Genomic DNA, 144,179 nt, shown 5'->3' with positions numbered 1-144,179 from the left:
TAAGAATGTGAACAGTAAGACATGATAGTCTTTTTAGAAAATAACAGGTATTTTTATTATATTTGATATTTCCCATCCTACTAATACATACTGTACAGACGCATTTACCATTTCATGTATTTTATTGTGCTGATTTTATGGAGGACAGTCTCCAAATTGCAGGAGGATGGCCAAAACAACTGAAGGATGTGATGTAATGACAGCCAAGATTTTCACCAGATGTTATCAGAGAACATCCCTCTGTCTCTATTTCTTGAAGAAAAAGCAGAAATAAGTATCTTAAAAAACCAAATAACACGTAAAAACAGTTTAGTATTGAAGGACTATCTTCCTGAATGTTTACGATATCGTACACTTCATCCAGCTAAAAGCAGTATTAAAAAAGGCATTTTCAAAAATATTGTACTTTTGTCTTTAAAAAGTATTTTAGTTTTTGTATAAACGCCCAGACTCCTTATAATACTGCCTGTGTTAGACAATAGAATGCTGGTCCAAAATTCGTCATGGTCTAATTTGTGTATTGCATATTTTAATCTGTAAGCACGGTGGGTTTATTTAGTATGTAGAACCATAGAATGTAATAGCTGAGAAAAGTGACAGATCTGTATCAAGGGCTTTGCAAAAACCTAGACAGCAAATTGACTTTGTGCACACGTGTATTGATTTAAATGTTTGGATAAGCTTAAAATAGAATATTTACATGCAAGGCAAACGTACAATTTCAACATTACACCTCCTAAAAATACAGGTTTACTAAATTAGATTTCTTTTGTACTCATTTGATGTTAACTCTTCTAATATGGAATGTATACGAGTTGCTTATCCCTTTCTTCCCACTTTTTACATGGGAAGTAAGCTCTGAACGGTCACCACCCCGTAGCTTTAAAGCACATTCATCTTCAACGGTTAGAAAAGTCACCATCTTTTCTCGGAGCTACAATGTTAACAAGACTTATTTGCTTTCTAGTATTTGCTGTAAGTTAATGTATTCATTTATTAACGCCTCCTGTACCATTTTGAAGAAGTTGATGTAAAAGTGTACTACAGGGGAAGCTCGGATCTGTGTCTCAACATGCATCCGCTAGCATAATTAAACCAGTTTCCTGAAGTTATCTCCCACCTCCTCGCTCTACCCTTACAAAGGCAGCCTTGACCAATCCGCAACAATCAGCAACTTGACCATGGGGGATAACTTAGTCGGAAAGAATAGTCATACAGATTCTGAGAGCAGGAAGTTAAGACGTTAGGGCTACGTTTCAGCGCTATTCTTCGCATACACGTGTGATTATGATGCATCTTTATGTCTTAAATAATAAAGAAATACCTTACATTTTTTTGGTAATATTTCAAAGTCTTATTACGCATTTGTATCTGTACGCCAATTAAATGCCAGTATAACATTTGAAAACAGAATGCCATTTTTAAAAATAAGATAGCAAAGTGGCCAACAGCTGATTCTTTTTTTGTAACGTCTGGTCTCTTGTGCAGGATAAAGATTAATTTGGGACGTATGCCCTGATATTGTAGGTTTGTGAGCATGTTTTTACCCTAATACAGTTCTGCAGACGTGTTTAAGTATCTGATATTTTTAGATTGTGCTAATTTGCCTGTAATTCACCCCCTTCTTCAGTTTCTAATACAGACATATAATGCCAATTGTAAATCACTCATGTGGCACGTTTTAATGTTGCGATTACTCACTTTTATTGCCAAGGATTATGCTTCAGGTAATTTTGATAAATCACTTGAGAGCCAGAGCACACTTCCCAAGGATATCTAGAAGTCGTGAGTAAATATAAAGCTCCTTGAGTAACCACGTTTATAACTTTACTTATATATTTTTTTAGTATCATATCAAATGTTTCTTTTGCTACTAATTAGCTGTCTATAATTATTAAAACAAAATAACCTTGTGTTTGTATAACCGTGGCGGAGAATCTTTTGGTTTTCTGCTATGAGACCAGTAAAAATACATGCCTCTTGTTCAATTATACTATACAATGTATGGATATACAATGTATGGATCCACAATGAGGGTCCTCACAGACAGGTGTCTACATGACAGGTGCACTCTTTCAAGTTTCATTTAAAAAAATCTCATGTTTATTAACCACATACGAGGCTTGGCTCCCTTGACTGACCATTAAATGAACCATCTGGAAAGTATCCCTCTATTTGATAAAAAATAATTTAGCATAAACCAACTCAATCCAGTTCAACCAATCTCCTAAATGTTTCTTTTTCACTTTTCTCATTACCTAGCCTTCCTTATGTTCTAGAATTGTTTCACTGGAGGTTTTTTTTTTTCCAGTTGTATTTCTCTGCAACTGTTTTATGCCAGAGCAAACATATTGATGAAAGAGTGAAAAAAATATTGCCGCCATAAAAATGAAATGCTGTTATTGAAATTTCAAACCATCCATTGGCAAGAAATCACTCTGTTTCCGTCTTGGAGACATTTATTTAAAAAGGAGAAATGTTTGTGAACATTTCAACGAAACAAAGTGAACTATAATAAACCTATAATTGACATCCATCAAGTAATGACGTTATTGCCCATTTATCACTTCAGATATGGCTACAATGTTTAACGCAGAACGTATTGTTATTGCCCAGGAATAGTTACCCTTTGTGTGCGAGTCTGTTGGGGAGAAATATGGATTTAATTTTATAGCCTGTTACATATCAGAAATCTGTATATTGAGCACATAAAATATGTAACCAAGTCTCAGTGACCTAGCTTTATGATGCAGATCATAGTCTTCTGGTCTTTCAAGCCCAAGAGAGGTTAGCTGGCAACCTGAGCTATGGGAAAAGTGTTGGATTCGTTTGGCCACCCACAGGACGATCATTGTCGGCATTTGTTGAGCAGCCACACCAAACACATTGTAGCATAGTTGACTCGCAGACATAACATACAATGGAAAGAAAATAAAACACCCCTAACATTCAGCTGTATTTCAAGGTGGGGAAACCCACAATTGCCCTGTTTCCAGCCTAACTTCTAAAACAATTGGCATGTAAATGTCTAAATATGTAGCTGTCTTTGGGGAGACTCTCTGTTCAGCTCATGAATCCTGATTTGTTTGATTTTTTTTTTCATCCACACATTTACTCATTCATTCTTGTACGCATTCACGCTACCCCCTCTCCCCATCCCCTTCTTATCTGCCCCTTCTAACTATGTTCCCCCTCATCACTATGTTCCCCCTTTCTCAATATGTACCCCCTCTCACTATCCCCTCTACCCCTTTCTATCTAACCCCTCTCCCCCCCTCTCAACACAGGGGGTCTCGACACAGAGGCGGTGAGAAGCAGCTGCAGCTTTCTGAGGAGGTCCTTTTTTTCTTCTAATTTAAGCAATATATATGAAAGTACTTAGAAAGAAATAGAAACATGTCGAAACTGCTACAATAAGGCCAACAATACTGCTTTTCTAGAATTTCCAAAGGTCCAATCGATTTATCTATAGTTCAAGAAATACAAACCATTTCGATTTCTTACGTGACAAACTTGAGCTGTGCAACACGTTGGGTTAACCGATCTACGGAGTGTTGTTTCTTCACATGTTGGTTACGCAGGCTTGACTTATGTTACCCAACTCCCTTCTGTCACGTGTCATGGTTTCTTCAAAAGGTTTGAAGATCATTGTTGGTAAACCCCCACGGAGTTACATATAAGTATGTTAAAAGAAGAAGCCTCATTTTCTATTCTAAAGTGGGGTTTGTTATATTGCAGTAGTAGTTGATGTTTTATATAATGCCCCTGTAGCACGGGGAGGAAGTAGAGCAAGGTCAAGTCAAACATTCCCTGATATAGATTATTTTGTCAGTGTGTTTTTCAAGGACAGTTGAACATGGATATTGCCATGTAGTATAAAGAGCAATGTGCAACTCATACGCGGGAGTTAATGAAAGTCATGTTATTGCTCCAAGACCAGCTTAATGTTTATTACTAGACATTATTTTTTAGAGTTGGTTCTTCATAATGAATAATGAAGTCAGGGATTTGTCATTTTTTGAATCTCTAGATGCTACTTTGGTGAAATTACACAGTTTGTAATTTGGTGGCATTAAAAAATCAGAATATGATTTGTGTGAAAGTAATAAGTCACGCTTGACATAACTCCTTCATATACAGTGATGTGCAGAGAATCCTTCAAAGTATGTTTTATGTGAATGTCTGTCCTGGTGCAAAGTGGAAAAAGTGAGTGACCAGCTGGTACATGCTGTTGGCTGTATGGTGAATACAGGACCAATACTCATTTGCACCAAATTACTCTAATAATGTTCCCATCCGGTCACTAAAACCTGCCTACGAGACATTAATAGTCTTCTTGCACCAAATAAGAAACCACCTTCCTGTAGTGTGTTGAAAAATAAATGCTAGGAAACATGTCGTTACATCTTTAGCCATCAAGGTTTACAAATGTATTGGGTTTCCAAGGTTTGTTTATCAGTAAATAAACATCAGGTTTCCTGTTGATATCCGTATTTACACAGTCAAATGATTTGTTCCACTTCATCATATACAGAATGATCCAGAGATGAACCAAACTATCCAGAAATAGGATGTTGAGGGAGCTGAACTTGTCACCTGAACTTGCCACCTGTGCCACAAATTAATGACTCCGGCTAAAACTAAAAACCCAATCCCCTACACTCTAATTTCTATTGGTTTCTGTTGTTTCTTCTTTCTTTTATTGACTGCAGATACCATTTATTTAGCCCCCCTAATCGGTCAATTTTACGTACCTGATCGGAGACCACAAACCTTACTTGGTCCTTGATCTTGTCTCTGGATTACCTTATACCCATTCCGTGCAGGCATACATTTCTTCAATGTGCCAACCTCACCTTTCTTGGATCGCTTATCTGCTTCCCTGTGAGTGAACAAACACTCATTTACACAAATATTTATCTGCATCTGTGTGCAATCTGTATACATGTTTGGTCATGATGGTTGGAGCTTAAAGGTAAGGTCCCGCTTGGCATTGATGTTCCCAAGATCACATCTTGCACTGTGTGGAGAACAAGGTGTTAGGTTACAAAGATGTTAGATCTTATCTTGTCTGGAATCAATAGAACTTCACGCTATGCCTCATTTCACTAACCACAAAGAAACTGATGCCACGGCTGTGTGCATCTTGTACGTAGTACTTGAGCACGTGGGACACAGTGTTGGGCGTAAGACCAGTGGAAGTATGGGTATATTTATCTTTTAGTGCATGGCTGTACTGTATTGGTTATAGTGTAATAGTTGACTTAAGTCAATGGGATTCATCTTATAAGTGGAGAAATAAAATCATAGGAAGGAGTGTGCTGAGTAAGCAAAATTTGGGGTAGAGACAGACAAAAAGGAGAAAAAATAAGGTTTTGTGGGAAGTCATTTTAATCAATCTATGTCATTTAATTTAGGTGGCACATGTGAGAGTGTATATGGATATAAATGATATTTGAAAATGTGTTCATTTTAATTGAAAAGTAGATAAGCTTATTGTGTTTCAGCAAACTCTCTCCAAGTAAAGAACAGGCCAAACTAAAGTAAATCTCCATGTTAAATTTGCAAATTAATCCTCTACCCTTTATCTTTGATGTACTTTGCATTGAAACATCTCTTCTATGACCGTTCACCATTTTTGGATGCTTCTGCTTTTCTGTTGGTTTTGGGCTAAGGTTAAGTTTGTACAAATTGTGTTAGTAACCTTTGTTCACTTCACTTCGCTTTTTGGAAGGCAGGTTTCAATATTTGCATCAAACTAGCTCTAGAGCAGCTGAAAGAGCTTTAAAAGCAGGCATTGTGTTTGTGAAAATGGAACTTCTAGGGGATTATGAATCCTGGTTTTCATTGTGGTCCCTACTGGTAAGTCTTTATAAATAGCTTTTTCTATATGTGTGGATTAGCTCTTTTTTTACTGCTCTAAATGACTGTTGAAATAAACGTATTTGGGTCTGCTTAAGCCGTAACGTATAAATCACTCACTAATTCCTTCTATGCTCTGGTTTGCCACTGGTCCATTTGCACAAATTCGATCTGCTTAATCTATAAGGTTCTAGGTATTCTGAAATCTGTCTGAAACCATATCTAAACCATACAGAAATTAGGTAAAATATTCCATGATCTTAATGAGCCCCTTGCTTCCGGCCGAAAGGTCTGATTAAATGTTCTCTCGACTTCAGCAGAACCATCGCTGAAACCAGTCAGCTTCTGTAGATGAAACAAGGTATACAACCTGAGGCTCGGGTTGTGTCGATCCCTGTTCTAAGTACTTCTTTTTGAGTCAGTTAACTCAATTAAGGAAAAAATCTTGTCTAAATTTCCATGACAATGTCAACGCGAACTACTAGAGCTAGACGTTCATTTAGGTTTGGACAGGTAGTTAAATAGGAAAAATTCAGTGGAAAGATAAACATAGAAGTTTAAGAGTGCATTTGAAATGTTACTCATCTGCACTCCTTATAAACAACTCATCTGAGTTGCTGATTAACAATTTATCAGATCAACATCAGACCAGCCACAGAGAGAAAACTTAATGTGAGATATCAGCCTTATTTCCAGTTCTTTTCAAGCAAAGGGAGCCAATGAGATTGTCAGGCTTAAATATACACAGTAATCCGACTCCAAAAAAAGAGGTGGTCACGCTGGCCATAATATGGCACAAGTCAAGCCGGGTCCTGATCTGGCCTGGGGCGACCAGCCCTCACACAAATTGAGGTAACTTGTGATCTTTAGAAATGTCCCTTTGGACCTCAGCTGTTTTTTTCCAGCTGTCTTTGATTTTATCTTAGATTTAAGATAACCATGTGCCCATCCCATGCATGTTTGCATTCCTTTACTGTGTTACCCTCTACCACTTCTGCTTGGAGGCTGTTCCACTTTTCTACCACCATCTCAGGTCATTGATAGGTGTATGTCAAACCTTTGCCCTACACATCGTTTCTTCCAGAGCCCACATGTTTGGATTATTAAGATTTGGTGAGGAGTTTATGCCAGTCTTTGGAGGTTTGGTTGCTGAGGATGTATACGCGGTTTATATGGCTTCTTAGGATTTTCTCCTGCTTAATAACTTGAAATACCTGTCACGGATTTTCTGGAATTTGTGGTTTTTACTATGAAGCCTGGAATTATGTAACCTCTCTGGATATCAAGCAATGGATCAATAGCAAGTAAAAGAACTATAAAAGTTTTGTAGGAACAAATCCATACTGGTCTACAATTGCCAGGTTATTTGTGACAATCAGTAGCCGGTTTATAGATCGCAGAACATCCTGCAATGTTACTGCAGCACTGCGGGAATATCTCAGGCCTCGGATTTCTTGTCTTTTTTTTAATTTTTATAAACCAGCTACTCCCTCTCTAAGTGTTTCTGTGAAGGGTGCAGCTTTTTGGAAGAAGTCATTTAACTGCTGGAAGTATTTAACTTGTTGGCTAAAAGACAACACCCTGTTCATTTAACTCTGAATAACTATTCATTAAGTTATTCTTCCCCTTAGGTTGTAACCAGAAACCAGCAATCCAGATACCTTTAAGTAGCATGCTCTGTCAGCCATTGAGCTTGCTGTCCCTTACAGATCACCCTGGGAACTACCCAGTGGCAGATTTGTTGCCGTGGTAATCATCATATGAATTCAGAATGTATTGACTGTAATGTAACCGCTGGATGTAGCCATTGAACTTCCATGGAAAAATGGTGGCCTACCATGTTTTAGCGGTTGCATCCTTCAGTGTGTGTGTATATATTATTATTATTATTATACTTTATTTATAAAGCGCCGACAGATTCTGCAGCACTGTACAAAGATGAAAATGTTACAGATAACGACAAGTACAAAATGACAAGCAATTGACATACAGATACAAGAGGAATGGAGGGCCCTGTTCCCGCAGGAACATACAATCTAGGTGGATAAGGGGTGAGAAACAGGAGGTGAGGATTGTGTGGTAGTGAATGACGTTAATGTTGGGTGAGATAAGGGCTGTAAGTGGGTGAGAGAGAAGTTTTGATGTTTGTGTCAGCGGTAGGCTTCCCTGAAGAGAAAAGTTTTTAGCGAGCGTTTGAAGGAGGGTAGAGTTGGTGCGAGTCGGACAGCACGAGGAAGAGAGTTCCTGAGGGTTGGTGCTGCGCGAGAGAAGTCCTGTAGGCGGGCATGGGAGGAGGTGAAGATGCAAGGAGCAGGTCAGTGTTGGGTCTTAGATGGCGGGCTGGAGTATATTTGCTGATGAGGGAGGATAGGTAGAGGGGAGCGATGTTAGTGAGAACTCTGTAGGATAGAGTGAGTATTTTGAATTTAATTCTGCCATGGATGGGGAGCCAGTGGAGGGACTCGCAGAGAGGTGCGGCAGATGCAGAGCGTCGGGTTAGATAGATTAGTCTGGCAGATGCATTGAGGACAGATTGGAGGTGGGGGGGATAGTCAGGAGAGGAGCAGGCCGGTAAGTAGGTTGTTGCAGTAGTGTAGACGGGAGATTACAAAGGAGTGGATTAGTTGTTTGCGGTGGTGGCAGTCCCGCAAAACAACTAATATATATGTATGTATGTATGCAATATTTATATATTTCACACACACACACACACAGCAGGGAGTGAAATTCATCTCCTGAAAAAGAACGGACTAAAAATGAGCCGAAATAATTGTCTGATTATGTCTAATAATTATACACTTGTTTTGTACAAATCCACATTATGTATTTACCTTTGTTATGTAAATTACAAAAGAGAAACATTACAATTCAAACTCAAGAAATATGTAAGTTACTTAGATGCTGGTTTAATAAATTATTTAAATACACTTTATAAAGCAGGGTCGGACTCGTGAATAGGGTTAACAGTTAATTGGCATTAACTTGAAAATATGCTTTTAGTATTATAATTGCCTTGTCCGTAACATCGAAGTATGTTGTTTGCCAAAACTGTATACTTTTTTTTTTTTTTATTAACTTTGGCTAAGCACTTAAAAAGAAGTGCCTAATGCACCCAAGAGTCTCAAATCATATCGATAGATCTTATACTCATTTGCTGTGGGTAGGGGGAGATTGTGTTTCTTTCTCTCCAGCTAAATATACTTTAAAACATACCGTTTGACAAATGCATCCTTTGTTTATGATGGATTAATAGAGGACGATTTTGCAGAGCAAAATTTGTTTCCATCACATACTTAGTCTGGAGTATCCAAAGGGGAAAAAACATTTACATCGCTAGACAATCCCCATCTGTCATTGTTATATCCTTTCTTGAATTAATAATGTGGTGTTTTAAAAGGCTCTTTTTTTATTCACATATTGACAGATTATCCACCTCCATTTTTATGTCAGTCATCTTGTTCTCCCATGTGTTTATAGGCAAAATATTTAGTAGTGGTGGCAACAATTTTGAAATTTAGCGTCATTAGGTTACTTTGAACATTATTTAGGGAAATCTTTGTAACTTTAGGCTTATGTTAAAGGTTCTTGTGTCTTACAATATCCCTTAAAAGCGAATAAATAGAATCTTATCCACATTACAGCCAAGCTGCAAGGCCAACCTGCTCAATTCGAGGCAACTTGGCACCCCTGGATAAACACCTACACAGAATACTCCAATACGTCTTTTGCTTTGCGCCTATGAAGCAATGTCCTTTCGAAGCCGAGGTGTCCCCCTGTCCTATCTTTTTCATCCTCTGCTTCTTCCTTTTTATTCTTCCAGCTTATTTCTGCATATCTTCCTTTTTTAGCCCCGATCCTTGCTAGCAGACCAAGAATGGCCAGTATGAAATAGTGTACAGGCCTAAATAGAAAAGCGCAAGTGTTCTGTCATCCCCATACTAGGTGCCAGGGGCTGTTATTCCTAAACTTATCCGTGAATTTAGTTTCATGGGCCCTGTCTGCCCCAGATGGGCCACATGGGGTGTATACCCCATAAAGAACAAAGAGATAAGAAGAGGAAAAGACAGACAATTATACAGAAAAGGAGAACTAGGTGAACATACCTGTCGGCTGCTCACTCGCATTCTCACCTCCGCATGGAAGCAATCCTCTGCTCTCATAGTTCCATATGGGCTGTAGGCCCCCATCTTTACCAATGATACATATTGTTTTCAGCCAAGTAGGGGCCCATGAGAGAGCAGGGAACCCGGTACTGGTTTTACCCCAAGATGAAGGCCCTGGTCTCAAGCTGTCATAGCTAGATGCGACCCTGTATTGCTTTGACTAACTCATGATTTGGCTGTATGTTTTTATTGGGTTTGAAAAGATCTGGAACTTGGAGCTCAAGACTTAACCCTCCCGTGAAAGCGAAGAACCTCTTGAGTGGATTGACGGGTTTATGTTTCACTAAAATGAACCCACTTTTTATTTTTTTAGTAGCTTGCTTTCTGGTAGTTATGGTGATTTTATATATTGGATTTTCATTCAATATACACTGAAATATCTTATGCACATGATTCCATATTTTTCATTAGTACAGGAAAGTTGGAGAACGTGAATATGATACACATGTTCAAATCTCATGATTTATTTTTATGTATTTTATATCTTTTGCATGCCAGTTATCTACGGTTTTACAGTAGGGTCACTTCTGCAATAACTTCTTCTGAATGCCATTTTTATTCTAGGCATCATTTTCTAATAACACATATGACTATGTACCGTTGGTTTGTGGTTTTAGACAAAGAGAACTAATATATTTGAGATGCAAGTTCCCAGAATGGTGTAAGTTTTGCAAAAGGCAGAGAGACTTATTTTTAGGAGAGTTCTTTTTTTCTTAATGTGGTAATGCTGTAGTCATCATAATGCCTGCTATATTGGGATAATTGGAAATACAGTAAAATGGACTTCTGGCATAGACGTTTATATTACATAAGTGTTCTCTAATGGAGGATTGCATTAACGTTACCATAACCTCACTTAATTCAATTACGTTTTGTCGTGTTTGACAGTGTCCTGGAGAAGAGAAACGAGTTGGAACTCGTACTGTGTATGTTGGCAACCGGCCAACTTCAGAAACAGATGCCTTCATTGCGCAGAAATACTGTGATAACAGAATTGTCTCATCGAAGGTATGCACGTCCCATTACGCTAAAATGCATATTCGCTTGTAGGTTGGGTTGATGCGTGAAATCCACAGTATCTTTTATATTGTTCTAGATATACACGCCATTCTAGAACATTGCACCACACAAATTAGGACACCTTTGGACACCGTTCCTCTAGGATACACACGGCAAACCATTTGAGTTTGAATGATGGGTAACATACCGTCAGAGGCTCAGTTTCAAATTATTTATTCATTTTTAGAATATTATACCACGTTATATATTTACAGAATTCTAAGGCAGAATGACTAACCGTGGAACAATCGCCATGTATAGAATTTTCCTGCTTACTGCTCTACATTTAGCACTTTGCAAATCTCATCAGCTTTATGCATAACAGAAGAGTTCACTATGTATATATTTTTTACATTTATTTAAAAAAAAAAAAAGGATCACTTGACCTTGGATGGGGTCATCATTTAACCTTTTCAGTTAATAATTCAGCTGTGTGGACAGTAGGCAGCTGCTTAAATTTTAAGTCTGTTTTCAATGCTTTTTGAACACTTGACTCTTAGCTTTATTACTCTGTTGTATATGTTTATTTAAGCTGTAGTGGGGCATTTCAGCTAATTTCTGCTTCATTTTGCATTATGAAGGGGAAACCCTATATATCTAAACTATATCCAAACCATACAAAAATCAGAAAATAATACTCCATGAACTCAATTAGTGCCTTGCTGTCTTTCAGAAAGCTTCTTAAACATACACTCTATTAAATGCTAACACCAACACCATATACTAACACACACTTGCTAATATCAAACAGCAACACACACTCACTATACCAACATACCATAGGAAATTTGATAATGTTTCCCCTGTGTAAGTTACACGTTGACCTTCAGGGTATGTGATCAACAAAAACTTAAGCTTTACTCCTGAATTTAAATTGTTTTTTCTTCCGCTTGCAGTACACTGTGTGGAACTTTATCCCCAAGAACTTGTTTGAGCAGTTCAGAAGAATAGCAAATTTTTATTTTCTTATAATTTTTCTGGTTCAGGTAAGTTTATTCGCTTTTCATCTGTTCGTTTTCTGAAATCTTACATTTTTATGTTGAGTATACTAAATGATGTAACGTGTGTAGACCTGGGCCAGGAATGGGTATAGAAATAAAGGAAAGTGGGGAGGTAAAAGGCAGCTAAATACCAGCTGGGGCTGTTCCTGTGTCCCAAGGAGTATAATGCAATTATTGGTACAGTAGGTATCAGCGCCAAACACAGGTTACAAAATTACAGTTTTATTCGCAATAAATATGATATGGTAAATATGATAAATGTAAAGTTTGGATATTCAACAGTTCAATATGTATAGCTTGGATGAAAGAAGTGAAAGAAGAGATGTGATGCTAAAATACATAAGGGGAATTGACAAAGTAGAGGAAGGAAGTTTATTTCAAAGGGAGGAAAATGTTAGAGGTCATAATCTAAAGCTAGGGGATCAGACGCTTAGATGTAATGTAAGGACATTTGACTTTGCTGAAAGAGTGGTAAATAAATGGAACAGCCTCCCATCAGAAGTGGTGGAGGCTAACCCAATGAGGGAATTTAAACAGATTCGGGACAGTTTGATGTCTATCCCACACATAAGACAAGACCAAGGACTTATCATCAGAACAAGAAACCATGTTCAAATTGACTAACATCGCTTTTGGTCATGTGAAACACACTGATACTAAAGAATACTAATTTATTTATTTTAAATATATTTTTAGTTAAATAAAAGGATGTCGAAGAGTAAATACAGAACTTTACAAAGCTTTGTGGTATCCTTTCATCTTCATTCTTTCCAAATAATACAAAGGAAACAGATTTAAAAATGGACATTGTTAGATCTACGGGAAGTTTTGTTTAAACGAGTGCCGCTAAATAGATGTATATACGCTGACAAAAATAATAATATAATAAATAATTTAGAAAATAAGTGGATGCTTAGTGCATTGGAAAATTACTTTGAAGACGAGACCGTCCCTTTAATGTTATTCCAATGTGCTATTTCTTTCCTAAAAGTGATGTTTTTGTGCCCCCCCTCCCGATTTTCATTATAGGCGATTGTAGATACTCCGACTAGCCCAGTGACAAGTGGCCTTCCTCTATTCTTTGTTATCACCGTCACCGCAATTAAGCAGGTACTGTGACTGATCAACGTTGGCACAAGAAAATGTATGCAACTAGCATGCGCGAGGTCTGTATGCTATTTATCGTATATGCCTTTTAACTGCAGGGTTATGAAGACTGGCTGCGACATCGAGCCGACAGAGAAGTCAACAAGAGCACTGTTTACATTATTGAAAATTCTAAATGTGTCAAAAAGGAGTGTGAAAAAATAAAGGTAACACAAGTAACAGTACATAACTCCTGCAACACTTTTGGAAACTTTGAGGTATTTTATAGAAGAATTGGTGGGAACAGTATGTGTAACGGTGATTAACATTTCCTTTGTGTTTATATTAATAATAAATCGCATTGCTAAATGAGCAGGGCTCTCTTTACCTAATGTATCGCTTTGTCTTAGTCTGTCAATTCTAGTTTCGTCCTACCCTTTCAGTGTAGGTACTGTAAGAAGTGCTGCGGAAATTGTTGAGGCCATATAAATAAAATAATAATAATAATAATAATAATAATAATAATACACGTAATTGAACAGCATCTTAAAATGTTCAGGTAGACTGGCTTTGTTTCGCAAAAAAAAAAAAAATAATCTTTTGTGTGCAAGAGATGCACCTAGACTGTGTACATAGATTGTAGTTCTTTTACTTGGTGGTTCTATTTACCGGGTTCTCTTAGCAATTGTGATCACTCACTCATAGGGAGAGTTTGCAGTCAAGTTGTGTTTTCAACGTCACTTCACTACTCATTACAAATGCCAACAAGTTTCATAATATGGTTCGATGGGTGAGGAGGCTTGAAGAAATTTCCCACATTATACAGTTTCATCCAAGCTGTTCTGGCAGGAAAAGCTCACTGGGGTTGGCCATTCATAATGTATAGTGAGGTTTATTCACTAAATGAAGAGTTGTGGTTTTTAACTGCCTCGTTTCAGTATTCATTATGAAAGTCCAAGAAGTGCTAAGCTGGGACCCCATATAATGCATGATTCAATGTCTAAGGAGACTTTTAAGGCATCTCGCTGAACTAATATACATTATACAGGGCCAACCGAGTGTTTCCTGTAGCAGAAGATCACTGGGGTTGGCTCTTCATAATGTAGCGTAAAGTTAAGAACTGCAAACTCTGCGGTCAACTCGCTCTTTAGTTAATAGACTCCATAGTGTTAAATCTGGTTCTCTACATTAACTGAGTTGTAGATACAATAGAACATTCACATCGACATCAACAAGGATTCTGCTTACAGCAAATTAACTGCAAAACTCAGCCACGATGTCCTGTGCCTTTCCAACCAGTTAGCGCTACCTTTGGTTGAAGAAGGCCGTGCACTGAACGAATGCCTGTCGCTATAGGTCTTTTCGTTTAAAATTGAGGATACATTTAAGTGTTCTTGTGACCTTCACGGGTGGACTCATTGAGAGCATAGCTCCAAATAGAGATTTTTCATATTACCGTAATGTGCCAAAGCAGATTCATTGCCATGTCACCCTAGAGGCGTCTATGCATGGCTTCTAAATGACAATATATAGTCTCCTTAGAGACTTCTGCAGTTACAGTAACCTTTTCACTTTTGATATTTTTTTATGACTTCCACCACCAAATTCTGCAGTACGCTGCTATGCTTGTCTTCATTAGAAATCCTTATTTTTATGAAAGGTGGTTCAAATAATAAAGAATTCCCTGATTCATTGGTGTAAAACCTTTACAAACTGTGCTGTTTAACCCAACAAATTGCATGGGGGGACTGTATTGTCTTTTAACTCACAGAGACTCTCCAGCAATTTAAAGCCCTCTCTGAACACCATTAGTATGGCACTGGTTTATTACGTTGGGTGCTTAACTCTAAGGTCTGTTCAGGGCCTACAAATATACACACAAATACAAGAAAAGTAAACCCTAAAAAGCATAAACATTCAGAATTTGAAGTGCTGCCAAGAGCAATATATGGCAATATAATGTGACAGAACCCCCAATATTTATTAGAATTATTTGTCTTATGGAGCACCATCAGATTCTGCAGTGCTGTACAAAGGGTAGACAGGGCGTAACAATTAGTATATAACATAACAATTAGCATATAACATAACAACTCGGCATACAGAAACCACAGGTGAGGAGTTCCCGGCTCAAATGAGTTTACAATCTAACCTCGGGTAGTTGCTTCTAAATAGTATTTTGTGCTTTTGTGCTTGGTTGTCAGGATAAAGAAGACTTTGGGGTAGAAAAAGGAGGTGTGTTGTCTTAGGGTTTTAGTGTTCAAATGTTTAGCATTCTAGTGGGCATTTTGCGTATTCGTATTATGCAGACGAGGATAATCTATATGGTTTCTTCCTGATCCATGCAGGTCGGTGATATAGTGGAAGTGCGAGACAATGAAACCTTCCCATGTGACCTTATCTTACTTTCCACGAGCTGTGGTGATGGGATATGTACAGCTACTACTGCAAGCCTGGATGGAGAGTCCAACTCTAAGGTATGCTTATTCTACTTCATTAATACACTCAGAATTCAATCACTGCTGTGTCATTACTACAAAGTGCTTCCCAAGCTCATCCATAAAGCCAGCAGTTACCTTGAACATACTTTGCTTTTCAGCAGGTCTTTACATCCAAATAAACATAAAGAGCCAGTGGAAAGTGACACGTGTGTGTTTGTGTATATGTGTGTGTATAAATATATAAATATCTGGGGCCCTCCAGCTGTTAATTATAAGTAGTTTTTATACATCCTATTTTGACTACTTTGTTTATCTACTTAGTTTTGCTCTTTTATGGCTGATTCACCTTAGTAAGCGTAAAAGGTTCAGCTGTAACGGAAACCTGCTGAGGTATCAAACGCTTGTATAACAAAATTATAAATAATCCCTGTTTGAGATGATTCATGTTCTCTTAACGCTCGTAATGCTTGCATAGGACATAAACCATAATCCCAGCACAGGGATATTTTATTTACTCAGGAGTTTTCTGGAAGTTTTAAGGATGCTTTAACCTGAAACTAGTCAGACATAAATGCTTTAAAGGGTACTCCCACCAATTTTCATGTTTCATGCTTGTTTTTATATATCGGATTCCTGTTTTTATTGCTCCACACAACTTTTGTGGTTATTTGTTTCTGATAATAAAATTTTAGTTGAGATGCCTCGGTTTCTACGCACGCCAGCAGAGACTTAATTTTATGGGTCAGATCCCACCACCTGTAACCCTGAAGTCTGCAAAGTACAGCACGTCTGAAGCCGGGACAATGTTTTGTCTAATCTGCTGTTTACGTACCGTTATGTACCTTTCCTCTACACAGTTTAGGACAGGGTTGTCCAAAGGCTTCCTTCAAGATGTTGGAGTTTAGTGTTGGACCATCCCTGATCATTTTCCGAGCCTTGCAGAGCAATGTGTGGGAAATTTGGTCAAGCTTCAACTGAAAGGCTAAAGTTAAGACAGTCTTAGATTAGAACCCAAATCTAATCTGTTAGCCAAAATGTAATTCTGTACAAGTGTACTCCCGAGACCAGAGAAGAAACCCAACCAATTTGGGGATACAGCATATGAAGAACACCCAATGCAAAGGGTATCATCATGCAGTCCTTGCTATTTTGTAGCGTGTACTTCATATAGGTATAAATAATATACAGCAGTCCCAATCCACCAAGAATGCAAATATATAAGTTTTTTTGTTCTATTTTGGGTTTTTATTTTATCATACATAAAAAACAGTTTCCAGTATTGTGGACACAGAATTTGGCAGACAAAAGAACCATTTGGCCCATCTTGTCTGCCCACCTGCCCATTTTTCCTAATGTAAAAACTCAGACCATAATTAGTCCTTGTCTCAGATTCAGGATATCCAGGAGCCTATACCATTTGTGTTGAAATTCTCTTACTGTATTAACTGCTACCACTTCTCCTGGCAGACTATTCCACTTATTTACCACCCTCTCCGTAAAGTACAAAAAAGTATCCACATCCTCAGATTTGTCATTACTTTGGTTTTCTCTCCCAACACATACATGGTCCTAAGGGTAGTTCTTCCAGAATTATTTTCATTGTATCCTGCAAATACTCTCTGAATGTAACCCCCCATGGTCACAAATGAAAGCCATTCAGAACAGGCATTAGGTTTACAGATTTTTTTGCCGTAACTTGGGTTCTGGTAAATTATTCTTCAAGACCTTTTATACAGTTAGGCAATCGCCGTGTTGATCGTTTCTTTTTTTGTATCACCCCATTACATAGAACCACAGAATGTTTCCGACTGTATCAGCAAGCACACACCGAGTAATGGATTTTCATGTCACATAATTTCCATTTTGTCTAAGTTATTATGTGCGGCCGGTTCAATGAGCTTTGTAGTTTGCTTGCTTTGTGCAAAGCTTTCAGAATCTCTCTGGCAGGAGCCTGACTAATTTTACCTTAAATATACAGCTTGGCAACCATAGTCATTTGGAGCTCAAGACTGTTTTATAAATAGACTAAAAAAAAAAAAAGCCGCATGAATGTCCGGGGTGTTTCCAATCAGCGATGGAAATTGAAGCATTGGATTCTAAATATAGTTCTGCATCATAAAAAAAGATGGGCTGTTCAAAAATAGAATCCATATATCAAAAAGCAATGTATCTGCTTTTAAACAAGAGACCCAGTTAACATGATTGATGGTAAACTTGTGCAAATTGGCTAAAAACGACACTTTTTTGTTTTGTTTTTGGTCCATTCGTTTTCATACAATAAATTTAGTTTCCTCCACTGTTTTTTTTGTACGAAATTCGGAGGGCTTTTTCCGTTCAGAAGTGAAATTGAATGTCATTCACCATCACTCGCGCTCTCTCACACACACACACATTCTCATTCATTCTCTATCGTTCCTGCGGGAACAGGGCCCTTCATTCCTCTTCTATCTGTATGTCAATTGCTGTATTGTACTTGTTATCTGTATAATTTTCTTCTTTGTACAGCGCTGCGGAATCTGTCGGCGCTTTATAAATAATATCACGCTCTCTTTCGGTCTTCTCTGGTGACCTAGTCTATGTCCCTCTCTCCTTTTTTTTTGCACCTTTACTTCTTCTCTTCTCTCTTGTTCTTCCATCTTCTTACTTCCTCAGTTTCTCCCTTGTATCAGCTCTTAACCAGGCCTCCCAGAGCGCTTCCACAAAATGGCGGCATCTTCACACACACTCTCTACCCCGATTGGAGGAAGAAGAAGCTGTCTCCATATGGCATGCTGTGGCTCCGCCCTTTTACAGAAGTATTCCAAGAGGCCATAATAATGCAGTTGGATCCGCCGAGGAGAAGATTTTCTGTGTCTCTCTTTCTCAGAGAAACCATGTGCATTATTCTGGCCTCTCTGGGATAGCCCCTCCTCGCCCTTTTGTGGAAGTGCTTCAGGAGGCCTTGTTAATGGAGCTGTTTCCAGACAGAGGCACGTAAGTGGTCTGCGGAGAATGTAGGGAGACGACGTGAGACAGCGTGAGTGAAAAAACAACAAAATGCTAAGAAAACTTTTTGTTTGTTTTGTTGGGGTCCAATTTTTTTTTAAATTAAAATTTGGGCAAATCCAAATACACAAATTTCAGCCAGTCTGGTGTTTTATTTTTGTTCTGTTAAATAGAGCTAGCAGAAGTACCACTAAATGTATGGGCTGATGCACATGTGATATATACATCTCTATATTTATCTATATTTTTTCGTTTGACTCTTCTCCGTCTAACAAAAATATTTTCTAATATATTAATTAACCTAAGCGTTTGCAGGAGAGTCAGATTTTTCATGTACCAGTTATAGGCTCCCAGTTGAAAACACCCATGTATCATCTGAAATGTTCAAATTGTGTATGTGGAGCAGAAACAAGGAAAAGAGTAGCTCCATGCGCGAATGAGGTGCTTTGAGAATTAATAACTAATTACTAATTAATAACAAATGAGAATTCATAATAACCCAACATAGAAATAATAATTCATGCACATTGTGTACCCTCTTACCTAGACCTACTTTGCTGTGCGAGAAACCGCCTCATTGTGCACCGATGAAGCCATTGATTCCCTCACAGCCACAATCGAATGTGAACAACCCCAGCCTGACCTTTACAAGTAAGTGATATAACAGAATTAATATTGAGACTTTTTCAGACATAGGGATTCTCCTTCGACGTCTTGGGGCTGGACACACAAAGGAGATTTCCAGCAAAACGAGTGACTGCAGATAAGCCATTTAAAGTGGGACACCGAAGAACACAAGTTGTAGGGGAAAATGGAACGTGTTATACTATTATACCGAGAAATGTATGGTACATAAAGATTGAAATTATATTATTACAAAAAGGGCATCCACTTGACTCTAGAAGGACATTGAAAATTGACAATAAAATTAACGAACTGTCAACATATTTATAATTTTCAAAGTAATAACTCTAATATACTTTAAGACATACTGGTACAAAGGGGAATAGTATACTATAGTAACACTATAAAACAGTAATATTTTGGGAACGGTGACAGGGGTGGGTTGACCTAACACATATAATCTCCTTAATACAGTTAGTTATGCCAATGTTTGATTGTTTAACGGTGCAAGGGTGCACTTGTCGGACACTAAACGGCTTTCAAAGTTTGTTGGAGTTAAGATGGCTGATCCCTCGACTCTAGCAGCAACATGTAGAATTTAAGGAATTAACTGACTGCTGCTCCAGAATGTGTCCCAACCATATCACCAATGTGGAGAACGTCAGCACATATAAAACCTGCCGCGAGATCCATACCATGTATCATGTATGTCCTGTCGATAGATATCTTTTACAGCTATGTATCTAGAAAGAAGTTCCATCTGTATTTCAGGAAATAAATGCATATTATTGTATGCGGATTCCGTGAGTATATAGAAGCTGTGCCATTAAACATAGCTTAGTCGTGATTTCAGCGGCTAATTATTCTTGGGTCTTAATGAATAGTTTCCCAAGGAAGTTCTGTGCTTTTGGCTTTAAACATTCAATTACAAGCATTGCCTTAATTAAAATAACTAGTATTCAATTAAAGTGTTGCAGGGATGTTTAATTGTGCCATTTCCAGACAGTCTCAAGTGTGATTTGAATTCAAGGTTGGAAGTTTGGAGACTTGGAGTCCTTGGAAAGTGTTATCTATAGAAATGAAGGATGCGTTGAATAGTCTCCTTAAGGTCAGGGACACGGTTGTCTTCACGCTTGCCAGATTTTCTGCTGTTTTTGTTCAGAAATGCAGCTGCAAGTAAACAAAAGGGCGACGTGGTGTTTGTTCATTGCGGGTTATTTTAAAGCCTTTCTTTGTTATTCTTTGTGAACCAGAAGCGTAACATTGAAGGCCCATTCTGTCTCAGGTGACTTGTGATGGTCGGGTGAGGTTTCTCCACAGGGTGGAACGTATTCACCTGGTTTTAGTGGCTGTACAAATGTGTGTAGAAGTGAGGTCGCTTAGTAAATACAGACATAAATGTTCAAAAAAATAAAAAAATAGCTGCATCTAGAATTGTTTAAGGGAACCCCTTGGGTACTGTGTCATGTATGTCTCGCCTTGTGTGACTTACTGTGTGGTCCAACGTGATGTATTAGGCCAACAACAGAAACAATTTTCAGGACCGCAAAGGTCACTTCTTCAGATTTAACCGATGATGAACAGAACAAGTGCTTGCATGTCAACATACTCCATAAAATCCTATATAAATCCAACAAGGTGATCTGAGCGCACTGTAAAGAGCAACACGTACCCCAAAAGTCAAACATTGAGCAGCCAGAACTAATGACTTTGAAAATTAAGGACAGGTTGGACATTAGCCTTTATCAGATTAGGTCACAATCCATTTCTTATATTTACTAACCTATATGTGATTTTCTTTTCCTTTTTTTGGTTTGCAGATCTTGGCTTTTTTTCCATTAAAGTCTTTTATCCGTGTTTGTAGTCAGGTCTTGGCGGATTCTGCAGGCAATATTTGGAAGAAACTTTTTCACTGAAAGAACTGACTGTATTTAGTCAGTGAGCTAGATTTTCTTTTCTGTCACTAATGTCCTTGTTATACACGTTATCCGCGAGGTTGTGAATTTGCATGGTCGGGCTTTTTTTTTTTACAGATAGAACTCAAATGCGTATAAACCTGTGGACTTGCGGATTACTACACCCGCTACAGTGTCGCCCTATTCAATGTGTCTGCCATCTCCGTAATAAAGTCTTGCAGTTTAATTGCTATTCTAAAACAACATTAACAACGTTTGATGTTAATTTAATGGAAACAATTTGTGTTTCTTTAAAAAACATGGACATTTCTAAGTGACCCCGATCTTTTGAGTGTTAGTGTGTGTGTGTATTCACTTGAAGTGGCCTTTTTGCATAACTGTCTTTCAACTGCACCTGGACACTCAAATGTTATCCGTGAGACCCAATGCTTATGTGTGTTTTTCAGGTTTGTTGGAAGAATGAATATATACACTAACCAGGACATTAAAGCAAGGTATAATTCTATCGTAGCTATAATACAATCTTCACATGATAATGTGGATTTATTCTTTGAGCTGTATTTCTGATTGTTATCATGCTCAGGGACACCCAAGTAGTCGGAGTATATAAAATAGTTAAAAGAAAATCCAAAAAAACCCCACTGATTTTTATATATTGATAATGGTGTTAGTTCTAATAAACAAAGAATAACTGGATTTTTAATCAATAACTGTTTTACTAAAATAGAAAAAAAAAAAAAACCCAAGATGGAAACTGATTTAGCTTTATCCGTGAGACAGTGTATTTGTTTTTAGATCTTTAGGTCCTGAAAATTTGCTGCTAAAAGGAGCAACTTTAAAGAACACCAGGAAAATTTATGGTAAGTAAAAGTATTCTTTAAGGTCTACACCCAAAATGTTGCATACATTAACAACACTAATAAATCACCTGGTGAATGAAATGTCCTTTACTTTTTGTGCAGGCGTTGCAGTCTACACTGGCATGGAAACCAAAATGGCTTTGAACTACCAAGGAAAGTCTCAAAAGCGCTCTGCGGTAGAGAAGTATGTCTGCTCCTTTATACTGTTCTTGTGTTCAGTGACATTTGCTTCTCGTGTATTTCTGGTCATACAGCCTATTTTTACTGTTTCCTCTCACAGCCAAGATTCTGTAGATGAACCTTTTTTTTCAGACCCATTATTTCATTTTTTTGCACATTTTATTTATGTCAAGGATTTCCTCTTTTTACTCTTCTAGTCGTTGTGCGTTGGAGGACGGCCAACACTTGCATAATACACCTTTCTCACACTAAGCTCCCAAAATCTTCTATGCCTATGCATTTTTGCTGTCTGGTGTGCAGACTCACAAGATAAAGACTTCCCTTGTTCCAAAACTGATGACCCTCGTTTAAAAACCTAGTCATCGCCTTTTCACCCAATTACAAGAAAAAAAAAATATATGTATGGAAAAAAAAATATATATATGAATCTCAGTGCATTTTTGCCCATGTAATTATAAAATTAAAATTATATTGCTTATACTAGTTTTGTTCTTTTTGTTTTCAGGTCTATCAATGCCTTTCTAATAGTATATTTATGCATCCTGGTCTCCAAAGCAACCATCTGTACCACTTTGAAGTATGTATGGCAGAGTAATCCAGCCAATGACGAGCCTTGGTACAATTTGAAAACCCGCAAGGAAAAGGAGTCGTTCAAGGTATGGTAGTTTCCATTGATACATTTGTTAGACCTGAATCAGTTATAGTCTGTAATATTAAATCTGCAGTTAAATGTCCCCAATAGCCTCACAAGGAAGAATGCATATTAAAGTATGAAATCAATGGGAACGCTTTCCATGCATTTACACGGGTGTATTTGTTAGACAGCCCACCTTGTCCCACGCAACATTCACAGAGCCAAGGTTGGAGCTAACTAGAGGTAAACGGATCGTGAACCAGGAGCTGTGGGGCAGGCAGAGGAGGGAATGCATATGGGGGATTTGGCAAAACACCACCATGCATTTGCAAGGAGGACACCACCTTAATTTACAGGGGTTGTCATATGCATTTAAGTGTCTGGAATGTCCTTTTAAATTGGTTATCCCCTTTAGAAAAGACACCAGAACTCATAGTTTACTTACTAAGCTGATGTTATATTTGGGTTGACCAGTTCCCCTTACTGACCTTACTCTACATTAAGAATGGCCAACCACAGTGATCCTTTCGTGCTACATGATGCAGAGTTAATATAGTAGATCAGTGTAGAAATCTGTTGATTTATAGGCATATTTATTTGACCTAAAATGCACTTTAAATGCAATCCATACTAACCAAAATAATCTAGGTGTTTGTTTCAGGGGCACTGAACTAAAACCTTCCATTGCGCTGTTGACACCACAATATATGCTGAACAATTTGCCTTTCTTTAAAGGGGACCAACGCCAACTTGGGGTGACCTCTTCATGTATTTAATACAAAAGCAATGAGTGATTTGGGGGTAAACCGGTTACTTAAGAAATTAGATTTGTCATCATCTCAGCTTTTAGCATAACTAAGTTCAACTCGCATTATCTAATCAGTTTCCTGCCCCAAACTTCTCCCCCTATCTCACTCTTTTAAATGTTCTTCTAAATGCCTGAACCAGTCAAAACTATATGCACTCAACAATAAGCGAGAGGCAACATTAAGAGGAAGGAATGATCACGAGAACAGGAAGCTTAGCCGGTCATTAGTCATGGTGCCATTGATAATGTTATTGTTTTGTCCCTTGTAATGATTGATAGCATTAACATAAAACAAATGGTACCTTATTTTTTTATTGATGACCTGTTTTTTTTTTCCCCCACCAGATATTAAAAATATTCACAGATTTCCTGTCCTTTATGGTTCTATTCAACTTTATCATTCCGGTGTCTATGTACGTCACGGTGGAAATGCAGAAGTTCCTAGGATCTTTTTTCATTTCATGGGATAAGGAAATGTATGATGAAGAAATAAAAGAGGGGGCTCTGGTCAATACTTCTGATCTTAACGAGGAGCTCGGCCAGGTGAGAGGAGAAATTGTATGTTTGACAGGATGAGCTTTTCCTGTTTGATGTCCAACAGAGGACAACATGAACACTAAACCAAGAGCATTAAGTAGATCTATTGTTATAGGAAAAGGATAGGGCTGGTCTTCCAGGAGATAGTGTTAAAGGATATTGCATGGATTTGCCTCAGTGCTATCCTTCAGGAACCCAAAAGAATGTTGTTTCACGTAGATGCAGCTCGTCTTTTCTTCTGACGGCTGTTGCCCAACTTCTGGAAATTCTTGGATCACATAAAATGCTGATTAAAGAAAACACCTTCTATTTGTGTTAAGTTTTCTTTCCTCTTTCAGGTAGAGTATGTGTTTACAGATAAAACAGGGACACTAACAGAAAACACAATGGAGTTCATTGAGTGTTGCATCGATGGACACAAATACGACGACACTGTGGACGGTCTGTCTGTGATTGATGGCTGTGGTGGATCATTTGGGAAAGCTGCAAAGGTAAAGTTTCACTCTTCTACAGTTCTGTGTTCTCTCTTCCTCTGGAAGTTTTAAATATTCTCTAGCCCTTTAAAACAATGTTTTTATAAATTATGCTGTACATGTTTTAGCTTAATATTGGCATCTCTCTTAAAATGTTCACGGAACCTACAAGAGGCCTGGTATTTGGTAGCAGATGATAAAACACTTTGGTTTAAAACAACTCTGTTTCCGATTGGGAAGGTCCATGTTGTTCGGTATCATACACATGCATATGTGTATATAATGTATATTAACTCTGTATATTTATCTGTTTTTATTTAGGAGAAAGAGGAGCTGTTTTTACGGGCTTTGTGCTTGTGCCACACCGTACAAATTAAAAAAGAGTGCCAAACCGATGGGCTGGTTTCATCACCAGATAATAAATGTACTTATGTTTCCGCTTCCCCTGATGAAATTGCGTTGGTGAACGGGGCCAAAAAGTAAGACTAGCATTTGTATATACTTTACAGATTTACGTTAAATACATTAAAAACATTCAGTTTATGTGGATCTTGTAGGTCTACCTTAAAAGAAGACGAGAGAAGGTCTCTGAAAGCTGTCCTTTTTTTGTTTTCTTCTTCAAATTAAAGTGCTATTCTTCAGTGCTCATGGTTAATATGTTCCTGAAATATTGTAGCTAAACACTCTGACCACACATTAACTGATCTAGTGAACCTCACGTGGATACTCCATGACCTTTTGTTGGATCAGATGTTCTTCTGGGTGTTAATCTGTAATGTTTTCCATACCAACGTGCCAGAAGGGTTAGAGACCAAAGAAGCAAACGGTCCAACCTCAAAAACAAGAAGATGTAAATTGTACATTTGGCTATATAATATTTAACAGAAGAAGCCCAAAGAAGTAATCAGACTTTGTTTGATATTGTCTTCATTTCTGCAAGGTGTTGGTATGCACGTTGCATGTTCATTGCAATTCCCTGGAATCAAACTAGAATTATGTATTTCTTTTATTTTTTTAGTGTAGCTGTCGATGTAGATACCATCGTTTTAGTAGCACAATCCTTTCCCGTTAGTCGTTTTAGAGGGTCTTTCTTTTCCTAGCATCCAGATGACTTCATCTAACACGCTACTCAGGAATGCTTGGCTCTTAAGTTTGTTTTCTTTCATGGCATTCGAGTTTAATCCAGTTCACATGAGGATAGAAACCTGACTTGAAGCTTAATGCTGAGCCGTGTCTTCACAGTAGGGATGTGCTTCTCTCTTGTGGTCATGTCTGGTATTGTAAAATCGGGTGGATTTCCATAGTGTTACAGAGCAACATTGTATGAACAACTATGGAAACCATGCATTGATGGCTCACCTCATTACAAAGAAATAAGGTTTTTACTTTATTATCCGTTCTTTCATAGCGCCTTAAAGATAAAGTAACTCTCACTCAAGTTACTTTTTAGAAAGAGACACTGGTTTTGGACAAAACCATCATGCCATAGACATTTATTTACTAGTCAGGTGACTGATTATCATCCTCAAGTCAGTATTAGATGTTCGGGATTCTCTAGATAAAGACCTCACTGGGTCTCAGGAGGGTTCATCACAATGGCTCCTTTTGTGGGATATTCTCCTACCTGTTTTTTTCCTTTTGTTGGCTCTATTTCAACATTAAATAATTCAATGTCTCTAATTTAATATCTACAGATATGGTTTCACATACATGGGAATTGAAAACGACATCATGAAAATTAAAAACCAAAGGAATGAATTGGAAACGTGAGTATGTGCGAAATTTATGACAATAGCAAAACAGACTTACTTCAGAAATCCCTTCACTAAAGGGATTGATATGGCTAAATATACAGTTAACGTCCCCTTCCCCACTTAATTTAATCTCCCCGTCCATGTATGCCCCATTCTACCTCTGGTTTCTCCATATTTTCAGTTGTAGATCACAGTTACTCCCCTTTCTGCCATTTTCTTCTGCTGGTTTCCTCATCTAGTTTCCCATGTCTTCTTTTTTTTACCATGTTTTCCATGCCTAATGCGGTTTCTCTTTTTAGCCTTTTTTTCCGACCTCATTGCACTGTCCTTTTCAGCCTCCTCATCCCTGGTGTTTCTGTTACCCCCTTTTTTATCCTCATCATCCTCCCTTTCTCATCTTCTGTGTTTCTTTCCCCCTTCTGCTTTGGGATGGCTGTTCAAAAAAAATAGTTTAAAAAAATATATATTTCTAGGGTGGCAAGTACCCGGGCCAATAGCAGATTCATAGACAATCAAAGCCGATCTTGTCTTGTCTTGAACTTGAATGTAATTCTGTTCTTCAATTATTTTTTTACATATGTAGATGCTATGTTTTAGTACTAAATCATTCAAAGTATTATGGCTATTCTTCTTTCTTATTCCCTTATTTCCCTTACAGATACCAGCTCCTTCACGTCCTGAACTTTGATCCTGATAGACGACGTATGAGTGTACTTGTTAAAAGCCACACAGGTAGTGTTTAAAAATTGACAGACAAGTACAGAAATACAGTATGCTTAGTACCATCCTTTAGCGTATGTTACCAGAATGATCAAGGCAAATTTAAGTAAATGAATCCCATATTAGAATATGTTTGTGTCCCTCATCCATTACTGGTGTCCTTTACGTCCTACCTCTATGGCACCACCACATGCTATAGCAGGAGATGATAAACATTATGTGGCTTCACATGCTCCATTGCTGTGCTTGTACCAATAACTGATGATTCCACTTCCTATTCAAATGTTCTTCCCTAAAATTGTTAACATCTGCAGAGGTTTTCTACTTAAAAAGTCACCAAGAAATGGGTGTTGGGATCACCAGGCACCTTAAGACTTTGGCAGCTGCGTTGATAGTGGCCACTATTGCTAAACCACTAATTGATCCACTTAGCTGTCTTGATTCTGCCAAAATGTTTTGGGTAGTAAAGGAGCGAACGTCAAACTGTAAAGCGATGCCAGTCCACTAGGTGGCAAACTCACCGTGTCAAATAAAGCTAATACTCAATTTCCGTCTATTTTTTTTTTTTTTTTTTTTAACATTTAGGAAAACATTTAGATACATGTATATACCTATATGTGTAAAATAATGTACATAATGTGTGTGTATAATACAGAAGGGTAACTATTGCAACATTAGGATATCTATCTTGATTCCAAAACAGTTTGTGCTTTGTGTTAAATTAATATTAGGACCTTTATATGATAAATGTAATTATGCTTTGCATGTTGGCATTACCCAAAACCAATAACTCGCATATCAAAGTGAGATATGACCGTTTGTATAAGATTTTGTTTTACCCGTTGTGAATTGAGTTATAGACGTATTTTTACTTTATGAAATGCATTTTTTTGAGTTTCTGTGACTATAAAATGACCTCCGTCAGCCTTCCATAAACCTCTAAATCCTTACTCTGCTGGCCCCTGCTGCTAGGAGTTAGCAGATAATTGCTGCTAATGGGAAGACCTATCCCACCTCTCTCCGTATTTAGCCATGTTTACGGAACATATTTCTTGTTAAATGCCGTGTTTACATATATCGGTCGTGTGGAACATTCCACGTTTCAGTGATATTAGTTGTTTACTTCCCATTTTTTCGTTTAAGGAAAAATTTTCCTGTTCTGCAAAGGAGCAGATTCTTCTATGTTTCCTCGAGTCGCCCTTGAAGAGATTGAAAGGATTAAAGTGCACGTCGAGCAGAATGCTTTGGTACGTCTCATTCAGTCTCAACATGCAGACACTGAAATATACATAATTAGTATGAGAACAGTCACAAAGCAGTGAAATATCACATTTCTTCCACTGCTTTCTGGGAAATTGCTTATGCATATCTGAACCTGAAGCTTCCGTTTCAAGTTAAAAAGCGCTGGGTGGCTACATAGGAAAACATTTTTGAGCCGTTTTATATATTTCTTTTTAAAATGTGTTCTTTTTGATTCTAGGATGGGTATCGAACGCTATGCGTGGCTTTCAAAGAACTAAGCCAAGACGAGTATGACCAAATGAATAAGCAGCTGGATGAGGCAAAAATGGCTTTGCAGGACAGAGAAGAAAAGCTCTCCAAAGCTTTTGATGACATAGAAGCTGACATGCATTTGCTGGGAGCCACTGCTGTGGAAGACAGGTAATCATTCATTAGAGGCTTTGCATTAAAATACTGTCCTCTACTGGACCCGCTGAAACATCCTCGGAAACCTTGGTTTACCAAAGATGTCAGATCATCGCTAATAGGATTAGCTGTATTTTCTATGAATATATTTCCTTACCTGCCATCCCTCTACCTTAAAACAATAATAAAGGAATGTAAGGCTGAGTGTCACCGCAAGAATTGTTCCAACTTCTTCTAGTTTTGTTTCTATTCAACTACTTCCATCTCTAATAAGCTTTTAGAGCATTTAAATATTGTAAAGGGCTGAGTCCTCGAACATGTCAGGGATGTCCAAGCCGGTATACAATATCAGAGATGGAAACATCTTCTTGGCCAATGATGGTTGACCCTTATTTGTAATGGAGCAGAAATAGATTAGTAGTAGTTATAGCTCTTATCTAGACATCCTTTAAAGGCCTGATAAATCAAACAGTTTTGTATGTCTAACATGGACACCTCTGGTAAAATAAACTTTCTTTACTTGTAATATGGAAAATATTAGCAGAGGCGTCTCCTTTTTTTAACAAAAAATATAGCTATAAAGCTGTCAGTAGCGTGAAGCCTTTCACTCGGTGTTTTCAGCTTGGCTTTTTTTTTTTTAATTGAAGTTTGCTTAAGGACATGTTTGGACGGCCCGTGTTAGAATAAATGGTCCTCAAATGTTTAATCTTGTAAGATGATGAGTTTGCTTATGTGCAGCCTTGCTGAACGTGCGGTGTTAAAGGTGAACTATGAAAAGCCCGTTAAAATTACACCTCTGTATCAAGTGGTTTGTGGAAAAACACTACTGACAATTGTATGTGTGATAAGTCAAGGCTACTTAAGGAGATTGTTCGATGTTATCAAGCAAGCAAAGAATATAGACAATGTAATGTTTACTTGATTTGTTGTCAGACTCCAAGAGCAGGCAGCAGAAACCATTGAAGCTCTCCATGCAGCGGGAATGAAGGTCTGGGTTCTCACAGGTGACAAGTTGGAGACTGCCAAGTCCACTTGCTATGCCTGCAGGCTTTTTCAAAACAACACGGAGCTGCTAGAGCTAACCACAAAAACTCTGGAAGAATATCAGAGGAAAGAGGACCGCCTGCAAGAGCTGCTACTAGAATACCACCGAAGGCTGGTGCAAGAGGCTCCCAAACCTAAAGGGGGCTTGAAAAGGTAAATTATCTGTATGGTAGGAAAGACTAGATTCTGTCGAGTATGGCCTGTTTGTTTTTCTTCTACAGGATATCTCATGAAATTCCTTTGATCTTTTAGTGGTAATGGACCTCTGTCCCCATCTAAATTTAAATCTCGGTTTGTTAGACAATGTATTGATCATTGTTTTTCACCTTGCTCCTTGGTGTAAACACCAACTTGTTTTGTTATTTTGCATCTGACATATCTTACTTTAACTGTTGCTCGAAAATGAAGACATTGATTACAAAGACAATTGTTAACATTAACATGAAATCGCTGTTGTAGGTTTGCTCGTTTCTCAGGTACAGTTTAATATGAAGAACTGTTGATATTTTTGGTTTATTAAAAGCCACACCTTTACACGCTTTCCAGGAAATGGGATGATTGTTAGTTGCTTTGTGTTGACAGACACACACTTAAACACATGTGTCATTGATAACATATTGTGTACACAGAGCCTTCTGTATAACACAAGGCTGTGTCAGTTACAAATAATGGCATAAAACTCTACAATGATTTAGCAAGAGGCTAGAATAAAACTTGCTTGCTCAAAGAAATAGTATTGTCAAGAACATTGATATAGTTAAAAGCCTTACATTTTACCTAAAATTGTATTATTGTCCTCTGGCAGCAGTACTTAAAAACATAATTGACGGGATTTTCCGATTGCTTTGATGACTGCCATACCAAGGATGTATTTATCTGTGTTCTTACCAAGAACCGCTGCAATCAATATTGTACTAAATACGTTGCGCAATGCTTATCGACACTTTATATGAGCAAATTCTTACTTCCCATGTTTAGTGCCCAATTTGTCTTTAAAGATATATCATGTGGTTAGATGGTCATGCTGTGTCTTTACAGTCAGTAACCTGTGCTCTGTTAATATAGGAATTCCTGCTGCCCGTTGGGTTTCCATTCCATTTTTATACCAATACGCAAGATGTATGAGCTTTCTAGTAGGGAAGCAGGGGGCTGATATCATATATGGCTTCTTTAGGCTGTATATAGACCTGATGGGAAAGCAGGTGACGATAGATGTGACAATGGAGGCACAAAGTTTCTCCATTAGCCCATCAATACTGAGACAGACCAGGATTCCCTCAGGACGCACGTGTCCAGCTGCGTTAGTATGGTTCCTGAAGCGTCTTGAGACCGTTTCTGTTGTAACATATACCTTTATAATATTGCTTTGTATTTTCTATAGGATAGAAGCACATACAAGAATGACAAATCGTTCGTTTTTTTGTCTTCTGTTAGAAGCTGGTCGGGAAGCCAAGATTATGGTCTGATCATTGATGGCTCCTCGCTGTCGCTTATTTTAAGTTCCGGTTGCAGCTCCAGCCATTATAAAAACATCTTCCTTCAGATATGTCAGAAATGTACGGCGGTACTGTGTTGCCGAATGGCCCCACTGCAGAAAGCACAGGTGCGTAAAAAAAAGGAAAATGTCGTTACACCCCATAGAGATAATCATATATGTGGTTTTAAACATCGCTTGTAAATGTTTTTTAATTAAACAAATCTACATGTGGGAGATACTGTGCTATAATTGCGTGTCTAAAAAATGTATTGCTATATTTTCATATTTCTAATGCATTGTAAGGGCTTGTTTTGTTATTTGGAAAGAAGTAACATGTGTTTGGATCTTTTTTGTTCTGTGATTAACAGGGCAGCTTTAATTCTAATATCCATAATTCTAGTATCCATGTCTCCCTGCTGAGGAAAAGCGTATAGCCTGGGGAGCTTCAGCCCATCTTCTGGCTCAACGTAGCTTGTGAAAATCTAGAGACAAACCAACCCAAACTCCTGATCCACTACGTTTTATTTTGGTCCTCACTGGTCTCTGTACATGAGGACTTTCTTAATGCTTCAACTCTAACAACCTCTGGGCCAAAAGTTGCAGATGACTTGTTTTTGTTTTGATCTACCAAGGGTGGGGAATAGCTTGGTGAACTCAGTAAGTAAGGTTGTGAGGGTGACGGGTATGTGCATCCAGTGTAGACCTCAAAACATGGTCTTTTTCCTCTTCTTAGATTGTCAAAATGGTTAAGAACATAAAGGGGAACCCCATCACTTTATCTGTCGGAGATGGTGCCAATGACGTCAGTATGATACTGGAAGCACATGTTGGGATAGGTGAGGATATGCATGTTGTCCCGACACAATGAAACTAAAAACTCAATGTGGTGTTTATGCCTGCGGAAATTCCCACAGTTTCTCCCAAACCAAGCTTAAATGCATTTTCATTATTTATTTTTAGATATCTGTGCTGAACCTCAAAGTATTAACGTAACATATGTAAATGTTGCATGTACATTACACAAAAACCGTCAGCCCTAATTTTAAATGCACTTGTGAGCTTTTTTGTATAAAGATTTACAAGGTTAAAAACTTTATTCTCGTGTCAGCACGTTTCTTATACGAAGAAGCGAAAAAAAGTTTTTTTAAATCCCTTAAACACTAATAACATACGTGCTGTAAAGCTTTAATGCAAGGATATGGGGAGTATCTTTTTGCAGCTCCCACACTCCCCATATAGCATGCTGGACACATCCATATTGAGTGACAGTAGAAATAGGGTTAATGTTGCATGAAGTTTTTAAAGGCTGTTACATCTAGTCAATCTCTCCATGCAAATCAGAAAATGTATTGAAAACGCAAACCGTTGCGTAAAACTTGACACCTAATGATAGGAGACAGAATCCAAAAAAAAATAATGCTTCCTAAAAAAAGGGAATATTAAACAGATAACTTTTATTATCTTTTTGCTTGAATCACTAGGTATTAAAGGAAGAGAAGGTCGCCAGGCTGCAAGGAACAGCGATTACGCAGTGCCAAAATTTAAGCACTTGAAAAAACTCCTTTTAGTGCACGGACATTTGTATTACGTCAGAATAGCGCAGCTTGTACAGTATTTCTTTTATAAGGTAAAACCCTCACTATACCTACGTGCCGTTTTATAACACTGTCATTATTGAAGCCTATGCTAGTTATCATTGTAAGGTTTGCTACCTGTTGTTGTCTGCTGCGAAAAAACTAGAGGGACTTTTTAGAGACCCCTGTGAACATCTCGGAGTGTAAGCTTCTTGTTTGCTCCCTTGTTCTTCACTCTGCAGGAAAACGCTTGTGTTTTTCACTTGAACCGACTTTAGCTTTTACTGCTGATCTGTCATCTACATTATTCATTGCGGAAATGTTTACAGGGCCATCTGAAGACCAAACAGGGTCTTGTTATATCCGTTGGATACATTACTCACTTTCCCATCTTCTGTCTTCCAGAACCTGTGCTTCATTCTGCCGCAGTTTTTGTATCAGTTCTTTTGTGGATTTTCGCAGCAGGTATGTATTTTGCACAGCATGGTAGTTACTGATATTTAGTGGTTTATTCAGTAGTCGGCCGCAATGCCGACACATTCTACAGTGCTGGAGTACGTTTGTATATGGAGATGTAGAATTTGTTGGTGGATTAGAACCATTCAGCCCATCTAGTCTGCCCATTTTTTCCTGATGTATAGAGTCAAACCTTAATTGGTCCTTGATATCCTTAGATTCAGGATAGCTTTATGTCTGTCCCATAAACGTCTAGGTCCTCTCGCTCTATTAACCTCCACCACTTCTGCGAAGAGGCTGCTCCACTTATCTGCCACCCTCTGGCGTTCTCCTCATTTGCTTTGTTAAATCCCATTATAGATTTTCATGTCTATATCACTCCACTTCTCTCTAAGATCCTTTAGTCTTTTCTGACAGTTTTTATCCTGCAAACCATTTACCATTTTAATAGCCCTCCTCTGAACGCTATTATGTCAATATACTTCTGGAGATGGGGTCTCCACGACTGTACACAATACTCAACGGATCTCTGGTCAGACCTCACCTAAAGCGGCAGAACCACCTCTCTTTCTGCAATTCATGCCTCTAACTATACAGCCCAGAACCCTGCTTGCTTCTTTCTGATGCCTTATTGCATTGTCCCCAGAAATAGTTCTAGAGCAAATATCATCGGTTCTAGCTCTTCATACTGATTGACAATGTCTCCAAGGTACCGTCAAATTGGTCCGTAATTAGTTTTTATTCTATATATAATTACCAAATACAATTCTTTCTGTTTTTAGTGAATAATTTAGTGAAAATTAGACCTTGAACTCTCCTTTGAAAGCAGAAAATGTGCCTTGTGTAATAGGGTGGGGTGTACTTGCTCACAGCTGCACATTGCAAGCCTTAAACATCACAGCACCAAAGGGGAGGGTGTGAACGGTTTAATCTGTCGCCGCGTGGATTTGCTTTAATGTAAGCAAAGATTGACGGGGAAACGTGGGTGTTTCCATGGGCCGTGTTTCCAGATCAAACTCCGTTCTGAAATACTAAACATCCTGATTCACTGTTAGGCAAAATAACATTTCCCAATAATTCTTAATGAAAACTGCTTTTTAAAGATGATTTATTTATAATTATGCAGCAGCTCATAGTCATAGTCCTTATTTCATAGTCATAGGTTTTAGTTTATTAAAGCACTCAGATTAAGGACATCCGGAGTTATTTATCGAGAGTAATTATAGTTAGCGGTTTCTCGATGATGTCGATTGCTCCGCATTTAGCATCAGATTTTCTCTTGACCCCCTGTTCTTTTAAATTACTTATTAATTATTAGATGAAATTGTCTGTTGCTTTGTGTTTAATGGGCTTTTAGAATTATAATCCAGGATCCAACCTCAAAATTCCATTAGATCTGAGCATTCTGAACGGAATTCAGTGGACCTGAGAAAAATGTCCGCCCTTATTATTCATATCTGCTTACATTTCATGGGACTTCTTAGCTCAGTAGCTTCAGTAGCTCAATGTATTAGAACCAGCGAAAATGCCATCGGACGGACACTTTACCTAGAACCACCAGACCTACTCCATGTCATCTGTTTTATGGAATATCGAGGTTCTTCTCGAATGTATAAATGTCATATGGATTCTTTGTTTTGCAGCCACTTTACGATGCTGCTTATCTGACCATGTACAACATTTGCTTTACGTCTCTACCTATTCTGGCATACAGCCTTTTGGAGCAGCACATCAACATAGAAACCTTAATTGCAAATCCTAAATTATACATGTAAGTATGATGAGATATTGGTGACAAACTCTTACTATAGAGCATCTGACAAATGGAAGTACAATAACTGCTAGGAGGTCATTAGGTTTATGGGGTCAATCTAGTGTCAGTGAATAGGACTTGGGTCTTGGAGAAAGGTTAGACAACAATAATCACACTAAGTGGTGTATGAGCTGTACTTACTATGCCAGCTGGCTTCGGGTAGCTAAACTTAGTTCTTTAAGCTTTAATAAAGACTGTGTGTGATAATTCTTCTCATTAAAATCCGGTCTTATGCCAGGAGGATATCTGATAACGCAATGCTACAGTGGTGGCCTTTCTTATACTGGACCTTGCTGGGTGCCTTCGAAGGACTGGTATTTTTCTTTGGCGTTTACCTTCTCTTTCAAAACCCAGCACTGGAAGGCAATGGACAGGTAATGTATTGTAATATATGTAATATATATTAGTGGCGTGCGTAAGAGGGCGCGTTTATTTATATGACACGTCAACCTGTGTTGGAACTTTACAGTCAGTCATATATTGTCGCTTCTGTCCTTGTGTTTTATTTCGTTGATTGACCCCCTGGTATCAGAATATCTATGTGTAGCTGGTAACCTAGTGTAAATCTATTATTTCAGGTGTATGGAAACTGGTCCTTTGGAACGATAGTCTTCACTACACTAGTGTTTACAGTTACCTTGAAGGTAAGAGACGTGCTTCCAGTTTAGACTTCTCAAATATCCTTTTCTTCCCTAAACAAAGTTTAGGGAAGTTGAAACTTTGATTCACTAACTTAACTATGAATTACAAACCGTTCCTATTGGGCTTGACAATTCGGACACATTTTATCATTTCGGTTTTGGTCCATTTATTTTCGGATAAACTTTGTTTCCTGCCATTTTGGTTCATACAAAATTACGAGGGCTTTTTCCACTGAGAAACAAATTTATCACCCATGCTCACTCATGCTCTCTTATACTCTTTATACTTTTTTTTTCCTTAACAGAAGTTTGTTGGTTTGAGAGCATTTTTAAGGTTGCACATTTTTGACATACTGAAACTAAGCTATCATACCAAAATTACTATTGTGTAAATTACATGTTACGTAATATCATATAAAGACCATAATTTGGTCTCATGTGATGGATTTGGAATTACCACATTTAAATAAAAATATATTAAGTAAATAGTAGTGTTTTTATTAAATGGAATGTTTTAGTTTAGACGACTTTATTTGTAATCAAGCAATGTTACATGGAGGAACGCGTGCCATTCCGATCCTTTACAGACGTTCTCTCTGCCTGCAATTCTGATAAAAAAGGGTTTTATGATGGCAACTAAAAGTTAGGCAGGGCATTAGGCATGCATGGAGAGGCAATACGATGTAGTTGTGGCTTTTGCTCGCTAGTTGCTTATCTTACAGATAGAGATGAATCAAATGTAAAAATAGTTGGTTATGTGTACATGTGCTGAAAAGCTCCAATATTATAACTTATGGCTTATTCTTCGGTCATTATGATCTCAGTAACGAAGGTGGACACCTTTTTCTCTACAGCTTGCCCTGGATACTCGCTACTGGACTTGGTTGAACCATTTGGTTATCTGGGGCTCCTTGGCATTCTATGTTATATTCTCAATCTTCTGGGGGGGAATAATTTGGTGAGTATATCAACTATGCATATTTACATATGTGGGCTTATTTATAGGATTTTAAGGGGATTCCTGTTTAAATATCATTTACATTTAAATAATGTGAGTTAGTTAAGGATGTTGTGATGGGTCCGAGACTTCATACGAAAGGTTGTGGCTTATGTAATGATGCCGTTGTGCAGTGCTTGTGGGGTTTGAAGGTAGTAAATAATGTTACAATACCACAGAAATGTTATAAATGTTATGCTTGCTCAAAGTCTCTAATAAACGTTATATTACCAAACCTACAAAGAGCTATATCCCTTATACAGCGATTCTTTAACCCGGAACCCAGAACTGAGTCTCCAGGGGCCTTGACTTTGGAGCTGTACTCGGTGAAACTCATTATTTAGTCAAAACGGTCTTGATTTGGCAATACCTGACAATTGCTAGTGTGTCTGCGTTCTCTGCTGATGCTGAGAATAAACATTAAGAAAAATCCTCAATCCAAGTCAGAAACAGGTCAGGATCTACATATTTTATAAAGTGGCATCTGCTGGAAGGAAAATATTCTTTATATAGCTTAGGGTTGAACTCTGTATTAATGGAAAACCAGGAAAGAGGCACATAACGCATTCGGTACAGTCAGACCTTAGAATTTTGAGACGCCATAGCACCCTCGCTCCTGGTGATATGTTGCATTGTTAACATAAAAAAGTGAAACATATAAAAATAACAGTAGTTTGAAAATTCACCTTTTTTTTCTTTTAAGAATGACGTGCTGCTTTAAATGGCCGCCATGTGTCACTCATATGTCTATAAGCGATGTGGGCTGTACACTAAGATGGTTTAAGGATCATGGGAGTTCTAGTGCAGTAACGTGTGAAACACGTAGCCCAAACTGTTATCTTGTATCTGCATTATGAGAAGACATATGATGTATTGCTGACCTTTAATCTCCCTCTTTTTAATTTGTTTCAGGCCATTTCTCAAACAGCAACGAATGTATTTTGTATTTTCTCATATGCTGACTTCCGTATCTGTCTGGCTTGCGATAATCCTTCTGATAGTTGTCGGCCTTTATCCCGAAATCCTGCTGAGACTTACAAAAAACATTAAGGCTGCAAACCAAAAGGTGAGAAGCATCTTCCCTTTAACAGCATGACTACAAAGCATTCTGTGTATGTTCTCAAATCATATCACTTTAAAGTATATACACTTTAATCCTTTGACTGATGCCTAGGGGCACTAATAATATGCAAACGAGCTTCGATCCTCTTTAAAGTGTAGTATGCTGTTATGTTATTTTCTGAAGGGTTCCAACACATGCATTAAATATATGTCTAGGCTGAAATGGCCAGCTTTATTAGCCGGCCGCACTAAAGTAACTTCTAAGCCCTTTGCTTTAGGAACTCTGTATGCATTGGTTCATTTGTCTTGGTGATTTCTTTTTCGTTGACTTAATGTTCTATCCTCACTGTGCTTCCTAAACCTTTCTCTCTCTTCTTTCTCCCCTTAATTTCTGCTAACCTGTCCTGGCCTTTTCTGCTGTCGTAAAACAGGTAACGAATCGCCTCCCTTCCTCAGGAACATCCACTATCTTCATGCTCTCTCAAACCTCCAGCCATCACACTTTCCCTTGGAGTGATTAAGGTGACTGAAATGCCTTTACCTCTGCTCCTTGCAGTCACCTTGGTTCTCAAAGTTAAGCACTCAAGGGGGAATTTACTGATAACTTAAAACGCAATCCTCCAGAGCATCATGGGTGGTGCGTCCCCAACAACCCATGAACCATAGTCACCCTACTTTGTTTTAAAAAAATTATGTTAAATATGATTATATAAATTTAATCAATTGCCATTTGTACTAATACAATGTGTCAGTATGATGGGTTTTTAGTAAATTCCCCCAGAGAGTGTCTTTTTGGGTGAACACTAATTACATCTTTGCCGTCAGATTTGAATAGAGATGTTATTGGTTAACATTTATTTGGATTCTAGCTTTAAATGCTGATATGTGTCTTTGGGTATGGTAGACCTTCTTTACCCCACATCTGGGTCCATTTTTTTTCTATGTATATTATGCCATCACAGCATTATTTCTTTATGTTTTGTCCAATTAACACAGCCATCAAGCTATTTTGTGGTAATAATGTGTCAAGCATTGGGATCTTGTCTTGATGTGCATAAGTCTTTATGTATGGATTTCAAATATTTTCTCTCTTAAGCTAAAACTATTGGCACACTGAAACCCTTCGGCAGACAAATTGCCTTCTCCTCACAGTAGAAGATTACTACAACTCAAATGGTTTCTGTGTGGTACCTTCTAAATCTTATAATTATTTCAGTATCACTTCTGAACAAAAAAAGTGTTGATAAATAGAGTCCGGATTGTACATGTGAAGGAGCACTCATCATTTTGTGAACTTTTAATATTTCTCGTTTGCCTCGCTGTTCCAGAAGAAAATGAACACCAGTACAGGGGTTTCAGAGTCTTCCCGTTCGACTATCAGGCCACTACTTTTAAGAACATTCTCAGACGAGGCTAATGTAGTATAAGAGGTACAAAGTCGTAAAGCCAATGCTGTCATTAAAGAGATCAAATTAAATCAAATCACCCGCTATTACTGACTCATGCTTCATTTGATTCTGGGCAAAGGGAAATCACTAACCTTTTGATTTCAAATTTATTTTATGCTGAAACTCTATAATGGTAGTTTTTTAGACCAGTTTGTGATCTGTACAGTAGACTAAAGCTACCAAATGACTGAGTTGCAAATCTGAAGTGGATATTCAAAAGACAAATATTTGGCACAGGATAAGATAAGATGTGTGTTGTAAGTCAACATTACTCTACTCAACACTAAACAGGGCTGTAGTTGAACTTGATACCTTTTTTGGTGGCCAACATAGAAAAAGGTGTAGAGTTACTAAAGCTTTGGGGACCTCAGGTGCTTCTTCTCCAGATCAGAGGTCCAGAAACCTTATGTGACTTTACATCCTTTGACAATGTTGAACTGATTAAAAGATCGTAAATGGAATAAATAATAGATCTGACTTGGGAAAACCCCGATTGTCGTGATTCCAGTAATGTCAACATAACATCGGGTTACATTAAGTACATTTTAAAGCATAACCAAATTTTTAATATGCCTTGCTAGCCAATATTTTATCAAGCCGATGTTTTGTGAAGTTGTTGAAGACTTTTTAATCCTTTAGATCATTTTTGCTTGGGGTGCCTCATTTGGACCAGGATTTGGTAGCTTAAGTCAATGTTGTTCACAGTCCTACTTTAATTTCTAGAGATGTAATACTAATTGGTGTTGTACGCGAATACAGGGATCAGTAAAGTCTCATGACAAATAATTCCCCGTTAGTATACTTTCCAGATGTGAAACCCCTCTCCTAGTTCTTCCTTTCCTGTTCCTTATAGAAACCGCTGTGGCTGGGATAAGTGGTGGGGCTAGCTGTGCATACCGAAAGACTGAACAATAACCAGGAAGCTCAATGGAATGGATAGTGTGCACAGACAAATGCTGTCAAACTAATTGATGGATGCCTGGTTATCAGTTCTCCCCCCACCCCACCCCACCCCGCAACCTCTAGGTGAAATCAAGAGCATTCCCAAGAGTGCTCATTTTCATTGTGCTGATCTCCTTAACTGAGTTTCGAAGCTGCCAGTGTTCTATAAAGCGAAGGCAGCTCAATAAATGTACACAGATTTTATAAAATCTGGACAGATCTGGATTTAAGAGGCATTCTTGAAAAATTCCACGTAGCATATCCCTTCCTTGAATGCAGATTAACGATAGAATTTTACCCACACCACTAATGTATTGTCACAAGGCTTTCCTATTCCTTTATGTACGTACAATACAATGACACATTTGGAAACAAGTCATGTTACACTATTTGAGTATCACGTTCTATATCCTACTCGCTAATTTTTTTTTCTAACAAATCATGACACTTCACGTTATTTTTGTGATTCAAACAATCATATTTGCTGTGCAGAGTCTGAATATGAGCTCATATATTGTTTGTGTTATAAGCTTTTTTATGTTCAGAAGCAGCAGATGATCCGTTATCAGGAGCTTCAAAGAGCTTCAAAGGTATCTTTGATCTCCGACAAGCCGATTTTGTATGGGCCATCCACACTATCTAGGTGCCCAATAGCTAAATATCTTAGAACGTTTCGAAAAGTTTTGTGACTTAATTTGGGCTATCCTTTGTTAATGATGTATTTGTTTTTCAGAAGGTGCAATTACAGTTACCCATGCTGATCTCCTACAGAGAGTTGGAGAATGGTTATCTCTCTAGACTCGATGGTGAAGAATACAACCTAAACCCACTATTGTCATCATTAGAACTTTATGAATGATCGTCATCATTACACTGTGCAAGTTCAACCACTAAAGATATGTTACGTCGGTGGATTTATTAGAAGACTTGTTCCAAAGCACATCTTTGCAACACTCCTTTACAAGAAAAAAAAAAAGTCTAACTTTGCCCGGGCAAATAAACCAAGAACACGCATTTGCATGACAAGGTGAAACCAGATGAATATGTCCAACAAGTCATGGTCTTCTGATTGTACACAATACTTTAAAAAGAACAATATACTTTTATATTGAGCTTAGTGGTCTTGCTGCCAACAAAGCAATGGATGCGCAAGGAATGAGGCTTTATAAGAATAAATATCTTGGTGCATGTGCTGTGTCCAGCAACCTTTTCCAGGGCACTTTCACGTCTTTGGAATTTAGAAGATCACTGTATTCAGCTCTCAAAACAAAATATTCTGGTTCCATAACAACCAAATCATATTACACATATAATTTTCTAACAGATCTTAACACATTTTCATACACTTTAAAAAGCATATTTTCATAAAGGCTTACTAAAATTGTTAAATCAAAAATGTTATTGTTTAAAATCGGTTTTGTTCTTTTTTATCCATAAGTTTTTGCCTTTGAAACATTTATACATTTCTTACATTTTTTTGAAACAAGAAATTTCTGCAAAACATTTCTTACTGAAATTTTACCTTTTTATTTTTTTTTGTTCAAATTACATTTTTAAAGCGATGGGTGTTTGCTCAATTTTCTTTTTATTTGTTAATGCAAATTTTCACCTGTATAAAAAGTTACTACTCTCATGAGTATTCTGCTTTAGAATACAGAAGGAAAAAAGGATAGTGGCCTGGGTTAAGTTTGAATAAACAAGACTCCGCCAAGTTATGCCGGGGCTTTAATAACAAAGATGGCATTTAGTTAATTGTGATGACATTGTGCACAATTGTAAATTATATTTATTTAAGATGGCAAGGTATATTTTTCTACCGGGTGTCATATGCAATGGGGAAAAAACACTGATTTCATTGAACGCACACCAGTTTTCAGTCACAATACAAAAAAAAAGTGAATAAAGAATTGTTTCTCTTATGATGTTACATTGTACTCTTCAGAATCATTCCAATTTGAATATTCCATGTGAAATATTCATTTTATTGTATATTTTTGCCTCTTCTAGTTGTAAGAAAATGACATGCTTTTTATGTGCATTCTTTTGCACCTTTATTGAAGTTCGCAGAATGACCCATATTTGTTTAAAGCATAATCTAATGGTGAACGTAAAACACAACCTCCTATGTGAATTCTAAAATTGTCTTCAGCTACCAGTTTAAGTTCTATTCTAAAGTATAGGCAAGGGCATTACAAATACCGTATGTTGGTAAAGGCTACGATAACCCAGTATGGTTTATAGCCTGAATCTTAGTGATAAAATTACCGTAAAGTTGTTTGAAAATTGTATATATATATTTTGTGTTTGTGCCTAATCCGGTGCTAACACCATTTTGGTAAATTGCAGCACCTTACTTAATGCGTTTACCAGCACAGTGTTTTCATACATTTTGTATTTAATGAAGCCTGTGTACAGATCGAGCCTATGTACAGTTTTAAGCAGCATAAAAATGACTCCAGCACAAAGTTGAATGCACTTTGTTAGAGAATAAAATATGTGCATCGGAATCTAAACCTAGATTTAAAGTGTAAAAATGTGATTATTCGTCTATATTTAATACGGGCAACATCAGGTAGTAGTGATATTTGAATTTCCCCCAAAAGATGCAAAGATTCTACAGAACAGTAAGTTTGAGTTCCAAGTTGTTTCATGTTGCAATGGCTAATCTGTGCTAAATGTAACTGTTCGTTCAAGAACTTTATGCCAAAAGCAGGGAAAGATTAAACAGTTCTGCTAGCCAAGGAATAAAATTATAGTACCTTTTTTCTTAATAATTTAAATGAATAGCATATGTTGAAGCTGGTTGGATTCTATGTATGCTTGCGCATAGGCACATTTGTAAAGGTGCCGCAAATGTAAAAAGTGTTATTAAAACACGGCGATCGCGGCAATGTATAAACGATTAAGTGCCCAAATTTCCCAGAATGCAAGAGTCACGCCAAAAAAAAGTACACCTGTGATCTGGGCACAATCAGGGTGTGTTAAGTGGCACATCTAATGTATATTTTACCAGTTTTAATGCCAAAAAGAGTTTTTATGCCAAAAGAACATCGCAAAATAAACTGCCACATCCTGAGTAGAGGCATTGCATCCAAAAACAAAGTATGTATTAAGGCTGGTAGTTCCATTTATACATGTCGTTGTGCCACATGCTCTTGCCGTACCCTTATCCGTTTCCCCCGATATGTTAGTATTTAACCCCAAATTATTCACCCTCTGTATGGAGGTACCCTGTCATTGTTGTAAGTGTTTAGTGAGTGATGGTGATGGAATAAAGAATGGTCAATTTTACCTCTTATTTCACGTCTTTCAAAGTGAGACATTTCACACGTTGTCAACACTTTATTATGAGTTTTTATTCCCAACTGCCCGTTGCAAATTGTATTTCAGGCTGTGAAAATTGGAAACCGCTAAATAAACAAGCATGAACGGATTTGTTTGAAATTAATGTTTGTATTGACCATTTCCAGACTGCATGGGGATCATTAATACAATGTTTGCGTTAATCGGATGCTTTGATAATCTTGTGGGATGTCATAGCTAAAGCCAAACTATGCCTGATATTTGCTGTATGCGTAAATGTGTTATTTTTTTTTAGTTTGTTGAAAACATCAGCCTGACACTGGACTTGTTTACATGCCAAGTAGCCCGCAAAGCAACGTTAATCGTTAATTCTAATGTTACAAAGTTAAAAATGGCCTATTTTGTTGCTCTGTAATATGCTGCAATCACAGTGTATTTCCAACAGGTTATTATTTTTCAAATTGCTCACCCATTCATACGTTTTTGTTTTTTTTCAATTTTCATCCCATTCTTTGAAGTCTTTTTATATATATGTTTGTTGCAATAAAAATGCTGAATTTTACAACTTTTCATGTCTTTATTATGACTGCTTACGAACGCAGTGATCTTTTTGCTGTCCTGATTTCTTTTTTTTTTTTTTTTTTGCATTAGAAAGGGACTAATGATCAGGGTTATGGCTGTGCTTGATGTGACGGACTGACCAGGAACCTCAGGTTGTCCCTCTCTGCCAAGAGCGACTTCTCCCTTCAGGGCAATAATTCCCCGCAATCCGTAGGCAATGTCCCCAAGCAAAGTAAAGGGATATCGCTATCCGGTACCCAAATAACCAGGCAAGACTAGTCTTTAGGTACAACAAAAGGAATAACTGATTTATTTTACACACAGACGGCTAGATATATCCAGCAAAACACACATTAACATAAAACAAGATACTGGGATACAAACCGCCCCCTTAATCTGCCTCCCAGAGACAACAGGGGCAGTAAAGGGATTAACAATACAAAAGGGCACAGACACCACTAAAATAAGGAATACACATTGTCTGGATTAGATTATCTCCCAGACCTTAGTGTGCCGTGTGTAAGCGGTTAGGAAATAAGGCAATAATAAAATATTTTTTTTTATATAACACACAAAAGGATAACATTAACTGAGGGGTGGGGTGACTCTAGGAACCGTCATAGTCACAAAATGCAGGAACCCCAAATCTGTTTCCGAGCTCCACAGTCTTTAGAGTCTCTTATGATTTGGATAACGTGGCACACCTTACCAGGGCCCATGGTCTTTAGTAAGGAGACTGGCACTCAGTGTCCTCCAGGAGCCCATAGCACGGAAGCTTTAGTGACGCCTGAGTACATAAAGGCAAATGGTCGGATTATGTTGGATTTACTGGGTATCCATACTTCTCCATCGTACCACCAGAAAACTTTGGGCTGCGGGAGTGGCGTTCTTATATGGCCCACTCCCCGCCCATTTCCCCTTTAATTAGCGGGAACACCCACTGACGTCAGCGGGACTTCCTGTGTGCATTCTGTAAGGGGGGCTCCAGGTAGCCATATTCCCAGGTATGTGGGTAGCCTACTGACCTCGATAAAAGACCAGACCAAGGACCGATTAAGGGTTGACTCTTTTAAATGGGCTGAAATGTTCTTATCTGGTCAAATTCTGATTCTACAACCTCTTACGCTTCAAATATATACAGTATCCCTGTATGTTCATGGCCTCTCCTATGTGCCCTTTACATAGCTTCATCAAACCTATTTGGAAATCGAACAATGGCACATAGAGGTGACCAATGAATGTGAGATTTTGTACACAAGTAACCAATGGGAGAGCGTGGGGATTTCTGGAGTAAGGAAATAAGGAGTAATATGTGACATAAGGGCACACCTGAAGAGAATAATAGGAATTTTCAATGGATACCATCTCAGTAAACCGACGTGTCACCTTCATTGGGTATCACTTCCTTGCGAAAGTTCCAGTCACCCATTGCCCAAAAGACTTAGATCTTTGTTTCATTGGATCTTACCCGAGGAGCATCAGATTGCTCCGCTGCATTCCCTGCTATATACTTATATCTCAATAATTTCTATAGAATATTTTCTACACAACAGTATGGAATCATATGTTTTACGTTCAAAACTATAAACAAATACACGAAACTGTACCGTCAAGAGACAGTTTGTACAACATTCCTAATCTAATTACACAAAGCAATTAAACCAACTGTAATTATAAGTCTGACTGTTCGTCAGCCACTCCTCAGCCACATAAAGTGGCAATTACATCATTCTTTTATCCATCCTTCACCGAGAAACACCAGATGCACGTAAACTCATAACATTTCTTCAACGTAATAATATAAATTACATCCATGGTTATGGGCATTAACCATTTAGGAGGCCCTAAAGCATCCTGGTCTTTACAACTACACCAACATCACTAAATATGTGTCTTACATACATTTCTATAAATTAACACATATATGTATTTATACTTTAGCCTGCTTGAGTGTCCAGTTAATTTTCACTACTTTTCACTATTTAAAAAATACCTGGAATGAGATCACATGAGGCTACCACAGATGATACTAAAGACGTACCTGATTAGTCTTGAGATGTACCGTCAAGTGCCGCGGCAGCACATAATTTTAGCGCACTAGGATCTTTTCTATTGAAAGCAACGTTTATTTAGCAAAAGTCTCATTACTATCACTCAATGTCTGAAGCGGCAACAGCGGTGAGGACCCTACCAGATCCTTGAGGGAGGGGCTGTTGGATACAAGGAGATCAATAAGAAATAGAGAAGCCCACTTTATACTCTATTTGACAGACCCTTCTTGTTCTAACACCTATAGATGGTTTAAAGTGGAACTGTTACATCAGATCCTGAAAGTCACTTGTGTTTAATGTATTTAATATATATGTATATACCTTTTTAAAATGATCACAAATATCTGAACCTGATATATAAAGTATCATGTGGCAACACTATGACAAAGAAAACAAAAAAAGTTAAATGTTAAAAAATCTCTATATAAGTGCCAGAATTATGATATCCTTGAGTGTGACAGTATTGTAAGGGTTAATATATATTTAACTATAAATGTATTTCTGTGGAGTTCGCTATCTCTGTATAAAGCAGGACAAGATGGCCTAGACGGATTATATCAATGAAGTACCCCCAAAAAAATACCTACATCAAAGAGAAGAGACTGACATGTTGTAATCCTGATTACTTAATCTGAATTGACTTGAACTCTTCTGTTCTAGGAGGTCTAAGACAGCTGTTATATTATGGGTAATATCAGAGGAAGCAGACAGGTTGGTAAGTTGTGTATTGCCAACATCTAGATGAGAGTAGGTGCTGGGGTAGGGCAGAGACTGCATTCATAAAGAAGTTCATGTTGGGAGGGGGTGAGGGCTGCAAACTTGAGCTCCCTGCTTGTCTCATTAGCTGAGATCTGCGTGGAGAACACTGAGACCTGGTGTTGCTCTCCTATTACAGGGGTGTTGTTGGCATTTTCTGCTTCCAGTGGATACTTTCTCTCTCCTTTGTTGATGTTCCTCTCAGGCTCTATGTGAACTGATCATTCTTGGACTAATTCAGGGATCCCCAGATCAGGGAATCCCTGGGACCTTGTTGCATTTGCTGCAGGAGCAGTTGGGATTGGAGAGTCACTTGTGAAGTGGAGCACTCTCAGATCTGCAGTCTCACTGCATCCTTAGGGATGTATCCAGAAGATGTTTAAAAGGAAATCCCTAAGCAAGGAGCTGGATGAATTCATTCTGGAGCTGTTTCTTCCAGGATTCCACAAGTGTCAGCCATACAACATATCATCTGGAATAAGCTCTCACCCTCCAGATATTACAGTCTTACCCTAAAATACTTCAGCCCTCCCTCCTGCAGTCAGCTGCTGTGCCCACAGCTCACCGCTTCTCCTGGGCGCTGCACGTCCAGGCTGGTGGAGGTGACCCTTCTGGATCTATCTCTATGCCCTGTCCCATAGGAGCTGCTGCCACATTACATGAGGGCTGCCCGGTCCTGACCCTGCCCAGTCTCAGTGACCCTGGACAGGCATGGCAGCTCCTGACACTACCCGGATCTCTGCGGTGGAAATGGAAAAGTACTTCAGCCTCCAGCAGGCAGCCTCCCTCCTGGAAACCATTCTGGAACGTAAGTGCCTCCTACCCTTCACCCATCATCCCAGAGTGATAATCCTCTGCAGTGGCATTAAAGCTACAGGCACCCTGTTTCCCTGTGGATTGCATACTGCTGCAGTGCTGCATTCAACTCCCCTATAGCGCCTCTCCTCCCTATATCGAGCTCTGACCCAGTATAGAAGTTATGACATCATGTCATACTCTGACCTCAAATGACCAGTTCTGCATGAAACCCAGTCGGTGCTGTTCACTGCCTCCTTACTGCATCAGTGCCCACCCAACCTCAGTGAATATGTCAGTGTCTTTGTATGCTTTATATCTAGGGTGATTATGATTATTGCTTATATTTTGCTCCAAAGTTTGTTGTGCTCATAATCATTGAACCCAAAAAACATACAAATAAGGGGAAAAATGAAAACAGATGCAGTACAGCTTGTTACTTTTAATTTGGCACTCACATGGTTAACAGCTGCTGCGATCGGCTATGAACTGAAAAGTCGCTGCTATTCTTCATTTATCTTTGTGTGCAGTTTAAAACATGTTTGTTAAGTGTGTGGACAGGAGGGAAAGGGTTAATATGATTCCTGTATAGCTTGGAATGATTAAATACCAGATATCACCATTACTAAGAGCCTGTCAGCTCCTATTAAGTTGCATCACAAGCAGAGATACCCCATGTTTAGCTACTTCTAACTGCAACTCCTGCAACACTAAGCCATTGGCTGATAATGCAGTCCACAATTGACAGCGTCAGTAATTGCATGTGACATCAAAAGCAGTATAAAAATGGAACCAGGAAGTAATAGTTTGTGGAAACGAGTACATCATATATCGCTATACAAAAGGAGTGCATGTATTAAAGGGACACTCCAGTCATCGTATGAACTTTAATACAAAGGTAGCTGAGTGCTCCCTTTAAATTTGAGACCAACATGCGCATGCGTGCAAAGTGCTTCCATTGATGTAAATGGGAGCATTTTCTGCCACTCACTGAGAGAGTTACAGTGGAAACCAGGTCCCCTCTTCTGAGACACTCCCCATGGAGCAGTATGCATCCCCTTCCCTCCCTCCAGGGCTAAAGCCTAAGGATATTCTAGTGCCCCCCTCGGAAGGCAGGAGCCACTCAAGGCAATAAGGAGTAGTGGTAGCCAAAAGGCACCCCCACCAAAAACTGAGTCATCAGGGATCCAGCTCCACTGTGGCATTTCTAGTGAAAAACCAAGATGACAATATCAAAAAACGCTACCGTGCACTAAAAACAAACAAAGTGAATGTGTGAAGAATGTGGTGTCAGCTCATGGTTGGTCTTTTAAAGCTTTATCTGTCCACCCATCAACCAAACGCTAGGGCATGTTTAAGTGAGGTAAAAAATAAAAATATGCATTGTAGGGTCTACAGCACTCTGATCAACCCAGTAGTCGAGATGAATAGCGCTCCTACACAACTCACCATCGGTGCTGACCACCACAGACAACCAGACTGAGGAGGGAGCTCTTAGAGAACCTTGGGCTCCACGACCCATTCAGCCTTAAGGCCAGAGGACTGATCCTTCCCTCTCTCACAGGTTTAGTTTTCTGAGGGAATCACGCTTCCGCCATCCGATGTGAAGAAGTGAACACGGTTTAGGATCGCACTGGAAACCAATTCTCTTATCATTTTCTGAGGCTGCAATCCTCATGGTTGGATAATCAGCCCTTTTGTCCCCCCCCTGTCCCAATTCAGGAGAAAAACCGTGTCAGTGACTCAAAGAAAAACACACATGCACAAAACCAAAAAATAGTGCTTGTGAACGGTGTGATTTAATGTGCCGTATTCTGGCTCAGTCCTGAGCTGATATTTAAAAATAACCCCACACACACACCAGCAACCATAGGCCAGATCACTTTAAGTGAGAGATGACAAACAAAAAAGATGGTCGTTCTTGGCCTTTCGTAAGGGGAGAAAAACTTGATACATTACATGGTTTGGAACATCCAAAATATCTTCATGGAGGCTCCAGGTTTTAGCCACTATTTTCTACCTGCACCTCCTTGCTTTATATGCACATGTGTCATTATTTTGTAGATGGTTTTGGTTTGTTTATTAACAGAACTTGCACTTGCTGGAAATGCCACAGTGTCCCCTCATGCCCTTAAAGACTTCAGTGGTCTCCCTCCTCGTTGGTATACCTGGAAACTCTCAGGCTCTGGCTATGCGGACCTCTCCTTGCAGGATGCGGGTAGGAGGTCCTGCTGACATCAGTCAGTTATGATAAGATTTTAATGGGGAAGGAGGGGATGATTGGGATGTGCCGCTTCCACAACCCAGAGTTTCCCCTTAGTGACCCGGAGAAGTGGCGCATCACTCGAGGTCTCCAATGACAGCCTTTTGGTGGAGGAGGGGGTGTTGTGTTTTTTGGGCTACCACCCACCTTGAAGACTTCAGTGATTTCTCTTCTTGGAGAGGATCTGGAGAGGCTTTGGCTTCGTGGTGAAGCATGGGACCGCATATCCCCCGTGGGATAATTATGGACCTGATTGCCACTGTGGCCTTTCTGCTAAAACACCATTCACCTCTTTTTCACCAGACGATCAGAGTACCTCCTGTTCACAATGTAATCAATTAATAGTTATCTGCAGTAATGAATGGATGGGAAATCCAAATACTAGTTCAGAACATAAATAATCTTTTGTATATATATGCAGTAAAATCCACCACTGAATTCACTGTTTGAAAATAAATTACATTCTAACTGCAGTTATATCCGTGCTGCATATCATGCCAGCATGGAGTAATACAAATCTCTGCATATAACATGTATGTGAGCATAGTACACAATATCACCAAACGTGACTCTCCCAGCACCTATCCACAACACCAGCTGCACCTCGTCAATGTGGTTTCCCTTTCCTCATATACCAAATAATACAAACAATCCAAAAACAGTGATAAAATGTAATCTAATAAAAACATAAATAAACAACACAGAACCCGAATGTAACAATGTATCCCAGGTATAGCAATTCTTATGAAGATATCTTCAAAATAAACCCGTAGCGCTCCCAGGTACGATTGTGGGTCAGAAAATTAAAAGGGAACCTTGACTGCTTTTAGCATAATAAAAGTCATTTCTACAACTTTGCTAACCATACATGTTTTTGGAGATATTTGATTTAAAGGTAAGGGGCAGTTTTAAGTTATGGAAGATGAGATCCAAATCATTCTTGTGTTCAGATATAATTATCTTTTCTTTAACCCTGTCTGATTAGCTGCCCCCCCCCCAAGAGAGGGACAGCACCTTCACATATGGAAAGAAATTGCTTAATGTGGATGAATAAACATCCAGAACAGGTCAATATGGCTGTTCCCTTGCTGTACATATGGTATTTAAGGTATGGATATAGAAGAGAGGTTTGAGGGAGTGCGGGTGTGTGTACGAAGCATACCTGTGGGCCATATTTATAGTTGTCATCTGTTTGTGGGTTTTTTGCTGGCATAGGAATAAAGGGAGGGGGGCATCTCAGATCAATCATTATTTTTTAACCTATAAATGAGCTATATAGGTGAAACATTACCAACTATAAGGTGATACCTTATCTTTTTTAATGACACTTTATTTAAGATGATCAGATTTTCCGCCATTGAATACAATAAATATTCCAGCATCAGTACTGCCCTCCCACTTTCTCATTAAAAAACGTCAACAGGAATGCCCACCGACCTCAGGTTATGGTTATTGTGCGGTTCGGTCTTTCAATGGAAAAAAAAAAATCTCTACTGAGATTTATTAATTATCGTAACATGAAGGAAAAAACTATGTTTTTTTAAGTGGAACAGCATCTTTAAAGGGTGCCACTCAAAAAAAAAACCTGACAACCCTCATTGATACTTCTAGAAACTTAATTGCCCCACTAACACCAACGAAATTCTAATTTTACATCCCATGAGCAACCGGTACTGTATGTCTGAATCACATACTAGGAAATCTACTAGCCGTTGATCACAGAGCGCCAGGACAATGAGACTCTCTCTCATCAATATTTTATTTTATCTTTTGTCTTGTTTTAAGGCTCATTAAAGTTAATGTTGGCAATAATTTAAGATATGATAGGACCTGTTGAAAGCGCAGTTAGAACAAGAGGACAAATATTAAATCGTAGCTTCGAAATTCATTTTTGACAAAGCTCATGGAAACATCTGTCATACATCTCTGGATAAAAGGCAACACCTGGTTCTTTGTCACAGCTAAAATGATTAAAGAACAATGCGTGTCTCATGTGTGGAACCATTTTTCCATTGCTCAGTGTAGAATGCATCCTTAAAGAGGCAATTAACCCTAATTTACATGGTATGTCCGCACTTTATCATACAGTTCCAATTACATTCATTAATCCCACGCGTTCTACCTCTTTCATTTATTTTGCATGTACTTTTGTAGTCTGACTTCAATGTGTAATGTCATTTGTTCATGGATAATATTGCATGTTAACAAATCAACTTTATTACATATGCCATATGGCTAATATTGACTAAACTGATGCCAGTGGCACTGAACTTCTTCCTTTCTACTTTTATGTGACTGGGCAATATTAAAATGGAGAATATCCCTAAATGGCGGGGTACAGGCAGAGAGATGTACGCATGGCTCCTGGAAAGACCCTGGAGGCCCAGGTGTTAAACATAAACTTGGCCCAAAGATTTCTTATGTCAAACATAACCTATCATTTTTTCTTTTTATAATTAATACATATTCAGCTGAAGCTATTCAATTCCTACCTAATCCCTGCCTGTATTGTAAATCCATCTATTGCCATCTATTTATTTATTTATTGCCAACGTAAATATCCATTGGTCCTCTTATACCATTCCCTGGGCTGTGGTGCCTACAAAATCGTGTGGACTTCATCTGGTTGTGTGGTGTTTTCTCACACCTGACACACAGATGTATTTACCTTGGATGCTGCCCTAGACCTAACCCAGGGCAGGCCTTATTGCCGAGCGCTAAGATACGGCATTATATACCGGGGCTTCGCCATTTGGGGAAGAACAGCACTGGGCAGAAATGAACTATGGAGGATTGTACAAGATGGGTGTGAGTGGGCTGGTAGGGGGGTCATTGATTGGTCCATTGAGCAGTGGCACTCCAGGGACCCTGATAGGGCCAAAGGACAATTGGCTTCCATTAATGCGGCTGAAGGGCTGCCTCCTCCCTGCATCTGCCGGGAGATCTTTTAAAAAAAACCACAAAAATACAAAATAAAATTTAACATTTCTGTTGGCGTTTCTGTCTAACTGTCACTGCAGCGCTACGCAGTAAACCTCATTTAACAAAAATGAAGTAATTATCTTTTATAGATTTTTTTTGTATTTTAAGTATTTCATAAGATTTTTTACTTGTTTTAACAGATAATAGCATTGTTTGGTAACAGGTTTTAGCAGGATCCATTGTCTGTTGTGTGGTAATCTTGTTTTATTAGATTTGTTGTTTAGCTAGACAAATCATCTTTGTGTTAAGTTTAAAGCTTCTTAGGAAAAGCAATTTATTTGACAAGAAAGTGATAGTTGTCTAAAATAGCTATAATGTGTCATGATAAATCTCAATGCCTAAAGCAGTTAATGACATCAGCAGAAGTGGTGTTATAGTAGAGAAATGTGTTAAAAAAAATTAGATATCAATATTAAAATATGACCTTCAGCTTTCAGTGTAAGTGATAAAAATAGGCTAATACATGTATGTGGGTAGTGTGTACCGTGCATCACAAACCAACTACCACCTAAACCCCACCAATTAACGACACAGAGACTGAAGTTGGATAAAACAGGCCACAGCATATTTTATTAAGAATAACCACAAACACTGCGTTGGCCTAAACACCATAAACCAATAAACATAAATACACAATAAACCACACAATAAATAGTAAATACAAATATACATAACACATAATACATTCAAACATAGCCAACACAGGAACTGAATTAACCCCGTCCTTGCCGGCCGCTCACCACTGTACAATCCAGACCACAGGTGCTCACCTCCCCCCTCGTCCAAACAAAAATGACAGCTACCTTCCGCTGTCCCACAACTAATGCTAACCACCAGCCGACCATAAGCTCGGTGGGCACGTCCAATAACATTGACAGCTAACTTCCGCTGTCCCAGAACTAATGCTAACCACCAGCCGACCATAAGCTCGGTGGGCACGTCCAATAACATTGACAGCTAACTTCCGCTGTCCCAGAACTAATGCTAACCACCAGCCGACCATAAGCTCGGTGGGCACGTCCAATAAAAAACACCAGAGGTTAGGGGAGGATTGAGCCTTCCTTCACACCAGCATCCAAACTCCATCACTTACCAAAACCAGACCGGCAAGGACACACAAACCGCCAGCTGTGACAAAAGAAAGAAAGTTAGTACACAAAAAAATAGGGAGGGAGGGTGGGAAGCAGGTAAGTCTGTTGACTGTCTCTGGAAAAATGACAGTGACCGGGGTCACCCAGAAGGCACCCTTTATCCCTTAGTGACTCCCGCCCCTACATTTACATACCCCAATCAAAAACACACATGCCCTGAGCATGCACTCACCCACACACATACATGCTCCCTGTCCATTTAGCTACGCTGATTCCCAGGAGCCTTTACTATACATATTTTTATTATTTTTTGTATTTTTTTTTACTGTGTATTGCATAGTTATTGGGGTGAGGGTTACTGGAGAATTGGATAGGGATAGGGTAAGGTAGGGGTTAAAAAATAAAATAAAGAAATAAAAACAAAAAAATTTAACATTTAAATATTAAGTTATAAAGGACTATAGGGTGGTTTTCAAATTAGGAGAAGTTAACAAATATATTTTTTGTATTTTCACATTTATACTAGCCGTGGATGTTTTATTTACCTGCAAAACTGTGAATAATGTGTTTTTAGCCCATTTTTATACATATTTTTTTCATAAAAAATAATGACATATATGGATTTTTTTTTTTAATCCCTACATGTCCCCAAAATTTTTTAAATATGTATATAATAGTGAGAAAGAGGGAAACACCTAGCCAAAAACATGGTCCTGAAGGGATTAAATCTAACCACAAATGATAAATCTACATGAAATGCAGACTTACCTCCCAATTTAGACACTTGAAATATTGAGGGTTGGCCCTTCATGTTGCATAGGGAGTCAGGGACATGAAACCGCAGCTGTGAACTCCCGCTTAAGTGAATAAAGCACATTGAGATCATTTCTTCTCATTACAGAACTACATCCTGGAAAGAGAACAGATTTGTTATATGGAATATGCATGGTGTTATTTTCTCCCCATATGCCATCATGGAAATGTAGACAAATGAAGTTCCGAGAGGCTGATCAGAATGAGCTATGCTTCCCAAAGCTATAGGGAGCCCTTAGATAATTTGTAGATGATTACGTGAGCCTGGCACAGCTCATTTCAGACCAGCTTGAGACATGCAAATGGGCGCACAAGTGCTTTTCTTTGCAGGGCGACAACGGAAAGGTAGTAGAGTTTTAATGTGACTGTTCCTTTCGATAATACTACTTTAAATAGGCCTTTCATTCAAATCTGCAAAGTTAACTCTTGAAAGGCATTTTCAAAATTAAATTCATTTGCTGTATTGCTACGGTGAATTATGATTTTTCAACGACTACGATACATATTTAGCAATTTTTTTACATGATACCAACCTTTATTTACAACCTGAATGTGTTAATTAGCCAACTGTGCATATATGAAAAGACATGTACGGTCCAATGTCCCTATTGATAGTACCGGGGCTGGACTGGGCATGAAAAATTGCTCTGGCACTTTATGGCAAGTGACTGCTAAATGTGACAGTAAGGCAATGTTTTGCCCACTTGGATGGACAGTCTAGCGCTGGATAGTACTGATAATATTTAACTATAAAATCCTAGCTCTGCTCAATTGGAATTACCGGACTATTCTGTTGACCGGCTATGGATGCTAGGGTTTGAATTATGGCAGACGAAGCAGAGCTGCAGTCTGTTTTTTTCCCCTGAACCTATTTGTCATTTCTACTATGTGGAGCTACTAGGTGTGTATTATATAGATCTGTTGTTTGCTGATGGTGGAGGCCATGCAAACTGAACAGGCATATATCGTTTTTAACCTTCACTTAACACTCAGCTCCTTTAAAAGGGCTTCTCTCGATCTTGACAAGTCGTATTACGGTAGTTTAAAGTCACTAAATTCTAAATTCTTCTGTTACGTAAAGTTCATGCTCTACTTTTGACCAATGATTAGCCAATGTGCAATTTATCAGGAAAACATGTTCCAGGAACTGAGAGTCACACCAAGAAAGTTAATCTAAGAATGAGACAGCATGCCTTCGTGCCATAACAGTGCACCTTGTAGGTATAACAAAGTGCCATGACAAAATGATCTAATGATCACTGAAGGTAAGTGGAAGTCAAAAGTGATTCAAAATCGGCACACTTGATTCTTGAAATGTTTCATTTCTTCAGTCACTATCGATGTATCTGTTGTGTAAAGGTTGGTGATTTCAGTTTTAACATATTATTGTGGCACAAGTTTTCTACTTATACCGTCACATGATATTGTTAAAAACCACCTTCGTTGCACTCAACATACTTAACGCTATCGCTTATGGTAAGTCAGACCACAATACTACCTATGATAAATTGTACTTTGTTATGAGATGAACGAGCATGTAAACAGCCATCTCCATAAACAAACGTTGGCAGTAGAATGGGTCGAAGCGGTAGACCAAGCATCAGCTGTAGAGTGGCTCTGAAACAGTGGAAACATGTTCTCTGGAGAGGTGGATCATGCTTCAATCTGGTAGTCTAATGGATGAATCTGGGTTTGGCGGATGCCAGGAGAACACTACCTACCACGAATGCATAGAGCTTTGCATAGTTTGGTGGAGGAGGGATAATGGTCTGGGGCTGTTTTTCAGGGTTTGGGATAGCCCCCTTAGTTCCAGTGAAGGGTAATGTTAATGGCACAACATACAAAGACATTTTAAAAATTTAGAACTTTGTGACTAGTTTGTGGAAGACCCTTTCCTGTTCTATCATGAATGTGCCATTGTGCAGAAAGTAAGGTCCATATAGACATGGTTTGACGCGTTTGGTGTGGAGGAACTTGAGTGGCCTTAATGGAGCCGTGACCATAACCCAATTGAACACATCTGGGATGTGTTCCCTTTCTAATCCAACATCAGTGCCAGATCTCCAACAAACTTTTTTGGCTGGATGGGCACACTAGATCTTGTTGAAAGGCTTCCAAGAATAGCAGAGGCTGTTATAGCCACAAAGTGGGGCCAACGCCATATTAATGCCTATGGTTTTGATATGGGATGTCCAACAAGATTATCTATCTATGTGTGATCAAGTGATCACATACTTTTGGTTATATGGTGTATATGACCTTAGATAAAATAGTTGATGCAAACTAAAGTATAAGGGTGAATACTTAACATTTAGGTGAACAAATATTATACACTCACAGATACGGTGCTGTTCAAAAATATTTGCTCCTTCCATTCTAATTTTACTTACTTGTCACATTTAAATGTTTCAGATCATCCAACTAATTTTAATATAAAACAAAGACAATGAGGGTAAACACAAAATACAGCTTTTAAATGATTCTTTTATATCGCTGTGGAGGAATTTTGGCACATTTTCTTAAATTGTGTTAATTCAGGACTTTTTGTGTCTTTAAGTCATTCAGAGGTGGACTTGTTTGTGTGCTTTGGATCATTGTCCTGCTGCGTAACCCAGCTGCATTTGAGCTTTAGGTCACAAGCTGATGGCCACACATTTGTCTTCAGGATTTTCAAGTAAAGATCAGAATTCATGGTTTCATCAATTATGGCAAGTCACCCAGGTCCTGAAGCAGCGAAGCAACCCCAGACCATCACACTACCACCATTATCAATATTCAAGGTTGTTTTATAGGGAGGTTTGCTAAAGTCAATGTGTTATTTTCTGTACAGGTATTTATAGTAAGAAAATATTAATATCATAACTAAGGTAAGGCTAGGGTAGTCCACCTGATTCCAAAAGAAAAATAGGTCTACATGAACATACCAGTTACCCTTTTCAGTGTAATTCTTCCTCTTTATTTCCTTATACACATGTTTACAGTGCTCACAAAGTGTCCCTATCTTTATCCGTGTCTTGCTGAATATTACCCATGGCTGATTTAAAAATAATAACCTGGTCTGTTAAAAAAGACAAATACCTGGGTGTGGATGCCATTGTGTGTTTACGTAGTAATCTAACATTAATCACTGCGACAGGCTGGTATTAGATATTTATAAATACCCTTAAACCGAGCACGGAGCCTGTAGTGAAAACTCGTTTTTACGGCACTGAAATAAATAAATCTGGGCATGCCTTCCAACGGTCCTTGTTTATAACCCAAATCTCTCTAACTCTCTTTCCTCCTAATGCCTCCCTGTCCTAGAAGCTGAGAGTGGTTGGTGGTATGGTTCCTAGAAATAATTGTAATGTGTATATTACATGCATTTGGTTTCTGAATGAAATCATTGATAAAGTCATGCATCCAACCACAACTCAGTTGTCAACCACAAAAAAAGTTGTCAGGAGCGTTTGTTGGAGAGCTGTGTTACCGCTCCATGACTTCATTTTACATTAGGAGGGGAGGGCTGGCACCTTCTTGCCAGCTGAATGGCACCACCGGCCCCTTGCCCTGCCCTGTAACATACATTCTCGCACACACTTACACTGCACTCAGTATAACACATACACAAACCTACACATACACACTAACATTAACAAACACACACACATACTTACACATAAACACATACATACACATATACACTCATGGAGCTTAATTCCTAATAAAGTACTCTATTTTTTGTTATCTACAAAATATTTTTATTTTACAAACCTAATAACGTTCTGCTTGTTTCACAGAAACGGCAGCTCCTATCTGCGCTAAAGACATCACGGATCTCTTGATGAAAGACCTTGCCTTTTTGTCTGGTGAGTACAGCGAGGTTCCCTGTTTGCCCGTGTAACCGAATACTCAGGATGAACTCGTAAACTATTTGGCAAAGTGATACCCCCAGCATTATGTTTAAGAGACTAGTGCCATGAGACGTGTACTTAATAAAACATTACATCCGTACAGATATAGTTTCCCCACTGCAGTGTTTTTTTTTAATTCAATTTATTCTCCCTCCTATCTTAAATTTAGCAAACCTAATAGTGTTAGAGAGATAATATAAATGCTGTTCCTTATTTATTAGGAGAAATTCTGCAAATGTGGCACTTTTAGCAGGAACAGTCCACTGGTTTCCGTGGCAACAACCCCCGAATTTAGAACCCTGCCCCAGATTTTCTCATAATAAGTATGTCTCATAGTTTATGTCATCATTTAGCTAGCACTGAACTTTCCTAATTCCTGATTAATAGATCAGTTCATAGTCTATTTGTGAACCTTTTCGTTGGCTTATTACAGCTGTGTGATGTTCAGTAGAACATTGTGATACTGAAAGATTCATTTATTCCGGTTTTGAAAGAATTTGCCTCATCCTTTTTGAGTAATTTTAATATAAAAGTCACATTTTGTCATTTCATGTACATCCGTTCTCTGTTCTGCTAACTAAATAGGTAAAAGTAGGAAAAGGCATTGGAGTTATCAGAATAATTAGACTCTTGAATTAAATCTAATTGTCATGCTCCAATTTCGCAGGAAAAATGCTTTGATAAAATGCCTCAAGGGCTACAAAGAGTTCGGTCTTTTACAGAATATTTATTTTGTTCCCTCGCTTCAATTTGACGTGCCGTAATAGCACCGAGATGTGACATTTTATTCCCGTTTTTATTAATATATGATTATGACTCACAGTTTTTTATGTATACTGGACTTTTCCATAAACATTCACTAAAGGTTGAGTTAAATTAGGTTGGCGGTTATGTCCAGCTGCTGAGACCAACTCAGCTTAAATAAAGCAACGCCCATATTTACTAAACTCACTCCAACTCAAGTGGATTTCAAGTCAACTGAAACTCAATTTACGATGTGAGTTGCAGTGGAAAGTAGAGCAAGATAATCATCTTGACTCCTCTGGACACAAGTCAACAGTTCAAACTCTTGATAAATCAAGCAGACTGGCAGATGACTGTTAACTCAACTGCATTAGAATCTTGGTGGGAATCTTAATGGGAAACATGAGAGCATTCAACAGCATCTGAGCTTTTTAGTGAACAATCAAGTTATTGTTTCTAGAAAGTTTAATGAGTGTTGACTCAGGTCTGTAACTTAATTGACAGCCAGGACTAGCAATGAATAGCCAATACCATGTTGATAACTTAATCTGCATGAAAATGTAATAAACGTAATAAATCCTTTATTTCGATTTGTTAGGCGGTCGAGGAAAAGATAACGACTGGATCATAACTCTTCCAGAAAATTTGACATTCAATGACGTTCCTGAATGTGATCTCCAGAATATACTGACTTACTTAACTTCCATTCCAAGGTATATATATATATATATATGTATATTATATATAACAATGCTTTATTTGAATTTTCCACAAACAGGGTAAGAATGCTAGCTGACATATAAACATAATATTATGTAACATTAAGAACGGCAGTGATAGGTGTGACACACAGATCTGACCTATATCTGAGAAGGAGTAAATACTTCTTAAAATGACCTTTTCTATAAAATGATTTCTTACATTTTTTAAAATATTTTATCACTTTGAGGACTGAACCTGCCTCTACACATGCCAGCCTCCCTCGGGAAGGGTTCGGTGTCAGAGAGCTGAGCGCCATGTAGATGATACCTTTATATGGGCCAACAAAGAAGAAAATGTAGAGTTGCTTAAGTATTCAAGATCCCAGGGGGGCAATAAAGGTATCACGTATGACCAAAAACTGCCTATATAGTTAACTCCTTAACATCGGGGCATCATAGAAACCAAGTAAATGTCCCTGCTGATTCTGCCTTAGCCCTTCTAGGAGAGACCACTGTAATGTCAGGATTATTTGTTCCCTACTGCTACTCATTTACAAATATATGATAGGTAAACATTCTATTACTTGCATTACAGTTTTACTGTTCTATGCTCCCGACTGTTATTGGCTTCCATTTGTGCCTTTCCTGTTTCATTTTCTGTTGCCACTACGACCAGTCCATTAACCTGTTGTTTAACTGGTACCTTTGCACAAACTGCTAGTGATAAGCAGGACATAAAATATAGCTGCTTTCAGATAAAACTGAAATTAGCTGTATGAAGAAAGTTACAATAGTAATCTCAGAAAGCCCAGAAGTTAAATAAAGTGAAAGCGAAACCTATGCTTTTGTGTCCTTATGCTGTACCTTCACAATCAATATTAGCCTTTATCTTAAACTCGTTTATATATTCTACAATCATTATCGGAAAAGAATACAGAAACGTTTTGAAATTGGATATTTATTGCACACAGTTATTTGAATGTGTTATCTGGTAATGTGTTAACGTGTTAAGTTGAGCTGAGAAGAGATAGACATGGTCATTTCCCCCATGACCTGCTCAGTTCCAAAAATTGTGGGCCACTGCCAGAAGCCTTGTTTTACAATTCCATGGATATCCGCCTGGATATTTAAAGTAATTAATAGGGCCCTAGGCAGCGTTTACAGTATTCGACCTGTACTAATTCTTATACTACGGTGCCCTTCGCAAATATTGGCGCCCTTGGTAAATGTGCAAAGAAAGTTGAAGCTGTGAAAATTGTCTATATTGTTTAAACTTTTTATCCTTTGAAAATGCCATTTTCCACTGTCAGGGCAATAATTAAGAAGTTCCAGTCAACTGGAAATGTTATGAATTAACCAGGAAGAGGATGTGTGTCTATATTGTCTCAAGGACGGTTAGAGTGGCCACAAAATTTCCAAGGACCACAGCTTGAGAATTGCAGAAGTTAGTTGCGTGTTGGGGTCAGAAAGTCTCCAAAACTACAATTTGATGTCACCTACATCACCACAAGTTGTTTGGAAAGGGTTTCAAGAAAAAAGCCTCTACTCGCATCCAAAAACATGGTTTACTGACCATAAAATCAAGGTCCTACCATGGCCACCCCAGTCCCCTGACTTGAACCCTATAGAAAACCTGTGGGGTGAACTGAACAGGAGAGTCCACCAGTATCTCAGATCCCTTGCCGTGTATTCTCCAACCTCATCAGGCATTATAGAGCTGTTATCAGAGCGACTGTTATCTTGGCAAGGGGGGGGGAGCACAAAGTATTGACTAAAAGGGTGCCAATAGCTGTGACACACATATATTTAACCTTTTTTTGATAAACCTGTGTTGTGTTAGCAATTGTTTGATATCCATGAGAGAAGAGTAGTTTTGTGTATTGTTTGAAGAAACAACTGAAAGGTTAAACAATAATTTACATTTTTCACAGCCTTCTTTGCTCATATTTACCAAGGGTGCCGATATTTGTGGAGGGCGCTGTAGCTGTTCTTTAAAAAATGTAATAATCTCACTTGGAAACATTTTTCTGTAATATTTTTAATGTTTTCCCTTGTAGCAAACAAGAAAGGGATGTTAAATTCATTATCCTGTTAGACAGAAGACTGGATACCTGGACGTCTATAAAACTAGCACTGCAGAAATTATCCGTAAGTTAATTCTGTATGAAACATAGTGTTAATGACATATTAAACAAGGGTCTATTGGACTACAATTTGACACATCCCAGACAGGTCTCGGCATAATTGACCATATTCTTAGAAGATTGTGTGGGAATGGGAAGAATAGATCATCTAAATAATCTACAGCAACCACGACTGCCCAGCTATATCTTATGTCAAATTTCTTTAATTTAAACGTAAATGAAAGAAAAGGCAGACGATTATAGTGGTGAGTCCCTTTTAAGAGGGTGCAGACCCCATCCTGTACACCTCCATTTTTCCCTGTGGGATGGAGGTGGTTAATTTAACAAAAAATAAAAAAAAAAACTCATCCATCTCTACAAGTAACTGCGCTCTTCATTTTTTTTCTATTAGAGAACCGCAGATATAAATCTCTTGACCCTTGCACTGCCCATACCCAGGAGGTTCCCCATTCTCAAACCCGAAATAAGAGACAGACACCAGCAGGATTGGATTTAGAAAAGGCCGAGACATTTATTTAACAAATGTCTCGACATAACTTTATTTAACATCTTATAAATTATTGTAAAAACACTTTAATAATAACTTCTGTATAAATACTATACAGTCTTCTGTACACCTGTGTACAAACAGCTGAGGGTTCCCAACCTAAACACAAAACAATGGCTTCACACTACCCCTTCCGCCGGATACCACAATCGCCCAAGCGACCGCGGGTCGGATAGGGGAGCTCCACCTTAACGCTTTGGTTAATCCTGTACAGGGAGGGCATTAACTCTAACCTCTAACCAAAACCATCAACTCGCCACTCCCATTATCATTCAAACTTCTCCAGGGAACTCCTCCGCCACAGCAAAGAAAACGGATCCTGCAAAAAGAAAGAGGGAAAGAGGGAAAGAAAAAACACACAAAGCCAAAACAAAAACACAAAGCAAAAGACAAAAAGAGGGAGGGCGGGCGGGAAACTGCTCCTGTGGTGTTCAGTAATTGCCCCTTGCACGTGTGCTTAGAGGGGCTTTATAGCCCTGTCCCCTTCCCCCTACAGTCACGTTCCTTGTGACTTCCCCCTCGTTCCCTGTGCATTCTAACCTCGTGCTAACCCTTGCTGAGTTAACCCTTTCCTGCCCTAATACCATGTGCACCGTCCTGTAGTGCTGGCAGGGTCATGTTCCCCTTACGCCTATGACTCCAGGGTTTCTTGCTGAGTGCCAACGCTCGAAGCCCATAGAGTTCTGTTCCTGATTTATTTGATCACTTCATATTGTCAGTGTCTTTAAGCATTGCTCATATATTAAATGTCCTTTAGAAAATCCGTTCATTTAACACTTTCCCTGCTAGGTTTGTCTGGCCCTCCTGAACAGGACAGCTGGCAGTGTATAGGTTAAAAGTAAGCCATGTCCCATCACATGCAGACATTTGATAGCCAGGTGTGTGTATATTCGGTGGTTCTGCGCGGAGGATGCTTCCCCGTGTGGTTATGCGAGCCAGTAGATGTGTGTCTGCTGTAGAGTAACGTGCACACTGACGAATCAATGCAGGGCTCGCTGTCTGAGCAGTTCGGTAGTATACAGTAGTTCCTTTTCGCAGTGCTGTGGTAATGGAAGTGACGGCTGCAGCCCAGTCATTGCTCTCCTCTGCATTAGCAAATTTTAAACACCGAGCAAGCAAGCAGAGCATACATCACCAATGCATCCCTAACGACAGGACAACTCAAATCATTTTTTCGGCTTGTACAAGACATGGCAGAAGCAAATCCCCCAAGAGGCACGATGAGGCTGCAAAGGAATGCGGTAAGGAAACTGTCTGCAGTCTTAACTGCACATCTCCAGTACAAATGCAGAGCAGTGCAGCAAAAAGCACCGTTCCGGGCTCTAGCAAAGAAAATCGCTGAATAGGAATCTTCTAAGCATGCGGAATATGCTACGCTGCAGGGAATCCAAGTTTGCCCTGCCATAATAATAAATCACAGCACTCTGTGCCGACATCACAAGCAGCTGCATTAACATTTCATTGGCATCCGCTAATGCAGTCGTCCTACGTATTTACTGACCTAGCAATGCTCGGCCTCTTTAGATGAATATAATGCCGCAATCTAATGATCATTTTACATTTAAGGTGCATGTTACTTGTGTGTCATTGATATGCAGAAGAAATGTGACCATTTACCGACCCGCTCATAAAGTTGCTTGACTGAAGTACAAAGAAATTGTAAATGAAACATTAGGCTACACCATCGCAAAGTTTATGTATAAATTATAGTGTTCTCATAAATTGGTAATATCTATAATATGTGCATTGCAATGATCACACAATATAGCGTTGTTACAATGAGTCTTACATTGCACTTTATTTTTTTACTAAAATCGTATAAAGAGTTAAAAGTCCAATAAAGTCCAGTTAAAACTATAATTACTGGGTAAGTAATGTGTCGTAGTATACGTAGTATATGTACAAGTTATTTGAGTGGGTGTGAGATATGGGGATCAATGTACATGTTTTCTCCGATGAGTCTGTGAAACACGGCTCCCCTGTCCTGTACTTAAATCACATTGCTATCTCACCAAAGGGTTTGAAGTATTCAAGGTCACTCCTGTCTACATCACAGTGGCTACTTTCAAATCAATTCTGTCTTTTGATTAATGAAATAACCACATGCATAGAGCTGTATTGAGTTAAATCTTGCCACTAAATCCAGCCATACCGGAAATAGTATTTGATTGTTGAAAAGCACGTGAGCAACACGGGGAAAATTATCAGCAATAACAGAATAATTTCTGTTACCGTGGTGCAGATCAGGTAATGTGGGTCAGTGCTATATAATGCTATATAATGAATGCACTATGCATAAAGTTATCCTCTTCTGTTTCAAGACCAAGATACTTATTTTCTTATATAAACGATTATCACATCCCAATCAAATCTTATATAAACCTGTATTGGGACAAAACTAGTTTTATTGAATTTTTATTGTAGTTAATTTAAGGATTCTGTTTGTTTTTACTGTAAAGCGTACAAGAGCAGAGTAAAAAATGTCTGTAGTGGTGATTACCAACTTCACCGTATGTTATTTTTTTCATAGGAAGGTCAAATTTCATGTTCTTAAGACTGAAATTTATTAATGGCGATGGAAGGGTCCATGGCTATAAATGTAGGACTTTAAATACAGAAATCGAAATGGCCTAGGAGGGAGTGCATTGTAGTTTAAAGTTATTAAAGACTACCAAGTAATAGAATGTGACTATGCCTTTCAGCAAAGTTCTTGATAGGCAGTCATGGATTCTCATGGCCAAGAGTTGGCTGAAGTACTTAGCATTCTCATGTGAACATATCAGATAATTTTCTAATTTGTTTTGTAATAGTGCTACAAGATCTGCTGACATTCTATTTATAAAATATGATTATGATCTCAATCCTTCCATGTGAAATATTAGTAGATTTCTGAGTACTATATTATGGAGGCATAATCCGCTTCTTGTTAGGCCTTTTGGCTAAGACTGAGAGAGAAGAAAAGCTTGGTCCTCTGGCCTTAAGTGCGAGCAGGTTTATGAAGCCTGAGATAAACTTGGAGCTCCTTTGGTCCTTCAATACGCTATGCACGTGATTTGGTTGTGCATTCTCACAGCATAGCCAGGCCAGATAAGAGCACAAAATGCACCTTGGACTCAAACTTTTTTGCTTTTCAACCCCTCACTTAAAAATGTTTTGTGCTTGTTCGTGTGATTTGATATACTGCACTGATTTGTGTTTTGCCACATAAAAACACCCCAATGTAGTCGGGTCCCTGGAGATTTGCCTTCTCTGGGGGGGGGTGTTGTGGCTTCTGGCAACCATCTCTCCTTGAAGACCTCATTGGGTCTCCTCTTCAGGGGTCCGGGCCCTGGAAGAACCATCCTTTGCCCCTTTGCCTTCTGCCCAGTTTGGCTGAACACATTCCCTGGCACGTGATATACCTACCATCAGTGAGCTCCAGCTCGGCCATTGGTGCTGAGAGATCTAACAAGACCGTTCTGTTTGCATGAGTCGAAAGCACTCCCATGGATTTCAATGAAATGTAATGCCATGTAGACCTTTGACATGTAGACCTTTTTACAGTAAAACTCTAGAGTTAAACATATTTATATTATCCGCATTCTTGACAATAAGAGTATATTAAAAAAAACATCGTCTGAGGCACCAGAAGAGACTTTCTTGACAGCTTATGACTTATCTCTAAAATATGGACTTATGTAAGTGTAGTTTAATTTGTCAATTTGCATTTCATTGTTTAGTCTTAAACAATTATTTATGTTAGAAGGACATGTAGTTTCATTGCCTAGGGTGCTTCAGATTGTACTAATATTACTAACAATGGCTCTTGCAATTCAATTGTGTTGTGTTCTATATTATTCTTCCTGAAGGCATTTATGTTCCAGCAAAGTCAAAGCATGGCACGTGATATACCTACCACCAATATGTGAAAACAGAAGAGCACAACTTGGTTTACTGATAAATATTATTGTAAATGATCAATATTACAATTGACCAGTGTTGCTTGACAAAACACATATTTGGAAAGAGCATATACCGTATTGGCTCGGATATAGGCCGCCCCCGTATATAGGCCGCACCCTAAAAGTTTGGTGCTTTTTTAAAGAAAAAAAGTTTTTTTCTTTAAAAAAAGCACCAAAAAACATCCTGCCACTCTGTCCTCTCCCCCCGAGATACGCTGCCACTCTGTCCTCCCCCTCCGAGATATGCTGCCGCTCTGTCCTCTCCCCCTCCCCGAGATATGCTGCCACTCTGTCCTCCCCCCCTCGAGATCCGCTGCCACTCTGTCCCCCCCCCCCCTCGAGATACGCTGCCACTCTGTCCTCCCCGCGATATGCTGCCACTCTGTCCCCCCCCCCCGACTTACCAGAGCAGACTCCCGGGTGTCTTACGGGGCCGGAGGGGGACATCTATGCACATCGTGTATACAACTCCCGGTACCGGCACTCAGCGGAAGTGCCGGCACCGGAAGTCGTATACGCGTATTGCGTAGATGTCTTCCGCCGGCCCTGCAAGACACCCGGGAGTCTGCCCTGGTAAGTTGGGGGGGTTAGAATGCATCGTGCGCACGTTCACCGGCAACGGCGCATCGCCGCTGCCGGTGAACGTCCGTGCGATGCGCTTAGACAACCTCCCGTGCCGGTACTCCCCCCCGTGGGAAGTGCTGGCACGGGAGGCTGTCTGAGCGTATCAGACAGTAGGATACAGGTCCCCTGCACCGCTGCGGGGGATCTGTATCCTAACCCCGCTGCCTGCCCGGCGCCCGGGACTGCATGTCCCGGGCGTCGGGCGCTAGACCCCGAATATAGGCCGCACCCCCACTTTAAAGACTTAAAGTGGGGGAAAAAAGTGCGGCCTATATTCGGGCCAATACGGTATATATAAATATATTTGTGTTTGTTTTATTTATTCTTTAGTACTTATAATTAATATGTGCAAATACAAAATGGAGAGACTAACTTAACCATAGGCAGACAAGCAATTAAAAGAGCCTGCCTTCAAAATAATCTCAAAACCTGTACTGAGGACCCTGAAGCTCAATCTCATTGGGTCATGTAACATTGAGTAGCTCAGCCCCCTTGTGGCTCCGCTCTTTTGTAGCTCCGTCTTCACCAGCCCACAACCATGGCTGGTATTTTTTAAGGAAATCCTATTTGCTGTTCCTGAGAGCTTAAATGGGCCAATCAGCGTCAGCATGACAAATAGCTGAGGGGCAAGCAACTGGGGAACACCACAGAAATTTAAAGGGACCTCCCACAGGATACCTATATAAGCTGTCTCTGAAAATCATAAAGTATTCAACATTTTATATATATACATCATATAATATTTTGTGTCATACGTATTATTGTTTATCACAGCATTCATTTCCTGGGAACTTGCATCTAGTTCTGGTTCTACGGCCCACAGGATTTTTCCAGCGCACCTTCACAGACATTGGATTTCGGTTCAGCCAGGAGGATTTCATACTCAAACTGCCGGTACTATTATCTGTCATGTTTGTAGAGAATGCACTGCTAATGTCTAAATATCACCTTCAAGTATCCTTCATGAATCATTAGCCCAGAATGTCTTACCATAAACCACAGACACCTAATCGAAGTGAAAATTAGTTAATTTGTTTGAAAACAACATTACTATAAACACTTATTCCTTTGTGATGTTTGACTAGTGAAAGCCAAGGGTTACTAGGGTTCAGGATTTCTTTGCCCCCATCATGTAACTAACACACATACTAACACACATAGTGCAAATTGCAACAATAGTGCAGAGGGATCACATAAAATCCTGTTATGTAACTCCGCTGAGTACCTCTCTTATGACGCACCTCGGTACTATCCACCTGCCATACCTGCATTAGCGCGCCTCTTGGCAAAGAACCCAAAACATCACTTGACTGCTTACTAGTGCCATAATTTAGATATACAAGAGCAACATTTTATAATACAACATGAACTTGATGTTGGTAATAGTGGTGCTGGTTCTTTCTATGGAGGAATCTGGGGCGTATTGGGAGCCCACTTACTGTCACGAGTGGGTCCTTAGCATGGCAATAAAATCTTTACAGATTTCTCCGCATCAGACATTTTCTGTATCCAGGGTCTGAAAACCTGTGCTTTTTTCTCACTCTCTCAGGTTGTTATGCTGAGCTCTGCTTCTGACTTGCTAAATTATATCGATGAAAAGCAACTTACACCAGAGTTTGGAGGAACATTGCAATATCGCCACTGTGACTGGATTGTCTTCCGAACAGTATGTTACTATGTTTTACTTCCTTTCTTACTATCTTAGAGTTAAAGGGCCACTTTAACCATCTTTGCAACCATCAAGACCTGCACTGGTGTCCATTTTGCCTATACTGTGTGTCAATAAGTGCAGGATTTCTTCAGTTATTGGACTTTAGGTTTCTGCCTCGTTCCTCCCTCCCCGGCTACCTCTACGTGAGAGTAGCAGTAGGCAATTACATCTATGCTAGCCGAATACTGATAATTGACTAGCATGCCAGTCTAGTATAGATAAATATAGTGACAGAACTCCTGTATAAAAAATTTGGAGAGGGATTGTCATATTACAGACATTTTTTTCAGCTTATGTTGCTCATTGGGTTATAAGTAGTCTGCAAACAAAATGTAAGGTAGGCGACCTGTTATTTTATGTATCATTTGATTTGACAAAACTACAATCGTTTATTTGGAGCTTCTGTTTAATAAATGTCTAACATTTTTCATTTTTTTTTATATTATGGACCAGGCTATTGAGGGTTTTGCACTGACAGTAAAAGAAATTGCCCAGAGGCTACAGGCTTTCGGCACTGAACTGGCTGAGACAGAGTTACCTAGTGACGTGTATTCAATTGAGCGTATGCTGGCAAATCGCATTGAAAAATACTGCCAACTGAAGGTAAGCGTAATTAGAACATGCGGTTGTGTTGAATGATGCATTACATCCTCTATTGTCTTGAATAGGCTTATTATATTTTAAGGGGAACATAGAATTCAATGGGGCCTGACCACTCCAGCCACATAGGACCACTGGTGGAGTATATACATATCCCTGAGCAACCAGTCGTAATTTTACAATCCACTGGGATTGGACTTTTATTTTATTTTTTTCTCTGGGGCAAAGGGGAAGACTTTGATGACTTTGTGGATCATTACTAGATGGGCCAAGACTGCACTCTTTGAGTGCCAAAGGGGTTGACAGTGATTTTCACTCTTCATCGTCTTGGAAGCCAAAAGGTGCTTGGATGTACCCCTATCTGCACACATGGGGAATTTATACATGAGGGGTAGGATTTTCTTTAAAATGTTTATTTATTATTACTAATATTTTTTTTGTAATGTATATGCTTCTGAGACTTTAATAATGTTACATTTATATTTCATACCATACTTTAACTGATCTGTATGTGAATTGTGTTTCTTAGTGCTTATTCACTTAAACATCTGGAACTTAGTGGCACCAGATGCATTACAACTCCACCTCTTGTAAGGATCTTGTACATATAGTAGTTATTTTGTTTTTGGCAAATTACTCTTGGCACAGGTCTTATGTACCACTGTTTATCACCATGAAATGTTTCTATATTTTAATTGCTACAGAAAGATTATACGTGTAACAGAGTTCTTCTCTTCCCATGTCAATAGGATGGTATTACAGCTGTGATGAAGGAAGGTAGACTGCTTCTGAACAGTTTTGAAAGTCCAAACACCAGCTTTATTGATGAAAAGGAGTGTGAAAAGAATGGAGACTGGGAAACTGTCAACAGGTAAATTATAACTTACCATTTAACAGAATGATAAAACAAAGGCAAATATTGTCAGGGAGACATAAAATGAGGTCATTGATGAACAAAATGCAAGCAAACAGCTATATCTCATTTGTTACAGAAGTGAGTTTTCCCTGGTCTGTTATTTTATCCTCCCATCCTACCATATACAGGGTAGAATAAGGGGCTAAAACTTACAAATGTAATGTGCGCGAAGGAAGGAACCTATGGCTACCTTTGTTTACGAGCATCACCTAGAACTGCAATACATATTTGGGTTGAAGCATGCAAGTGCACGGAGGTAGTGTCAAAATTGTCAGTGAAGTTGACTCTTTAACCTGACAAACAACTGTACTTTTAATTCGCTACATGTTTTCATTTTCTATAAGAACAGTGGCTTTCATGTTTTGTTCCTCAGGATTGTTACCTAAAGGTTTTGTTTCAAAGAGAATCGTCTTATCCTATGATATTTATAATTTAAAAACAACCTTTAAACAATAACTTAAATCTAATACAACACCTAATATTCTAGTTGAGAATAATGCACTTTTTGATCAATCTTGTCTGTGTACAAGTCTTCTTATGGACTTGCTGGATACCTTTACCAGTCTTGAAGACCTCTAGTGGTCAACAGACCAGTTTCACAAAGTGTTATAGACCAACTTACAGATGTGTTGACAAACTTATTCTGCAAACTATATAATCCCCCTTAAAGCACTCTAGACACTGTAAGCCTTTACTATGTCACCTATTTTATGTTTTCTTAATAGACATTATTTTGGACAACATTTTGAAAGAAACACAGAAGGGCTAAATACCTTTGGTTACTTATAATCTTATCTGTTTAATTTGCCTTTATTTAAGGTTGCTTGCCCAGTTACATGAAATGGAAAATGCGTTTGATGGGTTTTGGGAGAAACACCAGCTTAAAATGGAGCAATATTTAGAACTTCTGAAGTTTGAACAACATTTCCAAGAGGTACACTAAAAAGCATGTTATATTAAAAGCATATTAATGGAGAGCAGCCATGTTACAGTTTATGCTTATGAATTAACACTAGAGTTATCATTAAACAAAGCCATTTCATTATTTAATAACATGAGATATTTCACGTCTAATCTTAAATTTTTCTTCTGAAAAGTAAAACTGTGTTTCTGCTTCTTATGTCAACTTTATGTGAGAGGGAGATTAATAAACAAAGACGAACACGAAGATTCTTTTGCCGTCGCCATGTTCGTTTCTTCGGTATTCGGGCTGAACAACAAGAACGCACCCTTCGTGTTCGTTTTCATGTTCGCCCAATTACGAATGCACAAGTCTAATATTAAGGGTTAATTAACCAGACTTGACTTCAGTTGCATGTCAAGTATGCTAATACTCAGAAAACAATGTGTATATATATAGGAATTTAAGTGGATGTAAGTGAATGCAACTTTAAATTGTGCGGGTGTCAGGCAGGGCATGCAAATTGACCGACAAATGACATTCCTGAACCTTGCTAAATCATACCACCCCATGAAAGTTCTAAGAATACATACAAAATAAACAGTAAACATAAAGAAATAACATAAATGGATCAATTCAGGACACTCAGTGAACTGAGTGTGTTGCCCTCCGAGTTTCATCTGAATCAAAGGGCAGGAAACTAAACTTTTTGTTCGAAACAAAAAAATTTGTCTGGGTCGTTTTTGATCCATGTGCAGAAGTCCACTTGTTACTGTTCAGTTAAAACTGAAAGATTAAACTTACTTGTCCCACTTTAGAACTTGAACATCATTGATTTTAGGATCCTCAGGCTTTACATTTAGACTATTAGACAATTCAACAGGAGATATGTTTTTTCTTTTGCAGCTGAAAAACACAAATGATTATTTGGTGGCACAACAAGTGAACGTTCCAGATACAGGAGACAATGTTTCAGAAGTCAGACAAAGATTACTGGATTTGAATATTCTAGAAGAAAACTCACAGGTAAGAGTGACTTTGTTACATTATGGATACTTCAAAAGAACACAAAAGCTGAGACATTAGAAACTAGTGACATCTTCAATAAGCTCTGAATCTGGACCTAAACTTCTGAATTCAAAATGATGATATGTGTTTTCATTTGCTTTTAATGGTCAAAGCCATGATTAGTAGGAAGTATGTAAAATATGTACTTTATATATTATCACATAGGTTAAACGAGTGTATTAAATTGACTGAAATCATATACTAACACAACACACAGCCTTCCATAACACTAAGAAAGAAATGACTGTGCAGATGAGTGCAAACATGTATATGTGTTTCTCAACAATTATTGGTTGTGTTTCTCCAACAGGATTTAATAGCAAGATGTCAAATTGTAATTTTACATGGACACCAGCTTGCTGCAAATCATCATTATGCACTGAATCTAATATGCCAGCAATGCAATGAATTAAGGTACATGTCGGACACCTTGTTGGAGTCGATAAAAAAGAAGCAAGTTCGACTTTCTACAACCCTTGATCTCCTCATGCAATTGCAGCAGGTATGCATACAGCCCACCATAAACCTTCCAAATAACAATGAAATGTAGACTTTGAAAGCACCTACTAATCATTAAAGTTTATTTGTAAAGTACACGAAAAAACATTATTTTTTGTTCCTGATAATAAAAATGTAATTTTTGGTTAAACATGTTCCAATCCAGTAACAATGAACTGTCTGATTTTATGCACTATAATGGTCTCCTGTGAAAACTGATGCCCCTTCAATGCTGCTTACTGGCCTGTTCTAAATTCCCACCCCCAGATTACCCAACTGCTATCCTACTGTGCACTGATCCACTTTTATTGAAGCCTCGCTAGTACGCTATACTGCAATGTCTATTGCCCTACAACTATAACTGGCTACATATATTTAATAATCATTCCAGTCACTGTCATACAGCCATTGCAGCCATTCTTAATGTAGGGCTGTTCTTTATGGTAAACACCACAGGCATGATAGGTGAGCCAATAACACAACTATGTAGGGCTAAAATGTATCTTTACGAATATGACTTACCCTGAGCCCCTTTCAGAGGGCATTGTAGGTAAGTGGCAAGCATGATGATGTCATTATATGTACACCTTTCCTAGTCTTTAATGGCTATTCACGTCTTGCTACTGGCCTCATGCTGCATGATCAGTGTGCAGAGAAAATCCTTGTGGTGAAATCTAACTGGTAGATTATATAATGGAGACAATGTTATAACAAGTTCATACACAAACATATAAAACCAAAATAGCATTGCTTTCATGTTTGTTGATATTTGAAGCAGGGTGATCTGCTCAAATGGTAACAGCTAATAATGTATAATGCATACAAAATGTTATACTTACAGGCTTAGCTCCCTATGTTCTGTTCTTTTTTTTCTTTTCAGGCCCTTGAATGCTGTGATAAAGGTGCATATTTTCTAGCTAATCAACAAATGGACAAGTGTCAGTCAAAGGAGGGGGCCCAGAAAGCTCTCTATGATGTTGAGAAGTTCCTAGACAACTCCAGCTCCTACTTAGATTACAATCCTCAAACCTTGCTGCATGAATATGAACCTATTTTAACAGATGAGCTAAAGGTATCTTGAATTAAACAAAACAGTTTATTGAAGATTACTCTACATTATTCATGATGTCACACACTGTTCATATTAAACATTGACATGATATTATGTCCCGTCACTCCCGTGTAATCTAAGTCTTGGTCATTGCGTGCATGTAAACCCTGTTTCACTATAAAACTAAGGAAGAAATCCCAGATGTATTACCCTAAATTATCCCAAAAGGGTAACCCTAGATAATAATGAACAGATAAATTACACAAGAGATAATAAATGTAAAATATAGCTTTCATTTATGCCATTAAAAATAAATGAATGTACTGCAAAATTAAATCCTAAAGATCCTTATCCTCTATAAAGTATGTTGCAGCCTGGTTTACTAGTGTATCTACTGATCTGTTAGAACTGTAACACTAACCAATGACAATAACCTAGCTCCAATTGTTTCTAATATTAGAGTAGGAGCTCATTGATAAAACTTCTAATTGAAAGTTGTATACATTTGTGCCTTCCTCTGTCTGTTAAGATAGTATTTCTATCTGCCTAAAGTGCAGGGGGTTTAAAACAATTGATGTTTCAATTAATAACAATGAATATTCAATCTAAAGTACCATTCTTCATTCATAAATAAAATAAATGATGATGCCCAGACTAGAAGAACCCGACACGTGTTTCGCCATTCTGGTTTCTTCAGGAGTACCTGAAGTAAAATGTGTGTGAAAAACACTACCACAAACATCGACAAAGGCTGGTGGTAGAATTAGTGCATGGGAAAGTGTTAAAATATTACTAGCTGAAATACCCTGGGGTGTTTAGTTTTCAAAAATATATGGTTTTATGGGGTAAAACATTTCCCAAATAGGACGTTGGTGCAGGATGAACAGATGTCAAAATTCCTAGTTGAAAAACATAAATGCACATGTCTCAAATGTGGCCTTAAAGCCCTCTAACAATCCAACAAACCTATGCACTGTACTCAGGGGATGTTACTGAAAACATATTGGGCTTTTGTTTTTAGTAACCATTTAAATTATCAGTAAATTTATAGCGGGATTGCAATCTGTGTGAAAAAAAATCAACAAAAGAAATTTACCTCTGCAAACAAAGATTGGTGGTAAAATGGTTGCATGAAAAGTATCAAAATACCCCAAGTTGAATACCCTGGGTTGTCTACTTTTGAAAAATATGTACATGCGGTGGTGATGCAGGTATTCATTACAGATATCACTGTTATAATGTCACATTTTGTAGATGAGTAAACGTTAGAAAAAGCCTTTTTTTAACCATATTTTATTATTTTTTTGTAATACAAAATATGATATGATCCAAATAACTCTACAGTGTCTAAAGAAAGCCCTTCTTGTACTGGAAAAATATATATATATATTGTATTTGTAGAGTTAATGAGAAGAAAATTACTGCTAAATACAAACACTGCAGAAATTTTAAAATAGCCATTTTCACAAAGAATACAACATTTCAAAAACAGCCCTGTCACCAATGGGTTAATATGGTTCCTGAGGACCCCTGTTTTGTATTTTTATTTATTATTAACTAATATTTTTATCTTGTTTTAATGTAGCACTGGATGTAATTTTGCAAATTTCACCTGAAACTCGTAAACTTCAAAGTCGCATGCTTGTGACTGGAGTCAATCTAGGCAGTTGAGATAACCCTTGACTTGAAAGAATAGTAATGAACTTCATGGATAATTTCATGCAAATACGAAGCAAATTATGTTAATATTATATTGGAAACAAGTGACAATGGCAGTGACTACACTGTTAGAAATGCATACATAAATAATTTATTAAAGTGTATTATTCAAGAAGGGTTATGTTAAGAATTTACATGACCGTTACGCCCAGAGTCCTCAAATCCCACCCACAATAAATAATGACAGGAGCCATCAATGTGGGTACTATTGGCCACAGTTTTATTAACTGCCCATGCCAGTGCAACATATCATAATAACATGACACACTAACCAATAACAACCCACCAGCTGCTAGGCCTAAACCCAACAGGCGGTTCTAAAACCATTAACACCAAGAGTTCTGGGCTAGCGGGTGCCATCAGTCACCTAGTGGGCCCGTCTTCCCAAGCCCGTAGGGGTGCTAAATCCAGGTACCACCACTTCTCCGCTGACCAAGGTGGGGGAATCTTCCACCGCTGTAACATAAATACACAGAACATCAAAAAAACACTAAAACATGAACCAGTCATATTGAAATAGCAACAGGGAGGGTGGGAAGTGCATGTGCTTAAGCTTCAGGCAGGAAAGTGGTAGGAGTCACCCTTTCCTCACTTTGTAACCCCTTGTTGCATCCATTAAACCAATTGAACTTTTGACCTGGGCCAGCAATCATATCCCCCTTTCCAAATAGTCCAGAGGCATTTTCTGTTCTTATGAATTGGAAGTGATTAAGGATGAAACCCTCTCTTTCTACAGCTGTGACAGACTCACACGCAAGAGCTTTAAAAGCCACTTCTCCAATGCTGCAGATGTGTACCGCATGGCTCCCTTGCAATTTGTTTCATCACTGCATATAGGAAAAAGCAAGATATCTGGCTATTAAGTCTTTGTGATTATAAGCAAGTAGATCAGGAGACATCTGTGTCTCTTGAGGCACAATTCTGTTCTCTCTTGCAGATATTAATCTAAAATAACACAGAAAGAAGTACCTTTCCCTATATTGTTTCGCCTTAAAACATTTTAGTAAATAAAGCAATGTATCAAGTTCATTAACAAATGAACAGATTAGGCAGGTTTTGTATCTGCCATTGATTTCTATGTTTCATTTATGGCTTTGATGATGTTGAAGGACAAGCCTAAAATTAGTATTTTGTGTACAGATTTCTTGGACAATGCCAAGAACTAAAAATATGTGGAGTGATGCCAAACCAGCATATGACAGGTGCAATGAAGTGATGTATACACTGACATTACAAATTGTCATTTATAATTTAAACCATTTTTGGCAGATCCATGCCGCTGGACCAGCAAAGAACTGCAGCTGTTCATTTTTAATGAAAACTCTTGAGATATGTGTTGATTTGTGACCCAATTTCCTAGGGCATACATCCAAAAACATTTCAGGCATCTACCAGAATGGATTTATATTTAGAAGCCTGTATTTTTTCAACATGTTAGCGAATTTCCCGTAATAGAAACACACGCATAAATGGACAAAATCAATCAATTGAAACCTTTTTCATAAGCTTGAGAAAAAATTCTAAATGTCAATTATACAAGGACGATTAATTTCTATAGGTAGATTGATTTTTTAGCTACCAGTAACACAGATTATTGAGATGTCGATATAGCTCTTATCTCACTTTTACTTTAACAATGTTTAATATTAAAATGCTATCTGGAAAAAGGTTATTTCTATATGTAGACACATGTTTACATGTAAATTGAAATTAGCAAGTTATTTTTGTAATTCAATGTGATTTTTCAATCTATATTTTTATTTAATTGTGTTAAATGTTTGTTATTTTGTTTTTTGTTACTTAATACTTAGAACTAAATGGTGGGAATGGTACATTTGAATTATTCCTACACATTCCTAATTCCTGTTCTCTTTTGACATGTGCTGTTTGCTAACAAAGAGCTATTTATTCCGTTAACAGAACCAGATTCAAGTTGTTAACCTCAAGATTGAAAATGTTCAAGGACTGTTTGATAACAGGCAAGCGTGTCTCAAGAAATTGGCTGACAAACAAATAAGGCCGGTCCAATTGGTAGCTCCTCGCCCCGAAAACCCTCCTAGGGCAAAATCACCTCTTTTCTCTCCAAAACATGGTAAATGGGGGCATATATCCTCACAATTTCATGGGAAGTTAGTATTCACACAGAAATACACATGAAAGTAGAGAAAGTTACTAGTCTTTTTTTTAATCATAACTAAGAGAACAATGGATACCACTGTATTGGTGCCTGAGAAGATACCGTAGTTCAAAGTAATACCTGTTAATAGACAAACATTGATTTAGTAAAATCTAGACATCTGCTTAAAAGACCCCAGGAAGTCTATTCTTTTAATTTTTCTGTAGTTTACATAATTTCTTACATTTTATGAAGTCTTGAAAGCATATGCGAGTCTATCATATTGAAGTTATTAGACTTTTTCTGACTCATTTTGGAGGTGTACTTCTAACTTTCTATCTAATGGACATAATCTATTCTCTAGAACCTTTGCAAGTGTTCTACCTAGTTAGCATAGAACCTTTGTAGATGAATGTAGCGCCCAGAGAGATGTCTTTCACTGGAGTGTGTATTCATGAGTACATCTTCTCTTTTGGTAAAAAGTAAAAATATTTTTTTTCTCATATTTTGTAATAAAGGTATGGATTTCAATTCTACTCTGAAGTTCTCTTTTGACATAACATTGCCAGGAAAGAAAACAACAAGAAAAATGCAAACAACTCGCAAAGTAAGCTATAATAAGAATGAAATCTTAAAACATACTTCTTTTAAATTTTTTTGACATGTCCACCTACATACAGAAGATTGTTTCTTCTCTATTAATGTGTTGCAAGTGCTGGCACTGGTTCTCTGTAGGCCACTAAACCTCTCACCATTACTTTCCCTGATTAATACCCAAATAGTTTTTTTTTTTTTTTTTTTCATTTTTAAATTTTACTCTTAGAATTGGACATCTATTGAGACTTTGCCTTTAAGGTAGCTTTCCTTTTAAAACTGTTTAGACTCATTTTTAAAAATGTTTAATAAACAATTATCTATAAATGTAATATATATAATATCTGTATGATTTAAAGCGAAGCAGGGTATAAAAGAATAATGCAATGTGTTTCCTACCTGCTGCAAATGCAGAATCTAAAACATATACAGTCAGACAGCTACCTCATTGACTGTTAATAGTAAATGTAAAGCTGGCTCGCATGTTTTTGAGCAATATGTTCTTTTTTTTTACAGATCGAAGTAATGCATGATTACCAGGAAAAACGAAACTCTCTACAATTGTTTATTTCAGAAAGTGAGGACAGCCTGGACACTCTTAAAGGGTATGCAAAGCATTCTTTCCTAAAAATACTCTTCCACAAATGAAAGACAAATGTCACTATTGGTTGGTTCTTAGTTGCCACTGCAAAGTTTATGTTTAGCGCCACCAGCTGCTCCTCCCATGCAGCGGAACTGCTGAGCGCCAGGATATGATATCGCAGCACTCCGCCTTTTAAAGACATGCAGCACTCAGCGGAAGTAAACCATCAGGGCTGTGCCGACTGGAATGAATAGGAATGAATGTTAATGTACTAAATGGACAAAGTAAAGGAAACGTGCACATTTTTAAGAGTGGATTTTTGTTCCTTTTTATTTCAGGCATGTAATCCATGAATTAATAGAAACAGAACGGATTTATGTAGAGGAACTTTACACTGTTTTATTGGTACGTTCACCTGCTAAACAATTTTACGCACTATATGGCTGTCTTATGTCTAAACTGACTAACTAATTAAGCTAATTAAAGACTTTTGAGGCATCAATGCCTTCTGCTGCTCTTCACACCTGCCTACTGGGTTGAGGTGGTTAAATGTCTTTAAATCCTTTGTAGAAACACAATGGAAAAAAATAGCCTGCACCTCTAAGTCCTCTAGGTAGGGGTGATGAGGTCCATTAAGAATAAGTTAATTTAGTCTAAACCCTGTCCAAAAGTCTGAAAAAACTCTTTTACGTGTCAGATTGTTATGATTTTACATTAAACATTGATTTTAAAATAAAACGTTATCAGTAAAACTTAAATAAAACATTTAAAGAACCATAACCTGCGAATTTAGATGTGCAAGGTGTCAGTGGCCATGTGGGATTTATCCTAAGCAGATGCCAGTACATGACTTAAATATTTTCATTTGACTTTTTAGGGATACAGATCTGAAATGGAAAACCCAACAATGACGCATTTCATGCCACAGACGCTGCGAAATACCAAAAACATTCTTTTTGGAAACATGCCAGAGATATACGAATTTCACAATAAGTAAGAGAACATCCGCAAATCTGTAAGACTTTACAATATGCGTGATATAAATTAGCACATTCTTTAAGTTTTACCATTTTTCTTTATGTCTTGTTATATGAAGACATTCATGATGTTAAACTAATATAACTGAATGTTATTTGTTTTCCTACAGGATATTCCTACAAAGTCTTCAAAACTGCATTGGTGCTCCAGAGAAAGTTGGGTTCTGTTTTCTTGAAAGGGTAAGAAAATTATTTTAAAAAAGCTTCTAGTTTATACACAAGTCATTACTGGATTTTATAGAGTTTGGTATAAAATGTTGTACCATGTAATCTATAGTGTTTTTTATGCCTTTAATTACAGAGGGAGGATTTTCAGATGTATGAAAAATACTGTCAAAATAAGCCACGTTCAGATTCCCTCTGGAGGCAGTTTTCAGACAGTGTTTTTTTTCAGGTATGAAATATTTGTATTATACATACATTCATTCATTCTAAAGCCAATGTTCAGTCAAATTTAACTAGGTCTTGTGATGCCGGTGCTCCATCATAGAAGCCCCAGTGGAAGTGCCGGCAGTAGTGGAGGTTGTCTGTGTGCATCACACAGATGCCCACCGGCTGACCTGAGAGCTGGCGAACGTTGTGCAATGCACGCAGACAACCTCCGCTGCTTCTGGCCGGTACTTCCGCCGTGGCTTCCATGGTGGAACACCGGAAGGTCATGTCACGCTGGTGCTCCATCATAGAAGCCCCGGCGGAAGTGGAGGACAGTAGACTGTCAGAGAGGAGGATCCGGGTCCCCTGCAGCGCTGCGGGGGATCTGGATCTTAGTGTTATTATTCGACCTTTATTGGAGGTCGGATTATAAGACGAGGGGTATTTTTCAGAGCATTTGCTCTGAAAAAACACTCATATTATATTCAATAAAATCAATTCAACTAATCGAAAATGAAATTAAAGTTTATCTAGCATGACAAACAAAGTAATAATATGTGACTTCAGAAGCCTTTGTACCCATTGCAGGAATGCCAAAAGAAACTGGAACACAAACTAGGGTTGGACTCATATCTACTTAAACCAGTTCAACGCTTAACTAAATACCAGCTGCTGTTAAAGGTAATTTTGTCATATAATCGTTATAAACTGTCTGTGTTATAATTGGACATCTTGAAAACATGTCTAGAGGTTACTTTCACTTTACTGAACTGATGTATGTGATAAAACAAATAGTATATAACCCAAACACAGAAATCATCTACATAAACCTACTTTATTGCATGCGAATAACTGCTTAACTTATACTTGGGCTTGTAGGCCTCTTATTCAGTGTACATAGGCATTATGCCACATTAATGATGAGCACCTTTCACCGGCTGTTCCTGTGCCTTTTTTTGATGTGGGTTTTATTGGCTAAACATTAAGTTTGGTATCTCTTTCAAGGAGACAATATGTCACCGTCCAGAAGTGCTTCAAAATAGAACAGATACTTTATTAATGATACATTTTATAGCTGTAGCATATAGATCTGTATGTAATCCTCAAACAGTGGAATTTGGGGTGCTTACAGAATACTCAGTAAACAGAAAGAAGATTTCTTCTGCGCAGGCCTGTGATTTCAACCTAGAACCTGGATTAGCCTAGAACTTCAGACAACAAAAAGCACCTCCGTATACAACCTGCACTTGAGAAATCATGTGACTTCTAATACCAAATGCAAAATCTTTTTTCCCCAAAATGTGACTTTGAATGCCAAAAGAAACTGGAACACAAGCTAGGGTTGAACTCATATCAACTTAAACCCTGTAGCTCTTGCTCTCAAATGTTTATTACATTTCCTTTATTTTATTTATGCTTTCAATTGTTTAAGCACAAATCCATTTATCACTTACACATGTTGTAGAGTGAAGCGATGCAGAATGTGTGATTATTTCATAACACAGTTATGTACACCCATCCTTATGCCAGTATATTTGCATTTCATTTGGCGCTGAGCCTCTAAAATTAAAATGTTTCATTTACAGGAATTGCTGAAGTACAGTATGAATTCCGATGGAATTGAAGAATTACAAGAAGCCCTTGTTTCTATGTTAGATTTATTAAAATCAGTGAATGATTCTATGCATCAGATTTCTATAACTGGGTACAACGTAAGTATTTCATAATTTGTCTTAATTTCCTGACCATAAAAATATGAATGGCTTCATTCTAATAACGCTCTTCCATCTCTGTCAGAGTCTATGTATTTTACAGTTAGAAATGATGAAAAACATTCATCAGATATAACAACCTTTAAAAATAGACCTTTGCATGGGTCTACAGAAATTCCTTGCTTTTCGTTAAGATTTTGTCTTCTCGTCTTCACAAATGGAAACCTGGTACGCAACATTGGAAAGCTGTATTATTTCTACACTTTGAATGTCTTGTCCATGACCCATGGCTATCTGCCCATCATCAGCTGTCACTGTATTACCCATACATATTCATCACTGCAAAGTTAAAGAAAATTATGAATGAATTAATAATTAATTATTAATTATGGAAAAACTATGGCCACTACTTCAGAGAGTGGCTTTTGTTCTTCAGCTCTTTAGAACACTGGCTACCTCAAGGAGCACACCCAGAGATATGACCATTTATTTTCTAGAGATGGAAATGAGAGTTTAGATATTGCATGTTGTAACATATTTTATAACATATTTTATATATATATATATATATATATATATATGATCTGTACCTTATCGGTTTGGCTTGTCTTGACCCATACACTGCCACAAATGTCTGACTTCACTTCCAAAAGGGGGTATTATCATATTCTACAATTTATAACTGTTTTGTTTATTATCAGTATTTATTTATTTCTTGGTTTTCTTTTTCTTTTTATAGGGGGACATTAATGACTTAGGACGAATACTAATGCAAGGCTCCTTTAGCGTGTGGATCTCTCATAAAAAAGGTCCCACAAAAATGAAGGAACTCACTCGTTTCAAGCCGATGCAAAGACATCTCTTTCTCTATGAGAGAGCTCTTGTATTTTGTAAAAGAAGAGAAGACCCTGGAGATGGACATAATAAAACTCCTTCATATAGTTTCAAGCACATTTTAAAAGTATGTACAAATTTCCTTGTGGTGGATGAGTAACAGGCAAAACATGTTTGTCAAGAAAGGGAGTTTTCTCTGAATCAGGCAGCAATTATGTGATGAATTCATTTAAATATTGAATGTGTAATATCCTGTATACTTTTATGCTTTTTTAGATTGTGTGCTCCCCTATTTTGTCTATTTAATATACTGTATATGTAATGATACATAGTGCATATGGCTAATATTTTATAATATATCAGAGGTGTCTTCACTCATCAGGTCCCACCAAATGGCTATATACTTATTTGCTAACACATTGTCAGTATATCATTAATAACCTAAAAACTTTGGTTGGTTTTTAAGAAACCATGGACCAATGTTATCTGTCCAACCATGCAATGCTTATTTAAAAAAATGAAAGAATATTTAAGGGAAGGTGAGTTTTGTAGCAAAGTATTGCAGCATGTAACACTTTTCTTGTTTCTCCTAAGATGAATGCTGTTGGAATTACGGAAAACGTGAAGGGAGATAACCGAAAGTTTGAAATTTGGTATAGCGGAAGAGAAGAGGTTTACGTTGTACAGGTGCGCATCTCACCTCCATGACGTTGATTCCATGTCTGATACAATGTGGAAAAGCTAAGCCATAAACAAGATTCATCAGCTGAAAGACACTAAGACTTCCTATATCAAGATCCACAGTTATGTTTACACATCCTAAATTAACAACGCTCTAAACTGTGCACATGTACCCAAATCCTATATTTTACATTTCTGTAGATTTAATAAGACTTTTTGGTAATGTTAACAGAATAAAACAAGCAATGAGTATGTATTAGGATATACCATCGGTGCAGTCACCTGGTTAACGTCCTGGTTTACTTCCTGAGTCTGCATGATTATTTCTCCATTATTTCACCATTTTCTCCTCCTCTTTATCCAAATACAAATCATACAAATAAAACCATTTAAAACTCAGCAGTTTGAAAATCTATTAACCTCTAATCATGTGCTCAAGGCCCAGACAGCAGAACAGAAGCTCGCCTGGCTCAATGAAATCAGAAAAATATTGACCAAGCAGCAAGAACTCATCAAAGGTTAGACATTCTAATTGTGAATATTTAACCTCAGGAAAAGCTGTATTTAGTGCATGATAACTATTAACTATTAACTGCTACCATGTCCTCATTGCAGTTGAGAAACTGAAACAGAGTCCATTCTCGGACCAGAGTCTTCTGTCCCCACAAGTTAATGAAAGGTACGTTTTTGTGCTCACGTCTTTGTGCTTCATTTAATTAGGTATGTTTCATGTAGATGATCGTTTGTGTACTTAAAGAAAAAAAATGTTATTTTGAAATGAATACGTATTGATTATGTTGGCGTTAGTTTCTTCTAACCTTTAAAGTGGTAATAAAATATCCAGCCTATCTGTATTTGGAGCTTACAGTTTACAATTAAGTGTGTGCATCAGTTGCTCATTTACATCTATGATAACCCAGGATTAAATCCACTCAATCTATTAACTCTATCACTTCTGCCGGAAAGTTCTACTTATCTACCACCATCGTAGTCCAAAGAAGGGCCCTCTTAGGTCTTAAAAGCCTATGGGATCCTCCATATGTCATGTGCACTTGCAGTAAACTATTAAACACTAACATAAACTTTTTTTTTCCCTAGGAAGTACCAGAGAACGTCTGTTAGTTCAGAAGAAAATGATTCTGAAAACACCAGCCCTTTAATGCTAGAAAGTTTAAATCTGTCACCTCAACACAAATCGTCCAGAGGTGAGTATAAAATCCCAAGCGGATCTACAGGTACCAATACAATTCAGAAATTCTACCCTCCCTGTTACATCAGTATGCCTTCAAACATTAAAAATTACAGAAAGACTGAATCCATTTTTAAACCCCACTTATATCTGTTACAGATTGAAAGCTTATAGAATTAGCCACTATAGTAGAAAATTAAGAGCTACTCGGGGTATACCAATTTCTTAATATTGAACTGATTATTTTTATGGCCTCAAATATAATCTGACATACTGACAAGTATACTTGTTTAAGAAGATCCTGAAGACCTACATGGTAGGAGTGTTTTGATGAAACTGTTGTCTGCATCTCAATAGCCACGTTTTTGTTTTCATCCCAGTGTATACAGACTGGTCAGGAATGTCCCAATCTTTGGAAATCTGTGAGGGACTTGAGGGTTGGTCAAGTAATCACTGTTCATGTACCTGTTCCGATACAGAAGAGGAGGATACACTTCAGCTGGTTAGTTCAATGCTTATTGCTTTTGGTGTTTTAACATATTGAATAGTGGATTTTTATGTACTCGTAAATGTAATTTTGTTTTTTAACCGGATTGTATTTCTTCACACCTTTGTGCAGTCCCCAGGTAAATACAAAGCACTTGCTGACTGCAAGAAAAGAGGCTCAGAAGATATTCTGGTCAGAAATGGAGATGTTATTCAGCTTTTGCAGGAAGACTCTGAGGGGCAGTGGTAAGTTTTCACTTTATTTAATCTGTATATTGATAGAAACCACATAGTGGTCTATTCGGAGAGCTATAGTTGGCCCCAAAAAATCAGGAATGGGATTTGCCTTTCAGGATATTAGGAAGCAGTTTGAATGTCCAGTCTTCCTTTTCATGGAAGCTTGTGAGGGTCATTTTCTGCTTCAGAATCCAAGAACTATTCACAAAATGCTATATTTTATCTCTGGCTTGTGCAGCTTAATCAAATTGCTAATTATTAAAATATTGTGATCTGAAGTTAAATAGCACTAATAAAACTTTTGCATTCTTTGCTGGGCATTTTTGAGCCAGGAGCCAAATTTGAAGCCATTGCCGTAGAAACCACTGGAATGTTCCTTCAGATTTAGTCATTTACTCCAGAACTGCTCCATACATACAGCCGTAAACAAATTCTTTTCTGAGGTTTCTCTAAGAATTCTAGATTGTCATTTCCATTTTTTTAGTATACTTAGCAAATAACAAAACAGCATGAAAACATAAAGGTTTTATTGTTATTGTGCAGATTTTTCCCTTGTTATCATTCATTATTGTGACCTAATAATTTGTATTTTGTATTAGACAGCATTCTTAAACAACTACATTATTTAAAATATTGCTGTCATTATAATAGTATTTATTTCCATCAAGGTAAATTAGGTAATACCATTTAATGAAACACAGCTTTTAATGGTGTAATAGGTTGGTAAAGAATTTGAACAGAAAAAAGGAAGGCTGGATTCATGGAAACAACTTACAGATCGTCATTGGAGAATGCAGAATCCGAGCATCAAAAATGTCAGGTATAAGAAATAGAACAGTATACAGAGTCCTGGGTTTGCCACGATGAACCAATATTTGACTCACAATGTAGAGATACACTATATAACCAAAAATATGTGACCATCACGTCTATATGAGCTTGGTGGACACCCCATTCTAAAACCACAGTTTTGTTTAGTACAGCCCTTTTGTATTTACATTTAAGAAAATCCAAGGTAATTCTTCATTACTTCTTCCAAATAGTGTTCCAAATATCTGCTACTTTTCCTCTATAGTTGTATTTAAAATGTATAATCTATAAACTTTATTTATAATTTGACCTCAGATTATAAGGGAAAGTAAGTCAGGGACTTGTATCTTTTTTTCAACCTAAACTACTATGTTTCTATAATAACCCTTATTCAATTCATAAAGTATGTTTAATGCAAACATAGTTTAGGTGCACCTTAAAGAGTTGATAATCTACTGGTCACATTGCTAGTGCTGAGGGTTGAAAAGCCACATGTTCAATAGGGGATCTGTTTACATGCTTATATTATCTTAACATGTTATATTTGGAACACTATGTAGTGGTATGTACTGTTTGTTACTATATATGAACTTGCTGGTTACTTATAACTGTGTAACTTGCACCATTCCTTTTCTTGAATCTATAGTTCTATTTATTAAATATTAACTTGGCAACCGCCTAGTCCAAATATTAAGCCAATAACGAATTCTCTGTATGTTTATTCAGCTACCTTTAGAACTGTAATAAAGCTAAAGTTATTACTTCTTCTCATTTCTATAGTTTATTGCTATACACGCAGTTCTCATAATAATAGAAGTACCATGCCGGAGTCCAACACACTGACATTTTAAAAATAGACCTCGTAATAATTGGTAGCTCAGAAAGAACTTTAAGATAAAAAAAAAAAATACAAAAAAAAGATCCTTGTATCAATAGGATTTTATTTACCATAAAAGATGGTAGGAATATATATTTTTTTAATTTATGGAAAGAATTTTGTATTTTATTTCTGATATTTTTTTTTCTTTGTTCCTCTTTTAGATACTGTCCTGTGCACTCCACGGAAACTAAGTTCTCCATAGGCGGAAAAACTGATTTAACACCGTGTTCTCAAGAAATATTAAAAAAAAACGAATTAATGTTACAGCAATTGCAACTACATCAAACTCATCTGTGATGGTCTTCCAAGAACATTTTTCATAATGACATGAATTCTATTAACAACCTCATTTTATAATATAAACAGTGTTTGGATTGGACCAATTTTACCATGCTTCATGGCTCATCTTTTCTTTTTAATATTGGAAAACTGAATATTTTTAACAACGTGTAAATAGGTATGCAGACATTCCTAGAGAATTCATTCCAGGCCTAATTCTTGTTTTGCCCATTTTAGAGTAAAACCTTTACACTTGAAGCTTTGTGACTGTTTTGTGCCCGTTGATGAGGATTCATATCGTAGGCCTGTTTGAATTTTATCTTTTTCATTTGAAGCAAGCTTTACATCGGTTTGAAAATTGCACGTTGACTGCCACAACCTGCACTTTGTGGTGAAATGTGACACATACAATTAAAATGTTAGTCATCCTTTAGTTAAATGTATCTCCATGCTTTTAGAGTTTGAAAAGTTTGCACACTGTAAAGTAACTACCACGTAAAATGCATAAAAAGATGCTAAAGAAGGTCTGATAAGAAGCCTCTGAATAGGTTATTGCCTTCTGAATAGGTTATAGCCACTTTCTGTGCAGTGTGAAGTAAATCAAGATTCAGTTCAACTGGACTGACCACTAGTTCCATCAATTAGTTTGACACCAGGTTTAGCAGGCAAACATTTAAGTGAAGCCCAATATTTCAAGGTAAGGAGAACTTTGCAGCTATAAACATGACAAGAGAAAAGAAAGGTAATTTGGCTGTGGAATAGAATTATGCTCATAAATTGGAACTCTGGAGAACTCCAAGGTATGGACATAAGCTTCAGAAACCAGAGCTGATTATGTGGCCTGAGCGTGAGTGTTTAATCAATGGATGGGGTATCTGCATTTGGCCACATCTACTTTCTGCCAAGTTTCCACCTATTCTTCAACCTTATGAAGGGATTAAGGAATAGCCTGTATGGAGAGCAGCCTATAAGGAACCAGAGAGTAAGATCTCCAGCTGGCCCTTCAAGGTGTGAATATGTCCCTATAATAAGGAATGTTCCACAATAGGAGTCAGCATTATTTCATGAGCAATTCAAGAGGTGGATATTGTAAATCAGAAATTGTGCAGAAAGAATTGGTATTGGTGTGAAGTCAATCATTGCCATGCTATTCATGAATTCTATTGTTTCCCGTAGGGATAACGTGCCATAAAGCCATTGATAGATTACAATTTTTAGATATAGAACCTGGCTACATATGGGGTTATAAACAAACTTCTGTTGCTGTTTTACAGCATTGAGTCATCATTTTCACATAAAATTCACATATGAGGAATATTAAGCATATCTAAAGGCCTAAAGATACCAGCCCTTTGTAAATACCCTTATTGATTACAGGGTATGAGTGTTTACTACAATGTTTCCTTTCATAAAATGAATTTGCTGTGATATTTTTTTGTTCTCTTGATCTGAAGTACTGTGAAAATATCAGGCACAGTAACCGACTACAGTCAAAAAGATGGGTAAATTGTATTTGCAGGTTTGGGGTAATTCATCTGTGCCCAAAGGATGGAATGCTAGTAACCCTTTTAACTGAAAACACTTACATTTGTATATGTAGGTTGCCTGTTTTTACAAATTTTAGGTCTTAAAGGGATAGTTTCATGACTTCAGTATTAATTGCAACTTAACCAGCATTGTGATCTTTGTACATAGCAGCCGTTGTTGTGAAATGGCACCATACACCAACACTTTTTTGTACAACATATATATTTTGTTCCACAGGCAGTTAAGTCACCAAAACAATGACTACATAGTATCATTCCGCACTTGAGGTTGTAGCTAGCATACCTAAAATTCTGCCTTTGGCTTAATATGCGATGAGTGCATTACTTCGGATTTACTATACCCACTGTTCTAATTCTTTTAAGCCATTTGGAATTTATCTTGTATCATGGGTATGCTCATCCTCTTGCAGATCAATGCCATCAGCAAAATAATGTATAGCTCCTCTACAAGACCTTTTGTAATATAGCCAATAAAATATTGAAAATATAAATGTGGAAGTAAAACGGCTTAACATACTCTACTAATAACAGGATTTTCAGAATGTTCCTCATCGCCTATAAACCCCTGTAGCTATCATTCTGCCTACATATCAACACCCAAATCCCCACTCCTTAGTCTGCTATTCCATCTGAAGGTGAGACGTCTGAGGTCCCAAAAAGCGTATGCAGGGAGGATGCAATGTTCTCAGTCCTCCATTGAATTTAGTCCATGTAGAGTTCACCAAGAAACACCTTAGAAATCTATGCCAGGACATTCACGTCAGCACAGATGTTCACATTGCAGCACTTGCTTACACCATATTGGCTAAGGTGTTAGATGTGACAGTGTTCATTTAAGTCACAGGGACCAAATGTCCCCTTTAACCAAGAACCCTGAAAAAAAAATATATCATGTTTGGCATCACTGACTGTCCTTTTAGGTATTTTAAATATTCTGGTAAACTAAACTAAATGTTGCTGTGACCCAAAGGACGTGCAGTAAAGGTTAGTTCCAATACTAATAATAATGTGTGTATACTTATTATTATTATTATTACTGAAGGAGTGAGTGCTGATTATATATTTTTATACATTGCACATTGTACAGAAATGATGGTTATATTTATTAAAGGTGCTATATGCAAAGACAAGGTATTTTGGTGAAAATAAAATGAACTGTATTTTGAGTGTAATCAAGCATTTATGTTTCTATATCAATACTAAATATATAATAATGTTGTATTTAAATGTAAAACATTGAATAAGAACTTCATCTCCCATGTGACCTGTTACTGCAGTTGTTAAATTGCTAAGCCCTTTGCCGAATATGGCACCCTTGACAGTCTTCTTGGCATACCTCCCAACCTTGCTTGCAGTCAAAATGGGACATTGTCAGATTATGTTCCCATTTACTGCAGGACCTATTGAGGAAGACAGCCAGGAGAGGATGCCATATCCTGGTGTTCTTCTTCAGTAGTGGAAGCTCTGATTGAGGTTTGTGCTGTAATCTATTCTATAGCTCAAATGACCAGAGTACGTAGATATTGTATTGGTGATACACCTGAGAACTTCTCAGGGCTGGCTGGAGCTCTTCTGGTGCTAGTCATGTATACTTTCCATATACAGGACAAACAGCAATGCTCCCTACATGGCACTTAGCACTGATTGAACGGGATAGTCCCATATTCATATTTGGTAGGAGTGCCATAGGTAGCTGACGAGGCTGGCTAATGTAGTGGAGCAACTATTTGGATATAGAATTTTCATTTGACTCAACTACTTACATCACACTAGAATGCCAATGTAGAAATACAAATAGGTTTATTCATTTATTGAAGGCAACTAAGGCATGCATATGCATTCATTTTGCATGACAAAGCATAATAAATGAAAAATATCATCATTAATACCATTTTTTTATCTCCTTTCGTACCTTCTCTCTTCTTTCTCACTTTGTACAGTATATGGTACACATATGAGTTCGTTTCTATATCACTACAGGTTTACAACAGCTATATAAGCTTTTGACAGACTGATTTCCCTTTGTTCTTTTGCATATGGGTTTCCAGTTCAACGTTAGGAATGTTTGCTGCCAAAACTTTTACTTACTGATGCAATGCTTATTACTGTATGGTAAACTGTTTAAGCAATTATTAATTTATCTATTGTGTTATACGCCTAGAGAAATGTCTGGAGATGATAATCTGACTATTTTACTTCTATTTCGCTACAGACGTAATAAAAATAAGAATAAAAAATGCAAATTAGATATTTAGAATTTACATATTTGCTGTTAGAAGAGTGAGTGATTAGGTTTTCAGCTTTATTTTTAATCAACCTATAAAAAGGGAAGGAAGCAGTATGAATAACTAGAGTTTTGTGATAGCACGAATCCAGTCTGTATATCTAGAAAGTCTGGTGTATACTCCATATCTGTCTTTCTCTGCACATTTTTCTCCCCAGCTGGTTATACCTGTCAAAAACCAAAATGTCTTGTATTCTGTTGCATGGGGGCCGCCGCTGTCCCCCTCACATGCATCTCTGCTTTGGTCTGGATAACCCGCACAGAACATGTTTATGCTGACAGTAGATCGACTAGAACTCTTGCATGCGGCACGGTTAATGTATGGCACTGCCAGTTTCTGGAGAATGATGGCTGGCCGTCCGCGGTATCTCACATCTCCCCAGCCAGTCACAATACTAAACTGCTGACTTTTCATCAGGCTTTCTGTGAAGTCCTTGTTTCCAATGCAGATCGGTCTTACATAGTCATTTAACTCCAATGGCTTCTCTAGCTCTAGAAGGGCTATGTCATTGTTGAACTTGCTCCTTGAGGCATTATATGTGGGGTGAACTATTATTTTTGCTACTTCCCTATATTGTTCAGTTCCATCATTAACCTCAGTGTTATGTTCACCTGTTGAAATATAATCAGACAAAAGAAGTGTTTGACTTGGTTATCCACATCCCTTAGAAAAACCACAGAGACAAATTCAGAACAAAAGGGTCAACTGCTCCAACACTATGTTGTCCTCAGCCTCCATCCCATGCACTAGGGGGATTTAGGCCCAAGAATACCCCTCACCCCCATCTGGTTGGCCTTGACTTGGGGTAAATAATAAAACAAAGAACCCTTTACTATAATTTATTATTTAATATTATTTATTTTTATTTTCATTAGCATTGCTACCCCCTCCATACACCATACACTAGCGAAATAAGATTTACCTGCAGTTACAGTGAATTCACCAACAGTGATAAAGCAATGGGCTGCGGTCACTATCCACTTTTCATTGACAATGCTTCCACCACAGAATCCCACCTTCTCTTTATTGACTAACTGAACCTGTATATGAGAAAAGTGTAAGAGGAAAAAAAGAACATAAGCCATTTGGCTAGTATATTAGATCGGTGGATACCTTGATGAAAGCCTGTAGCAATATGCAATTGAAACATGATGACATGTCGTTGTAATATATTTTAGCATTTATGGATTTCTGGAAAGTCCCAAGAGAGCTGATGTTTAGTAACAGTATCCTGATATTAGATTGAAGGTTACACCACGAGGTCAAAAGTTTCTATGTATGAGAAAGAAAGTTCAAGATAAGTGGAACAGCGATCATGAAGAATTATTGATAGGTTCGGTGATTAATAATTTAAAGTCATGGGAACCTGACCACCACAGGTTTCAAGTGAAGTTGAGCAAACAGTGTGCAAGAGTTGCTTTCATTCAACTAGTTCAGAACTTCGAGCTGGCAGATTTCCAGTCAATTAATTCAGCTTAAAACTAGAACATTCATTAATGTCAACAGGGTATTTTTTTTTTACTAATAATATAAAGTATTAAATTCACCCTGCTTTATTTCCCTAGTCCTCTCCTAGATGTCTCTAATCTCTGATTTAGTGAACAAAGGCAGAAAAGACTCGAGGATGTTTACCTGATATAGAAATAAGAATTCTGTATTTATCATACCAAATGCATATAAAACACCAATGAATAAAATCGACAACCCTAGGTTTGTTCTTTCAATAGCCAATTTTGTGGGGAAAAAGCAACAGAATTAGGAAATCATTAAAATATGTATTTAATAATACAAAATGCATTTTGCTCAGGTATTCTTTTCCTATACCTGAATAACAGAGGTATTATACATTTAAAAACATGTTAATAATGTTAATAATGCTGTATATCTATACCAGCAAACTCCTAATCTTCTAAACCTTTCATATGACCTAACTTTACCTTATAGTAAAACTACTGCAGTCATGAATTTAAAACACATTCAATACATTTTGTATTTTACAGCTGTACAAAATATGATGGCACTATATATAAATCAATAAATACCGTTATCATTAATTATTATTATGATGATTATTATTATTATTTATATAGTGCCAATAATTTACATGAATATATTTAGAGATATGGCAATATATGCCATATGGCAACAGTTTGTATATATATATATATATATATATGTATTAGATATAATAAATATTATATATTTCTTAAGTGTAAAATGTCTTAAGATATTTGTATTTGATCAATTTCCTGTATTCGCAGGTTATTCTACTGTGGAGCATCAGTAACACGCGAAATTCAGCCTTATGATTTATGACTACTGACCCATCCACCGTCTGTAGTTATTGCAACGGAGGGAGAATACAAAATTAGCAATACCATGAACACATATAAGGAATCCTGGCACAGAGAAGATAGCCGTGCTCATTTAAGTGCATACAGACAGTATGTATGTTCTGGAAATATATGATTATAACTAAAGTACACACACACACACACACACACACACACATATATATATATACAGGAGGGATGTTTGAATTATATATATCTTAAAAAAGTCTGGATTTTAGACAGATCATTGAACCAGGCCCTTAGAAGTTTTAAAGGCTACTACATGTATATAACCAGCAGAGGGCAGCACCGTTTAAATTGCTGCAATATTTGGGACAACATCAAACTTTGGGGCATACTATGATCTGAAACATCAAAACTGCTGTCACTGGACTCAGTACTGTCCAATGCTGAGCTGATTTCATAGAAAACCCCTTGAAAAGTGACTATTTCTGTTCATGTACTTGATTTTCTTACAGGCCATGTGTACAGTGAATTGTAAATGTTGGTAAAAGTATTTCACAATAGTTATAGTATACATATAAAATAGTCTGCTTTGTAATAATTACACACATGTAAAACATTTAAAGTAAATGATAACGATTTAGTATCGTACCTGCCATGGAAATTCACCCCTCAGACTATCGGTTCCCCCAACAATGCGTACGTCAGGATCTTCCGTTACAGGCACAATGTCTTCAGAATTTCCCAGAGACTCTGTTACATTTTGTGTGTTACTTTCCGTGGCATTAAATTGTTCTGGGTCCAAAAGAGAACGGGTCACGTGCTTTGGAAGAGCTTCAGGTGCGCTAACCTTTCCGCATGGAAAAGGTACTGTAACAATAAAAATGGTTACAGAAGCATTACCTACTGATTATCAAATTTAAAGAAGCATTTTACTATATTTCCTGGCGTCTTTCAGATTAAAATAGTCTTTGTCTTTTGACATTGAATACACTGAAAAGGTTGAATGTTTGAAATTAATAAATATTTTCTTGAAACTTATCTATAAAAACAAGTGATATACATGGAATTTATGCTATTATTGTCACTTCATTCAAAAAGGGCTTTTGCCGTGTTATCAGGGCTGGGCTGCTGGCACTTTAAGGCCAGCAGCCACCTAATGACTTAAGTGTGGCTGCGGGCTGGCTATAGGCTGGATATAGGCAGACGCTACGTTTTAATACACACATAGTATGCGGCTGGGCATATCTAGCAGGCGGCCGCCGGAAGCAGCAGATAGAAGTGTGGGGAGCTGTCGGCCGGCGTCCCACAGGGCATTTGCCTGGTGAACTGGTTGGCCAGTATATGCATGATTGTAAGTATAACAAAATCTTTAATACCTGCATCTTCACATGTCTTGCCATCTTCAGCCAATCTGTATCCACTTGCACATGAACATATAACCTTTTTTACAGGATGGTCTTTGCACATTTGTTGACAACCCCCATTGGAAATGGAACAAGTAACTGGCAGCGCTACATTAGATGACAAATAGGACTTAAGTGTTAATATGACGGTTCCTTAAATTATAAAGAAATCAGAAAAACATTGTGTCCAGGTATCAATGATCTGGTTGCTACATGCACAATATAAATATTTAACGCATGTCAAAATCAGACATTATGCCATTATGTTATTATTATATATTTATATTTTATCTGCATGTTTTCATGCACGTTCAGGGCTATCCCCTTCACTCTTGCACCTCGCATAACATTACGTTTTTTTCCTTAAAAATGATTGAGGTGTCTGTTCCAAATATTTCATTATTACCTACTACTAAAATGCCAAGATGAAAATTATGATATGACTCACTTGGAAGTTCTATATCAGGGGTGTCCAACCTGCGGCCCTCCAGCTGCTGCAGGACTACATCCTGCAGCAGCTGGAGGGCCGTAGGTTGGACACCCTTGTTCTATATGAATATTTTCAACCCCTAAAATTCCAACAACTGCTATACATTGAGCACTATGTACATTAGTAGCTCAATAAAGAGAACTTAACTAGGGCTGGGGTTCTTTACACATTCTAGCTCTTCTATATAATGGTAGAATTTAGTCATACCTTACCCAAAATATATATTATCATCTTGTTAAATTGTATACATTCAGTTTATAAAAGCCATTATGTATTAAGGTTATAATTAGTTTAATTGTTAATTGTTGATGTCACCGTATTAGTAGATTCGATGCCGTAATTGTTTCTTTTTCCATCAAGAACTAGACTGGTCTTTGTATGACGGATTCATTGAATCTCTTAAAATGTTCATTATGGAAAATCCTCAAATATTGAGCCTTAATTAACAGATTACATTCAAACCAACAAAATTCCAAAGGCATACAGTATTGCATCAAGCTTCATATATAGTTATTTCCGGGGTAAGATGGGAAAAGTTGATCATTAGGCATTTAAGAATAAGCATTCATAGTTATAACGTACTTTAACCTTTGCCAAATAACTGACTAACTTGGTTTTACTCTCTTTGTGTTTTCTAAAGTTGCCACCACTTTTTGTTTTTAGAGTCCTCCGTAAGGTCCTTTGCATTGTCCCTTATGAGGTTAAACTATGATTTCTTACACTTACCTAATTCACAATTCTTTCCCGCGTATCCGTGTGCACACCAGCATACATAAGTGCTGACGTCATCTTTACACACACCGCCATTTCGACATGGATTTGATAAGCATTGATCTCCATCTACACGGTATTAATTATCAAAACAAAAACACAGACATATTTTCAAGACACGTTGAAGCTTTGATACCTGGAATATCAAGGTGCAGAATTGAGGGTCATCTTATTTTTACAGGGCGACTTACTGCTCGGCAAGTTGTTTGGGCACAAATTTGTCAACAACTCAAATTGTTGACCCTCTGGAATGGAGTGTGACCCATCGCTAAATTATATTTTCATCTATCAAGTCCAGGTGTTTGTAGTCTGAATTGATCTACTGCTGCACTCAAGACCAGCTGGAAAGCTTTGGTATCATTAAATCAGGAAATAATTTTGAGAAGTCATCGCCAAACTGCGTCACCTGAGAATCGGCAACCTTCAAGACCACTGATAGCCCTCAAGCAGGCAAATAACCACTTTCCCTGAACATTTGAATTTGTATATAATGACATTATTATGACGTATAATAGAATGTACATGAGATACTGAGATAGTTACGTTGTTGAACTTGCGCATAAGAATAGGTTCTGTCTTTGCCAGATTTCAATTAATTATGTGGTTCGAATCCTTTCGTTTTAGTAGGGATATTTTAATCACATGTTCTTTATGTCTTTGCAGATCAATTATTACAGAAACCTTTATGCATGTACTTATTTGATGTTTTCTTGTTTCTATCAAAATGATTTATGACATCAGAGAGTGCTTTTTATTGGGAACAAAGGAGAGGTGCTGTGTCCTCTTATAGTGTGAGATTTTTGTATTAGTCTCTCTGTTGGAGACTTAAAGAGCAATAAAGAATTTATATATTCCTTAGCTGCGGGAATGAGTTTCTCCTCTGTTCAGGCAAAGTCATCTAATCCCCAATTCAGTATGTTCTATATTATGCAATAAATATGTGATATGCAATGATATATTTTAACAAAAATGATTGATATGTTGATATTTTAGCAGAAGTTGGCTTAAGATCAACAACATTACAAGTAATGTTAACTTGATAATAAGGTCATAGTGACCAAACAGGAAGTGGTTTAAAATCATAAAACAACATACAAAGAAACAGGCATAGTCGTACAAAGGTAATAGTCGTATTAATTAATTCGTAATATGACTACTAAGTTTGCATCAGACATATAAGGCTGATTTATCTATAAAAATAATTTGTCCTTAAAGACTTATATGTGTATGGAAGCCCAACCTAAAGTTGTCCCAATGGATTTATGGACATGCATTGATCGTTTTTGTCTATGCTCTCATTTTGAAATTTCATTTATGATGTCATTATTTTTCTAAAATTTCAACACTTCAACAGGGAATTGTTCAGGTGTAAAGCCTCTTTTATTTTCATTCTCACTAAACCAGCGGACTGTTAATATTGACATAAATAAAATGTACCATTACATAACGCTACTATACAGTGACTTCATTAATATATTTATATTATTATGTATATGTCATATGTTTGGGTACTAAATGACATTTAACATTGTCCCTCTAAAGTTTGCACTAATATATTTTCCTTTTTACAGAGCTGTCTTAATGTAGTGACGTCTTCTTCAATATGTTAACGCAATAAACATCTTACCAACATATTGCTTCCAAAATTCATTCTAAAAATGAAAATAAAAATATAGGTCAGTTCATTTGTAATTTATGTTCTAAAATACATTATCATAACGAGATATATGTTTTGTTTGTTTATAATTTCAATTTTTTTCATCATGGTGAATTTTATTCCAATATAGTAGTGAAAAAAGGAGAATTTGAACACAGCATCAAATTTCTTTTAGAATAATAATATTAAGATAGCTGCTCGCCGCTAGATGGCATATGCTTTTTTATAATTTGGGGTTCAGGTGTTTAATTAACACATACCTTGGGTTGTGATTTTATTAAAAATATATATTTACACTTTTATACTTTTTTACGTTTTAGGGCAGGCTATGCGGGGGCTCTCCCTCTTCTGGGGGAGCGGTTTTATGTAGGGCTGTCACTTGCAGTGTCTTGGGGTAGGACTAGCCACACAAAAGGAGTAGCTAACCCCAAAAAAGTGGGAGGAAACTGGGCTGGGAGTATGCAGAACCTGGGTGGCCACATGCAAATCCCCTGCCCATTCCCCTGCCTACTCCCCTGCCCGGAAAGAGAAGTTGACCCAAAGACCCTGGAAAGCAGGACGTCACTTGGAGACTCCCGGTCAAACAAACAGTTTTCCCAGTTAGGAATTGTGTGTGTGTGTATATATAATTGTATACATGATAATCGTATACATAATAATTGTATAAATGAGTGTTTTTACTAAGGCTTTGCAGCAGTTTTGTAAGTGTACTTGGGGTCGGGGCAATTTCTCATTGTTACCCCAGGACTCAAAATGTCTGACTTATTCTTAAAATGTTCTGCAGGAATTTAGTTGACCTAGAAAAAAAGCTGCAAACTCAAATAAATACCATTTGTGACAATTACAAAAGAGCATTCCGATTAAACTTAAAGCAAGATTCTTAATGAGACACAGTGTGCAGGCGATTAGACCTAAAGGCTTAATTCACCACAAAAATGAAGAAAAACGACAGCTATTAACAAAGTAATTGATGCAAGTGTTAAAACTAAAGTAAATCACCTTTTTCTTCAATCATCATTTTGTGTTTGGATTTTAACACATCCAGAACAGCTATACCTGGCTTGCAACTTTATTCGCCTGTATTTTAATGTATTTATTTTCTTTGCAGGCTTATAAAAATACAAGCACAGATATAAGGGCTGTTTGGGCAACCTATGGCTGATGTTAGGTGGACTAAACATTAAAAATTAATGTGGGTTATATAGTATATATATATATATATATATATATATATATATATATATATATAATGTGTTTAAAAGTGCATTTTTCTTTTGTTGGTTAGTAGGTGATTTAGCCAGATGCATGTGCTGTAGTTGTCAGCATATCCTTTGTAAAAGATTTTGAGGAATTTCCAATAATATTCAGTACAGGAGGTATGGTTAATAATATCTCATTTCTGCACTCTTATCAGTGCGTTATCTCTCACAGACTCATCTTATTTACTCGTAAAGTTGGGGAGACCTGTTCACTAAAGTAATTTTTCAGAAAAAGGCATGCATCTGTTGAGACGTAAGTCTTTTTCTGTAGCTTTCCTTCTGACAGCTGTAACTAGATGGACCAATCAAATTATATATTTCTACAACCGTAGCCAATAAGATCCCCTGGTTCACACACACAGTAAACAGTCCCATTCTTTTACATTTTACCCTCTTCTGCCAATCAATGGCTTCTTCAAGTAGCTAAAGTTGGCTCAAAAACTGGCCTTTTTCCTAAGTTTGACTAACGCACATTAAGGCTGAAGGCTCTCAAGGACACAGGCGTATCCTTTTAATAGGAATTCTTTATTGATCAACACATGGATTTGATAATTATTTATTTAATTTAATGAAATTTTTTTCTTTTTTCATCTTGTATTTAAATATGTTGTAGTTATTATCACATTGAAGATTAATGAATTGATTATATATATTTTGAGTATTTATGCACATTCATTTATTTATTAATTTGCAGTATATGCATGAGGAGATATAATTATTTATGCACTTTAATCACTGTATTTATTTATTATATTTATTTATATAATATATTTATTCTAAATATACATTTAATGCACTTTAAACCCACACGTAATATGTATATGTTTATTGGGTTCGTTCCTGGAGGCATAGGTGAGGCTGACGCTGGCACAAGATAGTTGTAACGAGTCCCTGGGAAGTTCCGAGCCGAAACCTAGTGCGCCGGTGCGGCGATTCGCCGTCCTTGGGTCCTGTCTTTGGTCGAGCGCCCCGCCCGTGGCGCGCATGCTCGGGAGATAGTCTCTCGGGCTTGCGTGCCATGAGGTGGGACGTCCGATACGAAGCAGTGAATTGTGGGGCGGGGATGCAACACCGGCGCCAATTAGGGTTTCGTCGCGCAACTTCTAGGGGAGGGGTATAAATATTAGTGTAGGATGAGGGAATAACAGCGACCCCTTGAAAAAGGAGAACCGAAACGGCGTAGGGGAAGTGGTGGACAATATGGGTAAGGAGCATATCGCTCTTAGAACAGTATTTATATCATTGTATTGAACTGTATACTTTGCATTGATGTCGTTAGTGCTTTATATATTTATCAAGTGAAGAGGTGCACTCCATAGTGAGTATTATTAATTATGCACTTTTTGATGGTCATATATTTGATAGATGCACTCTATATAGAGTAATATTCAATTACATCCAAATGACTTAGCACTTTATGATTCTTATGTTGATTTATATGCACTTGAGACACTTTATACAACATACAGCCATATTTCCTCCATGTGCTCTGATTTTCTTCTTTAAATCTCTGTTGTCTATATAATGAAATACTTTATATATGTTTTTTACTAATTTTTTGTACAATAATAAAATAATATATTTTATATAAGGGCTTTTGTAGAACTCTTTTCTTGCTCAGTGTACAAAGTTTATAGGAGTTGCCCCCCTTTTGAGGATGTGATCCTTATACATGCCACAATATTTATAACATTATGTTATTTGTGAATAGTGTGGTTGGATTCTTTTGTGTTATAACCGTAGCCAATAAGATCCCCTGGTTCACACACACAGTAAACAGTCCCATTCTTTTACATTTTACCCTCTTCTGCCAATCAATGGCTTCTTCAAGTAGCTAAAGTTGGCTCAAAAACTGGCCTTTTTCCTAAGTTTGACTAACGCACATTAAGGCTGAAGGCTCTCAAGGACACCGGCGTATCCTTTTAATAGGAATTCTTTGTTGGTGGGGCTGAATTCTTAATGTATTTCTCTTCACACTTTAAATTTGTTCTTAACTTCACTATCACAAATTATTTCCTCAAAAACAATGCGCAAAGATTCAAATCCCATTATTCTCTGATCATGGCTGATTGTTGAAATAATTAAATAAATGGGAAACAGTGGAAAACGTACTTACTGTTTTCACATCATTTTCAAAAACCTCTCTCGCCTCCTCATAATCACATCTCTCTTCTAAACATTCCCGCTCAAGGTTTCCAGCAATAAACTCTTCCAGCCGACCTGTATTGTATCTCTTCTGTCGCAGTAAAACACTGCTTGCAGATTTTCCAGACAGGAACACTGTCATTAGGAAAAAAAATGACACGTAAAATTAGTTAGATAGACAGACAGATCTATAGTTAGTGAAAATAATAGCTTTTATACAGAAATGGTACAGCGATCTGCAGAACGCCCCAGCTTTTTGCGATGTCGGAGATGTATCTGGCCAAACACTTCTCCTTTTTAGTGTTCACTCAGAGAGAGTACCAGGGGCGTCTAACAAGACCCTGTGCACATGCGCAGAAAGCACTTCCATTGATTCCAGAGGGAACTCTTTACTTCCACTGTTTGCTAAAATAGTGGACCACAGAGGAGATGGTGTACTGCAGCTCTGGAACTGCAGCTTCTCCTAAAGGTCATTTAATTTTTATTTATTTCAGCTATTATGAATGCACATTGCAGTACTTACAAATAATGTAATATGCATTCGTTGTTCAAAAGCCTGTCTAGGACACTAAGTGGCATATTCTGGCCTAGTCCACCAGGCCTAGGCTCCGTGCAATGCCCGATCTCAATGGACTGGTTAAAAGGGAGATCACTGATCTGGCTATAGAGAGCTGTACAGAGTCGGTACAGTCCTCCATAGTTTCTTTTTGTACTGCACTCCCTTTAAAAGTAGAGCGCCAGGATATGACATCATAGCCCAACTCCCCGAAGGAAGGACAGTGGCGAAGTTGGGTGACAGTCGGCACAGCCTTGGGTTAGGCCTATTATTATTATTATTATTATCTTAAATTTATATAGCGCCAACAATTTACGCAGCGCTTAATACAATACATATATTCAAGGTGTATGACAAGACAATAATTGACAGACTAGGACAAACCGATACATTAGGTGGAGAGAGCCCGGCTCGCAAGCTTACAATCTGGGCACTAATCGAACGTAAATACATCACCAGGGCATTGGATTATCCCTTTAAGGCAAAAAAGAGAAACAAGTAAAAATACATTCCAGATGCTGAATACTAACCTGCTTTAGATTTTGAAATGGCAGTGCCTAGAAAACCTAGACTGAAAGAGCTACAAATCAAGTTTGGTCGAATTTACAGAAGCCTGTAAAGAATACTATTATGTATAATACACCGAAATAAATCAATACAGGGTATTATATATAGTGTATCTTTCTGCTGACTTGGTCATGGAAATATAAAAGCATATATGCACGTAAATTGTCATTTCTAGAGCTTTAGCGTTAAAAATGGAGTTCATTGCATTATACTTGGATTTTTTTTCACATCAGCAAAATTCTACTCTTTGTGGGTAAAATTTCACACTGAAAAGACAAATCTCATTTTTTCTTAAAATATGAAAATCTCTATCACACTGTATGAGCCCCCTCTAAAAATAAAAGTAAATAAAAAAGACATTGGAAGCTAGCGGTTGCAATTTATGACCCATGACTAGCTCTGAGTGACATGATAATAATAGTATTAATAATAGTAAAAATCTTTACTCCACTCCTCAGCTCTGTATAACGGGAATTATTAGTCTGTGATCGTTAGATACTGAAGCCGATCAAAAATATAGAGAATCTTGCCTATTAGACGATAAAAACTACAATGTTTTAGTAACTATAAAGAAAACGCTGTGCCCTTAGAAAAAAGATTATGTTTTGACATAATTAGGTAAAAACAAACCTGTCTTCTCAGCACTGCAGAAATAACCCAGTAGCCAAATAGTGAGAATGTTAAGGAGGGTAGACATCCTCTTCCTACTACGAGTCGTAAATGGCATATTAGGAGAATGTAAGAGACAGGTCATTTATCCAAAGTCCAAATGCTGTCTGTTTACTTATCTGACTAAATACAAAATTACAGAGATTCAGTTTGGAAAACCAGTGATGATGTGAAAAATGTACACGGTACTCCCAGATTCATAATGCCCTTTCACAGTATTTGTGTTCTGCTAACATAGTTACATACACTAACATACTCACACACACATAATAACAAACAAAGACTAACATACCTACACATATATTATAACACATACACACTAAGATACTTAGTAACATTCTTACACACGCTAGCATATTTAATTGCACACACTAACATACTTACACACATTAACACATACACATGTAATTTACACACACAGTAATACACATACAGTAGCACACTTAAGAAGCCCTTGTTGACTCAGGCGGTTGTCGTCCACTGGCCGTTGACAGCTCTTCTGCTCCCTGACACCCTCACACCCTGCTTACCGCTTAATACTGGGAAATGATGTCAAATGCCAGCACTCAGATTCAGAAAGTGTGCTGGGACTGAAGGATCATGGCCTGCTGGGCCAATGGCTTTCCCAGGCCTGGGTGGAAAGGTTTAGCGAGGCTGACATTGAGATCTCTCATTGGACAGAGGACACCGCTGCAATGTGGGGTCCCAGTGTGCCAAATTATGTGTTTCTAAGTGTCTTGTCTGCCAGGGAATGTGTTGTGAGGTCTGGATTCTCCTTGGCAAGGCCTCTCAACAGCCCAGAGTTCAGTTTGAAATGGGAAATGATCTGATGGGTTCAATGTAACACGATAAGACATAGAAGATGTTCTTTTGTTAAAAGGTTATTTTTAGGTCTAAAGTTTCAGATTTTTCTTTACAGTAAGAACGATAAACATGCAGAATTCACTACCCACCGAGGTGGTGCCATCAAATTCCACAGATACCTTTCAATACGGGCTAGATGATTTTTTATCAAAGAACATACAGAGAAACAATTGCCTATGAGGACAGCATTACTTATCGCTTGTTGATCCAGTAAGAACTCAGATTAATATTTCTGTCATTTTTCTCATTTTGTCCATTTTGCCTTCTTCTGGATCAACAGCAACTAGGTGGATTTTTTAAACCTAAATTACTATGTTACTATGTAGGCATTTGTTTTGGAAATTCTAGATTCTGATTCATTATTGTTATCTATTTTATGTTGTAAGATATGTTGTTTTACCCTGTATAAGTAAAGCTAACTATGTGGCAGGCTGCACGTATCTTCTGTTATTGTTTGATGTTCTGTTAATGGGAAATACGTCTTCTCCTAGAGAGTAAAATCAGCTGGTTTAATTTTTAACAGAGTGTGGTGAACAGCAGTCAAAGCTTTTCAGGATAATTAAAGATAGTAATAGATGGATCTTTTATTTTATTCAGGCATGATATGCTGAAAAAAATGTAATTTTGTTTGCACCAAACAATTTACAAAAATAAGATAGCCGACACAGCCATTACAGCTAGGGCAGTTAAGATGTGGGACCCATTACTAAGTGAAATGTTTTGGAGTATTCAATTAATATGTAAAAAAAAAAGTTTGATGTAATTTTAGCAAATAGGGAGATCCAGGGGGTTATACCAGTTTAGCATAAGCAATAAAGTACTAGATATATTCTGATTGCCTCTAGTGATACAAAGGAACAATATTTGATAAAAGTGTCATTTGTTTTTTTATGGTTGGCTTCTTCTGGATCATCAGATAAATGTACATGGAAGGGATAGCCTTGATTGATTTTATGTCTTTTTTCACCATGAGTAACTATGTAATTATCCCACGTCCTCGCCACCAGTTGCTATGAACTTAAGCACTGTACATGTCATCATATCAGCCAATTGGTTTAAGTGGAGCAATAGACATGAACAGAGTGATTTAATGGTTTTTACAATCTCTCACATTTATTAATCAGGGAACTCCTGGAGATGTCTTGCCATCCTCATAAGTAAGTGTTCAGCTTTGGCCCATGCAGCAAGAAGAAGACTTAAGAACTATCTTAGTTCAGATAAGATAGATGTGGAAAGTAAGATTAATATACTGTATAAAGGTACGGTATCTCACAAAAGTAAGTACACTCTGACACTCTGCTACAATGTAAAGTAGTGAGTGTACAGCCTGTATAACAGTGTAAATTTGCTGTCCCCTCACAATAACTCAACACACAGCCATTAATGTCTAAACCTTGGCAACAAAAGTGAGTACACCCCTAAGTGGAAATGTCCAAATTGGGCCCAGTTAGCCATTTTCCCTCCCAGGTGTCATGTGACTCGTTAGTGTTACAAGGTCTCAGGTATGACTGGGGAGCAGGTGTGTTAAATTTGGTGTTATCGCTCTCACACTCTCTCACACTGGTCACTGGAAGTCCAACATGGCACCTCACGGCAAAGAACTCTCTGAGGATCTGAAAAAACAAATGTTGCTCTACAAAAAGATGGCCTTGGCTATAAGAAGATTGCCAAGACCCTGAAACTGAGCTGCAGCACGGTGGGCAAGACCATACAGCGGTTTCACAGGACAGGTTCCACTCAGAACAGGCCTAGCCATGGTCGACCAAAGAAGTTGAGTGCACGTGCTCAGCGTCATATCCAGAGGTTGTCTTTGGGAAATAGACATATGAGTGCTGCCAGCATTGCTGTAGAGGTTGAAGGGGTGGGGGGTCAGCCTGTCAGTGCTCAGACCATACACCGCACACTGCATCAAATTGTTCTGCATGGCTGTCGTCCCAGAAGGAAGCCTCTTCTAAAGATGATGCACAAGAAAGCCCACAAACAGTTTGCTGAAGACAAGCAGACTAAGGACACGGATTACTGGAAAGTTCCTTAGAGTTAAATGTTTACGTTTTTGAGGGCGATTGATAATAAGCTTCCTTCCTCAAAAACTCAATATCAAATATTGTGTCCCCCTGTGCCTACGGCGCATGAGACATCAATGAGCTGGGGAACCAAAGACAACATAATGCTAAGTGATGGCTCAAAACAGTCTAATCTGGTACAGCGTTTCATAAAATGAATCCGACAGCCACCTACAATGTTACCCAATCAGCATCCAAAAGTCATTACTGTGAAAAATACATTTTTGTAGAAGAAATTTGTGATTTTAGCCATTATAGGGGATTACTTTGTGATACCTCAAGTTGTTTGTAGTAAACGTTGCACATCTATATAATAAATAGCAATTACTTCACGTGCTAATGACCATGCAGTTATTGTGTGCAACTTTTAAGACAAATATTGGAATTTCAGTCATCCTTAATATGGGATACCTTCATCTTTACCATCAGATCATTTTGATTGTTCGATCAGATTTTGCTAGTTCCAGCTGAATTAATAAATGACGTAAATAAATAGTTTTTTTTTATTACGTACTACATACCATTTGTGCATCTACTTTTATGTTATTGAAAGCTCATTGCCAATCGAAAAACCGTTGAGGGAAGTTTATTGTTTTCATATATTGAGTAATGCAATTTTTAAAATAATACAGAAAGGAGAGATCTATATATCACTAAATTGTCCTTTAAACTTTGACTTTAAATTGAATTAAAATTTAAAGAAACAATGTATATGCAATTATGCATTAGAGCCATGATTACGGGTTGTGCTGTTTTCTTTCAATAGCTGCGGGTAATAATTACAAAGCTTAAAGATTACTAACATGAGACAAGGCATGGTATTTTAATGGTATTATGGACGTATAATGGAATTAAACAAAAGCCTTAAATCTAATTTATGGGAATTTTGCTGGCCTCTTTCTACTTTTAACAATGCATATCTCTTCAAATCAGCACTCTCTTTAGAAGAGACAAAAAAGTAACGTCTGTTCAGATTCACTACTTTGCTCTTTATTTCACAATAAATAGAAATTCATTAATGTATTGTAACACTTCTGTATTATTAAGAAACCAGAGGATATTTCTTCTTGTTTTAACTCTTCGGCAACATCTTGGTTTAAATTAAAAAAAATATAACCCATAAAAAGTCTGACATCTCTAATGTATTATACATGAATTTTATGTGATTTTTTATTTTTTGAATAGAGTAATTCACAACAATCATTCTTTTTGTATCCTTGGTGTCTTATTCTCAATCACGATTAACATAAATGTACCTACTTGTGCCAGTGCTTCTGTAAAATATGCTTATGGCCTGTGACAATTCTCTGTTTTTATATAAAATAATAAATAATTTTAGGGTTTCCCATCCACTATATAATGATAGAAAAAAATGTCGAAAGGGCAGAAGGTTACACTCGTTTAATGATTGGACTGGCAGTTTAAGATAAGAAACACCAGGTGTCATATAGGAAAAAGTAACAACATTTTCATTTGTCCGGTTTTAGTAAACATACAAAACCTGAAATAATATAGCTACTTGTAGCAACTAATCTCATCATTTAACTTAAAGTCACTAGGTGAATATGCTGGACTCAAACCCAGAGAGATGAGTTTCATAATTGTGTTCTATATGTTGTGCTGGACACTACATAACACACTTTATTTACATTATATTTACTATAAATTTATTTTAGTGATGGGTTTCCTCTGAATACCCTATAGTAAAACATCTCCTAAATTAGTCAATATGTCCACAACATCAAGGTCTATTCAGTGTTGCTTGAGAAACTTACTTTGGCTTGGGGAGTCTGTATGCCTCAACTTGGAGAGCTTGGTTTTGCAGTTTTGCTCTTAATGGGTCATCCCACATCAAGGCTTGTATCTCATTGGTGATTGGCTAAACTTAACATCTTAACACAACTTGAACCACTTATTTTGCAATCTGGGCATAGCTGAGGATTGTGATATGTCATCAACATACTCCCTTTACTACTAGAATCAGAATAATACAACATGGATTCGGTCTATCTAGCCTTAACTTCTTTATTTATTGTACAAAACTTATTAATGTTGAAAGTATGAACCTTCTGGCTGGGAGGGAAGAAATTAGGTTCAACATCCCCTAGAGTCTGGTAAACATTGCCACAGAACCCCCGAACCCAAGCTCGTATTTTTGCACCGAAAACATGTACCACAAGCTAAAACAAATCTTTGTAGACTTAAGATGTAGATTTAGTGGCAGATCACATTTCAGAAAATTGACCATCTTTGTAACAATTTGCTGTCTATTAACTTGTATTTGAGGCTATGCCATCAGTTTTTATCTTGTCATGTTGCTGTCATGCCTGAGCTCAACTGCGATCCGTCTTTTCCATGTGTGAATTCTTACATCATTACAACTCCATTTACACCTTCTGTCATTTCACCCTCACAATAAGGGATACCACTGGACTTGTCTCTAACATTCTACAGACATTTAAAACAATCCCCATTTATAAAGAATTTTCTTTCATGTGTTAATTCAATAAATATATCATTAAAATAAACATATATAATACAAATGTTTTGTGTTTTGCACTATACGAAATAGATCATAAAAGCCTGGAATATTGTTTCTTCAATACCTTCAAATTATTGGGAAAAGCATACAAATACAAAGCATGAGTAAAAAAAAAAATTAGGTGTTAAAATTATTATTAGCATTTACTCCCCAGGAATATGCAATAGCCCAAATTGGATGGTCAGTATAATTGTCAACACTGAAATAACAAATGTTATTACTGATATATTAATGTTTCCTAGAAAATCTGCTTCTGAAAATCTGTGACATGTCCTGCATTGTAATTCTCCAATCCGATAGACTTGCTCTGGTAGGCCTACTATAGAACATCTTGTCTTTCAGGTATAATTGGAAAATGTAACGCAATTAACTCACAATCTGCAATTAACAGCAGTAATGAGGCTGCGTATAATAATAATAATAATAATAATAATAATAAACACACACTCTATAAATATATAAACAACCATCTGCTATGAATCATTATAACTTTAATAAACTGCCTTTATGTGGAACAACAATGTATAACGCTTCATATAGATGTTTTAAGTTATGTATTAAAAACCTACGAGTTTATCTGTTTAAACACTTGGCCAAAACATCTGGACCTCCTTTTATTGCTACACTATTTACAAAGCAGGTTAGCAAAGGCTTACATTTTTTCACAGGATGAGATAAGCACTAAAAATGCAAGAGACGTAAGACTTCCTTGTGGATAGACGAATAAACTCTAATGGCAAATCAATTGTTACAAACTACCACATGGGGTAAATCTTTTAACGCAACATAGACAGAGATAAAGGCTTTATTGGTTAATAGCTAGGTTTTGTTTCCAACATAAAAATGATGCAGAATTTTAGGGTGATAAACTTTATACAGTCTTAAGTTGTGTTTGTGTACAATGGCCAAAGACTGTTAGCTATCATAGCTGAATTATCTGCTGCTGTATAGACGTGATGCGTAATGTGCTGATTATTAGATGTCTAAACACCATCAGTGAAATGTGCTATCTACCTCTGGGCATCAGTGATCATTTTTATGTGGTTGTATTCAGTCTTCTGATTGTCTCACGATGAATACACAGTGTGCACAATGTGTCAAGGACATGCAATCTTTCTGCTATGACTTACGGGGTTGGATGACACATGCTGTGACATAGAGCATTTGGTTAGAGCACCGCAATGCCTCGAGCGGAACATATGATGATTTTTTGGACGTGCTCTATTCAAGAGTAGGCACAAGACACAAACCAGCCCAGACTGCAATAATGGAAATGATTAACAAAGAGCCTCTGTTGAGAAACAGCTCTAACGTAAGTTGCGCTGCAGTTACTACTTCATTTTATTGTTACTTCTGCCTAAAGGGTCTTGATTCCAGATTGTGCTATTTGTGAGAGGAGTTTGCAAAGCATTAATATATAACCACCCAGCATTCTGTTTATGGCAAGCACTCTGATTGCTTGTCTTGCTGGCGTCATTGCTTAAATATGTTGGATTTTGGGGACAATTCTTATAGAAACGCTCAAATACAACAACTGCAGATTATGCGAACGCTTGCCTAGGGGAAATTAAATTCTCTGTGACTCCAGATGGCCCCTTTAGTACATATACACAAGGAGAGCTAAGGCATACAAATAATACATTTCAGCTCTGTTTAACTCTGTAAAGGCTCAGCGCTAAGCACCATTATGGGTTATGGAGTTATTATCGTTTCGATGGCCTGTGAAGGAAGCTTTGTATAACCCACACCATCTGCATATATAAAGTAAACTAATCCGGCTAACCTATATTCCTTTCTATATGCCCAAAGCAAGTGCAAGCAAACCACTAACCTCCATTCTTGGACCAATGCCAGTGATCACTTATCGTGGTGTGTCAATAAGTTTTATAGTTTGTCTGCCCTGTACATCTCAGCTTGGTGTGGTTCTTGTACACAAAAATATCATGGACATGGTCATGTAAAACAAATTAGGATAACTAAACTAAATTGTGTACCCACATCCGATGTTTACACACTGACACAAACTTTGATAGGGTATCAAAGATAAAATTAATGAAATAGACCCGTGATCAGGGCCGCTTTATCTTCCTGTGGCAGCAGGGACACTAGACAGACATCAGGAAAAATGGGCAGACTAGGTTGGTAGAATTGTTCTTATCTGCCATCAAATTCTGTGTTTGTATATATATATTGGACACTGTGTTATAAGAAGACATTATCCACTTATTATAGTGTCATCTTCATTAATTTAGACACTTCTGAAGACCAATTATCCTTCCCAGCCCCATTGATTATGTATGAATAGGGACTGAGTTACCTCTTCCACGATTTCTATCATCACCTCAATACAAATTATGTCTCAATGGGATCATCATTAGGAGAGAGGAAGTCAAGTTATGCATAGAGCTTGCAAATACCTCCATGGTAAATTAAAGAATAAATAATAAATATAGGGAAGAAGGACATATTATAAAAAAAAAAACCTCTGTTTACTCTGTCTCTTCCTCATAACATATTCGTAAGCACAATCCTTACTGGAGAGAAGTAACCATAGACACTTGGTAATTGTATGCCCCACATTTAGCATTTGGAATGGGATTCTTCTGTAGAAATTCGACTCATTGTTTCAGTGCAGAACAAAGATCAAAACATATAATTTATTAAAATGTTTATATATTAATTATACTTTGTATCATCTATATAATTATATGCTAAGTTATACATCTGGCATCCCCTCTTTTTTTCTTTCTCTTTCTTTCTTTCTTTCTTTCTTTCTTTCTTTCTTTCTTTCTTTTTCTTTCCTTTCTTTCTTTCTTTCTCTCATAATCATTTTATAAATCTCTGATGAAGCTGTAAGGCGAAACGCATCAGACCAACCACTACCAACACACAAATATTTGTATTGAAGAATTTCTGTGAATACTGATAATTGTATTGTTCTATGAGTTTTTATATGTCTGATTTTTTTTTTACTATAATAAAGGATGTATAGAAATCCCTATCTATCCCTGGCTCTAAGAACTACTACATTCATTATTGTGTTATCTCCCAAGGGACGCTTGGGGACTGTCTCAGCATATATAATAACTGTATCAACTTTCCTATTTTTCTTTTCTTCCCTCTTTTACATACTTTCTTAACCACTTGCTGGTTTATACATGCTGTCCTATATAATTTATTAAAATGTGCCTGTCCATTATCTGTACCCATTACATCCTTCTATATCCATCGGTGAAAGAAAGTTCCTTCAGACCAGAAGCCTCAAGGTATTTGACCGATGGCAAGCTAAGGCCTACATTTACCTCTTCCACATCATACGTCCAGCCTATTTAATGGATATACACCGTTCTGATTTTAAAATAAGTTTTTTAGCAACTCAAATGGAAACTTTGGAAACTTGTAAAAAAAAACCTGCAACATTTGGCAGTGACTGGTCCTGTTCAGCCAGAGGACGAGATGATAACAGTATTGTGCCAAGCCTAGATGCCAAGAGTGAGCATTACAAACTATCTTTCCTAAGAGACTCTAACTATGTTAATATACTTCTGGCTTATTTAAATAATATAACATGGCCCAAACTATAAATGAGGGGAATTCTTAAAATACTAATACTTTTGTCTAGACATTGATACAAGAGCATTCAACCAAATTAAATTTAACTGAGACATGATAAACTATTCTGTGTCATAGTCAAGAACATAATGTTAATGATTGAGAACAATCTAAAATATAGGTCTGTCACTAAAATACACAGATAACTATTCCACTGTTGAGATTAATGTTATCAACCATATAGTCTGATAAATGATTTTTTTTGGATCAAAGCAGTGTTTTTGCTAGCATAATCATTGTGCCATCAGCAGTGCATTATGCTTAGCAAAAACACAGTACCTGCCAATACTTCCAATGAGATTTTATTGTTGTTGGTGCACAGATGCTTAGCTAGGCAGACAAACATGAAAAAGGCAACAGAGAACAAGGTTAGACTCATAATATCTCTGCTTATTAACATCTCCATCAAGAGTGGAAAGACTGGCGTGAGAAAGCAAGAAGAAAACATCACTAGGATTTTCATTTCATTTCCCCATAACCATGTTTGATTGTACAGTTACCTTGACAAGTATACAGAGAAATGAAATTGTATATTAACTTTTTCCTCCTGGAATATTACAAGCTTTGTTAAGGTGCCCCATTTGCCCACCATCTTGTATAAGCATGGTTAGTTTTCGGAGGGGTAATAATAAGATTACTGTTTGGTCCCTTTGGCAGCAGAATGGCTAGGTTTAACATTGAAGGACATGACCTGGTGTCTTCTGACTTAAATTGGAGTCATCATTTAACCCAAACTCAGCACCCTTTACGTGCACTCTTATGCCACAACCCGACAATGAACTCAAATAATTAATTAGCATTTAAACTGATCTCAAATTAATACAAAAGCTTTCAAGCTTAAAATATACAAGTTGGATGTCAGGTTTCTGCACGTTGGATATTGAGTTCAATGTTATCCCTGTGCGAGTGGGGTTGAGACAGATGCTTGGGTCCCTCTTCCGCTTTAAGGTAAAATGAATCCCCTATTGCATTGGCCTGGGATTTTAACCCCTTAATGACAAAGACAAAGTTTTCAATGGGTTTAGGGACCGCCCATTGTCCTTAAGGGGTTAAATAAATAATTTGAAATATTAATCTCATCATTCTGCTTTACAAATGGGTAGGAGAATAGAGGAACACTCTGAATACTGGGGCTCCTGAAGACCTGTGTAAAGTGTTTTCATTATTAAAGGGCTACTCAGTCTTCTAAAAAAAAAAACCTTAAAAATGTTATTTCTTCAGCTAAAAGTTTTTACTTTCTATACTTCATGGAGAACACCATCACAACATGCATCTGTAACTCGACAACAACTCAACAGTAAAGTAGTGGAATATGGGAGGTGCACCTGCAAACTCTATTCAACTTTTAATTCAACTCTACTTACATTTGTGAAGAGACCTGACAGTCTTTTCCTCTAAAACATCTGGAGATTGACTTGTGTTTATAACTGTGCAGCACCGTACTCTGTATAGTGACTTATTGGAGGACGTAAGCCTGAGCCATCCTGACTCACAGATTTAATAAGGACTTAACATTCAAATGGTTTCTATAGTGATACAATCCCATTAAAATAATTGCACCAGAACTGCCCTTTAAAAATAAACCCATTATCTCCCTAATCTACGAAATACATGTAATTATACAGTATGTGCGAGATACATGCAGTAAATGAAATATTTATTAATATAGTTACCACCAGACAACTGAGAATTGTTTTTCTTAAAGCTGGAAGTATAAAGTACATCATGACAGTATGACAGCACAAATAAATTAGACTTTGTTTGACCTTTATGACAAAATGTGAGTTTCAGTAGGAAAACAGAATTAGGGAGCGCAAATTATTTTTTCATAATTAACGAGAAACACAAGCTGCCAAACCAGATAACGCTTTTTAAGTCTGATGTTTGACATGTTTAAGGAAATGTTTTGGGAAGGATGCTCACGGTCTGGGACTCATTTGGTCTTGGAAATACATGGGTTAGTCTACATTAAACTGTCACTATAAACTAAATAACTACAAGCCAATTATAGTAACAGTATGAAATCAGATTTAGTATGTATGTGACCAGAGACGGCTAGCAAACAAGAGTTAGTAGTGTCACATAATGCAACCTTACGCAGACCCATGGTAGTAGCAAGCTTCCCTGAAGACAGGTGCCATGCAATTGCACACTGTGGTATGTAAGCGCGTTAGAGTACGGAGTTAATATATGTATTAGTGTGTTATTCAGTGTTTATGTGTGTTACTGTCTTTCTTTTAGTTACAGAAAGGGAGGAGAGGTTGTTCGGCCACTTTACTTGTCCACAGTCCAGAAGATGCCAGCCCTGTCCCGAATGTCACAACAAAGGTAGTTGTTATTAAATAACACCATTCTATTAGCACGAAAGACTTTAAATAAAATGAAAGTTTGCAAATAAAAAGTCATTGTTTTAATCATAAACAAAAAAGTGTAACATAACCAATAAAGGGCTTAGCCAACTCGCTAGATAAAATTATAACCACATATATTAACATATTCTACTCTCATGTCATGCTCAACTTTATGCATCAGCATATATATATTTTATGCTTCTTTTACATGGTCCATAAAGGGTTATAAATGAACCCGTGATCTCGCTAAGCTATTGAATACATGGAATTATTGTGCTAGGTATATGCATGAAGTGAAATATTTGTACTTACACAGTCAGAGATTGCGTGCACTAGCCAAGGGTACACCCAGAATCTGTGTCCCTTTTGTTATACTTTATTCAGTTGGTCTTTTCCAATCGTTTCCTTGTTTTGGAATCTTTGTCAATGTCCTTTTCTCCTGAGGTTTGCAAAAAAAGTGTATTTATGTAATAAGAAGTAGACACATTCATAAAACACATATGAATATAAATCTACATTTAACAGGTGCAAAAATAACTGACTAATTCCCTGTCTTAAAACAACCTGAGAATCTTCAATCTACCAATCTTACCACTGACTTCATAGATACAAATTTCTGCTTTATTGGTACTTATTTGTATTTTTATTGAATTTTTGTTGGTTTATTTATTTTGCTTGGTATATTAATTTCTGTTTGTAAGTACTGTGCGGTGTCCTTCCCATTAAGGTTGTGTCACTCACAATACTGAATGCATCACAATGTGCATGATTTTCTTTGAAGGACAGAAGAAGACCTTGAGTGGACCTTGAATGTTACATATTCTATTTAGGCATTCTCATCTGTTCTGTAAATCCCAAACACTTTGTTTTGAGTGCTATATGATTGATGAAACAGGTTAAGGAAATCTAGGCTGTATAACTGCTGTGGAAAAAGAAAACAATTTATCTACGAGATTTCTTCATGAGCCATAGTTTCAAAACTGCATAGTACATTTTCTTTCATTATCATTTATGTTATTTTTAACATTAAGTTATGTTCACTAAAAAGAAAATGCATGAAATTTGCCTGAAAATGTGACTTTGCCTGCTTCTGTCAACAGAGGATGCATTGTATCATCCAAAAAATGTGGGGAACAAGTATGTAACCATACTTCTTTGCAAATAGTGTCCATCTTTCCATCTGTTGCCATTGGGCTTGGGCTGGATTTTTAATGTTCTTTTGTATTTTGTATTGGCTCTTTTTCTTTAGGACAAAAATGAGGACTTGATGGATTTGTTGATTGTTACTGGATGCAGTGACATATCCTGGACTATCCTGGTAGATCCAGGACTAGGATTAGGAGGTAGGTCCAGGCTGCTGGGGAAGGTCTTGGGTGATCAGGCCCAAAGTGTGCTGCTCCTCAACGGACTAGTTACAGGGGAGATTTCTGATCTCCCAAACCGGAGCATTTATACAATGGAGGCTGTGCTGGCTCAGCACAACCTCTATAGAATGTACTAAAAGGTGCTGTGTGACTTTAAGACATGGAGTATCCTAAGGAAATTCACTTTAAGAGCTGTTAAAACACAAATTTGTTAACATAGTTACATGCCATAGTGACATAGATTATTAAGCTCAGGAAAACTTCAGAGCTGGTAAAATGCTAACAATGCAGAACTTCTTGGCCTAAATCCAAACAGTTGACAATATGTTCCAGAATAGCGATAGTGAAGCAAAGCCGAGTCTGCTTTACTTCTATTTCCAGAACCCGCTCTTCATAGGTGATAACATTGCTACTGATATGACACGGGACTCTGGTCACAGCTGATATACTCAATGTTATTATATTCTCGCTTGATTGATGGCGTAATTTGATGAACTTCATTAAAAGGGTCACCCAGGGCAGCCCTATTTTTATTTTTTATCTATGCTGATTTTCTTGGTATATTCCGCAACTCACAAACTTTGAAGATGCATACTCTTGCACTTATTCATGGATAAGTAAATACGCAAGTTCCTGGTCAGCCAAGTAAACCTTAATCAACTTTTTGAATAGACTCTGTAGCTTCAACATAACGATTGCCATAATTAAGTTTTCTTCTACAAAAAAATTCTTGCTTAAACATGCTTAAACATGCTTAAACGTGTTCAATATGCTAATCTTTATTAGGTTATTAGGTTATGTTTTGCAATGAACTATAGACCTCATCTATCAGCAATCCTTCCCATTAACGTACATAGCGTATCATGTTATCACTGATATATAGCAAACCTTTTTTCCTCTTGTGCCACCTTTCTTCTCTACTCCAGGAGCTCTAATTGGAATCCTAGTCATAAAGAGAAATCGAAATATAAAGTATATATGACCTCTAATCCACCAAAGATAAAATATGTCTAGAGAATTCTGTGAAGGACGGAATGTATCGAACATTTTTATAAGTTTTAAAATAGAACATAAATTAAGGTAACCCTCGACCAAATGTCATTTTTGGGATCTAGAACCCACCAATACCTCCAACGCCGCCATCCATTGTCTGATGTGAAATCTGTGCATGCAGCTTTGTAAAAGCTCATGAATAATCCACCACATTTAGGATTTCAGTTGGGGTCTTTTGAGATCAAAAGAAAATACAGAGAAGACGTGCACTCTAATGCCCAGTGTGAATATCTTAACCTCTGTTAGGATGCTTTAAGAGGCTGGGGGCATTGACATAGGGGCAGAGCGCCCAGAAATGTTTGTGCACACAGGTTCCGCTCCAAACATATGCAGAAATATGGTGGCATTTGGGTTTTTGGGTTGTGTGTCTCCTCTGTATTGTTATCCGAATATTTGGCAGCATATCGGACATATCTATGTGATGTTAGGTATTCTAGCCAATTTTTTTAAGCTAATTAGTATATCTAGGAATGATGTTTGATTGTGTATGAAGAAGACACTGCTAGAACTGGCTTATTTCACGTAATACGCACAGAAGCTTAGATGACTAGCAAGCAAATGATTAAATGTTAATGATCAAAACAACACCAGGACAACTGTTGTGCAATTGCAGGTGTTCTCTAGAGACTAGAAATCAGAAAGGTTCTGTCACACTTTGGTTTCTGTGCCTTGAATATATATTTTGATCATTTACCCAGATAATAAGGCCATACCAGCTGTATGTTTGATGCCACCGGTCTTTGGTCGGCCAATAAAAGGCACATTTGCATAACTTGTGACACCAAAGGCTTTTTCTCTCATGCTGTTCTAGAACACCTCTATTAGCATAGCAGCTTCCCTGCAGCCTTAATGACAGAAATGTGCTTATTTACTAAACCACACGGCTAGTTGACTGTGTACATAAATGATTATATAGCTAATTAGGTTGCGAAGGTTACATGCCCTTTATGTTCCACACTTCCAATTATCTAAAGGTTTTGACCCAACTCTCAACTCTACCTGGACAACAAAATATTGCAAAAAATCCTACTGCCTTGTACCTATTCGATTGATAATCACAATCATAAGCTTCGTCTCTCAGTGGCGTTTTCTGGCCTTGGCCAACAAGACCTAGACCTTATGGCAGTTCCTTACAGGAGAATCGGGCTCCCCAGTGCGCTGCTGATCAAAAAGCTGGTTACATGGGATCTGTGATCCCTCCAACTGATTCTTTTACACTACAGAGGACTATGTTATGCCAAACTATAACATGCTGGATATGACATCATACCCCTCCATTTCACAGTAGGAACATGTGGAGGTGGCCAAACATTTGTGCAAAATAAAAGGTCCTCAAAAATCATCCTTATCAATGTTTGATATACTGTAATTCTATATAAAATGAAAATGAAAATTAAAAATCAGATGTTTATCAATGTTAAAAGAGTATGTAAAAAAATAAAGACTTAGTACTTATTTAAAACTGAAAATGGTGTTTAATAATAAAAACAGACTATAAAGCTTTAAAGAGAGCTACTTTTATACACACTATTCAACCACAGAGGTCTCGGAGACAGTTTTGCTTATTAGTGTGTGTCAAAATGATGAATGCATAAACCTCAAAATGTCCTCCTAATTACAAAAAATGCTGACTATTAAGCAAAGAAGTTATTAATGAAGTTAACTTAATTGGTTTAATACATTTCTTGACGCCACTTGTAATTTAGCATATTATTTATCAATCATTTAATGTAGCTGCACATGTATTTAAAACTGACAAGTAAAATCTCTCAAGTATTTAAAAGCATGTCTGAGGATTGAGGACCATTAGCATGTGGGACACACGCCTGTTTATTATATTCAGTGAATCTAGACAAACACTCAAACACATGCCAGCGGCCAATGAACACCATGGCTTTGGAACATTGAGGAATAGGAATCTGGTGTCCGCATTTCACTTCATTACAATTTATGGGGGTGGAATAGTGAAACTACTTATAAAATTAGTAGTTTGACCAAGCACTAGACAGAAAATGCACTGAAAATTCTGTCAACCTATTAAGTCTTTAAAAGCCCTGCTTCCCTTGTTATCTGAATCAGTTTTTTCTTCATCTGGCCATGAGAACATTAGGTGGCCATGTCCACTCCACATGTTCTGCCTACTCCCAGACCACCTTCCCTTGATCCCCACCTAGATTCCCATTCACAAATGAAATGTATATATTGTACATAGCTTAAAGATATTAACACTAGGGAACACTAGAGCTTATTTTAAGTCTATGAAAAATTATTAGCCAGGAATAAGCACAATTAAAGTGCACGAAATCTCTCAGTGTGTCAAAATTATGGAACAATTCCTCTTATAAATTTCATTTTGCAAATTCTTTACTAGCGGGACTTTGGATGATAAATTTAGTGTTCTAATGGCAAGCTCATTAAATGTGTTATAGACTTAGACTTAAGACGTATAGAGTCATAGTTATGATTGTACAGTTTCACTGCGAAACCAAAAGCATCGGGATAATGTGTTATTACACCTTTAATCTGCGTCAGACTACATGCTACATAATACTTTCAACGCAAAGGAAGATTTCTGAAGACTGTTACTTGTAGTTTACATACATTTTTACTACCTATGGCTACTTTTGGAACCAACTGGTTTCAACTAGTCCAATTAGATCAAAAACTGTATTTGTCTCTGTATGCTCTGGTATTCTGTATTATGCACATAGTTGCCTAGCCAACTAGAAATGAAGGAAGAAAATAAAACTGGAAATAACAGGAAACGTTACACAGAAACAAACAATTAAGGAACAGTAAAGGGTAAATGTTAGGGCAACTCAGGAGTCAAAGAAGATACGAGCATGAAACTTATATCACCAGTCCTTAAGAGCAAGGATAGCAATGGGAACCATGGCTCCTGATACAGATAGTTTGGTGAGGATTCTGTTCTCTATCTACTCTGTATCTTTGCCCCTTTTGTTTGTGGGGATCCTACGTGTTAAAGTGGAGTGGAGTTGCTATAAGTAGCAGTTCACACCCAAGGTACATTAAGGCAAAAGAACAGTGATGATTCTAATTCTAAAAAGAAAATAAAAAAGCCAAGAAGCAAGGAAAGTAAATACACCACGGATAACAGTGGATGAAAATCGTTGGAAAAAAAGGCATATCATGGACAGGATTCCATGGAGTGAACATTAAGCCTGATCTACTTACCTCCCGTGGAATGCTGAAAACATTTCTCGTTGTACCAACGTCTAATAGTCTTATGGGAAAACATGGCCCTGACAGAAATAGGCCAACCTAGGCTATTAAGACTAGACATTAAGGCACTCTCAAAGAAGGTTTTTGCCTCTTTAAAAAAAAAAAATACACAAAAACATTTTGAAAACAGACATTTCAAATCAGCATTGATTCTGTACCGCTTCACATGATGTTGTGGTTTGCAGACATAATTTCTGGCACATCATATGGCACCTCTGTGAACCACCACTTGTTGGGAGGTAACTTCTTGTAGGCATTTTGGTAGACATATTGATACAGCAGCTGACAGGTTGTTATGGCTGAAATACTGTATTGGGTAGGTTTATGTTTATAAAATTGTGGACAATGTCCAGCATAACGTGGTTGTCCAATGTCTTTATTGTAAGGGATACAGACCACCATTCCTAATTTTTTTTAACTTGTAATTCAACACCAGTTTTCCTTGGTATAGCAGTTTTAAGACACCTCCCATTCTCAACTTTTTGACTTAAACTAACACATAGAGGTCTATTCACTAAACCATGGGTGCTTATGAGTTGACGAAAAGATGTGAGTAAGCAAGCTAGTTTGAAGAGTTAACCAAAAATCCAGCTCACAAATGATCGAAAGCCAAGGTTTAAAACTATAAAAAGCATATTTGTTTTTTCTTGCATATGAAATATATTTGAGAAGTATAAAAAAATTCTGATTGCTTATGTTATTTTTTAATCTTATATTTCACTTTCCAATTAAAAAGCAAATATCAGGTTTTCGTAAATCAGGTTTCGTTCCTGAAAACTGAGAAATAAAATAAGTCTGATTTGCACATAGATATAGCTTTACACATACAGTGTACGTATAAGCGGTAGTAATGGTATAAAAGAAGCTAAGTAGTAGGGTATAAAATTGCTCAAAATTTATCAATTTATATATAACAAACTGTAAGCAAGAGTGGCCTATGTTTGAGACAATATAATATTTATATTGCATTTTTATATCTTAATAAAAATGTATACTCTTTGGAGTCTTTAGTTGAAGTTGAAATATTTTATTAGGGAAAAAGATATAAAAAGATTGAATGTTACATTTGGGACCTCAGAGGTCCCTTTTTCATAATCCTTGAGAGTGTGAGCTATTGGATATGTTTCATATATATGATGGTAACCATGGCTTAACTGCCAGTTCAATATCAGAATCCTTAATATTTTTTAATCCTTGTGCTAAGTAACCATCTATATAGGCTACAAAGTCAATGAGACATTTTAAATTGGCCTACTTACAGGGAAATTAAGTTAACAGCATCATTTTTAAGTATTTAACATATTGGGAGAATCCATTAGCGATGCAAGAGGACTGATCTATGACACGGCTGAAACTTGACGCAACTGCTGAGTGTGTATATTGGTGATGTTTCTCATAAGCCAGCATATAGTTTATGCCATCCATATGTTATATACACCTTGAATCAATGTTTTTAAATATCAAATCTTAAATATTGCCATAACTGGATTTTATAAATCTCTTCTATAGAGATTGCACTGGAATTAAAAAAATGGACTGATTTAAAGTTTAATGATTTTTCCTCATCATTTAGCAACAATTCTCAGAGTGTTTATATGATGGCATACAATATGTTACCAGTTTACAGAATTCCATCACATCATCTGCTCCCACAATCTGTGTTTTTTATAACCTGAGCTTTGTTTAGGATTGTCAATTTCTCAACATAGCATAACATACATTATTCACCCTTCCGAAACAGGACCTTCTATGTCAGATTAGAGTTTAGCCATTTTATTATGATTGGCCGGTTCAGACAACAAATGGTCCATTTACTCACATTTTTTTCGGACATTTGTTAAAAATATCCAGTTGTTCTATATGTAAATTTAATTTAATTGTAAATATCACCTAGCTGTTTTTTTCAATAACTAAGCATGCAATGTCTGTATGTAAATGAAAATTGAAAATACATATTTTGGGTTTTACTTATTGTAGGGTTATTTAAAGATAACATATACATATTTATTTAGAGGGGCTTTATGTGTTCAGATCGCCTATCTTACAAATGTTTTTATTCTATAACAATAATAAAATATTTTTTTCCTCTTACAGGGGATACTGCAGCTGAATCCTGCCCATAATAAATCCTTATCTAGATGGCTAGCTAACTAGGCAAAATAGTACTGCATCTTCATTGATCAAGTAGCTCTTCTGCAGCTGTTAGAGAGTTGTGGTGTCATTGTATTTAACCTGCAGCAAAGAGTGTTTACTCATTTAACCATGTAAACCAAATTTCTAGAAAGTACTACCTGGTACTAGTGTGATCTTTGTGCTGTGCTAACAGTTTTGGTTGTGTTGACTAAATTAAGCGCATGCTCTTCTTTATATTGTATTTGATCCTGTATTACATATCTTTGTGGTTCTTTTGTTGTAAGATTCTAAGATTCTCTGTTGCCCAGTACATGGGTAAGTCAATATGAAATGTTAATGAGGCCTCTCTACGCTGGGAGGTAAGAGAGGGAGGGGATATGTATTATGTCAGTGTGAGTGTGTATTTGTGTGTTAGCATGAATGTGTGTGTGTGTTAGCATGAATGTGTATGTGTAAGTTGTATGAGTGGGAGTGTAAGTAAATAGGTGTGCCAGTGCATAAGCTAGTTACCAGGGGAAGTGGACTGATGGGACCATTTAACTTTACCTAAAAGAAAAGAAGAAGACATGATGGTTCCGTATCACTCCACTATCTGGGGGGTACAGGATGGAACATGTGCCTCCCTGGGGGTGTTTGCCAGGGGCTATACAGTATGTGGGCTGTATACCCACCATGGTATTATTTAGTACCCCACAGAAAAGGCTGGGTGTGAGCCAGGTTAAAAGGCGAAGTACGGGTGGGGTATTCATCTTCCTAAATACATCATATTACCATGTACATTTGGCACATTTCACAAGATATATTATAAACTATTACATGGTTCTGCTTCCTTCGGCTTTCCGTTGCTGAGAAATACCATAGAGGTTTGTAATGCTTTACTAAGGTTGACAATGTGCGTTGATTTGTCTATGGTCTCTAGTGTCAGGAACAGCTGTGCTACAAGACCTGTAACTCTCTATGAAGCAATATAGGGCAGTACAGAAGATTTTCACCTACTAATCAACAGGAGAAAGAAACACACTGATTTCTACAAAACATGGCAACACTTTGTATTATGTTATTAAACTTACACATAACAAGGAGATAAGTATTCATTATTCCAAAATCTTGGCTTTTAAATTGCTGGAAAAAATGATTTGCCTTAAATTAACCATACATAGCGTGGAACTCCCACTTCCATTTTTTATATAGTTTCAGGAGAGATCTAGCAGATTTTTGGTGGTTTTATGAGCAGGGCCGTAACTAGAAACCACTGGGCCCTGGGGGGAAAAATTGCCCGTGGAGCCCCCAACTTCAACAGCTGATCTGCCCCCACACAACTAGTCTGTGCCTTCTATGCCCCTTGCCCCCACTTCCAACATACAACATTTGTAGGCACACTTACACAAATTACACACACTCATACTCATGAACACACACTCCATCTCACCCCACTTATACAATTACACATCCATGTTCATACACACAAACAGAAGTACACATTCATGCTCACACACACACACACACACACACACACACACACACACACACACACACAAGTACACATCCATGCTCACACAAAAGTACATATCCATGCTCTCACACACACACAAGTACACATCCATACTCACACACACAAGTACATATGCATTCTCATACACACACACAAGTACACCTCTATGCTTAAACACATACACAAAAGTACACATCCATGCTCACACACAAGTACACATCCATACTCACACACAAAAGTACACATCCATGCTCAAATACATGCACACACAACTACACATCCATGCTCAAACACATACACACAAGTACACATCCATGCTCAAATACATGCACACACAACTACACATCCATGCTCAAACACATACACACACATATACATCTATGCTCAAACACACACAGAAGTACACACGCTCACACATATGCACACACAGAAGTACACATCCATGCTCACACACACACACACACAGAAGTACACATCCATGCTCACACACATACACACACACACAAGTACACATCCATGCTCACACACACATACAGAAGTACACATCCATGCTCACACACATACACACACAAGTACACATCCATGCTCACACACACAAGTACACATCCATACTCACACACACACAGAATTACACATCCATGCTCACTCATACACACAAAAGTACACATCCATGCTCACTCACACACAAGTACACATCCATACTCACACACATGTACACATCCATGCTCACACACACAGAAGTACACATGCATGCTCACTCACACACAAGTACACATCCATACTCACACACACACAAGTACACATTCATGTTCACACACATAATTACACATTCATGTTCATACACACAGAAGTACACATCCATGCTCTCTCTCACACACACACAGAAGTACACATCCATGCTCACACACACATAAGTACACATGCATGCTCATACAAACACAGAAGTACACATGCATGCTCTCTCACACACACACACGTACATATATATATATATCCCACACGCCCTCACTTACCTTTCACAGCTCCAGCAGCTTTCCCTCTGGCTGCTTGTGCACACTGTGCGCACAGCGGCATACTATCTACAAAATAAAGTAAAGCCTTACAAACAACTATATACCTATAACTACAGTCATATTACCCAATCCACCAAACTCTATTCTTGATGCTTGACATAAGGTCATCCTTACCTAGGGAAATAATCTGATTCTTTGGACTCAAGCCATATTTTTAGCCTAGCTATCCTACTCTTCTGCAAGTAAATAGTGTTTAGTGTCACAAGTGCAACCATCACAGATTACACAGTGCAGAGACGTCAATTTCACTAATAAAACAAAATTCGATCTCCACAAAATCTCTCTGTATTATGTGGTAGATTGGGAAAGACAGGTTGATTAATTGAACAATTTTATTTGTCTGTGATGTTCAGATAATTGCCTTTTTAACCTTTTGGGGAAACAGTAGGTCTTTGTGTGAGCCTATGGCGGAGGCCTTCTATCATAAAAATTTCTTTGATTACGGGTGACGCACGCAGTGGCGGATTATCCATTAGAGTTTAGACACATGCCTACAGGGGGCCTTGTTGTTCCAATGGATAATCTGCCGACACACAACTACCAGCTGAGTAACGGTAGCTACAATTTAGCTACAATGTGCACTACTGTAGCTGGGAAGCAGGTGCTCAGTGTGGTCACATTATGTGGCCCCACAATACAAGTGGAGCACCATGCAGGAGCATAAGAGAAGCTACATGCTGAAAGGCAAGTAGGTTTTTGTATGTGCATGTATATATGTTTGAATGTATGTGTGTGTGTGAGTACCTAAGGGCCCTGGAGGACCCTAACCTAAAACTGGACTCAGTATGTAGGTAAATAGACAAATGCAGCCCAAACAGTCTAGCAGCCCACCTAATTCCCAGACAATAAATCTATTGTTATTTACCAGTTATTAACATTGATCAAGTGAATAGTTAGTATTGGAGACAAGGGGGAATTGAGGTCCTCTATACAAGAAGCCCTGGATGCACTATTTCTGATTTTGTCTAATTTAGTAAGTGTTACAATGTGTCTATGTAGTTGAAATAAACTTGTAGAATGTCACAGTATTACTATGGAACCAGCTTACAAAAAAGTGAGTTTTAAAGATACTAATAAAACCAAGACACATAAGATGTTGATGATGGTAAAATATTGTTTTTAGGGTTTTTTTCTTCTATTTATGAAACAATAGCTTTAACATTTTGGTGAGGAAATATATATATATATATATATATATATATATATATATATATATATATATGCTGTAAACACAACAGCAGGTAAAATAACAAATTAGCATACAATATACAATATACAATACAATATAAAACATTTACAGCAAGTAAAACAATCATATGCATTTATTGCAAATAATTATTAAGTAAGGCAATACATGCAGCCTGGGGAGTAGCTGCTTAACAATGGTCCAGTTTCCATGGTAACCATTTTATATTGATTCTCCTTTTCTGTTTTGTAGCCATGTTCTATTCACAACAGTACATAACTGGGATTATATAAGATAAATCCTTATTGGATTTTGCAGGTTTCATTTACTGTATGGGAAATGCGGTAAGTGGCTATGATAAACTACATAAAAAAAACTGAAAGAGATGATGGAGTTTTAACACGAGTAATCGTTTCACTGATTTATGCACTTTAACAAAAACTGCATATTCTTCTAAATTTCATAGATGCGCTGTTCATTTAATGTATTACCTTTAAAAAGGGAGGAAGTATGTGAATTATTTTTGTCTCATAACACAAGCTGCTAGACAACCCATGACCATATTTTAATCCACTGCCCTTGAGTATATTATGATCATTATTACTATTATCATTATTTTGTTGCAACATGTTTTATTTTTACTTCCGTTCTATTATTGGGAAAGCCTCTTCTCCCAAGCCGAAAATGAGAAACCAGTGCCTTCTCTGGTTAATGTTGGATGACCTCAAGTTTTTATAAATAGATGGCAACCTTTTAGTGCAAAGGGGGTTAGCCAGTGGTTGTCTACCCTCCTGTATAAACATGTCCCTCCCAGATAGATAGAGGTTGTAGATGAGTGGGGATTTAAAAAAAATCAAACCTGTTTTATGCTTCTTACTCAAACTAACCCCATATATCCCTGAAGGATTATTTTAACTTTTAGCCCTGACGCATGCCACTGGGCAAATGAGATGGGGTTACTGATTACTCTTTAGGAAAAAGAGGCAATTACGTGTGTTTCATCTTTAAGGTCTATTCACTAACAGTGAGTGAATGAGAGTTGGTAAAAATTGAAAGTTTAAAGCAGCAGATTTGCATAAATCTACTACTAAAGTCTACTTGTATTTTCACTCGCACTTAACTTGCATAAATTTGACTACAGGAGAGTTGAATTGAACTCATGTCCTCACCTGAAATTCTTAAGTTTAAAATTTCATGCGCTCGCTAACAACTTGTTTTGTGTATTTTGCGTGTGCATGCAAGATGTGAATTAAGTTTCAATTTCTTAGTGAATAGATCCCTTGTGTATTATGAATTGTGTATTCCTATTTACAGGTCCTGTCTCTCAAGACAGGACAAAAATACACCCTTATGGGCTAGTGAAAAATATCAGACAACAGAGTGAAAATATCAAAAGGACTTCAATGCCTTCCTCAGTGCAGTTGGCCAGTGAAGTTTCAGACTATCTGTGCGGCAAGCAGATATTACTACTATTCTTGAGTGTGATCATTTAATATACGAGCCACAAGTAGACCAGCAATACCTATTCATAAACGATGCGGTGTCATTCCAGTTTGATTCCGTTAAATTGTTTAAATTTGCTGATCACAAGGTCATGGTGGAAAAGTGTTGATATTAATGATATCCTTTCTACAATTCTCAAAAACCAATATCCTTCTCCTCTGTTTCATCTGATAGCATCTAGTTAGCACATTGTAGTGTTTGTAGAGTAATGCAAGCAAAATCCCCAAATCTCAAAATTATTCAAACTGAATACCGTAAAAGCTTGTTTCATTTGTGCTTGCAAAACATTCTGGTAAATATGCTTCCTTCATGTGACCAGAATGGTCTTCTGCAAACGTATTGTGCAATTTTTGAATGCCAATATGTTTTGTTGTGTTCCTTGGGTTTCTCATATGTATTCATCCCAAAGCAGACTGTAAAGTGCTGACACTGTACACGGTGATGTGACTTTTCTAATTTATTTCTCTTCTAGGATCTGTCTGGTATCCGTTGGCCCATAAATATATTTCACCTGCTATGCTGCAATACATTAAAATCTGTTTTTCAGGCATTTTACACATTTATATAAATAATAGGCTAATAAATAAACACCACTTTCAAAGTCCAGAACAAATAACTGGTTTAATAAGCTCATTTGCAATTTGCTATGTCATGGTTTCATTTCATAAATGTTTTAATATATACTGCACAGTATATGCAATGACGGTATAGACCAAAAACACGCAGTGGTGGTAAAATGAGAACTGAGCATTTTGCCTCGGATGCATGCACACGATTCTTTAAAATGTTTGCCTTTCCATATGCCCTCATTTGTAGGTAAACATCTTGCTGAATTTTTTTTTAAAACCTACTCTTTCATTGCCGTAAAAAGGTGGTGGCTGCATTTGAAAAGCTCTAAACCTACTATGTTCCAACATTCACAATCAGTATGAGTTACCTGCTTTTTTTTTACTCTCCTGCAGGTGAGTACATGCAAGCTGGCACACGGTTTTTGCAGGTACCAATGAGAGTTGGCTTTTGTGAATTTGAAAGTTAAACTTTTAACCAACTGAAGAGAATTTGCAATGGCAAACTCAGATTTTTGGCAACTCTCAATTTAGTTGCGGTGGCATTAGTGAAGTGAGACACACCAGAAACAAACAAACAACAGTATGAATGAATATATTTTTATTAGATGAAGTCACAAGTTTCATTGTGTGTGCACAAATTGACCACAGCCTAATTTTTAACTGTTTGATTGTATTTACCCATTGGGTTCAAAGCATGTAGTGCATACTTACTATAAACCCTCTTCTAGTTTCACTGTAACATCACAAGGCCTCTGCTAGCCATCATCTTAAGCCAAGCACTAACCCATCCTCCCCATCCCTCATCACATTTATAATTCCTCTTCTGCATCCTGAAACGGCTTATCCCTAATTACTGCTATAAGCTCACGGGCATGCTTCTCGTCTCCTGATGTACAGCTGTATGTATTAATGTATATTTGTTATGTATATGTTAACTGCCCCATTTAAATTGTAATTTGTTGGCGCTTAATAAATAAAAGATAATAATAATAAACTATTGAGTCATAGCTTTCTCCCACTGTTCCTAGGCAGCATATTTCTTTTGCTTTTCAAGAAAGGGCAAGCACGTAGAAAAAATTATCAGTCCTACACCAAAAGCCAAAAATACTTTTTTGTGCCCCCACTGTTTTTTGTTTTCCATTTTATATAATATTATGATCTTGCTGCAGTATTTTCTTTCTACCGTAGTCTATGTATTTTTTAATATAACTACAGCATGATATGACATAGAAAATGTTTATGGAGATACAGTATAAGTAGCATGTGCTGCTCATAACTAAGAGTTTGCTGTCACATCCTAGATGACTCTCCATCTCCTGCACTCTGTGCAGCTGGTGACTGCTATTTATAATAGCAAATGCAGGGAAAATATTCTAGATTTGCATTTACTTTGTTATTACACAAATACGCCTTCATTAAATATAGCCTAGAACAGTTTATTATGAGGATATATAAAGATATGACTCATATTGTCTACTGCAGGATAATGAGAATTTTGCAGTGTAATTCAAGACACATTGAAACACTCAATTACACTGATAGATGCTGAAGAAAAACCTGTTGTTTAGAATCAGGGTTTTGACCTATTTTATTGCAATTGTCTGAGTTGTAGCACATTGAGTTCTTCTGTAAATGAGCGTCCTGTTACATAATATTTACACCTACAGTATGGCCACAATCTATTTGCTGTGAATAGGATCGTGACATATACTGTAAAGCACATGATATATAACGTGAAAAAAGGCAGAGTTTACCTCAGAGTAGTATCTTGACTGGGACCTGCACTAGGCCCGACCCAGGGCAGCTCCCTCGCCTCAGCATATGCTATAAACATATCCTGATGCATGATATACTTACCACCAGTTGGCCCCTCCTGGGGAATTGGGTATAACAAGCCCCTCATGCACATATGCAGAAAGTTCTCCCATTGATTTCAATAGTGGCACTTCCCACTGATTGGCTACTTCAGTCAAAGGGGTTCTTGTGACACTGGAGTCTCCCTTAAACATACATGTCTCAAGATAGGAGGCAGATATTGTGGAGGGGTAGTACTTATAAATATATTTGGGAATTTCCCAGCTGAGCCTGAAGGACAGGGTAGGGCTGGCAAGTGGCCACCTGGGCTGTTCAATTTCATGTGTGTTTTACTTTTAGTTCCACATAGGGGTGGAAGAGTAACAAGGGCTTTAGGCAGCATTACATGCTGGAAAACAAAATGGGTCCAGGAGTACCCTTCCAATTTTCGTGAAGGCTTTATTATAAATCCACTCAGAGTGAAGTACACATACAATACAAAACAAGTGTAATTGCTTGACGCGTTTCGCACCATAGTGCTCAGTCAAAAGCTAATGGGACCTTGTAACAAACATTCTTTATTTGTCTCCAGCAGGTGAGAACGGATTTATTATACCCCTCCTTCAAATAAATATGATGTAAACATGGTGCCTTATATTTGTGAATGAGAAAAGGCCTCCCTATAATCAAAGTGTAGTGTGGGCATGGTAGCCCAATATTAATAGAACATAGGATCATTAAATACATTAATCTTTGTAGCACATTGTCAGGGCTCATATGACTGATACTCAATAATAAACCAACTGACCCCACATTTTAAATCTCTAAAGAATTAGGATAAGTATTTCTTAGCGTACGACGCCAGCAAAAAAAGTGGTCTTAATACTGTTGAAAAGTAAATTATTTATTCTATGTTAGCTGTACACATTGCATATACAATTCATTATAGTGTGTTGATCAATCTTAACCTTTGTAATAATATATAACTATGATTTATTATGCTGGTGCTGTATAACAAATGACTATGGCAATCAATAAAGGAAAGCGTTAACCTCTGATGTTATTGTGAATATTAATATAGTATACCTATTTGAAATCTTGAATTGACAGACTTTTGAAGATATTATGAAGATACAAAATTGCAATTTATTTTTTACTTTATCATGTATGGACTTTTAGCAAGAGATTTTATATATATATATATATATATATATATATATTGAATTGAAATTATAGTTGTAATAGTTATAGTATCATAGTCCTTTGAATTCTGCATCTATCATCTGTCGCTCACCTGTACAACCAAATAAAGAATAAATTACATTTTAATCTATTTACAAAAGCCATATTGCATGTGCACTCTGCAATGCTTGTAGCCAGAACAAAATGCCTTGAGACTGTGGAGAGCAGCAGATTATTTCTGTATTATGTTTCTTAAACTCCATCTCCGCATTCTCATTGAATTACTTGAATATTACATTAAGTCTTGCGACCACAAGGAACTGTTTTGACGTAAACCTCTCCGTAGCTTTTATTATATTGATGAGTGGTGGTTTTTCTTGTTCAAAGGCAGTGTTCTGGTTTGTAAGCTTTTCCTTTTGTTAAGATGTAGAATTGCTTTTTTTAACCTCTTAATGTGTGTTTCTGTACAACTGTAAATTCACACACAACATGAGCGAGCTTGCCTGGAGACTCAAGTATCTTCTTTCATTCAGCTATAAAGACAGCCACAGCCAGTGTAGAACAAAAGGTGGAAACATGTCTGCAGTGGGACTTACAGCAGAACCCTTATGTTTTCACACCATAACTCCTAAATTAAAAATGTCATCTGTGAAACAAGACGGAGTGGGCAAATTATAGAATGGGGTGCTTCTGTGGATATGATTTAATATAGATTTTATTCAAGCTTTTTATGTGGTTCCTCGTATAAAATTACTGTACAAATAAAAAGACTTAGGGAACATTGCTTGCACCTTAATTGAGAACCATCTTAAAGATAGAATTCCGAGAGTTGTTGATTCTTCTTAAATTACTTGAACATTAAAATGTTACAATAATCTTAGCTTGGTTAAAATGTTTACGGATTTAAATGTTTATAAAAAATCTATTTTTCATTATGCACCTGGCCTACTCTTCTTCATAGGCATTTCAAACATTCCCAACTTCTATAGGTGAGATATAATTTGGAGAGAGGGGAAAGGGTGAATGTCAGGTAGGGATACCTGCACCTTATAATTAATTCAGCAAAAAATTGACAAATCATAATAACATCTTTAGAAACACTAAAGAAATTATTAGACTTGGGCGCCGGCCAACTCTTCGTGTATATGCTTCATGTTTGTTTTTTTTCTTCGTTTTTAGTAGAAGAGGTTAATACGGGGTTAACGCGGCACAGACTACCCAGCAGCTTTGCCGCCAGGATTTTAAATTCGTACAAGCAACTCTATTGGTCGCCTGCAGGGGCCTCCTCTGCCAACAACAAATGAAGTACACCATTCATTGGTTGATGGCAGACGAGCCCCCTGCTGGCGACCAATAGAGTCGCCCGTACAGACTTTTAAAATTTTGCTCCAGCAACTTGGCTGGCGGAGACCACTGGTCTCCCTGCTCCAACAGTTAAAGGTCTGTACAAGCGACTTTATTGGTCGTTCGTACGGACTTTTAACTGTTGGAGCAGGGAGACCAGTGGTCTCTGTCGGCCAAGTTGCACCAAATTAACCCCTGGCGGCGAACCTACAGATCTACGCAGCATCGCAGGGGTTAACGGGAGTGGAAATCCGTAGGTCACCTGCAGGGTCCTCCTCTGGCATCAACCAGGCAAACCTACGGATTTCTGCTACCGTCAACCCCTGCGATGCTGCGTAGATAAGGTAGGCGAGATGGAGAAGGGACCAGGGAGATTAGTAGACGAAGACAAACATGAAGATTCTTTGTTTTGTGCGTCTTCGTCTTCGTGTACGTTTTACCGCCGCTGTCTTTGCTTGTTTGTTTCTTTGGGACGAACAACAAAAACGTGTTCTTCGTGTTCATTTTCATGTTCGCCCGAATACGAATACACAAGTCTAGAAATGATATTAATGATATGATACAGCATATTTAAGGTGCTGTTCCACCTAGGGTGCTTTATAATATCTTACCAGGTTGCTTATACAACAATTCTGTTGTTCTTACAAAGCCCTGTTCTATGTATTACATCACAGCAGTCTGACTTCTTACAGCCACCCCCCAATCCCATTTAATCTAGAAGACCTTCAAACAAGCACCCTCACTCAATGTCAGCAATTGGTAGGTAGCGAAATTAAGATGCCCTGCTGGGACAGCACCTTTAAATGTAAGCTCTAATGACAGCCATGTTTGCATAGTTCAAATATTTTGCATGGAAATGAAACACTAGTCGCTTAAATATTTTGTTGGCCCAAAAATTAACGATGTTTCTTTTACAGCTGTCTGTGGATTCTAGATGCGTAATCTCTTTTGAAACCTTGGAGAATTTACAGAGAATTTCAGGCGCCTCCATTAACTAACCCTAACTATATTTAACAAATATCATAGCTGAGCAGCAAATGCCTAATGATTAAAGACCACTTCAGTTATTAAATAAGGCTGCAGTAAATCCCCCAATATCCTTTGAATATCGGTACATTTCAACAATCGTCCTGATCCATTGAGACAGAACTCCTTTGTGTTCTAATTCTCTTCTAACCAACAATAGGGAATACTGGGTTATTTTACCCTTGGAAGCACAATGAGTTAAAATTATGGATGATGGGTCTTATTTCTGTTTTGACCTCTTTTCTTTTTTTTTTTTTTAATATACCCTTTATTAATTTTCATAGAAAAAATACAAAATACAAAAAAAAAAAAAACAAACATATAAATACATAAAAGACTTAGAAAATTCCACATACCCGGGTATTTGAGGGGAATAACCCCAGATATACAATATTACATATAAAATATATGATGTATAAAGATCTTGATCTTACGGTGAATCAAACTTTGACTTAACATCATCACCATACCCTTGGAGTAGAAAACCAGATACAAATTACAATGATGGGAAAACGAAAGATAAATAAATAAATACTATCTTACTCGTTGGTCGTAAAGGATTTTTTCTCTCTAGGGGGAGAGGTACCTCAGCCAATATATAGTCCAGGAGCCAGTAGGTATAGGAAACAGAAAAATCTGAATATTTAAATTGATATCATAATCAAGCAGCTTTCCCAAATCTGGTGATTTGACCTCTTTTCTAAATCAAAAAAGTAACATGAGAATTGTCATGGACATACTATAAATAAATCTGTAGTCATTGACATGTGGTATAATATATCTGGTTATTTATCTCAAACATATTTCCACTGATTGCTCTATCTGGACTGCCGGAGGATCAGTATGTTTAACAATAGATTCAGAGACACAGATGAATGAAATCTTAATTAAAGCTATTTAAATAGGTTTGCAATTAGTGGGCTTTAGAATATATATATATATGCACCCTATACTGGCACCATTACTATAAATCATATATTTCGCACACTGAATACCAGGCTGCAAGGGACATGCAATGGTTAATCCCTGTTGTGCTCCCCCCCCCCCTAGAAAGGGCAATTTGTCTCTGGGGTATTTCCTGCATAATTAAAATATCTGTAAAATAGTTCTTTTTTTTTTTTCCTCACCCTACCCATATTGAGTTTTCGTAGCCCGTTCGGCCTATAGTAACCCCACAGTGAGATCTAGCCTTTTCTTGTAAGGTCCGGGGGGGTCACTTTGTTTCATTTGTCTTCGAAGCATGGCTGGATTCTGCATTCAAGGATTTAGAGATATGATAGCATTCAACTGGATAATAGCAATGACGCACTCGCTCTCTCCGCTGAACCAGAAATGATGTGCAGGCTGATGTAGACGTACTTCTGATCTTTACCAGTGCGTTATAATCTACCAGTGAACCAGCTCAGTGCAAGCAGTCCTACGAAAACAACACGTAGTGACCATTCGCAGCCCGCAGGGTACCTATGTATCGTTATGGGTAAACCCAGAAAACAAACTATATTTTTATAGGATTATTATTTATTGATTTATATAGCGCCATCATATTCCACGGTCCTGTACAATGGGTAAATAAATAGTGCAAGGAGAGCCCAGCTCAAATAAGTTTAAAATCTAGGAGATATTTGATTACATTTTGATTGTCTTCATTGCCTTAAGTTGCTACCTATTGCTGATAGGATTCTGGTCTAAATCAGATTTTGTTACTAAAACCAAATTTCTAATTTTGTTTGTTCCTCCATTATACGTAACAAAATAGCAAACAAATCTATTAAGAATGCTATATACTGTAATCTATTGAAATCTCTGTTGAAAATGCATCATATGGTGCTGCGAAATATGCTTTGATTAGGCAATTCACAAGCACTTATTTAGAACAGTGATGCACACTGAGTTTGACATAAGTAAACACACATGCATAACACGTGTAAGTAAACTGAATCCCACGTCACCCGTGGTGTAAGGTTTCTTTGCTGCAGTAAGAAGTCATAACCTGTTAGCTAATCTCAGAGGCGGGATAGTCTATAACTTCTTCCTCCATGATAGAACACAGTCCTCAGAACTCCCACTCTGACTTCTCAATTCTGCACACTTGTTTTACTCTACCCATCAGAGCTGGAGAAATGAGACCATGGAGAGTTAAACTCAGAACTTCTCCGGAAGAAATGAGCATCTGAGTCATCTAAGATACATATTCCTTCTTCTTCAAAATCTTATTTCAAGGCCTTTCTCAAGCATGTCATATCTACCCTTTATAAACCCCCACATAACCACCATCCCTGTAAATATACAACTGCCAGAGAAGGGCTGTCAGAGGACAATTGTCCCCAAGGATGTCCTAATTCCAAAAATTTGGGCCAGTAGTAGACACACTGCTGTGTTTTACTTGCAATTTGCCATGGGCCCTTTAGGATGTATAGAGTAGCAAAGGCAGTATACGTTGTCTGGATCCCTATTGGTGTTAGACAGGCCTGAATACTGTGAGCTGGGCCACTTGGCTGGTCTTCCCCAGTTACGGAAATCTGCCAACCGTCCCGTGCAGCTTCACAAATCTTCTTGGTCATCGATATCTGTTGATACATTTTAAAGAAGGACCTGACTTTTCAGAGTGTTTCCCTAAGTTGATGGAGACCTCGTTCTGTAAGCTGATCCAGACACAGCTGTCTTCAACACTTAGAGCAACTTGGAAAGAAAAAGACTGCTCACAGGAATTCAGCTACTCTAAAAATAGAAGCAATATACAGCCTGTGACTTGCCACTTTTCAAATTACTCTAGTGTGAACTGCATTCAGCTGATGACCCCTATAATTGCTCCTGGCATTGATTTCATATCTTTGGGGTTTTTATTTGTTTTTTTTTATTTTAATAATATTGTTAAGAAAGTGACAATTTCTTTACAAAGGGTATGAACCTGGGTTACTGTCCTTAACCCATTTGGAGTGAAAACTTTTACCTGTATTAAATCATTCTGGACACGCATTACTTTTCAAGCAAAGGTAGGTCGATATATATACCTATGGCTCTAGAAAAAAAATCACATTTTATAGCGCAGAACAGCAGCGGGGATTACTTTAAGGTGCCTGTTTTTAATATGTGGCTTATAAACAATTTAGTGTTTTCAGGGCCAGTATATTATCTGGATCTGCATGGAAAAATACTTTAGAATATAATATTTTTTTTTACCTATTTGTAATATATATATGTAACTATTTTTAGTCCCCATAACCCTGATCTTCCATAAAAAAGTACAAAAAAGACTAAAAAAAAAGAGTAGTTTCTGGAAGCCGATGGTCCCAGGCTAAGAGTTTTTTAACTGCAATACCTGATTTACATATATCTATGTAATTATTTTTCATTTATAAATGATTTAGTTATGGTTTGGTGTCTAAATACAAGTTCATTTAATTCTACATTAGGGCCTTTCATGCATTCCAAAGAGGTGTGTGAAACGTTTAATAGTTTTATATATATATATATATATATATATATATATATATAAATGTGTGTGTATGTGTATATATATATATATATATTAATTTTATATTGTATACAAAAATGTAATTTATGTAAATTAAATTTAAAAATGTATTTTAGCTAAAAGCTTATGTTGCAAAGGTTTCCGAGCCATGAAAAATCTCCCAGTTTTATTCTTTTGTTATTGTGGAAGATGCTTAAGTATTTAAAATTAGTGTTACTGAATGTGACACATGGCAGATATAGGAACGTACGTTCGCATGTGGCTTTGTAATTGTCGTGTGTGTTTTTGTTCATCCTGAACTGTATCTCGTTACCATAAAATAATAATACAAAAATGTATGATTTTATACAGCAAGGGGATTAAAGTGGACAGATAAAATGGCACTATGGAGTCAGGTCTGACTTATGCAGGAACTTTATATTAAAGATAGCCGGAATTGTACTTGACATTTAAATGAAATTGTTGTTGCATTACGCTGACAAAATAACATCACCGCTGCAAGGTACACAATTTATTATTTAGATATAAACATATATGTCTCTGATGCTAATGGGACGAATGATCTTAAATCCTAGTTCCCACCCCAAGAAAATTCTGCTTCTGGTGCATGAAGGCAAAGGTTGTAATGTGTATAAATCAAACTTCAGCATGTAACTGCTCAAGTTATCTTAGTGCGAACAGGTGGCAGAAGGGGCAACGGCAGGGTCATCTTACTTTACTCGGAGGGTGGTAGATAAGTGGAACAGCCTCCCAGCAGAAGTGATAGAGGCTTCAACAGTGAGGGAATTTAAATATGCATGGGATAGGCATATCATGAATCTAAGAGTAGAGCAAGGACTGCAAAGATTTTTCTTTACATCAAGAGAAATGGGCAGACTAGCTGGGCTGACTGGTTCTTATCTGCCGTAAAATTCTTTGTTTCTATGTATGGACAGCGATAGGGTCCTGGGCTGTGCATTTAAAGTATGGATACTGTTATTTTTCTTATTTATTTTGAATGATTGTCTAATGTATCTTTGAAACAGTTTCTAACACAATCAGTCAATGTAACTACACATTATTAAGCAAGATTATACGTATAAATAGCTTTTAATTATTTAAATGTCTAATGACGCAGATTTTTGGAGGAGAGCTGTGGATTGCCGAGCCTCTTCTTCACATTACAGTCAACCAAAAATTAAGTGTTTTCACACACAGATAAGGATGGGACCGGAGGAGTCCTCTTATGATTTAGCAACAACATTAAAACACATATATCAACAGACTAACTATTGTTGAAGACAAAGGGTAGTAGAAACATTGAATATGGCGGTAGATAAGAACCATTTTGCCCATCTAGTCTGTCCATTTTTCCTGATGTAAAGACTCAATCCTTATCTGGCCATTGTTCTGGTCTTTGTCAGTGCATTAGCCTCTGCCACTTCTGTTGGGAGGCAGCTCCACTTATCTGCCACCCACTTGGCAAAGTAAAACATCCTTTACATTACATCTAAGCTTCTGAGCTTCGAGTTTTAGGTTATGACCTTTTGTTCATAGTGTTGCTTAGTTGTTAACAGCCTTACAAAAACACCTCCTAATAAATATCAGGGACAGGCCTATCTTTCTCATTTTACCTACAAACACAGCAGCCTTAAATCAGAGTATGTGCCCTGCTTTAGGCAAATTGTATACTGTATAGATGCCACCATTATTCATTTAAATCTTTCTCAACACAACTTTTATCTAGAAACCTTCAACCTGTAACTCAACGTAATTTAATTCAACATCATACAACAACACAGAGCTGAAAGTAGTAGAAGAATCTGAATGTTAACGTTCTCTAGCCGCGTGCTCTGGCTCGCCAAATTCCGTTATGATCTAGAACGGGTCTTGTTTACAAAACATTAAGAGATCATAGACTATCCAGGCTCCACGTGTTGTCTCTGGGAGATGATACATAATGGAGACAAAACAATATCTAGCATTTTGTACTATAATATTATCCGGGGGGGGGAGGAAAAAAAATAACTATACTTTTTTACATTTTGGACCCCCCCAAATGTGTAAATCTGTATTTAGCCATTAAACAAGCATGTCTTGCAAGCACTAAAAGTTATGCGGCGTTTCTTTACTTGTCTATACTTAAACATATACTATACTAAATACCATACCTTTGTTTACATTTGGTATTTAAAGCTCTCGTCAATGTAAAGTGTGAAATATTTTCAGCGGCATACATCTCATACCATGCATACGGACGGACTTATCAAAATAAATTGTTTCTTCCCACTCATGGCGGACCAACCTCGTGTTTAAAGGCTTCATCCGCCTTTGTCATCATATAGTTGGAATTATAATACACTGTAAAGATTATTGTTATAGAAACAGCAGGACACTCGCCGTTGCCCTTGTGCCATTCTAATGGACAGTAATATAATCCATGCAAAAACTGGAGAACGCACAGAACCTTCAAAAATCAATAAATGCTTAAATACTAACACCGTGGCAAAATAACATTAATCAGGACCTTAGATGTTGTATTCAAGAGTATGTGTCGCATCCTCTAGATCCACTAAATTTCTCAACTGGCCCACAAAACATGGGACATTGTGGTGACTTGGTGGGAAAGCATTAGAGAGCCTGAAAGTTTAGACTGTCCCTCAAAAAATGTGCTATCTTGCTGTGGCTAGGCAGATGCTGACTGTTCCTCAATAGAAAGCCCAGGGGAGGCTCAAACACCGTAAAATCTCTGTGTATAATGCACTAAATTTACGTCTATGTTTAGGATCCCCTCTCAGCTTACCTACCTGTGTAGGCTCAGGAGGAGGCTCTTCCCTTGTGGTCCATCAGCTGGTGACAGATCTGGTCTCATGCTCCCTAGCAGTGCTAACACGCTACATGCATCTGAACGTTGGAAAATGATGTCATTTGCCGGCGTTCAGACTCAATCAGCATGCTGGGACTGAGGGAAAGCCGAGAGATTTCCTGGAGGCCGTGAGGGATTGGCCTATGGCGGTGAGCACAGCCACCGGCAAAGCCGTCTCCATCTCTCCCACAGTCCCAGCACGTTGACCGAGTAAATCGCTGGCATATGACATCATTTTCCAATAGGTAACGTTACATGTGAGGAGTTAAGTATTGCAACCATGATTTGCATGTTTTTTTCTTTCGAGAACTCTGCATGTTTTTTTCCTCTGCAGTGAAAAACAATAAAAAATGCTTGAGATGCCACTGCGTGGGGACTTACCATAGTGCGAGATATTATTTTCCTGAATGTTCTCGGAGGAGCTTATTTTATTTCAAGTATTCCAATATAGGCAACCCTGAGGGATCATGAGACATGAAGGGGACTTTGCATGAAATACCATGGCACTGTCTTTGGCGGCGCGGAAGAAAGCTATGCTCGAGTAGAAAAAAAAAATGAAATAACAAAATAGACAGAAAATAGATTATTTTCAGTGCTAGATTCGAAATGTGGTTTTATTTCGGTGACTGTGCCCATATAAATTGCTGTGACATTGTATCTTCATACTCTGGTGTACCAATAACACTATTATTGCTGCCCAAGAGTACATTATATATTTTTCCTAATATCCTGGCAATCCAAATGAGCTGACCCTGAGACTCTTTAACCATTTAAAAGCCCATCTTGCACTTCTATGTAGCAGCCCATCATATGTGTTACCCACCTGTCCCTGGGGAAACCTTGACTTTGTTTAAAGATACACTTAATTAAGTAACATGCTTTCAAACGGGAATATAAACCATGGCATACCAGTAATAAAATCACTCATCAGTAGTCATACATATCATCAGATCAATGTGGAATCGGAACGAATCGGTTCCAGATTGTGCCACCCTGAGAATCTGCCCCTTCACACCGAGACCCTGACATTGGGAGAAGAAAAAACCCTGAGAATTCCCTGGGCCGGACTGGCAATGGTTAGTAGGCCCTGGCACTTTAAGGTGGCACACTGGGCAGATGCCTGGTGGACCGCTGGCCAGTTCAAGCCTGGTAACAACTGCCTGGAAAATTGCAAAATGCACACTGATATATCTGTTTTCACACTAAATTCAATAAAAAAATGGAATGATGTCTGCAAAAAACAGGACGTTTTTTAATTTTTAAGGACATAAGCAAGACTCCGGATACTATGAGAAGAGGTACTGCCTGGGCAAGCCATAGCTTGGGGCTGTAAAAAGAACATCCAGGCAAACAGATCAGGAGCTGAATAATTGTATCTCTTGATATTTATCCAAGCCTTTTCTAATATAAACAGAATAAAGGGTATGTGTCTAAAGGTTTTTGGCTGGTTTAGAGGCATCCTGTCCAATTTCCTGAACTCGGCATTCATTTATAACGCAGATGAATTGATTGGTGTTTCTCCACGCACGTTTATGTTCAGAGACCTGTAGCTGCTTGACACCTGGAGCTCGAATTCTGTTATCATCGTCGACAAAAATATCTGCCGCAATGGTTACAAAGTGTCAGTCTGCAATACTGTTACAAACTATAGCCAGTACTAACGCGTGATATATACCCATAGAAACCAATGACAACATGGTAAATGAACCCTTGCAATGCCAAATAAAATGAAGAACAACCACCACCTACCACACAATAAAAGGAAAATGTGGTTGACTAGATTGTAAGCTCAGGAGAGCAGGCCCTCTCCTCTTGTTGTACCCATTTGTTATTGTGTGTGTTTTTAAATGATTTTACTGACTCTGTTGTAACAGCAATATGGAATATGTATAATTTAATGTAATTGAATGTAATGAGCAGTATGTGAAAAGTGTATATGTGTGTCAAATGTTCTTTTAAATCACCTCTCTTAAAAGTAAGCTTCCACTCTCTCTGACCTCTAAGCCTAAGTCTGGAATGCAATTACTAATTACAAAGACAGGCGTTATATACTTTATATTGACCTGGTTGATTTATGCACTAAACTTATACACGTTGCTTGGGTCTGAGCTGCATTACACGGGGTGATAAAGAGAATGGTCCGACGAAATCTTTCATTTACCGTACGATCTGGTTAATGCAAAGAAAAACATTTTATTATGCATTAATAGAAGCAAGCCCCCTATAATCAGTAGCTGTTTCTTGGACACTCTGGCCAAACTCTGTTCTAATAACTTGTAGGCCTTTCTTTTATGAGGCCCCTATAGATAAAATGTTAGCTTATTTAAAGAAGACACTATAGCAGTGGCAGCCCCATTTAAGCAAATAGGTCATATGGATTTTACAATTGTAGGTCGTATGGATTTGTACAATCGCATGGAAAGTCAGTATACTCGGACAGCATACTTTATCAATGTTATGGACTTGACAGCCATGTGAGTTTTTTTTATCGGTGTAAATCGATCGTGTGCTTTTCCCCCCTTGTTGTGCTGCGGTTGCACCTGGGATGGAAATGACATCAGTTAACACATGCTTGGGCAGAGCTCACGTTGCAACCTGTTTATTCTGATGAGTCCGCAGTTGTCCCTACTGAGTTTATCCAAAAAAGGCCAAGCTTTAACAGGGGTCAACAGTGACTCTGTTTGGCATCATTTTTAACCTTTACAAAAGGGGTGGATAATCCCCATATTCCATTTATATTAAACTATATGGAAATATATCTATTGTAGACATATTGCATGGTGTGTTCCAACTGTGCATATTACAGCCGGTCTGTTTGTTAAGATGCCATCTAAAGCCTCATACTAGGCTTACTTCAACCTGTTATATAGAACATCTAGATTAGCTGTTCTGGCTCACTAAGCAAATGCCTTGCAGGCCGGTGGCCGATACCACTGGCCGATACAGTGTGGGGCTACTGGCCAGTTATGTGTGTCTGCATGCTGTGACAGTATAAAACCATAATGTGTGGCCATGAGTATCCAGCCGCTGGCCACTCGTACATCATTTGGGTGCCAGGGCAGCTTAGTCATCCTCAATCTGGCCCTATAGACACAAGCACCTATATGCGCACTAACTTATATATAGTCCCCAGAACAGCAGCCATACTCTAAAGGAGGAAAAATGTGAAAAACAATACTTGCATGGATTCTCAGTTCACAAAAATAAAAGATGTACTAGCAGGAACCAGCAATATAACCACTGTAATGGTTCCACAGGAAATTACTCTTTAAAACCAATTTTATTATGTTCTGCTAGGAGTATTAAGCTCTAAATATTGTTCTGTCATGGGTTCCGCAATATTATTTATCACAAACTCAATACTCAATTAATAGAAATATCTTGATTTTGATTACTCCCACAAATGTCCATGAACCATTTGAAAAGGTTGTACTGAGCAAATCATTGTGATTGATTCCCCGAAAAACATTTATAGAGGAGCATGAAACCAAAATACATACATTGTGCCAGCGGAATCGCCAGTCAACTGGTCAACCTGTCAATGATAAATGCTTCAAATTCTTCTGTCATTTCCCATAAAAGCATTAAAATTGCAATGATGATTTCAATGAATTATAATAATAAAAATATATATATTGATCAGTATGTTAGTTAAAAATGTTTACAATTTTTTTTTTTTTTTTTTTTTGCATATTTCAATTATTGGGTAATATATAAAAGTTTACTTCCAGGATAAAAAAAAGGCTGATAAAGTATGATCTGATATATTTCATTTCTAGATCTATACACTAAATACACAGAATTGCAAGCAAATGTATGGATAAAAAATGTTTTTTTATTTATTTGCACCATTATTTACAATATCAATTTACAAGTTTGTTTAAAAAAACATCTTGCATAAAAGCAGTTGTAACATTTTTTTTAAGATGCAAATTAGCTTTATTTTTAGCACACCGAGTCAGCGTACTCATATGTTACCTAAATGTTGTGCAGGCGCTTTTAATGTCACTGTATAATATTTATAGCAGAGACAGACTGGCAACAGCCAAAGTCCAAACTCCTAGCCCAGGGCTGTGGCGGCCCAGAGACACATTTCATATATACAGGGCATAGGGGTCTCTGTAGCATA

At 37.5% G+C, this 144,179-nt stretch overlaps 4 protein-coding genes across 5 annotated transcripts in view; 3 read left to right on the top strand and 1 right to left on the bottom strand.

Moving 5' to 3' along the window:
* ATP11C (ATPase phospholipid transporting 11C) overlaps positions 1-42,037 on the top strand; it is a 50,482-nt gene extending 8,445 nt beyond the window's left edge. The window contains exons 1-30 of one of the 2 annotated variants that reach the window (XM_053472661.1): positions 5,798-5,862; positions 10,914-11,033; positions 11,981-12,070; positions 13,115-13,195; positions 13,291-13,398; positions 15,520-15,648; positions 19,145-19,248; positions 21,584-21,631; positions 21,933-21,997; positions 22,100-22,181; positions 22,683-22,833; positions 23,965-24,162; positions 24,495-24,647; positions 24,951-25,108; positions 26,324-26,395; positions 27,042-27,115; positions 28,247-28,350; positions 28,584-28,765; positions 29,684-29,947; positions 31,229-31,397; positions 32,005-32,107; positions 32,753-32,898; positions 33,251-33,310; positions 34,945-35,072; positions 35,353-35,488; positions 35,693-35,758; positions 36,610-36,713; positions 37,665-37,818; positions 38,271-38,336; positions 40,938-42,037. In XM_053472661.1, coding sequence (XP_053328636.1) covers positions 5,812-5,862; positions 10,914-11,033; positions 11,981-12,070; positions 13,115-13,195; positions 13,291-13,398; positions 15,520-15,648; positions 19,145-19,248; positions 21,584-21,631; positions 21,933-21,997; positions 22,100-22,181; positions 22,683-22,833; positions 23,965-24,162; positions 24,495-24,647; positions 24,951-25,108; positions 26,324-26,395; positions 27,042-27,115; positions 28,247-28,350; positions 28,584-28,765; positions 29,684-29,947; positions 31,229-31,397; positions 32,005-32,107; positions 32,753-32,898; positions 33,251-33,310; positions 34,945-35,072; positions 35,353-35,488; positions 35,693-35,758; positions 36,610-36,713; positions 37,665-37,818; positions 38,271-38,336; positions 40,938-41,063 — 3,492 coding nt within the window. In that variant the 5' untranslated portion in view covers positions 5,798-5,811 and the 3' untranslated portion in view covers positions 41,064-42,037. Of the gene's footprint in view, positions 1-5,797; positions 5,863-10,913; positions 11,034-11,980; positions 12,071-13,114; positions 13,196-13,290; positions 13,399-15,519; positions 15,649-19,144; positions 19,249-21,583; positions 21,632-21,932; positions 21,998-22,099; positions 22,182-22,682; positions 22,834-23,964; positions 24,163-24,494; positions 24,648-24,950; positions 25,109-26,323; positions 26,396-27,041; positions 27,116-28,246; positions 28,351-28,583; positions 28,766-29,683; positions 29,948-31,228; positions 31,398-32,004; positions 32,108-32,752; positions 32,899-33,250; positions 33,311-34,944; positions 35,073-35,352; positions 35,489-35,692; positions 35,759-36,609; positions 36,714-37,664; positions 37,819-38,270; positions 38,337-40,937 lie in introns of those variants that run through there. The other variant, XM_053472660.1, reaches the window with a different exon arrangement.
* Positions 42,038-47,184: 5,147 nt separating this feature from the next.
* MCF2 (MCF.2 cell line derived transforming sequence) lies at positions 47,185-88,146 on the top strand. Its single transcript, XM_053473736.1, has 30 exons — positions 47,185-47,683; positions 58,599-58,667; positions 60,055-60,169; positions 62,215-62,305; positions 68,188-68,307; positions 68,963-69,079; positions 69,578-69,727; positions 70,474-70,595; positions 71,460-71,574; positions 72,448-72,567; positions 72,920-73,111; positions 73,988-74,179; positions 77,798-77,969; positions 78,512-78,600; positions 79,104-79,192; positions 79,509-79,575; positions 80,048-80,163; positions 80,318-80,387; positions 80,509-80,601; positions 81,168-81,260; positions 82,166-82,291; positions 83,031-83,252; positions 83,720-83,812; positions 84,246-84,324; positions 84,422-84,485; positions 84,905-85,011; positions 85,376-85,497; positions 85,615-85,727; positions 86,438-86,538; positions 87,570-88,146. Exons 1-30 carry the CDS (start codon positions 47,587-47,589, stop codon positions 87,608-87,610), a joined length of 3,357 nt encoding a protein of 1,118 aa, XP_053329711.1. The 5' UTR covers positions 47,185-47,586; the 3' UTR covers positions 87,611-88,146.
* A 3,376-nt stretch (positions 88,147-91,522) lies between these two features.
* Positions 91,523-103,421, bottom strand: F9 (coagulation factor IX). The gene is made up of 8 exons (XM_053473494.1): positions 103,298-103,421; positions 101,516-101,679; positions 98,111-98,135; positions 96,439-96,552; positions 95,196-95,330; positions 94,469-94,686; positions 92,442-92,559; positions 91,523-92,130 (listed from the first exon to the last, which is right to left on the bottom strand). The coding sequence occupies exons 1-8, from the start codon at positions 103,419-103,421 to the stop codon at positions 91,583-91,585; spliced, it is 1,446 nt and encodes a 481-aa protein (XP_053329469.1). The 3' UTR covers positions 91,523-91,582.
* Positions 103,422-136,511: 33,090 nt separating this feature from the next.
* FGF13 (fibroblast growth factor 13) overlaps positions 136,512-144,179 on the top strand; it is a 119,209-nt gene continuing 111,541 nt past the window's right edge. The window contains exon 1 of the mRNA XM_053474276.1: positions 136,512-136,723. The gene's annotated coding sequence lies outside the window, so the exon portion shown is untranslated. The remainder of the gene's footprint in view (positions 136,724-144,179) is intronic.

The sequence above is a fragment of the Spea bombifrons genome, chromosome 8 (assembly GCF_027358695.1).
Source record: "Spea bombifrons isolate aSpeBom1 chromosome 8, aSpeBom1.2.pri, whole genome shotgun sequence".
Classification (NCBI taxonomy): domain Eukaryota; kingdom Metazoa; phylum Chordata; class Amphibia; order Anura; family Pelobatidae; genus Spea; species Spea bombifrons.
The sequence above is the reverse complement of the archived record's forward strand: the minus strand, read 5'-3'. Positions and strand labels throughout refer to the sequence as shown.

Coding starts and splice junctions, on each gene's coding strand:
- MCF2 (XM_053473736.1), top strand. CDS start 47,587: ATGGCAGCTCCTGACACTACCCGGATCTCTGCGGTGGAAATGGAAAAG. Junction 58,668..60,054: donor AGACCTTGCCTTTTTGTCTG/GTGAGTACAGCG, acceptor TCGATTTGTTAG/GCGGTCGAGGAAAAGATAAC. Junction 70,596..71,459: donor GACTGGGAAACTGTCAACAG/GTAAATTATAAC, acceptor CCTTTATTTAAG/GTTGCTTGCCCAGTTACATG.
- F9 (XM_053473494.1), bottom strand. CDS start 103,421: ATGACCTGTCTCTTACATTCTCCTAATATGCCATTTACGACTCGTAGT. Junction 101,680..103,297: donor CTGCAGTGCTGAGAAGACAG/GTTTGTTTTTAC, acceptor TCCTAATGACAG/TGTTCCTGTCTGGAAAATCT. Junction 94,687..95,195: donor CAAGACATGTGAAGATGCAG/GTATTAAAGATT, acceptor TTATTGTTACAG/TACCTTTTCCATGCGGAAAG.